Source organism: Dryobates pubescens, chromosome 4 (genome assembly GCF_014839835.1).
Source record: "Dryobates pubescens isolate bDryPub1 chromosome 4, bDryPub1.pri, whole genome shotgun sequence".
NCBI lineage: Eukaryota > Metazoa > Chordata > Aves > Piciformes > Picidae > Dryobates > Dryobates pubescens.
This window is the reverse complement of record NC_071615.1, coordinates 713,261-829,739: the sequence shown is the minus strand read 5'-3', so window position 1 is coordinate 829,739 and position 116,479 is coordinate 713,261. Positions and strand designations below refer to the sequence as shown.

Below are 116,479 nucleotides of genomic sequence, written 5' to 3'. Positions count from 1 at the left end.
TGAAAGGAGGTTGGAGCCAGGTGGGAGTTGGTCTCTTCTAACAAGCAACAAATAACAGCATAACAGGAAATGGTTTCAGGTTGCACCAGGGGAGGTTTAGATTGGGCATGAGGAACCATTTCTGTACTGAAGAAGTGGTCAGGGCCTGGCACAGGCTGCCCAGGGCAGTGGTGCAGTCACCATCCCTGCAGATGTTCCAGAAGCCTGTGGCCATGGTACCTCAGGGCACGGTTGCTGGGCATGGTGGCATTGGGCTGATGGTTGGGACTTGACCTCAGAGGTATTGTCTAGAGCACAGGAGGTTCCACCTGAGCTTAAGGGGAAAATTCTTTACTTTGAGGCTGCTGGAGGCCTGTCCCAGGCTGCCCAGAGAGGTTGTGCAGTCTCCTGCTCTGGAGAGCTTCCAGCCCCAGCTGGGTGTTGTGCCCCTGGGCAAGCTGCTGTGGGTGCCCTGCTTTGGCAGGGGCTTGGACTGGCTGGCCCCCAGAGGTCCTGTCCAGCCCCAGCCCTGCTGGGATTACTTTTGATGGGCCAGGCCTGCTGAGCTGTGGGAGCAGGGCTGCTCCTGCAGCACTGCACCAGGAGAGCTGCTTTTGGGTGCTGGGGACCACATTACCACTCCTGTCCCAGGACTGGGATTCCTCTTCCCCAGCCAGGAAGAAAAGCCATCAATTTCCCAGGTGCTGACACCTTCAGCTTTCGCTCCTGTGAGGCAGTTAACTGCTGGCACGTTTTGAGGTGGAATGTTGCAGCTCCTGAGAGCTGCATCTTGCCTTTTTAGCTTTAGTGCTCCCCTTTTTTGTTGCTCTTAATGGGATTTCCCCCTCTGAATGGGAGCCTGACCTTGTAGGAAGGGCTGCTGCTGGGTGAGCTCTTGTTGGGCCATCGATGTCCTCCTTTGTTCCGAGTAAAACTCTGGCTGCAGAGAGCCTTCAGCGCTGTCATCCCTAATCCAAGCACAAAGGCGACCGCAGGAAATTGTCTTTCGTTTTGGCCCGGGCCTGGGAGGGCTCAGCACCAAGTGCTGCCAGGAGCCAGGCTGAGGAAACCCAGCTCAAAGGCAGCCCCCCGGCAGCCCCCCAGCGGCTCTGCTGCTGACCTCAGCCCACAACAGTCAGCCTGCATAATCCCAGCTCTTTCAAATCAAACCCAGGATCAGTTCTGCAGCCCAGAAGGCTAATGAAGACCATTCCAGTTGTATCCATAATGTGGGATCCTCAGCCTGGGCAAATCGGTTTGGAGCAGGGGCAGGGGGGGTGCACATCACGTTATCAATATCAATTATTTCAATCCACACAAAAGAAGCTTCAATAAAAGGGGGGAAAAAAATGAAAGAGGCCAAACTTTGTCTAGCAGACAAAGGACTGCAGTTCACCTGCTGACTTCAACCAGCCAGAGGGAGGAAGAAGAGAGTGAAGCTGGGAGATACCTCCAGGAGGGAAGGAGGGAGCTGGGAATCTGCTGGTAATTAGGATGATCAGAGTGGGTATTGGACCAGCTCCTAGCTGGACTGGGGCCAAGCAGAGTCTGCTGTGATGTATGTTGGCCACCCCAGCTCTCCTGTTCCAGCCCTGAGCTGCAGTCCAAAATCTACACGGGCTGCTCTGCCAAGAGAGTTGCTGCAGACACATGGCCTCCATCTCCTGCGTGGTGAGCACCTCCTGCTCTATTTATTTGTAGTAGAGGCAGCAGCAGCTCTGCTGGTGGAAAATAACGTTTCCACTTTTGTCAGGAGCCCTGTCTGGAGCACTCAGATGTTGTTATGGCTTGGCTAATTAAACAGAGCAGAGGGGTTTGTTTCCCTTCCTTTCTAATGCGCAGGGTCTTAGTCCCAGCCTGTACGGAGATCCTGCGCCTCAACTGAGGAGCCTCTGTTCTTAGGGGCTGTGTGAGCTGGAGAGGGGAATGGCAGAACTCATGGTTTGCACAGAGAGGGTATTTTCCAACCAGCTTAACTCTGCCCTGATCCCTGAGGGAGTAGATGGGCTCCATTAAGTGTGGAAGAGCGAGGCAGATGCTGATGGAGATGGGGAGGCTTTGCCACACCGCCCTCCGCAGCCTGGCACATGGAAACTATCCGGGGGCTGGGGCGAGGGGTGGGGGTAGGACCACTCAGTGGATTAATCATGGCTCTGGGTGCCAGGAGTCCCAGACTCTAATCCCAGCTTGGCAGGACACCACAAACAGGGAGTTTAACCAACTCCTGCATCAGTTTCTGTGCCAACATGGCCAGAGGCCCCAGGGGAGGTTTGCACCAGGGGGGTGGTGTGTGTGTGTGCAGGTTGGGGCTCCTCATGCCCGCGGTGGCCAGGGGCAGCGGTGCCCACATTAGCATGAGAAAGTGGAGCTCTCTGAGTGGTGACTGGCAGGGGAAGTCTTGAGGTCTGGCATGTGCTGGGTTTGCCATCATTTCCCTGCTGGCTGTGGTCAGAGCACTCCTTTCCCCTGTTAGAAGTCCCAGTAGAAGGTTTTGGGGGTTTTTTGCTCGGTGGAACCTGTTTGTGATGCAGTTAATGTGGAGAGAAGCTGCTTCTGGGCTGGAGGTCTGTTTGTCATCAGGGTTCTGAGGCATGGCTCTGCTGTGTACACAATGGTTTGCAAATCTGCCTGTGGTGGTTTGCAGAGTGGAGCTGGAGCTCTGCCTCCAGCGGGGCGCGTGGCACAAACCCCACAGCCTCCAGCGGCGTCCCAGGCTCCCTCCTTGTGTGAACCCTGCCTGGCCCTGCCCCCTCCACAGCTCCTGCTTCATCTGCAGAGGGTGGCAGCTCCCTGCATAGCCAGGCTGCCCTGAGCACCAGGGCAAAAGTCTGCTGGGGAAGGTTTCCTGCCCCCCAAGGCCTTATTTGGAGCAGGATGTTGCCCAGGCATGGGCTGCAGGAGCTTCCTCAGCACTGCTGGTGGGTGCCAGCTCTGTGAGCCATGGGGGAGCAGCAGTTCCTCCCCCAGGGGCCTCTTAGCACTGCCTCCTGTACCTTGCCCAAGCTTTGCTGGTTCTGGGTGTGCTGCTTACCTGGCATGAGCACAGTGTCTTAATGGGCTCCACATGGAGAAAATCCTCTCCTGCAAGACTCAGGTCTTTGACTCTCCTCCCCAAGCCTGCAGCTCTCTGTCCCCTACCCTGCAGGGCACCTTGTGAGCAGATGCCTTGGCCTGGGGCAGCTCTGAGTACAGATAAGTAATTCAGTGGAGCTGTGAGCTTGGCTGCTGCTGGTGGTCTTGGCAGAGCAGTTGAGCAGATACCTTAATGGTTTGGAGATGGGAAAAGTCCTACGTGGTCACATCCAGAGTGTCTCCCTCTGTGCCACTGCAGAAGTCATAGACATAGGATGGCTTGGGTTGGAAGGGACCTTCAGGATCATCTAGTTCCAGCCTCCCCTGCCATGGCTGCTCAAAGCCTCCTCACCTTAAACACTTCCAGGGTTGAGGAGTCCACAGCTTCTGTTCCAGTGTCTCACTGGAGGATCTCTCCCCACCCTCACAGTAAAGAACTTCTTCCTAGTGCCCAAGCTAAATCTCTCCTGCTCTGGTTTCAAACCGTTCCCTCTCTTCCTATCACCACAGGCCCTGACCAAAAGTTCCCTCTCCAGCTCTCCTGTAGCCCCCTTCAGGTACTGGCAGGCTGCTGTGAGGAGGTCTCCCTGGAGCCTTCTCTTCTCTGGGCTGAACAGCCCCAGCTCTCAGCCTGTCCTTGTAGGGGAGGTGCTCCAGCCCTGAGGGCTGCCATCCAGTGCTGCATTTTAATCATGACTGCCAAAGTATTGTTGCTTTTTAATTACAGACAGAGATCTTGTAAAATTCAGCCACCAACTGGTAGGAACAGCTGCTGAGGCAGCTGCTGCAGGAGAGTGTGAGGGGGAGAGTGCTGCTGGGCGTCCTCCTCCTCTGCCAGCTTTGCACCCAAGCTGCTCAGGAGCTGCTGAGCACATCCAGAGCCCCTCCTGTCCTGATGGCTGCCCTCAGTGTTGGGTGATGCTCAGCAGAGGTGTGGGCCCTGCCATGGACCGTGCCAGAGGCTGGTGGCCTTTCTGCTCGGTGCTGAACACCTTCCATTTATGTTTTTAATTGTAAGGTAATTTCTTGAAGTGGTGTTGTGGAGGGAGTGCTTTGAGCAGCTCTGTGAGGAGCAGAGGCTGAGAGCCCTGGGGCTGAGAGCCTGCAGCAGAGCAGCCCCAGAGGGCAGCTGAGCAATGCTCAGCAAGAGATAAAGGCTGGGGGCAGACTCTGCTCAGTGGTGCCCAGGGACAGCACAAGGGGCAAGGGGCACAAACTGGAATCCAGGAACCCATCTGAGAGGAGAGAGAAAGTTCTTTGGTGTGAGGCTGCTGGAGGCCTGGAGCAGGCTGCCCAGAGAGGTTGTGGAGTCTCCTCTGGAGAGCTTCCAACCCATTGTGCCCCTGGGCAAGCTGCTGGGGGTGCCCTGCTGGAGCAGGGCTTGGACTGGGTGATCCCCAGAGGTCCCTTCCAGCTCCCACCGTGCTGGGGTTCTGTGAGAGCCTTTTCTCCAAGGGCTTCTCAGGGGGTTGCATCCTTTGCTGCAGAAAGCCAGGCTGAGGCAGGCTCACTACTGACACACAGATGATGCAGCTGGATAAAGGGAAAGGAGAACAAAAACTGCTTCCAAAGCAACAAAAATCTTGTCAGGGTTGGAAGTAAGACTCAAGATTTGCTTCCCTGCTGCGGACTCGTCCGTGGGTGCTCCGGGGGGGGTTTGGTTGCCACAAAGCAGGGAAGCCTGAAGGGCTTTGCTGAAGCAGCCCTCAGTGAATCCCCAAGGCCCATTGGAGCTCTGAACCTGTCAGTGCAGCTGGGCACAGCTTTGTTCTTCACACAAGGCTCTGCACAGCCACAAAGGTCACTTCTGATCCCTACAAATTGTCACTAATTATTCTGTAACTGCTCTCCTTAAATAGAGGCTGTCAATCAGGGCTCCAGCTCCTGGCCTGCAGCAGCTCTCCTGCTCCTGGAGAAGCTCTGAGGAGCACAATGTCTTTTGTAGCTAATTAGGGGCTTGCTGACTGATAGCTGTGCTGATAAGGGTGAGAAGGAAGCTCCAACTGCTCTTTAACTGCCTCTTGATGTCTTGTCTTCCTTCTCTTTGCTGGATGAGACCTTGTTAGAGTTTTCATCTACCTTTTCCAACCTGTGGTGAAAGAAGAAGTAAAGGACAGGCAGGAATTCGGTGTGATAAGCCAGCACATGTCCTGCTGTCACAGTCCCTGGTGGCTCAGGATGGGCTGATTCCAACAGTTTTCACTGCTGGAAGCAGAAGTGTTCCAAATGTCAGCCATTGGCACAGGCTGCCCAGAGGGGTGGTGGAGTCACCATCACAGGAGGCGGTCAGGGCAAGCGTGGCCACGGCTTGGTTTAATGGCCATGGTGGTGTTGGGTTGGTGGCTGGACTGGATGATCTCAGAGGTCTGTGATCCTATGAAGTGTGTAAGGGTGCAGATCCTTACAGGCACAGCCCTCAGCTTCAGGGTGCTGGAGCCCTGGGGCAGCTGCCCAGAGAGGTGGTGGAGTCTCCTCTGCAGGCGTTCCAAACCCACCTGGATGTGTTCCTGGGTGACCTTCTCTAGGTGGAGCTGCACAGGGCTTGGTCTCAGTGACCTTCAGAGGTCTCTTCCAAGCCCAGCCATTCTGATTCTCCCCTCCCTGCACATCTTGCCACAGAGGAGCCAAAGCCCACAGCCGAGGAATCCTCTGCAAGGAGACACCGAGGTCCTGCCTGCCCCTTCGGACGCAGGCTGCTTGCACCTCCTGCTGGGAAAGCAAACTCCTGGAGCTGAGGTGGCTGCTGCCAAAGGGAAGAGCAGGGTTGTGGTCAGCTCTTTCTGTGGGTTTGGTTTCTTATGCTTTGCCCCATGTGGTTGTGGAGAAATGACCTTCCCAGGGGCATGGCTGGCAGAGCAGTTTGCTGCTGCTCAGGGGGAGTTTGGGGCTGGGGCTTAGCTGCTTGCATCTGCTCTCTGGTGATTTGCATGATGTCAGTGCTGGTGCTGGAAGAAGGGCCAACTCCTGCCCTTGCCTGGCACCAACTAAGGAACAAGATCCATCCTAAGGTAAGGGCATGAAGCAAGGGTACTGGCAGATAAGTGTCAGCACGACATCAAGAGCTGCTCGTGGTGTGTCTGGAGTCTGTATCAGGCTGCTGCAGGAAGGTCTCCACGTGAGGCAGGCTTCAGATGAATCCCAGGTGCTTGGCATGGGAGGCTGGAGAGCTTTGACTGCAATTTGCCAGAGAGGTTTGGTATTCCCAACTTTGAGCTCAGTAATCCCAGAGTTCCAGCATGGGGAACCAAGCTGGGGAAGGGTCTGGAGCACAGGGCTGGGGAGGAGCAGCTGAGGGAGCTGGGGGTGCTCAGCCTGGAGAAAAGGAGGCTGAGAGGAGACCACCTGGCTCTCTACAGCTCCCTGCAAGGAGACTGGAGCCAGGTGGGGGTTGGTCTCTTCTCCCAAGGAACAAGGGATAGGACAGGGGGAAATGGCCTCGAGTTGCAGCAGGGCAGCTTTAGGTTGGACAGTAGAAGAAACTTCTTCACTGGAAGGGTTCTCCAACAGTGGCCCAGGCTGCCCAGGGCAGTGGTGGAGTCCCCATCCCTGGAGGGGTGTTGAAGCCATAGAGATGTGGTGCTGAGGGCCATGGTTTAGAACCAGACTTGGCAGAGTTAGGGAATGGTTGGTCTGGATGATCTGAAAGGGCTTTTCCCACTGCAAAGCTGCTGTGGCTCCTCAGTGAAGCCCAAGAGCTGCTCCTTGTGTTCCTCCACCCCAACTGTGCACAGCCAGGCACTCACCACTGACCTGAGCAACCTCTGCTGCTCTCCCTGTGCTGGCACCAGGCAGGTGAGTGCCACCTGCCACTTGGCTCACCCACCACTGCCCCCAGCTTTCCCCTCCTTCCCAGCAGCATTAGATCAGCATGAAACTAGGCAAAGCTTGGTGGAAATGCTTCCCCCCAGGGAACTGTCTCTGGGGAGCCCTTTGGGGGCTTTGGAGCAGAGGAGGCAGTGATCCCTCCCCAGCAGCAGTGTCAGTCAGGGGCTGGCAGTGCCTTGGGAAGGTGCCAGGAGGGTTTTCAGCAGTAACACAATTCCTCTTCCTGGATTCTTTTCTGTTTTTCTTAAGGATTTGTTTTAAGCCTGGTGAAAGCTTCCTGTACAACGATTGGATTTCATCTCTTCCTTGCACTCTCCCACTGCTTCACACTCCCTTGCAGACCACCCAGGACCCCCAGCGCTCGGCCTCGCTGTGCTGCCCTTTCCCCTTCCTTTCCCCTCCACCCACCTGGGTTTTCTTTCCATCCTCATCAAGTTAATTCTTACAGCCCACTTCAGCAGCTCTCCCTCCAGGCTCTCTCTACCTGCCTTTTGTCCTGGCCACTGGAGAAGGTGCCCACCAGGAATGATGCTGCCTGCTCTCCCCTCTGCCTGCCTGGGGCTGTGGGGAAGAAGCTGCTGCTCCTGAAGCGTTCAGGAGCCAGGAGGTTTGTCAGCTTTAGAGATCACAGAGGCAATGCTCCCAGCACTGCCTGCATTGTGGGTTTATGAGCTGCTCAGTGGTGTGTCTTCAGGAATCTACAGAGAGAAGTAGGTGACAAATTTCAGTGCTCTGTGGAAGAGAGAAAGGAGAGGGGATGATGGGAGAAGAAAAGGTAAGAGCTTTGCAGCCTTTCCAGGTAGCAGATCTTGGGGCCAGTTCTTGGCTTGCTGGGTCAAGAGAGTCAGGGAACTGCTGGAGAGAGGCCAGGGGAGGCTACAAAGCTGCTGAGGGGCCTGGAGCAGCTCTAGGAGGAGCAGAGGCTGAGAGCCCTGGGGCTGAGAGCCTGCAGCAGAGCAGCCCCAGAGGGCAGCTGAGCAGTGCTCAGCAAGAGAGAAAGGCTGGGGGGCAAGGGGCTGGGGCCAGGCTCTGCTGAGTGGTGCCCAGGGACAGCACAAGGGGCAGGGGACACAAAGTGGAACCCAGGAGGTTCCACCTGAGCAGGAGGAGAAACTTCTTTGGTGTGAGGCTGCTGGAGGCCTGGAGCAGGCTGCCCAGAGAGGCTGTGGAGTCTGGAGTGATTCCACCCCCCTTGGCCATTGTGCCCCTGGGCAAGCTGCTGTGGGTGCCCTGCTGGAGCAGGGGCCTTGGAGTGGGTGATCCCCAGAGGTCCCTCCCAGCCAGCAGCATGCTGGGCTCCTGGGAGCACAGCAGCAGCTCTGTGCATGAAGGAGTTAACAGGAGGGCTCTGGGGCGCTGCGCTCGCGGTCGTGTGCGCCAGGCTGACCTTTCATCTCGGAGCATAAATCACTTTCCAGTCCTATTATTTGTAAAATCCTACAGGCTTGCAAATGCACAAAAGAAGCCTTTGTCTCTTATTAATTTAATTTATAGGTTAAAGTTTCAAATCAGTGGCAAGCAAGAGCTGATTTACTCTGCACTTCAGGAATGGCTGCTCTGGAGAGCCCAGCGCTTGCTGGGGCCTGCTCCAGCCTGTGAGGTGCAATTAGCAGCTCCTGTGATGATCTCTAATGTAATGCACTTGGCTTATCTTGCTTGGTGTGAGGGGAGAGCTCGGTGGGGATTAGCTCCTTCAGCCCTAGAAACATCACAGATCAGTGGAACCACTGCTCTCTGTCTCCTGTTGGCAGGGTGGCAAGAGGAAGGTTTCCAAGCAGCTGGAGTTGCCCTTTTGTGTGCAGAGTCAGTGAGTGGCTGGGGTTGGAAGGCATCTCCAAAGGCTTCTCCTCCTGCTCTTCAGATGGAGCCTCCTGGGTGCCACTTTGTGCCCCTTGTGCTGTCCCTGGGCACCACTGAGCAGAGCCTGGCCCCAGCCTCTTGCCCCCCAGCCTTTATCTCTTGCTGAGCATTGCTCAGCTCCCCTCTGGGGCTGCTCTGCTGCAGGCTCTCAGTCCCAGGGCTCTCAGCCTCTGCTCCTCCCAGAGCTGCTCCAGGCCCTTCAGCAGCTCTGTAGCCTCCCCTGGCCTCTCTCCAGCAGTTCCCTGCCTCTCTTGCACTGGGGAGCCCAGAGCTGGATCCAGTGCTCCAGCTGTGGCCTCCCTAGGGCAGAGCAGAGGGGAGGACTGGGATGCAGGACCCTGGTTTCCATTCCCAGGAGTGTTCCCAGCTGCATTTCAGCCCTGTGGGGTTTCTGGGTGAGCAAATTTGTAGCCAGTTTTCCTAATCTGTCTCCTAAGACCTGCAGACAAAGGACTGAGATTTTTCATGCCCTTGCTGTCAAGCCACATTCCAGAGCCAAGGTCTGGGCTGCTCCAGGTGCTCCCTGGGAGCTCTCAGCTCTTGACCAGCCTGCATGGAGGTGCAGGGGCTGTGACTTGCCCCCCTTGCAAGCCTGCTGGAAATACTTGTATGAAGAGATGTCAGCCCTCTGAGTCAGGCTCCTGAATTCCTGACTCTTATCTGTGTTTTCCAAGGCTCATGTTCTTCCTCTTCCCTTTCAGCCTGGCCATCCCCATGCCTGAAAGGGGGTTGATTGCTTTAGCATTTGTCAGGGCTGGACTGGATCCTGTCCAGTCAGACTGGGGCAATATTGAGTTTCCAACTGTTGTGTTGGATCCACTGGGGTGTAACAGAAGCTGGGCAGGCTCTGCAGCCAGTGCAGGGCTTGAAGCAGCCCAGCTCAAGGTGGGTGCCTGCCTTTCCCCACAGCCAAGGGCTGTGTCAGGGCTTCCCAGCAGCTGCTCAGCTTGGAGGACAAGCAGGGAGGAGGTTTCTGTTCTCTTCTCAGTGCCTTCTTCAAGGCACCTGCTAGCACCTGGGGTCCTGCTGTTGGCTCTTCACCTAGGCTCAGCACTCCAAGCCCTTGGCTGCCTTGGTGAGTTGGGACCAGCAGCCCTTCTTTACCCATGGCTTCCCTTAGCAGTAGAGATAAGGAAGATACTCTTTGTGCTGAGGGTGGTGAGGCACTGGCACAAGCCCAGAGAGGTGGCAGATGGCCCAGCCCTGGCACCATCCCAGCTCAGGTTGGTTGGGGCTCTGAGCAGCCTGCTGCAGCTGTCCCTGCTGGCTGCAGGTCTGGATGACCTTTAGTGGTCTCTTCCAACCCAGGCTGGCACTGCAGGACTCTGATTGCTGCTTCATCTTCTGGGTGCCAGGCTGTCCCCCCTGGAGCCATGGGGAGCTGGTAGCCAGCAGCTGCTGGAGCTGAGCAGATTCTGCTCTGCAAACAATGCTCTCTCAGAGCCTTCCTTGACCTGCAGGCTGGGAGCTGGCTTTAATCCCCTCTTGTCTGCCTGCCCCTGGGAAGATGCAGGTTTGCTGGGAGCTCAAGAGCCTTGCAGCAGTTTTCCCCTTGTTGGGGAAAATTCCCTGCCTGCTCCTTGAGGAGCAGAATCAGGGTCCCAGGCAGGGGGTGGCCCAGAGTCTGCATGGAATTAGCTGGGGTTGGGAAGTCCTTAAGGCAGTTGTTGCAATTAACAGCTTGCAGCCCACCATGGCCATCTGCTGAACAGAGCAGGGTCACCCAGAGCAGGTCACACAGGAGCACATCCTGTGGAATGAGACTCCACAGCCTCTCTGGCAGCCTGCTTCAGGCTCTGCCACCCTCACAGGGCAAACTTTCCCCTTCTGCTCCCCTGGCACCTCCTCTGCTCCAGCTTGCCCCCAGTGTCCCTGGTGCTGTCCTTGGCCATCCCTGAGCAGAGCCTGGCTCCAGCCCTGCACATCTTCATCCCCAGCCATGAGGGCAGCCCTCAGGCTCCTCTGCTCCAAGCCCCATCTCCCTCAGCCTGGCCTCAGAAGAAGATGTTCCAGCTCAAAGAGTATTTCCAGCAGCCACAGGAGAAGCCCCATGGGCAGGAAGCAAGGAGCAGATCCCCAGCTCTCTAACCAGAGCTGCTGCCTCCCTTTGTCCTTGCTCACTGGCTCTGTTGGCAGACAGAGCTGAGGGACACTTCCCAGCCTGCTCCTCCCTTTGAGCATTGAACCTGAACTGTCTTGAGTGCACAAGGGATTGACAGGAGCCACCAGGAGCCAAGGGAAAGGGCAGGGACCTCTTCTCTCTGCCAGCAGAAGTGAGAGGATGGTGCAGCAGGTAGTCATCCAAGGGAGGTGTGCTCCAGGCTGGTCAGACTTGTCTGTCCTGGTTGAGCTCTGAGTTTATCACAGAGGGACCAGCTGGCTTCTGTAGCTTGTTGAGCTTGAAGGCTTCTCTCCCAAGTCCTGCACCCCTGCTCCTGAGTGCTGACCTGGGGTCAAAGCTTCCCTCCAGCAGTTCTTGTGCTGACCTTGCTTCTGCCAGAGGATGCTTGGGAGTCACAGAATCATAAAGCCACAGGGTCAGTAGGGCTGCAAAAGACCTTCAAGATCAAGTCCCATCCTTACCCCAGCACTGCCAGGGCACCACCAAACCATGGCCCTCAGCACCACATCGCCACAGCTCTGAAACCCCTCCAGGGATGGGGACTCCACCACCTCCCTGGGCAGCACATCCCAAGGGCCAATCTCTCTTGCTGGGAAGAATCTCTTCCTACCATTCAGCCTGAACCTCCCCTGGCACAGCTTGAGGCTGTGTCCTCTTGTTCTGGTGCTGGTTGCCTGGGAGAAGAGACCAACCCCCACCTGGCTACAGCCTCCCTTCAGGCAGGCTGCTCCTTTTGTCAGACACTTGCAGAGACCAAGTTTCCAAGGGGTGAGCCTTTAATCCTGGCAGGCACTGCTCTGCATTTCACCATGGTCTGGGCTGGTGCTGTCCCTGAGAGCTTCCTTGAGGAGCAGCCCCAGAAACAGAGCTTTCAGAGCAGTTGCAGGCCATTAACACCCTCTGCTGCTGCTGAGGCTTTGGTGCTTGCTGTTTGTGTGCCCTTTTCATCTGGCTGCTCCTGCTGGACACTTTCCTAGCCCAGAGCAGAGCTGCTGCCCCTGGCTGCCCCTGGCTGCCCCTGGCAGCTTGCCCTGCCAAGCCTGCAGCAGCCTTGCACATGAGCTGCCTGTGGCAGCAGCAGAGGAGGGCTGGGTGGCAGACTCAGGGGCCTGGGAGGGCCAGTGGTGGTTAGCAGACGTGCCTGGGTTGCTGCTGACACGCCGGAGCCTTGCACTCTGCTGGGTTTAGAGCAGCCCTGGGGAGAGGGACTTGAAGAGCTGGCCAGGAGCTGGCTCCCAGCCTGTGCTGGGCTGATCCCCAGCAGTGTGGGCAGGGAGGGGATTGTGCCCCTCTGCTGAGCACCCCCTGCAGTGCTGGGGCAGCTCTGGAGCCCTCAGCACAGACAGGGACCTGTTGGAGCAGGGCCAGAGGAGGCTGCAGCAGAGCTGGAAGCCCTCTGCTGGGAGGCCAGGCTGGGAGAGTTGAGGTTCCAGAGGTTGTTCAGCCTGGAGAAAGCTCCAGGGAGGCCTTCTGGTGGCCTTGCAGTGCTTAAAGCTGGGGACAGCTTTTTCTCAGGGCCTTGTGGCAGGACAAGGGGTGGTGATTTGTACTGACAGAGAGAGATTCAGACTGGAGAAAAGGAAGAGTTTTTTACCCTGTGGGTGGAGAGAGCCTGGCCCAGGGTGCCCAGGGAGGAGGGAGCTGCCCCATCCCTGGCACCAGCTCAGCTTGTCTGGGCTCTGAGCAGCCTGCTCTAGCTGGGGGTGTGACCTCTGAAGGGTCCCTTCCCACCCAGCCCCATCTGGGATGAGCAGCACACAAGAGGCTTTGGTGCCTCCCCCCCTTTTCCACTTGGGAAGTACAAAACCCTTCCTGCAAGTGGCATTCAGCTGCTTGGGTGCCTTGGAGGATTTCATCCATGGCTTTGTCCTGTTGAGTATCTTTGTATCCTCAGCCCAGATGAATCACTGGGGCTTACTCTTCTTCCTAGAGTAACCCAGCATGGGGGGCTCAGGAGTGGCACCCTGCAAGGCTGGAAGGGCAGAAGCTGAAGCTCAGGAGCAGATATTCATCTCGCTTCTTGCCTCTCTGTGTTGTCTGCCAAGGATGAGTCCAGGATTCGCTTTCTGGGCTTTGCCTTAAGCTTGGCATCAGCTCCTCAGAGGTTTGCTAGAGACCTTTCAGCCTCTCTGCCTCTTTGGGCAGCAGTGCAGGCTTCCAGAAGGCTTCCTGCTCCTTCCAGGGTGGGATGGCTTTAATTTGCCAGTTCAGATGTTCCTGACTTCTCCTGGACTTCTAATGTTTCCTCTGCTAGGAAATCCTATCTGTCACCTAACCAGGAGCTGTTTGGGCTGGGGGTTTGTAGGAGAGCACTCAGGAATGACTCTTTCTCCAGCACCTCAGTTCACTTTACACAGTACACTGAAGAAATCCTTCCCTTTGGGTTAGGCCAGGTTACATCCCTCTCCTCCTTGGAAGAACAAAGGGCTGTCTGTTGTGGGGGGCACAGGGAGAAGCTGGGAAGTGGTGCTGCAGGCAGCCAGGATGAGGGGTGGGAGTCTGAGATGTGTTTGATGCTCAGGGGGGTGAGGAGCAGTGAGAGCACTGCAGTAAAACAGGACTCAGACACCCCCTGGAGCAGTGGAGATGTGGCAATAACCAGGCTGGTTTGAGCTCAGGGGGTTGGCTGTGCTGCTGTTCCCTCCTGGGACCCTGTGGTAGCTCTCTGGTTTGGGGAGGTTGGAGCCTGTGGTCCTGGGAGGGGGCAGTGGGGTCAGGAGGGTCAGGGCTGCCTTTGGGCTGTGTCGGTGCCTGCCAGCAGCTCAGCCTGGGTTCCTGCACCTCCTGCTCCGTGGAGGCTGAGGCTGTCTCCAGGAGTGCCACCTAGTGCCTCCCCTTCACACTCCCCTCCCCTCCTGGGGGCAGGGGAGGCTTCCACTGCCTTGTTGGGTTGTGCCAAACCCAGGGCTTGTGCCAAGAGTTTTGTTCCAAGTTTCTTGTTGGCTGCTTGGCTTGAGCTTGTGGAGGGAGCATGGGCTGCAAGGTGGAAATCTCCTGGCAGAGGTTTCTGTGCATGCTGTAGGGGGAGGCTGTGGTGCTGGCCTCTGTGCTTGGCAGGGGCAGGCTCTGCAGGGGCTGCACCACTCCTGTGTGCAGGCAAACAGGCCCCTGGCTTCTGGCTGCCTTGTGGGGGCTGGGCACAAGGGGTGGCTGCACCTTCCCCAGGAGCTCTCAGGGTAGCTCCCAGACTCAGGAGTGACTTTGTTAGAGGCAGTCTGTGTCCTGCTGGCTGTTAAACCGTGGCCATGCCCTCTGCTAGCAGCTGTGGCTGGTCCTTGGGCTCCCTGGCAGGCTGCTCCGTGGAGTTCCCCCCGTGGGCTGAGTGCTGAGGGGGAAACTCTTGGCTTGAAAGGTTTCTTTCCAGTCTGCTGGCTCAAAGAATGGCCTTTGTTCCCTGGAACTCCAGTGGGGCAGTTTCTGGGGCAGGACAGTGCCCTGGGCTATCTGGTAGGAGGCTTGAGGTGGGTGGAAGAATGACCACATTATTCCCACTGGCCATGTGGTGCAGAGCACCCACGGAGGGGCTGCTGTTAGGGGGGGCTGCCAGGTTTCCCCTCCTTTGCAGGGGGAGGAGGAGCCAGCCACTGGGCTTTGTCCCAGAGGGCTTTGGGGTGACCCCCAAAGGTTATCAAGATTCTATAGCCTCTGCCTTTGGTGGGTTTGGCTCTGCTGTGAGGGTCCCCAGCTGCCCATGGGCACATCCTGAGGCAGCTCTGAGTTGTGTCACGCTTTGCCAGCCTGTGCCAGGGCTGTGTTGGTGGAGCCTGAATCTGCCCTTCTGGTGGTGGAGCAGCAGCAGCTTGCTTGTTTTGTTCCTTTAAAGCAGCACAGCACTGCTGACTCCTCTGCTGGTGTGGGGTTGGTTTGGTTGGGTTTTGTTTGCATGTTCCTGTTCTGCCCTGCAGTGCTGCACATCTCCTGCCCCACTGCAGGCAGCCAAGTCCCACCTGCAAGTGAAGCACACCATCTGCTTCTTGGTGCTGGAAGCAAGTCCCCTGCTGCTGCTTTCCTTGAGGGGGTGTGTGGGCAGCCAGCTGGGGCAGTGGTGATCCAGAGGAGCACACAGCAAGGTGGGCACTGGAAGGCAGCTCTGGAGGTCATCCAGTCCAGCGCCGGAGCAGGGGCACCGCAGCAGCTTGCCAGGACAGCCCGCTGCATCCATGCCCGCCTGCCAGGGGAAGCTGTTCCACAGCCAGTGCTCTTGTGACAAAATGCTGCCACTCCTGTGATGCTTGAGGCTGTGCCTGTAAGGAAGGGCCACTCTGGCTAAGTGTCTGTAAATACATTGCATTCTAAATGAATGTCATTGGTTGATAGGTGGCAGTGAGGCCTTCAGTCCCAGGGGCAGCTGGAACTTGGGGCAGTTTCACTTCCTTCGCTCCCCCTTTAGCTGCCTGCTTCTGGCCAAACAACAGATGAGCATTAAGAAGCTACTAACCCTACTGTACTTAGGCCTCCTCTGCCTTGCTAACTCCCCTTGTTCTCTTTCTAACCCTCTTTGGGGAAGCAGGGAGGTGTGGGGGTGCAGGGGGAAGCCCCCTTTGCTAGGGGCTCCTGTTCCTGCTTCGTTTCTTTGCTGTATGTTTTGTGGACTCTGTGTACAGAAACTCCCTGATCAGTGCTCTGTAAATACAGCATCCCCTTGGCTCCACCGCCTGAGTTGGCTGTGGCTATTTCTGCTCAGTGGGGGAGGGAGAGCTGGGCCCTTCCTTTCAACCCACCACATGTGAGGAAAGGGAGGTCAGAGCAGCGTGGAGCTTGCCCTCAGCAGCAGCCATCCCTGCTCTTCCATTTTGGTTTAAGAGATGGAATTCTCCTGTGGAGCCAGACCCCAGCGGGGTGGGACTGTAGTGTCCTCTGGGGATCACCCACTCCAACCCCCCTGCTCCAGCAGGCACCCCCAGCAGCTTGCCCGGGGGCACAGTGCCCAGGGGGGGTTGGAAGCTCTCCACAGCCTCTCTGGGCAGCCTGCTCCAGGCCTCCGGCAGCCTCACGCCAAAAGGTTTCTCCTCCTGCTCAGGTGGAACCTCCTGGGTGCCAGCTTGTGCCTGCTGCCCCTTATCCTGTGGCTGGGCACCTCTGACCAGAGTCTGGCCTCATCCTCACGGCCTCCACCCTTTAGGTATTTAGCTGCAGGACCCTCAGGAGGCAGGGGGAAGGCTTTGCCCCGGGAGCCCGGGCGGCGTGCGGCGCCGGCAGGGCAGCCCTTGTGAAGCCCTCGGAGGTGTCACGCCTCTTAGCTGCTGCTTGTTTATTAGGGGGGGGAAAGGAGAGAAAAAGAGGAGAGAAGGCTACAAATAAAGCAGTGTCACAAGATCCTGCTTGTAATTGAGGGTCCTAAATGAATTAGCTATGGTGAATGTTCTGCATGGCTTTCTCTCTCCCCCGAAGAAGGACCTCTTTGTGCATCAGGGCCGCAGGCTGCTGGGGCAGGATCCACACATGAAATACCTGAGGGCATCACGGGGCCTTCGCCTCCCTCTCATCTTTTCACACTTCTCTTCCCCTTTCCCTGCCTGTCCTTTCAAATTCTTCAGCTGGGAGGCTTTCCTGATGTCTCTTTTCAGAGCCTCTCCCTCTTCAGCTCCCTCACACTTCCCTTCACGCCTCTAAGCCCCACGGCGGCGTTCCCTCCATTGTGTGATGCTGCCAGCAGAGCTGGTGCCCTGCAACTCCAGAGCTCTGCTGGATGCAGCTGATGCTTTTCCATGCTCTGAGGCTGCTCCTCTCACTCCTTTGGTTTGACTACTGGGAATGTCACCCTTCGTGCTGCCCGTGCCCCTCTGTGTGCTGCTTCACCTGGGGCCTGCTGGGTCCTCTTTAGATTTGCTTTGTCCTGGAGTCATTCAGCTTGGCAAAGGTTGCAAAGATCACCCAGCCCAACCACCCCCACAGCACCACCATGGCCACTCAGCCTGCCCCACAGTTCCGGTGGCTGCAGGTTCTTTGGACACCTCCAGGGCTGGGGACTCCACCACCTCCCCGAGCAAGCTCCATCCATTTTTTGTGAGAGTTGATCCTGGTTTGCTCCTCATCTCTTGGCTGAACTTTGCCTTGTGCCTGTGGCTTGCAGCCTGAGCTTTGGCTTGTGAGGGAGTTGGCAGGAGCCTCTCCCCACCCCCCCACATCCCCCATTTCACAGAGTGGTTGGGGTTGGAAAAGACCGCTGGAGATCACCCAGTCCAACCCCCTGCCAGGGCAGGGGCACCCAGGGCAGGTCACACAGGGACACATCCAGCTGGGTTTGGAATGCCTGCAGAGATGGAGACTCAGCAGCTCTCTGGGCAGCCTGCCCCAGGCTCTGCCACCCTTCAGTTACAGAGGTTCCTCCTCATCTTTGGAGGGAACTCCTGCTGCTGCACTTTGTGCCCCTTGCCCTGTCACTGGGCACCACTGAGCAAAGCCTGGTCCCATCCTGCTGACCCCCACCCTGCAAGTATTGATCAGATCCTTCCTCAGTCTGCTCTCCAGACTAGACAGAGGGGGACCTGCAGCTGGGGAGTGGAATGTGCCCATCAGCCCCCTAATAAATCAGGATGAGAAGTGTGTCAGGGCAAGTAATCCAGCAGCTGTTCCACCAAGCTGTCACTGATTGCTCCCAGACAAGAATTAGTCCAACACAGCAAATCTGGGGACCTGCTGTGGGCACAGCCATGCTGCTGCAGGTTGTCCCTGAGCTCCATGCAGCTCCTGTAAGCCCTGCAGCTGAGCATCCTCCCCTGGCAGTCCTCTTCCTGACGGCTCTGTGCTCTCTGAGAGCTCCGGGAGCCGCTCCAGCTGCGGCTCTCTGCTGTGGCTAACCTTAGGGAGAGGTAAATCCAGGGAAAGCCCAGTTCCCTCCCAGGGCAGCCTGGGAACCTGCCTGCAATCTGTTCCAGTTGTGAACTTACAATCTGTCCTCACCCTGCTGCCCTTTCAGTGCTTTGGGGGCTGCTTAAGCTCAGCCCGGGCATAATCCCCCGGCCCCGCTCGGTGCCGTTGTGGTGCTGCAGGCAGAGCAGGCTAATGAAACTCCACAGCCACTTGTGTGCCCAGGGGTTTGGGATGGCAGTCACTGGAATAATTCATGGTGTAGCCCAGCCCAGCCTGGCCTGAACACTGGAGACATATTTCATGGAGGCAGTAATGAGCCTGAGTTTCAGGTGGGCGTCCTCTGCCCTCCACAACAGGGCTGCCGCTCTGTTTGCTCAAGGAAATGAAAGCCAGCACTGAGCATGCTGGGGGGGGTTATTTGGGGGGGGGGGTGGGGGGGGGGTGTTTAGAGAGAAACTCAAGGAAGAAAAAAAAGAGAAGGGGGGGGGGGAACCCCTTCCCCCCCTCCCAAGAGCCTCCTGGGCAGAGGAGTTTGGTGCATGATTGATTTTTAGGGGCTGGATTGGGTTTTATTTCTTGTTCCTTGTGACCATGTCTCAAATCATCCATCCCAAGCCATGAGGGAGACATTTCTGTCCCAGTATGTTCTCCCAGTTTTAATTGTGGGAGCTGGATGTGTGCAAGCATGTTTCTGGAGGTAATTGGCTGAGGGTCACTGCCTGCCCCGAGATCTAGGGGCACACTAATCAGAGAATAATTTCAGCCCGGGTTGAAGCTGCCAATAAAAGCTGTAAAAGTTAATTTTATAGGAGCTGGTACCAAGCAGCAGTGAGTGGTGCTGGAGTGAGGGTTTATTTGCTTTGTCCAGTGACATTTTTATGGTGGTTTATTATTGTTGTTATTATTTGTGTTTTAAATGGAACCTTGGGCAGAAGGGGGAAGGAGGAAGGGTTGAGCCCTGAGCTGGTTAGCAGTGTGTGCAGATGGATCACAGTTCCTCCAGCTAGGAGGCATTTCTCAGGTGACCTCAGCTGCAGAGCTGCTCCAAGCCCCTGAGCATTTTCCTGGCCCTCCTCTGGCCCTGCTCCATCAGCTCCAGGTCCTTCCTGTGCTGAGGGCTCCAGAGCTGGGCACAGCCCTGCAGGTGAGGTCTCCCCGGAGCAGAGCGGAGGAGCAGGATCCCTCTCTCCATCTGCTGGCCACACTGCTTTGGGTGCAGCCCAGGATGTGATTTGCCTTCTTTCCTTTTCACTCCTCCTCAAGTCTGTTGTTCGGAGGTGCAGACCCCTGCCTTTGATCTGAAGGACTTCATTAAGCACTTAGTTGTACGACCAGGCAGGTTATAGCCCATAGTAGAAACGAATAATTAAGCCTTATCCCATGTTCAAGACATGCAATGGGGGAACTACAAATGAAGCAGAGGGGGGAACTCAGCCTGGATCTAAGCAGAGAGAAGCTCTATGGGGAGTGAGGGCCACAAGGGTGATTAGGGGACAGGAGCAGCTCTGCAAGGTGCAAAGGCTGAGAGCCCTGGGGGAGAGCAGCCCCAGAGGGGAGCTGAGCAATGCTCAGCAAGAGATGTAGGCTGGGAGGCAAGGTGAGGAGGCTGGGCTCTTCTCAGTGGTGGTCACTGCTATCACTGGCAGGGGGCAAAAGATAAACACTAGAACCCAGAAGCTTCTGTCTGAACATTAGGAGGAACTTCTTTGTTGTGAGGCTGCTGGAGCCTGGAGCAGGCTGCCCAGAGAGGCTGTGGAGTCTCCTCTGGAGAGCTTCCAACCCCCCCTGGGCATTGTGGCCCTGGGCAAGCTGCTGGGGGTGCCCTGCTGGAGCAGGGGGGGTTGGAGTGGGTGATCTGCAGAGGTCCCTTCCACCCCCCACCCTGCTGGGATTCTGTGATGTCAGCAGACCCTCCCTTGAGCCCCCTTGGAGGGCTCTGACGACATTGCCCTGCGGGACGTGAGCAGGCACCCAGCCAGGAGTGGGCTCTGCTGGGTACCTCCCCAGAGCACAGGGCATAGGTTACAGCCTCAGAAGTGAGTAAGGGCCTTGGAAGGAGCTCTGTCAGAGGAGTGAGTGCTGTCAGTGCCATGCAGTTAGGCACTGGAGTGGAGCAGGCACCTCTGGAGGCCAGGTGAAGCTGCTGGCCAGGGCTGCTGGATCCCAGTCCAGCTCCTGTCTGCGCTCTGGGTGCGAAGGCCTGGCCCTGGGCACAGCTCCCCTGCACTTTCAGCAGCATGACTTCAACCTTAGCTCTCAAAATAGTTCTTTCCTGTGGTGCTGGAGAATCCCCTGAGCTTTGCAGCTTAAATAAAAGGCAGCCCTCAAATGGAGGCTTTGTTGGCCTTCAAGGCAGGCAGGCTGATGGTTCCTCAGCACGGCACGACCTTCTTCCCAAAGCAAACCAGATGGGCACACTGCTCAGGGGAGGACCTGGGGCTACTCAGGGGCCTGGAAGGCTGCTTTGGAGGCCTGCTGCTTGCCTTGGTACTTTGTTCTCTCCCTTCCAAAGGAGGAAGCCTGGAGGTGCTGTGAGTAATGTGGGGCTCGTGCTTGGGCCATCCCCAGCAGAGAGGTTGGTGCTGGGGCGTGGGGTTGCCTCTGATCAGACCTTCCTTGGAGGTTGTTCAGCAGAGGTTTGGAGCACAGCTTAGGAGAGAGTCGCTCACAGCAGTTTGGGATGGTGTCCAAGGAGCCTCTGGGGTGGGAAATGGAGCTGCTGCTGCCCTGTGAAGAGCAGATTGAAACTGATGATCTTTGAGGTCTCTTCCAACCTTGGTGATTCTGTGAACAAGTTCTTTACTGTGAGGCTGCTGGAACACTGCAGCAGGTTGCCCAGGGAGGGAGTTGGGGCTTCAAGCCTGGAGCTGTTCAAGGTGAGGCTGGAGAGGGCTCTGAGCAGCCTGCCCCAGGGGAGGATGTCCCTGCTGCCTGCAGGGGTTGGTCTGGATGAGCTCTGGAGCTCCCTTCCAGCCCAAACCCTTCCATGATTTGTCTCATGGTACTGACACACCAGCTTGCTCCACAGCTGCAGTGCTCATGAGCTCAACTCAAGGAATCACAGAGTGGTTTTGGTTGGAAGAGACCTTTAAGTCCAACCCTTACCCCAGCACTGCCAGGTCACCACCACACCATGGCCCTCAGCACCACATCTGCACAGTGCTGAGACCCCTCTGGGGATGGGGGCTGCTGTAACCCCTTCAGGTGAAGGCCATGAGGCCGCACAGCTCAGAGGAGGAGGAGGAGGATGACCTTTGGAGGGCCTTCCCAACCCAACCCATTGCATGGCCCTGTGGCTGTGTGGTGCCCAGTCCATTCAGGGCACTGGAGGGGGACACACAAACCCTTCCTGGAAGCCCTCAGCAGGCAGAGGGACCGGCGTGAGGCCAGTCCGCTCGCTGCCCAGAGCCCCTTGCCAGGGCTGATGCAGGTCTGGGGATGATTGTTCCTAGCATCCATCTTGGCAGAGCTGCTTTGAAGAGGGGAGGGGCAAGAAAAATTATTATAAGTAGGGAAAAAAACCCTTTGCATTATTGAAACCATCTGCATGCAGCCCAGCCTGCTCTTACCAACTGAACATGAATTGCTTGTGACTGCAGCAGCAGCAGCAGGCTGTTTATTCAGTTGTGCCTTTCATTTTGGTGAGGCTGCTAATTAAGCCTTTTATTTGATTCAGGCAATTATGTCTAAACAATTAGGGAGCTCCAGGAGCTCTCACTGAGCTCTTTCCTTACCTGCTTCAGGATTACACCTGGCTCCAAACCATAGAGTCATTAGGCTTGGCAAAGACCTCCAAGATCATCAAGTGCAGCACCTTCATGCCCACTAGACCACGTCCCAGAGTGCCACAACCTACAGAGACAGCTGGGGCTGGGCTGGGAGGTAAAGCCACAGGATCCACACAGCTTGCTCAGCTCCCAGCTCCTGTTTCTGTCTGCAGAGTTTACAGGGAGGGCTGAGGGCTTTGCTTGGAGGGGGTCAAATTCTGGTCTTGAGGGGATTCTGCTTCTTCACAGCCAGGTGCTGAAGTGCTGGGGCTGTGGGCTGCTCCTGCAAAGCCCAGGCATGCTCCTGGTGACCTCACCTAGAGGCTGAGGAGCCTAAGACTCTGTAGGCCTGCAGAGGAGCAGCAATGTGCCTTGCATCAGTTTGTAGCTAAACCATCAGCTGCTTCCTGCACCTCCAGCCCTGTGAGCTGCTGTTCCTGCTGGGCTAGTGGTCCTGCTCCCATTGCCCCCAGCTCTCCCTCTTCTTCCACCAGTATCAGCCAGCAGCCACACCTCTAACTTCATCAGAGCTGGGGGTGGGGGATGGCCTTCTGCAGCCCTTTGCTTGCAGCTTGGTTTCTGTTTTTAGGGCTGTTGGAAGAAAAATAGGATCCTTTCTGCTCGGGCCACCAGGCACCCACTGCCCCATCTCCTCTCCTCGTCTCTGTGCCTGGCACCCAGAGCTCAGTTGCTGCTCTCTGGTGCCTTAACTCTTCCAGCCTCACCCTGCTGCCTTGGCTTGGCTCTGTCCCTGCTTTCTGCTGCTTGCTTTGCATTTGGAAGCTGTGTAAAGCCAGGAGGGAAACAAACCCACCACCAAATCATCTGTGTCCACAGCTTCCTGTTGTCTCTCAGTCCCTCTGTTTTCAGTGGAATGAATAATTCACAGCCTCACACACAACTTCTCCCCTGCTCTGCTGTGCAGCAGTTCTGCACTCAGGGCTGTGAGTTCTTTCTCTCTCATTCTCTCTCTCACCAGCTGCCCTGCTGCCCTGCTCTGTGCCTCTCCCTGCACTGCAGCTGCCTCCTCCCCACTCTCCCAGCGTGGATGGGACTGAAGGGCTGAGGTGGCCTCCCTGGAGCTGCCTTTCCTTCAGTGTCTGGGCAGGATCCATCCCAGCTCCTTCAGCTCTCCCAGGCCATGCTCCTGCTGCTCTTTCTTTGCCTGGAAGGCTCTGCCAAGCTCCCCCAAGCACTGCATCACTTTAGCCACGGGGATCAAGAGCTGCTTTAGCTACATTTCCTAAACATATTCCAGGTGTGAAATCCCTAACTTGCCTTTCCTCCTCCTCTCCCTCTTCCCTTTCTCTCCTGGGGGGCTGTGGTGTGAGTTTCCCTCTTGGCTGCAGCTAAAAGCCACAGCAAACCCTCTCTGTGCCTGGATCTGAGGTGGTCCTGGGGCTTTGCTGGGGAGGGTTGGAGATAACCCTCTGAGGGTTGTAACAACATCTGAGGATGTTTCTTGGGGGGCTCTGGAGGAGAGCTGCAGAGCCTCAGCTTGGGGTTGGGATGCAGTTGTGCCTGGTGCTGCTGAGCTGGGGAGGAAAGGGTTGGAGGGGTAAGTGCTGCAGAAGCTGGACCCCTCCCAGCTGCACTTGGTTCTGTTAGCACAGAAGAGTGAAGGGCCACAGGGGCAAGGGAGAAACCAGACCCTCCATGCCATGAGGCCAGGAGCTGCTTCTGGGGAGCAGGCAGAGGAGTGTGTGGCCTTCCCTGGCCCTGCTCCCCCAGGTCCCTGTCTGTGCTGAGGACCCCAGAGCTGCCCCAGCACTGCAGGGGGGTCTCAGCAGAGCAGATGCCAATTTCTGCTCACAGCAGAGACCTCTGCTGAGAGCCTCCTGGGGTTGTACCTGAGGGCCTCCCACAGGCTGCTGGCCTGGGCCAGCCTCAGCACATGCACTTGTCCTTGCTTGAAGGCAGCTGCCCTGCTGGGAGACATGCTCCCTGCTTGGAGCATGGGTGCTTGTGGCAGGACAAGTGCCACCCCCGGGGTGGGGCTGCTGGGCAGGCTGCTCTGAGATATCCCTGCAGATAAGGAGCTGAGAGGAGACAGAGCCAGGACACCACTTCAAGCATTTATCATCACTGCATCACCCAGAGCTCCACCAGCAAGTGGACTGAGAGGCCAGGCTGAGGGAGCTGAGGTGTGCAGCCTGCAGGAGAGAAGGCTCCAGGCAGACCTCACAGCAGCCTGCCAGGACCTGAAGGGCTGCAGGAAGGCTGCAGAGGGACTGCTCCCAAAGGGCTGCAGGGACAGGAGCAGAGGCAATGGTTTGGAATGAGAGCAGAGCAGATTGAGATTGGATGTGAGGAACAAGTTCTGCCCCAGGAGGCTGCTGGAACACTGCAGCAGGTTGCCCAGGGAGGTGGCTGAGGCTCCAAGCCTGGAGCTGTTCAAGGTGAGGCTGGAGAGGGCTCTGAGCAGCCTGAGCCAGGGGAGGATGTCCCTGCTGCCTGCAGGGGTTGCTCTGGGTGATCTTTGGGGTCCCTTCCAACCCAACCCATTCTCTCAGGTGGGTGCTCTGCTCCCCCAGACTCTTTGCTCTCCCACTGAACATGGGCAGAAATAAAATCAATGGAGTTTTGGCAGCAGCCTGGGGGCTGGGGGGAGATGTGTTGAGCCTTGCAGGCTTGTTTGTGAGGAGCAGCAGCTGGAGTTGCCTTCTCCAACTTGTTTGTGCCTGCCAGGCTACTTACTAGGTTAAAAATACACATGCCCTTTGGGCTCAGGTCTGCCTGAAGCACCAGGGTTGGTATTTTAGAGCTGCTGTGGTCTACACCCTTAGAAATACTGGGTGCTGTGCCCTTCTCCTTCATTGTCTTCCTGCCTTCTGTCCCCCAGGACCTCCTCTGTGGTCACTCAGGGGCTGGTGATGCTGGTGGTGGGCATGGAGGAAACCACTGATGCCCCCAGGCCGTGGAAGCTCCACATCCCTGGGACTCCTGTGGTCACCCAAGGGGCAGCTCCTCTGGGGCTGCAGACAGCTGAGCACATTGTCCTCACCTGCCTTGCCTGGAAACCAAGCAAACAAAGTGCTTGTGGGGCTGGGCTGCCTGGCAGCAGGGCTTGCTGCAAATGGAGCTGTTGTCCTGCAGTCTGAACAGGAAGGTGATGCTCCTGCCCTGCCCCTTCTGTCTGGGATGAGGCAGGAGGCTGTGTTTGGCTGCACCAAGAAAAGGAGGAGGAAGGAAACAGTTCCTCCTCCTGCTATTTCTGCCCTGTCCTGGAAAGCCTCTGGGGAGCCCAGAAGGTTTGCTGGTGGCCCCATCCCACATCTCCCTCTACTCACTGGGGCACTGAGGCCCCAGGTGCTGCAGGGGTCTGTCCCAGTGGGGCAACTACCCTGCTCAAAAGGTATTTGCTGTGCTGGGGACAAGCAAGGGCTGTGCTCTGTCAGGTGTGGCCAGAGGCTAACAGCATTTGGTCCTTGTGTGTGTCCAGCAGGTCTAGGGAGGTTCTCCCCCTACTCTTCCTTGCCCTGCTGAGACCACACCTGGAGTACTGTCCCCAGCTGTGGGCTCCCCAGCTCAGGGCAAACAGGGATCTGCTGAGAGAGTCCAAGGGAGAGCTCTGAGGGGGACTGGCACAGCTCTGCTGTGAAGAGAGGCTGAGAGCCCTGGGGCTGTTTAGCCTGGAGAGGAGAAGGCTGAGGGGGCTCTGGTCAATGTCTATCAGTAGCTGAGGGCTGGGGGTCAGGGTGAAGGTGCCAGGCTCTGTTTGGTGGTGCCCAGGGGCAGGACATGCAGAGGAGGTGCCAGTGGTGCCTCTGCTTGGGAAGTGAGCTGGTTTGCCATTGCTGTGCCCACAGCTCAGCAGCAGAGGTGAACTTCCCTGTCTGTGTTTGCTGGGAATGCCAGGGGGATGATGGATTTGCCTGGGAAGGTAAATAATCCACCAGGCTGAAGGGCAGCCCAAGCAACCCTGAGAAGGAGGCAGTCACTATCTTGAAGACCTTCATTTGTTAGGTTGGATGTGACAGATCTGGGAGACTGCTCAATATTTTCTCTCTGCTTTGGACCTGGAGCTGTGAGAAGCTCCCTCAGGCTCTCAGCTTTGCTTGCAGTGCAGGACAAGGAAGAATCAGTTCCCAGCACTGCAGGTCTGGTGAGGAGCAGCTGAGGGAGCTGGGGGTGTTCAGCCTGGGGAAGAGGAGGCTCTCTGCAGCTCCCTGAGAGGAGGCTGGAGCCAGGCAGGGCTTGGTCTGTTCCCTCTGAAGGAACAAGCCATAGGACAGGAGGAAATGGCCTCAGGCTGCCCCAGGGGAGGTTCAGGTTGGACATGAGGAGCAGTTTCTTCTCTAAAAGGGTTGTCAGGGGGTGGTGCAGGCTGCCCAGGGTGGGGTCCCCATCCCTGGAGAAGTTTCAGAGCCATCTGGATGTGGTGCTGAGGGCCATGGTTCAGTGGTGCCCTGGCAGGTTGGACCTGATGATCTTGGAGGCCTCTTCCAAGCCAGTCAGTTCTGTGGCTCCTGACCTGGAGGACAAGGCAAGGTGCCTGCTGGAGCAAGGTGGTGCTCAGCTGTAACTGAGGTTGCCTGCCAGGAGCATCTCACCTTGCAGGGCAGTGTTGTGTGATGGGAGATAGCCAGTGGCAGGCCAGGGGACTGCAGGAGGGAACCCACTTGCAGCCAGCCCCTTTTGTAAGCACAGTAAGCAGCAGTGCAACTGAAGCTGTGAAAGGTTCCCAGAGCAGAGCTCCTGCTGCCAGAGGCTGGGGCTGCCCTGGAGCCTGGCTCCATCCATGGCTTGCTGCTCAGCTGGGGGCAGGCAGGGCTGCACCCACCTGAGCCAGGTGCCTACTGCAGGGCACAGCTAATGAGGGCTGGGGGATGGCTCCCCTCACTTTGGGCTGGGCTCATTTCAGCACTCCCAAGCAAACAAGCTCACATCTACCCACTGCCTGCAGCCACTTGGAAGCAGATTAAAAGTTTTCATCAGCTCCTCTTAATAGAGCCAGATAAACCAGGCTAATAGTCATGTGTTGAGTTATTGAAGGGAAGTTCAGGTAATATTCAATCACCTTTAACCTTCAGCTTCCTCAGACCTCCTGCCTGGTGATTGTTTGGCTGTGGTGTAAACCATAGTCCAGTTCATAAATTATTATGTAGTTCCCCCAAGCTTAATGCAGTGCAGGTTTCACGGTGTTTCATTTGGGAGAGCAGGCTCACGCTGGCTCTGCACACAATAAAGCTCCAACCTGGCTGGCATTAACCCTTTCCCTGGCAGCCAGCAGCCTGCCAGCAAGGCCTTGAATTGCTGCTGCTGCACCTTCCCCAGCAGCCTCAAAGGAGGGTGAGGCGAGGGGGGGTCGGCCTCCTCTCGCATCGCTGCAAGGGGAAATGGCCTCAGGTTGTGCCAGGGGAGGCTCAGGTTGGGTCTTGGGAACAATTCCTTCACAGGAATGGTTCTCAGGCACTGCCCAGGGAGGTGGCAGGGTCACCAGCCCTGGAGGGCTTTGAAAGATGCCTGGGGGTGGTGCTGAGGGATGTGGTGTGGTGGCAGTGGCTGAGCAGCACTGGTGGACTGTGAGCTCTGGGTGAGCCTTGGACTTGACCTCCAGGCTCTCTGCCCACCTGAGCAGTTCTGTGGTGTCTGTGCTGTGTTTGTGGGTGGGATGTGTGGCAGCCCTCTCCTCTTGCCAGGTCACACAAGCACAGAACCATTTCAGGTTGGGAAGGAGCTTTGAGATCATCGAGAAAGGCCAAGGCCCTCTTGGAACTGAGTCTTGTCAGAGGGGTGAAAGAGAAGAAGGGGAGCTTTGTCACATCCATCAGTGACAAAAGGAAGGGCAGGGGAGAGGCTGAGTGGAGTGGGGGAGAGGCTGAGTGGAGTGGGGGAGAGGCTGAGTGGAGTGGGGGAGATGGTAACTGATGATGCAGAGATGGCAGAGTTGCTGAATGCCTTCTTTGCCTTCAGTCTGACTCCATCCCAGCCCCTCTGGAGTCTTTTCCCTTAGCTCCTGTTGAACAGGCTGGGTTTGGGGGCAGCAGCTGTGATGCTTAAATGCTTGATTTTGAGGAAGAAGTGCTGCTCCCAAGAAGGTGCTGCCCAGTGGGGTGCTGTGGCCAGCCTCAGGGCTCCCAGCACACGGAGACACAGTTGGATCACATCACATCCATTGTGCCAGTGTGGTTGCAGGAGGTGGGAGATGATAGGATCCCAGAGCTGTTTTGGTTGGAAAAGCTCTGCCAGACCACCAGGTCCAAGCAGGAGGTGGTTTGTGCAGGTCCTCAGCAGGAGCCAGCTCCAAGCCCCTTCCTCTCTCAGCCTTCCTCACAGCTCCTCAGAGCTGCCTGATTGTCTTCTTGTTCCCAAGGAGTCCATTTGCCTTCCAGCAGTAGCAGCCAGTGTTGGTTTTTCCATCTCCACTGGGAGCCACAGTCCTCATTAAAGCCATTCCAGGGCAGGAGGAGGGGAGGGAGCCAGCTCCTTCCAACAACACAAGTGTGCTGCCTGCGGCAGGCTGGGCGCTGGGGCGGGCAGAGAACATTGCCCCATTGAGCAGAGCACAGCAGAGGGCTGTGAAGGGCTCCAGCTCACACCTACTGGCACCAGCACCACCAGAGAGGGCCTGGGAGCTGAAGAAGCCTCTTGAAGTGTAACCAGACTGAGAGCAGAGGCAGACTTCCCACACTCCTCTTAGCTCCTGAGGCGGCCAGCAGAGGCCTTCGGGCACCGACTCCCCTGCCCCTTTCCAGCCTTGGGCATCTGTGGTGCTCACTCAGCCAAGGCCTGGGATGGGCTGGGAGTCAGCTGCTCCTTGCTTTGCCCTCACAGCCTGTAAGAGGAGTTGGAGCAGCTCTGCCCCAAGGACAGGAGCTGGGGCTGTGCAGCCTGCAGGAGAGAAGGCTCCAGGCAGACCTCACAGCAGCCTGCCAGGACCTGAAGGGCTGCAGGAAGGCTGCAGAGGGACTGCTCCCAAAGGGCTGCAGGGACAGGAGCAGAGGCAATGGTTTGAAATGAGAGCAGAGCAGATTGAGATTGGATGTGAGGAACAAGTTCTGCCCCAGGAGGCTGCTGGAACACTGCAGCAGGTTGCCCAGGGAGGGAGCTGAGGCTCCAAGCCTGGAGCTGTTCCAGGTGAGGCTGGAGAGGGCTCTGAGCAGCCTGAGCCAGGGGAGGATGTCCCTGCTGCCTGCAGGGGTTGGCCTGGGTGAGCTCTGGAGCTCCCTTCCAGCCCAAACCATTCTGTGATCACATCCAGGGCAGTCCATCACATCCATGTAGCAGTGGAAGATGTTCCAGGGGCTCTGTGCTGCAGAACCCAAGCAGGGCAAAGCAAAGGATCAAACTCCAGCACAAAGAGAGCAGTGCACTGAAGCAGAGCTGCAGGGCATCCTTTCTGGGGGGGGCAACAACAGGCAGCAGTGTGCCCTGCACAGGCAGCAGTGTGCCCTGCACAGGCAGCAGTGTGCCCTGCACAGGCAGCAGCGGTGTGCCCCGCACAGGCAGCAGTGTGCCCTGCACAGGCAGCAGTGTGCCCTGCACAGGCAGCAGTGTGCCCTGCACAGGCAGCAGCGGTGTGCCCCGCACAGGCAGCAGTGTGCCCTGCACAGGCAGCAGTGGTGTGCCCTGCACAGGCAGCAGCAGTGTGCCCTGCACAGGCAGCAGCAGTGTGCCCTGCACAGGCAGCGGTGTGCCCTGCACAGGCAGCGGCGGTGTGCCCTGCACAGGCAGCGGCGGTGTGCCCTGCACAGGCAGCGGCGGTGTGCCCTGCACAGGCAGCGGCGGTGTGCCCCGCACAGGCAGCGGCGGTGTGCCCCGCACAGGCGGCAGCGGTGTGCCCCGCACAGGCGGCAGCGGTGTGCCCCGCACAGGCGGCAGCGGTGTGCCCCGCACAGGCGGCAGCGGTGTGCCCCGCACAGGCGGCAGCGGTGTGCCCCGCACAGGCAGCGGCGGTGTGCCCCGCACAGGCAGCGGTGTGCCCTGCACAGGCAGCGGTGTGCCCTGCACAGGCAGCAGTGTGCCCCGCACAGGCAGCGGCGGTGTGCCCCGCACAGGCAGCGGCGGTGTGCCCCGCACAGGCGGCAGCGGTGTGCCCCGCACAGGCGGCAGCGGTGTGCCCCGCACAGGCGGCAGCGGTGTGCCCCGCACAGGCGGCAGCGGTGTGCCCTGCACAGGCGGCAGCGGTGTGCCCTGCACAGGCAGCAGTGTGCCCTGCACAGGCAGCGGTGTGCCCTGCACAGGCGGCAGCAGTGTGCCCTGCACAGGCAGCAGCGGTGTGCCCTGCACAGGCAGCAGCGGTGTGCCCTGCACAGGCAGCGGCGGTGTGCCCTGCACAGGCGGCGGCGGTGTGCCCCGCACAGGCAGCAGCGGTGTGCCCCGCACAGGCGGCAGCGGTGTGCCCCGCACAGGCAGCAGCGGTGTGCCCTGCACAGGCAGCAGCGGTGTGCCCTGCACAGGCGGCAGCGGTGTGCCCTGCACAGGCAGCAGCGGTGTGCCCCGCACAGGCAGCAGTGTGCCCTGCACAGGCAGCAGCGTGTGCCCTGCACAGGCAGCAGCGGCGTGCCCCGCACAGGCGGCAGCGGCGTGCCCCGCACAGGCAGCAGCGGTGTGCCCTGCACAGGCAGCAGCGGTGTGCCCTGCACAGGCAGCAGCGGTGTGCCCTGCACAGGCAGCGGTGTGCCCTGCACAGGCAGCAGTGGTGTGCCCTGCACAGGCAGCAGTGTGCCCTGCACAGGCAGCAGTGTGCCCTGCACAGGCAGCAGTGTGCCCTGCACAGGCAGCAGCGGTGTGCCCCGCACAGGCAGCAGTGTGCCCTGCACAGGCAGCAGTGGTGTGCCCTGCACAGGCAGCAGCAGTGTGCCCTGCACAGGCAGCAGCGGTGTGCCCCGCACAGGCAGCAGTGTGCCCTGCACAGGCAGCAGTGGTGTGCCCTGCACAGGCAGCAGCAGTGTGCCCTGCACAGGCAGTGTGGATTTTCCAACACCACCTTCAGCAGCTGTGCACAGAGGCAAAGTTTCCCCTGAATAACCTCTCAGCTCTTTGTTGTTATTGAATTCCATCTTTAGCCTGCCACATGAAACACCTCTGAGACTTGGTGCCTTCCATAAAAGCCAGCAGGAGCCAGCTTCTGGCCCACACAAGCAGCTCCCTGCACTGGGAGCCTGCCCCCAAAGAGCAGAGCTGCTGGGAGCCCTGGCTGGGTGATTAACACAGTTCCTAGCTGATGAACTAATTAAAAGAAAATACACAAACAAATAAGCCAGGAAGTGGAGTTCTTGAGCAGCAGTGGGCCTCGAGCATCTTGGCTCCCCAGAGCTCCACTTTGCTCCTGGGGAGAGACCAAAGAGCTTGAGGGAGGGTCTCCAGCCCCCCTGCTCTGCCCCACTGAGGTCACAGAGGGAGTGTTGGGTCCAGGTCTGGTCTCCCCAGGTCAGGAGAGAAAGGGAAGTGCTGGAGAGAGCCCAGAGGAGGCTGGGAAGGTGCTGAGGGGCCTGGAGCAGCTCTGTGAGGAGCAGAGGCTGAGAGCCCTGGGGCTGAGAGCCTGCAGCAGAGCAGCCCCAGAGGGCAGCTGAGCAATGCTCAGCAGGAGATAAAGGCTGGGGGGCAAGAGACTGGGGCCAGGCTCTGCTCAGTGGTGCCCAGGGACAGCACAAGGGGCAGGGGGCACAAACTGGAACCCAGGAACCCATCTGAGGAGGAGGAGAAAGTTGTTTGTTGTGAGGCTGCTGGAGGCCTGGAGCAGGCTGCCCAGAGGGGTTGTGGAGTGTCCTGGTCCAGAGAGATTCCAAAGCCAGCAGCAGGGGGAAGCTGGAGTGGATGATCTGCAGAGGTCCCCCACCCTGGTGGGGTTCTGTGAGCTGCAGGCACTGCTCACTTGCACCTTCTGGTTGTCACTGCAGCATTTCTCTACACAAGGAACTCCTTCACTCTTGGCCCAGGTGCCAGAAGGCTTGCTGGAAATTCCCCCTTCAGAGCAGGGATGTCTCAAATGGAATGGTTTGAAATCCTCTGTGGAGCTTTCTGCTCCTGACAGCTATCCCCTGCTTGGCACTGAGTTAGAAAGAAAAGAGCAGGTCACACTCCTGGCAGCTTGTGGGAGCTCAGGGCACTGCCCTCCATCCTCCTACTTCCTGGTGCAGCTCCAGGTCTGTCCAGTAATGAAGTTAGGCCTCAGAGAGGAGAGGGATTCTGAAGGAAATGTCAAGTGATTTGCAGCAGAAGTGGCATGAAATGTCATTAGAGGGGAGGTGATGGAGGTGGGGGGACCAAGGGACAGGAGACCCTTCTGCTGTCCTGCTCCCTGCTGTTGGGTTAATACAGTGATGATTGAAGGCAGCCCTGATTGAAGGCAGCATTTCAGCCACATTGCTTTCCCCTGCTCCTTCCCTCCCTGCTGTGTCTCCTGGAGGCTTCCTGCTCTCCTCTCTCACTTCCTTGCTGTTTCCACAGCATTCAGCAGAACTGGGTCCCAGACATGGACAAACTGCTCTCCAAATAACAGAATGGAAGCCAGCAAACACATGTGGGATGAGAGCTGGGGCAGCTCTGAGCTCACTCTCACCTTCTTGTTTGCTCCTTCCTGGCAGTCAGATGCTCAGGCCTGGGCTTGGACAGCTGGAATCATCACTGAATCCCTGGGCAAAGCTGGGGCAGGGCTGGGCAGTGTCTCACAGAAGCACAGAGTGGTAGAGGCTGGAAGGGACCTCTGGAGATCACCCAGTCCAACCCCCTGCCAGGGCAGGAGCACCTGGAGCAGGTCCCACAGGAACACATCCAGGTGGGTTGGAATCCTTGCATCCTTGCAGCCCTTTGCTGCACCCTCTCCAGCAAGTCCCTGTCCTTGCCCCAGTGTGAGAGGGCTGCAGGGCTTTGCAAATCCAGACTGTCTGAATCCTTGGGGAGGCAGAGTCCTGCCTGGGGGTGTCCTCACCCTGCCGCTGCCCTTCTGCTCTTGGAACTTCTGGTGGACAGTGGCATTTGCTTTTGTTTTGTCCTTGGTTTAAGCAGGGCTGGGAAGGCAGCTTAGGCTGTATTTAATAACCAGTCCTTCAAGGCAGAGAGGTGCAGAAAGCAATTTGTCCCCTTGCCAAGCAGAGGGAAGAATGGGCATTTTGTTCTGGGCTTCCCAGGGCCTTTACCTGGCTGCACCGTGGAAGCGGAGAGGCAGAGCTGTGCTACTGTTCCCCTGCACACTCTGTTGATTTATTGAAACTGGAGCCCCTGAGTGCCAGTCCTGAGCCCCTCTCTGACATGGAATTTCTAGGAGAAATATACAATTGGCCTGGTTATTATTTTTTTCCCTCCTCCCCACACTTGGGCCTGATTCCAGCTCTGGCACCGAGGAGCAAGGCTTCAAACTAGCCTCGGAGCTGAGCCCGCTGCAGCTTCGCCTGTGTGCTGCCACAGTGTTCTTGGGAAGCAGCTGAGCTGCCGCCCTGCTTGCACCTCCATCCCCCTGCTTGCACCTCCATCCCCCTGCTTGCACCTCCATCCCCCTGCTTGCACCTCCATCCCCCTGCTTGCATCCCCATCCCCCTGCTTGCATCCCCATCCCCCTGCTTGCACCTCCATCCCCCTGCTTGCACCTCCATCCCCCTGCTTGCACCTCCATCCCCCTGCTTGCATCCCCATCCCCTGTTCCCCTACACTGAAACAGGTAGTTTCATCCTTTTGCCTTTTTCCTCTTCCTTTTTCCTTTCCCTCTCCTCCCTCTCCTCCCTCTCCTCCCTCTCCTCCCTCTCCTCCCTCTCCTCCCTCTCCTCCCTCTCCTCCCTCTCCTCCCTCTCCTCCCTCTCCTCCCCTTGGACATGAGGAACAACTTCTTCCCCAGGACTGTCGAGGTCTGGCCCGGGGCAGTGGTGGATCCCCCACCCCTGGAGGGGTTTCCAAGCCATGGAGATGTGGTGCTGTGGTTTAGTGGTGCCCTGGCAGTGCTGGGTGACCTTAAAAGGTCTCTTCCAAGCAAATTGGTTCTGTGATTCTATGATCCTCCAGCTCCATCTCTTGTTTCAGTAGAAGCCCTTGGGAGAGGCAGGAGAGGGTCCCCTGGCTGAGGTGGTGCAGCTGGTCTCTTCCTCAGGGATTTGAGTTCTCTGCCCATATCTAGATGCCACTTTTTATCTGCTTCCAGAGGCTGATAAAGATGCTGCAGATGTGGTGGGATGAGGATGCAGGGATCAGAGCTGCTCTGTTCATTCCAGGCAGCCAGGGCTGCAGGAGGTGACTCAGCCCAGGGTCAGGGACATCAGGGGAGGTTTCACTCAGGCCTTACAGTCACACATCCAACACCTAGGAGAGGTGGAGCTGCACACAGTGAATTCTGGCCTCACCTCTTGGTCTGTTCAGATCATCACTTCAAATCTGTTGCTGTGTTGGAGGGAGGACACAGGGTGGTGGAGCCTTGGCTCTGTGTGGCAGCCAGATGTGTGCTGACACCAGGGAGGGCTGGCAGAGCCCAACCTCTCCTATCTCCTAGAGGCTGATGAAGCCAGAGGGGTACTGGCCATGAAGAACTGACCCAGATGAGCAAAGCACAGAGGAGGAGGTGGTTGGAGCTGTGGGTGCTTACATTTAGAGCAAGAAATTCACGCTGAGTACTTCAAACTTGATCCTCCCAGACACATTTCATCCCTGTTAAACACCCAGGGTGCTTCTCCCCCACTGGTAAATGATTTCCCTGGCAGGTTTTGACTCCTGGTGGAAAGCTCTGATCTCAGAGCTGTGCAAACCCAGCAGGGTCACATTGCCTTGAATCTCCTCCCATTAACAAATCCTTGACAAGTGGATCTGGGCTCTGAGCACTGCAGTGCTTGGATTTTCTCTGTGCTTTGCCATTAGCAGGGTGCTGTTAATCATTGTCCCACACAGCCAGTGCCAGTAGCTGCAACCAGCAGGTTCAAGCACTTCCACAGGCTGGGGATGGCTCTCCATGGAAAACAGAGAACCATGGACTCCTGTAGGCTGGGAAAGACCTTCAAGACCATCAAGTCCAACCATCAGCCCAACACTAGCAAGTCCATGGCCCTCAGCACCACAGCTTTGAAACCTCCCCCAGGGATGGGGACTCCAGCAGTGCCCTGGGCAGCCTGGGCCAGGCCTTGACAGCCCTTCTGGGGAAGAAATTGTTCCTCATGTCCAACCTGAACCTCCCCTGGTGCAACCTGAGGCTGTTCCCTTTGGTCTTGCTACCTGGGAGAGCAGACCTATCCCCACCTGGCTCCAGCCTCCTTTAAGGTAGTCACAGAGAGTGAGGTTCTGGTTGCCTGAGGTCCTCCTGTGGTGGGGAATTGGCTTTGGGTGGTTTCCCCTCAGCTTCTTTTTCCCCAGGCTGAACACCCCCAGGGCCCTCAGCTGCTCCTCCCCAGCCCAGTTCTCTAGACCCTTCCCCAGCTTGGTTGCCCTTCTCTGGACCTGCTCCAGCTCCTCAAGGTCTGTCCTGTATTGAGGAGCCCAAAACTGACCCCAGTGTTGAAGGTGCAGTCTCAGCAGGACCTCTGGGTGTGCAGAATTCAGCAGAACACCTCCCCCCATGCTGCTTTGGTACTGGGAGCAGTTTGCTGTCACCTCCCCCCATGCTGCTTTGGTACTGGGAGCAGTTTGCTTCACCTCCCCCCATGCTGCTTTGGTACTGGGAGCAGTTTGCTTCACCTCCCCCCATGCTGCTTTGGTACTGGGAGCAGTTTGCTGTCAAATCAGGACCAGCATGGTGTTGGTGGCCTGTGGAAGGGCAGTGGTCACTGCCACTGGGGTGGTCAGAGGTGATCCTTGTCAGGACACCTAGGACAGAGAGCTGAGAGGTGTGGTGAGTCTGCAGCAGCTCAGTGCAGGTCCTCTCTAGTGCTCCCAGCTCCCTCTCTGCCAGGCTGATCAATGGGGGGAAGCCACCTTCCCTCCTGGGTGAGATGATCAGCTCCCAAGTAATGCTGTCCAGCTGCACTGGCAGAATGTGATTGCTCATCAGTTTGGGAGATGCCTGAGTCTGGGCTTGATTAGCATCTTGGAGGCTGTCCAGGCAATCAAAACTGATGAGTAATTCTGCTGCAGGCCACAGTTTATTTAATGTTTTAGCATCTTCCCAGCTGCTGGGCAGCAGCAGGAGCTGGTGCTGAGGTGCAGGCTCCAGGGAGGCTGTGCTGAAGCCAGGATGCTGTTGTAGGGCCAGGGTGTGCACTGGCCTGGCCTGGCCTGGTGTCACTGGGTCACAGCTGCAGGGGGCATGCTGGTGGCCAAGGCTGCATTGGGCAGAGGTACAGAGCACCCCAGAGCTCGCCCCAGGGCATCCCTGTATCACAGAGTCCTTTTGGTTGGATGAGACAAGTCCCCTCCTTGCCCCAGCACTGCCAGGGCACCACCAAACCGTGGCCCCCAGCACCACAGCTCCAGGGCTTGGAGACCCCTCCAGGGCTGGGGACTCCACCACTGCCCTGGGCAGCCTGGGCCAGGCCTGGGCAACCCTTTTGGGGAAGAAATTTGTCCTAGTGTCCAACCTAAACCTCTCCTGGCACAACCTTTCCTCTTGTCCTATCCCTTGTTCCTTGGCAGAAGAGGCCAGCTCCCACCTGGCTCAAATCTTCTTCCAGGGAGCTGTGGAGGGGGATCAGGTCTCTCCTCAGCCTGTTGAGAGAAACAGGCTGAGCATCCCCAGTCCTTCAGCTGCTTCTCACAAGAGCTATTCTCCAGACCCTTCCCCACCTCAGTTGCCCTTCTCTGGACCTGCTCCAGCCTCTCACTGTCCTTACTGGAGTGAAGGACCCAAAACTGGACCCAGGAGTCCAGATGTGCTCTCACCAGTGCTGGTCTCACTCACTCCCAGAAGTGTGCTCTGCCCTTGGGTAGTGAGAAATCCATAACAGGAGTGAGAATCCTCTTCCCCCCCCAAACTGCTTCCTTGAGCAGCTCAGGCTTCTGCTGGCAGCTCTCAGGTCATCACTCCAGCAGAAGCTTTTGCTGCTGAGGAGGTTCGAGGGGCAGGAGCAGCGGACGAGGCTTTGGGTGGGGAACAGAAGCTGGGACAACATCTGCCGCTGAGCCCTGGGTTGGGAGCCCTTCTCCTCCCTAGGAAGGGTTAAAGTCGAGCTGGGAGTGCTGGCAGAGTTCAGTTGTTTCACATTAGGCTGGGGCAGCCCTGGCTGCCGGCCGTGCTGGGGGAGCCGGGGGCCGGGTCCCGGCGCTGCCTCTGCGCCAGCGGCGGCGCGCAACTGGCACCAGGCTGGACCACAAGTGGCCGTTAAAATAAACAGCCCCAGGCTTAACTGACAGGCAGGCTGAAGGAGAAACAGCCCTGCCTGATGGGGAATACTAAACACCCAGCAAGCACCCCCAGCACCACCCCCAGCACCCCCGCCGCCGCCCAGCCCCGCGGCATCAATGGGCGCAGTGTTCGGGGCAGGCCCCTGCCTCTCCCAGGGGTGATGGGCTGGTGCCAGCAGGAGGGACCAGGGGATAAATCCAGCCTTGAAACCCACCCCAGGTAAACACAGAGCCATAGAATCACAGAAGGGGTTGGGTCGGAAGGGACCTTAAAGCTCACCCAGCTCCAGCCCCCTGCCATGGGCAGGGACCCCTCCCTCCAGCCCAGGCTGCATCCAGCCTGGCCCTGAGCACCTCCAGGGAGGGGACAGCCACAGCCTCCCTGGGCAGCCTGTGCCAGCATCTCACCACCCTCACTATAAAGAATGTCTTCCTAATCTCCAGTCTAAAGCTGCCAGTGCCTCTCATCCTGTTCCTCCAGGCCCTTGTCCAAAGTCCCTTCCCAGCCTTCTTCTAACCCTTTTGGGTACTGGAAGGCTGCTCTAAGGTCTCCCCAGAGCCTTCTCCAGCTGAGCAGCCCCAGCTCCCTCAGCCCATTCCCACAGGGGAGGTGCTCCAGCCCTCTCTTCATCCTTGTGGCCCTCCTCTGGGCCTGCTCCAGCAGTTCAATGTCCTTCCTCTGCTGGGAGCCCCAGAACTGGACAGGTGAACCCCCAGCAGCACAGGGCATGTGGCACGGAGGGCTGGAGGAAAGGGGCTGCCAGCTCTTGGTGGCTCAAGCTGCTGCTCCCAAGGTGCTGTTTGGTGTTAGGAAAGGAGGCAAAAGGCTTCACTAAGCATGAGGCACTTGGCTTAGGTTGGCAATCGCACTCCTAACGTTGATTTGCAAGCGCTCCAGCTGGGGCCGAGGGTGAGGGCATCACTCAGCCCCCAGGCACAAAGGAGCAGCACTCCTGTTGGGTGGGATTTAGCTGGGTAGAAAACAGAGTATTTCTTGGGTTGGGTTTCATAAAAGCACAGAAAGGAGCAGGGCTTGGGGCACAAGCAGAGGCCATTACTCAAGTGAGGTGCTAGAGGGATCTGGAGGCAAAAGGTCACTTCACAGAGGGGTTTGGGTTGGAAGGGACCTTTCAAACTCATCCAGTCCACCCCCCTGCAGCCAGCAGGGACAGCCCCAACCAGAGCAGGCTGCTCAGAGCCCCCAACAGCCTGGCCTGGGATGGTGCCAGGCATGGGGCATCAGCCACCTCCCTGTGTAACCTGGGGCAGAGTCTCACCACCCTCGGTGTCAAACATTTCTGCCTTCTCCCCAGTCTAAGTCTCCCTCTCTTAGTTTCAAACCACTGCTGCTTGTCCTGTCACAACAGGCCCTGCCCCACAGGCTTTCTCCAGGTGAACAGGAGTAAGCTGTGGTGCTGAGGGCCATGGGGCAGTGTCCAGTCCTGTGTCCAGCTCTGGGCTCCTCAGCTTAGGAAAGATGTTGAGATGCTGGAAGGTGTCCAGAGCAGGGCAACAAGGCTGGGGAGGGGTACCTGGAGCACAGCCCTGTGAGGAGAGGCTGAGGGAGCTGGGGTTGCTTAGCCTGCAGAAGAGGAGGCTCAGGGGAGACCTTCTTGCTCTCTCCCAACTCCCTGAAGGGAGGTTGTAGCCAGGTGGGGGTTGGGCTCTTCTCCCAGGCAACCAGAAGCAGAACAAGAGGACACAGTCTCAAGCTGTGCCAGGGCAGGTTCAGGCTGGAGGTGAGGAAGAAATTCTTCCCAGCAAGAGAGATTTGCCCTGGGGTGGAGTCCCCATCCCTGGAGGTGTTTAGGAAGAGCCTGGCTGAGGCACTGGGTGCCATGGTTGAGTTGATCAGATGGTGCTGGGTGAGAGGTGGGACTGGATGATCTGGAAGGGCTTTTCCAGCCTGGCTCATTCTGTGCTCTGGAGTGGTGGTGGCTTAGCAGGAGTGGTGGCACTGCAAGTGGGGGAGCAGCTGGAGCTGGTGATACTAAAAGTCTCTTCCAACCTCAAGAGTTCTGTGATCCTCTGGTGTCTCCTCTCCCAGTGCAGCTGGTTGGTTGCCTCCATTGGAGGCAGGAGGTGCTGAGCCTGCTCTGCCCCCGGGCAGCTGAGGCGCAGTGGCTCCCGGTTCCCCCCTCCGGCGCTGGATGTGGTGTTCCAGTTGGGGGAATTCAAACCACCATCCAGGTAGGCAGCTCCTGATGGCACAATTTACCCTTTGTGAGCAAGGTTATGAAAGGTCTCACTGTGTGCCTTAAGTTGAGGGGGGAAACAAGCCCCAAAAGCAACAACCAACCAACCCCAACCCAGCCCAAGCGTAAACTGCTGAGTCCAAGCAGGGGCAGGAGCCGGGGGCTCCGCTGCCCCCTGCCACCCACAGCCTTTGCCCATGTGTTCCTTGGCCTGCACATCAGGTTCAGGAGTGCCCACCAATAACAGAGTCTTCTGAAGGAGCTGCAGCCCTGGGTTTAGCACTGGGCTTCTAGAAAGGGGGGAGGGGGAAAGTGAAGCAAGGAGAGCCCTGGCAGAGCAGCTGTGGTGCCTTTGTGGGTGGGTGAAGCCCAGGGTGCCTGGGGCTGCCTGGGCAGATGTTGTGGTTGCAATGATGTGTGGGAAGATGTTCTTCCACCCTCTGTCTGCAGCAGTGGATTTGCCTTTCAAAGCACATCCCCAGGTAGGGAGAAGGGACCCAGCTGTGCTGCAGGGGTCTCTGGTGCAGATGGCAGACGCTGGCTGGCTGGGAGGAGGGCAGATCCATGACCCCCCCCCCCAGCTCTGGTATCCCTTCCATCTATCCAGGAGGAAAGAACTATCAGCCTCCTGTGCTGGGAAGGGGAGAGGAGAGTAGGAAGGCTGGGAAGGACCTGGCTGTTGCCACAGTCCCCACAGGCATTCCAGGTGCTCCCAGGGGGACAGAGGACCACATTTGTCAGCAGGCTCTTGCTGCACTTGCTCTCAGCTGAGCTCTCAGCAGGTCCCAGGGAGCCAGAAGGCATTTGCCTGCAGAGCCTCAGCAGGGAGAGCTCTGGGGACATGGGCCTTTTCTTAATGCAATGTAAACTTGCCTCCTTAATGGTTGGACCTGCTGGGCTCTGAGGGCCTTTCCAGCCAAGGCCATTCAGGAGGTCTGTGCTTCTTCTCCAGCAAGGCAGATGGGTTTTGCTTAGCCTCTTCTGACCATCCTCTGTGCTGTAGGTTCACCTTCAGCTGCTTAGGGCAGCCTGTGAGCTGTGTCTCCAGTACTTAGATTGAGTTTCAAACACCTTTGTGACCCTCAGGTAGTTATGGTTCTATCTGTTGGCATCAGAACTTTGTCACAGAGTGGAGATTAGGAACCACTTCTTTGCTGCAGGAGTGGTCAGGCACTGGCACAGGCTGCCCAGGGAGGTGGTGGCGTCCCCATCCCTGGAGGTGTTCAAGAAAGGAGATGTGGCACTTCAGGACGTGGTGCAGTGGTCATGGAGGTGTTGGGTAGAAGGTTGGACTTGATCTTGGATGTCTTTTCCACCCTTGATGATCCTATGAAGTGTTGACATCCTTTGTGCTTAGGCAGAGTAAGGAACTGGAAGAGGTTTGCTGTTGGGAATCATGGAAGGGTTTGGGCTGGAAGGGAGCTCCAGAGCTCACCCAGGCCAACCCCTGCAGGCAGCAGGGACATCCTCCCCTGGCTCAGGCTGCTCAGAGCCCTCTCCAGCCTCACCTGGAACAGCTCCAGGCTTGGAGCCTCAGCCACCTCCCTGGGCAACCTGCTGCAGTGTTCCAGCAGCCTCCTGGGGCAGAACTTGTTCCTCACATCCAATCTCAATCTGCTCTGCTCTCATTCCAAACCATTGCCTCTGCTCCTGTCCCTGCAGCCCTTTGGGAACAGTCCCTCTGCAGCCTTCCTGCAGCCCTTCAGGTCCTGGCAGGCTGCTGTGAGGTCTGCCTGGAGCCTTCTCTCCTGCAGGCTGCACAGCCCCAGCTCCCTCAGCCTGGCCTCTCAGTCCACTTGCTGGTGGAGCTCTGGGTGATGCAGTGATGATAAATGCTTGAAGTGGTGTCCTGGCTCTGTCTCCTCTCAGCTCCTTATCTGCAGGCTGGAGCAGCATGGCTGTTCCTGGGCTGCTCAGTGAGGTGTGACCTGCTGGGAGCTGGCCAATGCATCCTCATGCTCCTGTACAGAGCAATAGCTCTGGCCTGCAGGAGGAAAGGCTAAGTGAACCCAGAAGTGACTTGTGCTAAAAGAAAATGCAGCCTGGCAGAGGCCACCTGGAGCAGGCAGAGGCCACCTGAAGCAGGCAGAGGCATTCTCTAGCTGCCCACTCCCAGCTTTGCTGTCATTTGTCTCGGGGATTACAGAGGCTTTCACCTCATAAATTTGTGCCTGCTTGAGGTCGTTAATCTTCCTGTGCAAGCTGCCTTGCAACTGCAGAGCTTTGCCCCCACCGGGGATCACATTTTAACTGGAGTTTCCACTCAGTACCTTCCTTTGCATGGAGTTATTTATACATGGACAAGCGTCACACAACTACAGCAGGGCTGCCTTGCTCTGAAACGCTGTCAGTGCTGCCGCCAGGGCTTGCCTCCTGCGGCAGAGCTTGTCTGCTCTAATCGAGAGCCATCAGAGTGGCCAATTAAAGGATCACCTTGGCAATATGTTCTTAAATGGCAGCTTAAAATCCTGGGGAGCAGCCAGGCTCCTGATCTGCCGGGGAAGGGGAGCTCCAGCAGGGAGCAGCAGCCAGGGAGTGTGCTTCTGTGTCGGGAAACCTCAGGCAGGAGACAGCAGCAGAGCAGCATCTGATGGCAGCTGGGTGTCAGGGCTGGAGTCATAGGCTGCCCTTTCAAACTCAGCCAGTCCACCCCCCTGCAGCCAGCAGGGACAGCCCCAGCCACAGCAGGCTGCTCACAGCCCCAAACAACCTGCCCTGGGCTGGCTCCAGGGATGGAGCATCTCCCACCTCTCTGGGTAACCTGGGCCAGGCTCTCACCACCTGCACTGTAAACATTTCTTCCTTCTCTCCAGTCTGGATCTCCCTCTTTCAGTTCAAAGCATGCCCCCTTGTCCTGTCACTGCAGGCCCTGCTCAAAAGTCTGTCCCCACCTTTCTGACCAGCCTCTGAGTGCTGCAAGGCCACCACAAGGTCTTTCTGGAGCCTTCTTTTCTCCAGGCCAGACAACTCCAACTCCCTCAGCTTCAAGGGCTGCTGCAGCTCCCCTGTTGCCTTTGGGCTGGGACCTCTCTGGCCAGCACTTCCTGCCCTGTTTCTGACAGCCCTACCTTCCAGCCTGCTCCACTCCCCAGAGCAGACATGCCCCTTCCCTGGTGCTCTTCATAAGCAAACCTCCTCCCCAGAGGCAGCAGTGACCCACAACTGGTTGCACCAGCTTCTGCTGCCCCCACCTCCCAGAGCCAAGATGTCTGTTCCAGGCTCCACTAATTATTTTGAAGGGCTTTTGAACAAATAAATAGCCTGAACAGTTCAGTGGCTCCTTGTGTAATTTTAGCTCTGGAGCCCTCCAAGAATGTCCAGAATAAATAGGTGAATCTGTAATGGATCCCCAATTAACTCCATGCACAGCAGCAGCGAGCAGGCAGGGCCTGCAGGAGCAGTGTCAATAAACAGGGGTGCTGGGGGCCCTGGAAATGTGCTCTGTGTCACTGGAGAGGGACAGCTCTGGCTGGGAGCTGGGCTGAAGCCTGGAAAGGCAAACAGTGCAGCTGAAGAGCCTTCTGCCCCCACCCAACCTGCTGGAACTCAGGAGTCCCTCATCTCGGTGTGCCCCTGCTGGACAGCATCCTCACCCTGCTGGGCTCACCCAGGGGTGCCTCTTGCAGTCGTGGACTCATGGGATGGTTTGGCTTGCAAAGGACCTCTCAAGCTCAGCCAGTCCAAGCCCCTGCAGCCAGCAGGGGCAGCTGAACTGGAGCAGCTCGCTCAGAGCCCCAAACAACCCAACCTGGAATGCTTCCGGAGATGGGGCATCCACCAGCTCTCTGGGCAACTGGTTCGGGGTCTCACCACCCTCAGTGCCAAAAATGTCTCCTCTCCAGTCTGGATCTCCCCCTCTCAGTTCAAGCCACCCCCTTGTCCTGTCCCAGCAGGCCCTGCTCACAAGGCTGTCCCCAGCTTTCTGATCAGCCTCGGTAAGCACTGAGAGGCCACCAGGAGGTCCCCCTGGAGCCTGCTCTTCTCTGGGCTGAACAACTCAAACTCTCTGAGCCTGGCCTCACAGCAGAGGGCCTCCAGCCCTCCCAGCATGGCTGTGGCCTCCCCTGGTCCCATTCTAGCAGGTCCCTGTCTCTCCTGTGCCGAGGACTCCAGAGCTGGACGCAGTAGCTCATGATCAGGACCTGGCTTGGTGTCATGGGTGCGGCAGGAAGGTTTCACCTCCGCTGGTGACCTCGCAGGAAAGGAACAGGAAAACAGAGATTCCTGGGGATGTTTTATATCTCCAAGGCATGAAATTGCACAGCAGAGTCTTCTCCCCAGCCCCTTTCCCCTCCAGGGTTGGTAGCCACAAGTGCAACCATCCAAGCCAAGCAACGCGGTGCCCAGACGTGAATCATTCCTCTGCCTTTACCTTCTGACTGCTGAGGCTTCCCTCAGCCAGGAGAAGGAAGGCAGGACCTGCTTCAGCTTTGCAAAGCCCTGTAGCTGGAGGGCTGGCTGAGGAAAGGAGTTAAAAATGAAACAGCAGATTTATATATATATATATCAAGTAAAAATCTATGTTCTCAATCTGCTGAGGCCCTGGGGAGCGTGGCACAGCACCACGGCTCTGCTGGGCTGCCAGCAGTTCATGCTGGTGCTGGCACTGAGTCAAACACACAGCTCCTTGGCTGGCTTGCAGCAGGCAGATCCCAGGCTGGTTTGCTGTGCACTGAATATTGCCATTGACTGCCCAGGAAGATCTGATGGGTGACTTTTGGCTCTCCTGGATCTGTGTCTGCAGCAGCAGGGCTGGAGAGGTGATGGTCCCTCCCTGCTGGGCACTGCTCAGGCCTCTTCTGGAGTGCTGGGGTCAGTTTTGGAGCCCTCACTCCAAGAAGGACCTTGAGGGGCTGGAGTGGGACCAGAGAAGGGCAACTGAGCTGGGGAAGGGTCTGGAGAGCAGAGCTGGGGAGGAGCAGCTGAGGGAGCTGGGGGTGTGCAGCCTGGAGGAGAGGAGGCTGAGGGAGACCTCATTGCTCCCTGAAAGGAGGTTGGAGCCAGGTGGGGTTGGGCTCTGCTCCCAAGGAACAAGGGACAGACTGAGATAAGATTGCCCCAGGGGAGGTTTAGGCTGGACAGGAGCAACAATTTCTTTGCTGCAGAAGGGTTGTCAGGGCCTGGCCTGCAGCAGTGCTTGAATCATCCTCCCTGGAGGGACTGAAGAGCTGTGTGGCTGTGGTGCTGGGGGTGATGGCTGTGCAAGGGGCTTGGTAGTGCTGGATTCAGGTTTGGACTAGCTGATCCTGAAGGCCTTTCCTTAGTGCTGGACTCAGGTTTGGACTAGCTGATCCTGAAGGCCTTTCCTTAGTGCTGGACTCAGGTTTGGACTAGCTGATCCTGAAGGTCTTTCCTTAGTGCTGGATTCAGGTTTGGACTAGCTGATCCTGAAGGTCTTTCCCAGCCTTTCCAGAGTGAGTCTGTGGTCGAGACTTACTGACTGTGATGTTGTGTTGCTGGAGAGCTGACCCTTTGTGAGCCACCTGGACCTTAGCTCCTGGTGCATTTTCAGAGACAACTTTTTCCTTCTTTCCTTCTCATTTCATTTTGGTTGGAACAATAATTGCTGGGAAGGTTTCCAAGGGCCTGGGTTTAACTGGTCCTGGCTGTTCTGTGTGCAAGTTGTCAGCATCCTGGGCACGGAGCCTCGTGCCCTTGAGGGTGTCTGTAAAGTGCAGGCGGCACAAGGTACCACTGGGGCCCCCAGGAGAAGATGAGCAGTTTGCTGCTCAGTCTCCTCTCTGCCCCCCTGCCTGCAGGTGTGCCTTGGTGCACAGCCACCACGAGGCTCAGCCTGCTGAGTGCCTGCCACAAGCCTGGCCGGGGGGCAGCGGCAGCTCACCGTCGCCTCTGCCCCGGGGAAGGCTGTGCTGGAGGAGCTGTCGGTTGCTGTGCAGCAGGGGATGGGCTGCCTCCAGTCCAGACACACATCCTGCCACACTTCTCAGCAGCTGCCTGTGACCAGCTTTATCTCCCTTCTGCTCGCTGCCTCTTGCTCTTCTGCACAGGGTGGGGAAGCTGTTGTGGCTCAGGCTTGGGGAAGTGCAGCTTTGATCTGCAGATGCCTGAGGAGGAAGGGTCAAGATGTGAGGCAGAGCAGACTGGCAGAGAAACAGCCTTTGGATCACCTTGATCAAATTATGCTCTGTGGTGGAGATTCCTTTTCATTTCTTGGTCCAAAGCAGAAGAGAGCTGAGAGCTTCCCTTTGAAGCTGAGATGAGTTCATGCCTCAGAGCCGTGGGAAGCCGAAGGGCTGCGCTTGAAGTTCATCTGTGCCTCCTGCAAAGCCTCTTGAAAGCATTCAGCCATACCTTTGGTTCTCCAGGCTGCTGCTCTTCTTCAGTGGTTGGACTTGATGACCCTGAAGGTCCTTTCCAACCTAAACAACCCTGTGACTCTTCTCACCTTGTGCCAAAGGCTTCTGCCTCTTTCCACTTCTGGAGCAGCCCCCTGCCCACAGGTCACTGCCGAAGCGTTCTCTGTGCCAAGCTCATCTTTCTTTTCACCAGGTACTTACAGTCATAGAATGGCTTGGGTTGGAAGAGACCTCCCACAGGTCCTTCCTGTGCTGAGGGCTCCAGAGCTGGACACAGCACTCCAGTTGCAGAGGGGAGGGGGCAGGATCCATCTCTGGCCATGCTGCTTTGGGTGCAGCCCAGGCTGCCCTTGGCCTTCTGTGCTGCCAGCTCTCGCTGCTGGCTCCTGCCCAGCTTCTCTCCCACCAGCCCCCCTGAGTCCTTCCCTGCACTTGGTTCCTTTTATCATACCTGGTGCTGCTCCATTTCCTTCTGCTTTCCAAGGTTTTCCTGCCTCCAGGCACACTCAGATTGGGGTATTCTGGTTAAGCAGGAGCCCTTCCATGGAAGAAGAAAGGGTGACAGCCAGAGTGTCCAGGAGCAGGGATGGTTTGCTCTGTGCGGCACAGCCCAGGTGAGGTTTGGAAAGGTTGCCCTTGCTGGCTGTGTAATGTTGATGCCAAGCAGCCTTCTGGTGGTCAAAACCAAGAGCTGCCTTACACAAACAAGCAGAGTGCTGGGTTTGATGCTCTTGGAACCCACTGATTCATAACTTGCTGCTGGTGTTTGAAGGACTCCAAGTGGGTTTGAGTGGTGGAGGTGCTGTGATGAACAAGCAGGTGCCACAGAGGCTCCTTGTGGCCTTTCAGTGCTTCAGGGGGGCAAGAAGGAAGACTTTGTAGGAGGACAAAGGATGATGCTTCAAACTAAAGGGCAGATTTGGGCTGCACAGAAGGAAGGAATTTTTTGTGCTGAGACCCTGTCCCAGGCTGCCCAGGGAGATGTAGATGCCCCATTCCTGGAGCCATTCCAGATCAGGTGTTCGGGGCTCTGAGCCCCAAGGTGATCTTCAGAGGTCACTTCCAACCCCTCCCATTCTGTGATCTAGCTGCAGATGTCCCTGCTCACTGCTGGGGGGTTGGACTGGAGGACCTTCAGAGGTCCTTTCCAACACAACACATCCTGTGAGTGTGGAGGAAGGTACAAAGCCATCATTGCAACTGGGTTGATCTAGTTGCAGGTGTCCCTGCTAACTAAGGGGGTTAGACTAGATGACCTTCAAAGGTCCCTTCCCCCCCAGTGCACTCCTTGGGCTCCTCATTTGTGATCTGGAGGGGACAGAATCTTCCCTACCCTCCAGCTTCACACTGCCATACCCCAGGGGGACGCGCAGGAGCCCTGTGCAGGAGCCCTGCGCAGCAGCCCTGTGCAGGAGCCCTGTGCAGCAGCCCTGTGCAGGAGCCCTGTGCAGCAGCCCTGCGCAGCAGCCCTGTGCAGCAGCCCTGCGCAGCAGCCCTGTGCAGCAGCCCTGTGCAGCAGCCCTGCGCAGCAGCCCTGTGCAGCAGCCCTGTGCAAGGAGCCCTGTGCAGCAGCCCTGTGCAGAAGCCCTGTGCAGGAAGCCCTGTGCAGCAAGCCCTGTGCAGGAGCCCTGTGCAGGAGCCCTGTGCAGCAGCCCTGTGCAGCAGCCCTGTGCAGGAGCCCTGTGCAGCAGCCCTGTGCAGCAGCCCTGCGCAGCAGCCCTGTGCAGGAGCCCTGTGCAGGAGCCCTGTGCAGCAGCCCTGTGCAGCAGCCCTGCGCAGCAGCCCTGTGCAGCAGCCCTGTGCAGCAGCCCTGTGCAGCAGCCCTGCGCAGCAGCCCTGCGCAGCAGCCCTGTGCAGCAGCCCTGTGCAGGAGGCCCTGTGCAGGAGCCCTGTGCAGCAGCCCTGTGCAGCAGCCCTGTGCAGGAGCCCTGTGCAGGAGCCCTGTGCAGCAGCCCTGCGCAGCAGCCCTGCGCAGCAGCCCTGCGCAGCAGCCCTGCGCAGCAGCCCTGCGCAGCAGCCCTGTGCAAGGAGCCCTGTGCAAGGAGCCCTGCGCAGCAGCCCTGTGCAGCAGCCCTGCGCAGCAGCCCTGCGCAGCAGCCCTGTGCAGCAGCCCTGTGCATCAGCCCTGCGCAGCAGCCCTGCGCAGGAGCCCTGTGCAAGGAGCCCTGTGCAAGGAGCCCTGTGCAGCAGCCCTGTGCAGCAGCCCTGTGCAAGGAGCCCTGTGCAAGGAGCCCTGTGCAGCAGCCCTGTGCAGCAGCCCTGTGCAAGGAGCCCTGTGCAGCAGCCCTCCGCAGCAGCCCTGCGCAGCTCCCGTTGCAGCGCCACCGTCCCCAGCCCTGCCGGAGCTGGGGGTTGTTCAAGGACAATGTGGGGCTTGTTTTGCTGCACACGTGTAGGAGAGCCTGGAGAGCTCCCCGGGCCGGGCCGGGCTATCTAAGCCCGGGATTAAATACTGCCTTGGCCTTTGTGCGATGCCAGAGCGACTGGGAGGCTGAGAGGAGAAAGCAGGAGCATTTACAGCCCCAGAGAAGAGCCTTTGCTCCGGTGCATAATGGCCTTCTGTTGGGTTTTAGGAGCCTGTAGTTCAGTAAATTAGGAGTCTTCAGGTACTTAGCACTTTAATGGTTCTCACTAAGAACATAATTAAACCAGAGACCCCTTAGGGAGAAGGAAAACAAGCCACCAGAACACAGCCCCCACTTTATTGGGCATATTTTTAGCCTCTGTTAGCAGCCCCTCGTAAAACCCGGTCGATACAAGCCAGAGAACAGCCCCAGCCGGCAGCCCCCGATCGTGTCCCTGGGTCCCCCCTGCCCCCCGAATCACAGGTTACAAATCTGCCCTGTGAATGGTGGGATTCATGTGCCCCAGCCTGCTCTCACCCTGCCCTGCAGCCTGCTGGGCTGTTGGGGGTTTTCCCCTGGAGGTGTGAGGGAGGCAGGAAGGTTTTATTGCCTTGCACCTTGTGCTGCCACATAAAGCTGGGGGCTGCGAGCCGCGGGCTTGGGTCCTTCCCCTTTGAAAGCCTTTTGTGTTGCACAGGGGGCCAGGCAGGGCTTGTTGGAGACAAGGGCCCTGCTCTGTGCTTCTCACCCTGCGTCTGCCCTGGCCTTGCTCACTGCCTTGTGTCTGGCTTGGAGCTGTGTTCTGTGTCTGGGTGTCAGGAGATCTCAGTGCAGGGAGTTCCTGGCTGCTTCCTGGGATGCTTCTCCTGGCAAAGCAGCTCAATATCCACAGAGCCATGAGCCAGGAGAAGTGAAGCTGGAATGTTTTACCCTGGGCCCTGATGCAGATGTGATGTTTCACACAGTCCCCACGTGGCAGTGGTTGGAAGGGACCTTGGAGATCAGCCAGCCCAAGCCCTGCTCCAGCAGGGCACCCCCAGCAGCTTGCCCAGGGGCACAGTGCCCAGGGGGGGCTGGAAGCTCTCCAGAGGAGACTCCACAACCTCTCTGGGCAGCCTGCTCCAGGCCTCCAGCAGCCTCACACCAAAGAAGTTTCTCCTCCTGCTCAGATGGAACCTCCTGGGTTCCAGTTTGTGCCCCCTGCCCCTTGTGCTGTCCCTGGGCACCACTGAGCAGAGCCTGGCCCCAGCCCCTTGCCCCCCAGCCTTTATCTCTTGCTGAGCATTGCTCAGCTGCCCTCTGGGGCTGCTCTGCTGCAGGCTCTCAGCCCCAGGGCTCTCAGCCTCTGCTCCTCACAGAGCTGCTCCAGGCCCCTCAGCACCTTCCCAGCCTCTGCTGGGCTCTCTCCAGCTGTTCCCTGCCTCTTGACCTGGGGAGCCCAGAGCTGGCCTCAGCACTCCAGCTGTGGCCTCACTGGGGCAGAGTAGAGAGGGAGAACCTCTCTGCACCTGCTGGCCATGCTCTTCTCCATCCACCCCAGGACACCTTTGCCTTCTTGGCCAGGAGGGCACCTTGCTGGCTCCTGGGGAACTTGCTGTGCCCCAGCACCCCCAGCTCCCTCTCCCCAGAGCTGCTTCCCAGCAGGGCTCCCTCCCCTGTCCTGCTGCCAGAGGTTGTTCCTCCCCAGCTGCTGGACCCTGCACTCGCCCTGCTTGGACTTCATGAGGTTCCTCTCCTGAGGGGGGGCCTAATTAAGTGCTAATTAGGCTTTGGTAGGATGTGATTGCAGCAGGAGGACGCTGGGCCTGCCTGTGCTGGGCGAGTTTCCTCTCCCACCCCTGCAGCCTGTCCCAGCTGCTCTCCCCCAGCCCCAGCTGCTCAGCGGCACCCACGGGACAGGGCTTTGGGTGCTCCAGGCAGCCCTGGGCAGCAAAGTGAGGCACAGGAAGGAGGCAGGAAGCTCTGCAGCGTCACAGGTGCCTGTGCTCGGTGCCTGTGCTCAGTGATTCACATGCTGCTCTGGGGCTTTGCTCCTGCCTCACCACCCCTGCCCGAGCAAACGCGGCGCTCTCCCCGGGAAACCCTCCCACAGCATCTGGAAGGCATTGGGAGGAACACACACACAGAGCTCTCCTCCCCCAGCAGCCTCCTGAGGAGCTTCTGATAGATGTGAGTCACTTCTGCAGCACTCTGGCATGTTTGATGTGCTCATGGTTTACACCCTGGAGAAGCCACCGCAGCGGTGGGGAGGAAAGGTCCCTTGCCGAGTGTGTCCCCAGGAGCTTTGTCACCAGCACAGCTCTTATCAGAGGCATTTCTCTCCCCCTGTCAAAAGAAACACTGAGGAACTCTGTGGTGTTTGTGGTGTGGCCACTGCTGGGTTAGGCTCCCAGTCCTGCTTGTCACTTGAGTTATCTTCCCTGGCAGACAGCACTGCCCCCAGTGACACCCTGATAGCCTCAGCGCTGATAAGGTGAGGGATGGTGAAGCTATAGCTCCTGGGGGTCACTTATTAACCCAGGGCAGATTTCTGTGCTTGGCTTCTCCTTGTGCCACATTTCTGCCTCAGGATAAGATTTAGGCTGCTGCTGAAGGCCATGAACCCACAGCAGGGCTGGCTGCCCCCACGTGAGCCTGGACGTGGCTGCTGCAGCAGCATGAGCCCAGAAGCTCTCCTGCCTCTTGTCCCACTGCAGTGCAGCCAGAGACAAGGCTCTTCTCCTTCTGCCCTGAAGCACAGCAGCCTCAGGGGATGATGCTGAGCCCCAGCCCACAGCAGCCAGCAGGATTGTGGTTGGCATTGATCAATGAGGGCATCAGTGTGAGCCTGTGATGGAGGGGAAGGGGACAGGGGCAAGAGCTAAAGCTGGTTCCCAGCAGGGAGACAGGGACCTGTTGGAGCAGGGACAGAAGAGGCCACAACAGTGAGGGGAGAAGATGGAAGCCCTCTGAGGCCAGGCTGAGAGTTGAGGTGGTTCAGCCTGGAGAAGAGAAGGCTCCAGGGAGACCTTCTGGTGGCCTTGCAGTGCTTCAAGGGGCTGAGCAGAAAGCTGGGGACAGACTTTTGAGCAGGGCCTGTGGTGACAGGAGCAGGGGGGATGGCTTGAACTGAAAGATTTAGAGTGGAGAGAGCCCTCATCTGGGTTGGTTTGAAAAGTGAGCTCACAGAAGCAGCCCAGAGAGCAACCTGCCCTGTGGGGAGGATCCTCAGCAATCTGGGGTCAAGGTCAAAAATGAAGGGGAAAAAAGGAAGTCTCCTTCTGAGCCTCCCTGGCAGTCTGGGAATGCTCAGGAGCAGCCCAGCAAACAGATTAACTCAAAACAGGTCCCACGTGGAGGGGAAGGCTCCTTGGTGGCACCTGGGGCTGCTGCCCCGGGAGGGGGAAGCCCTGACCCCCCCCAGCCCTCCCTGCAGCGGCCTTGGCAGAGCTGCTTGACCCCGGCAGGGCTCCATCCGGCGCCGGTGTCCGAGGGAGGAAGGATGCGGTCTCCTGTCCTGAGGGGGCTACAGCAGCCTCAAACCCATCCCAGGCAAGAGCTTTATTAATCCCAGCTTTGCTAATAAGGGCTTACAATGGCTGTGGGGTTTGGCAGGGGGAGCATGCTCGGCTGCCACGCTCGGCGCAGCCCCTGCCCTGCTTTGTTTGTATTTGTGATTTAACTGCAAATAATTTAAAGATGTCTGCTGTCTCCTTCAATTACAATTTGCATCTTCAGCCTCCCTTCTCCCTCCCTCCCTCTCTTTTAGCTTGTTTATTTTCCTTTGCATGGCAGCTCTCAGGGCTGATGAGTTGGAGCTTGTCAGCTAGGCTGGGCTCGGCCGCTCGCTTGCCTGCGGGGTCGCTCTGAGGGTGGTGGTTCCTCACCTCCCAGGCTTTGGGTTGGTTTCCTTTGTACAATTTGCAGAGTTATTGTAGTGGGTGGAAGAGCTCCCAGTGTCAAAAAGTTTCAGGCCAGTGGAAGAATAATATTGTCACAAGGCCAGTATGTAAATACCTTAAACCCATCCAGCGTGCTTAGCGGGATTACACTTTCCTCTCCCCAATTACCCTCCTGGAAAGCAGCTCTCCCACCACACTCACTTCAGGCTTCAGCACTTGGGAAAGAGGATCTCCCAGCCTTTGGAAATCTGGTTTCCATTCCTGGTGCTGCTTGACCTGCAGCCTGACCCCCAGGGAGATGTTTTCCTCGGTTTCTCTGTCTGCTTGGGTTGCTCTGAGCCCTGCAGTGGTAGGATGAGAGGAAATGGTTTGAAACGAGAGCTGAGCAGATTGAGACTGGATGTGAGGAACAAGTTCTGCCCCAGGAGGCTGCTGGAACACTGCAGCAGGTTGCCCAGGGAGGGAGCTGAGGCTGCATCCCTGGAGCTGTTCGAGGTGAGGCTGGAGAGGGCCCTGAGCAACCTGCCCCAGGGGAGGCTGTCCCTGCTGTCCCTGCTGCCTGCAGGGGCTGGACTGGGTGAGCTCTGGAGCTCCCTTCCAGCTCTCCTCCACGCAGCAGTGGCTCAAGCTGTGTGTGCCATTTCTCTGGGAAATAATTGGGATTTGGTTAGGATGAGAAATGAGAAACCAAAACCTTTTGGGGTTGCTTTAAAAATTCCTTGGGTTTTACACCAGAAACAGAAGATGGAATGAAGTCATTTTCCCGATGCAGGAGCGAGTGCCCTGAGGCAAAGGATGGCTCTGCTGTCAGCCAGCCTGGGGAGAGCAGTGAGGAGAAAGGCCAAGAGGTCTGTGGCAGGGAGGAGCCTTGGAGGGAGACTGAGTCTTTTTTTCCTTCCACCCTGCAGACACAGCCAGTGCCCAACCCCATTGCCTACTTCCTGCACCGCTCCCCGTGGTGGTTCCACCGCTTGGAGGCCCTGGTCAATCACTTCATCGAGCTGGTGGTGCCCTTCTTCATCTTCCTGGGGCGCAGGATGTGCCTCCTGCACGGCCTGCTGCAGATCCTCTTCCAGGTGAGATCAGCCAGCACGCAATCCCAGCCTGCTCTGGGACCCTCAGAGCCCCTGCAGCCAGCAGGCACAGCTGCAGCTGGGGCAGGTTGCCCACAGCCCCTGACAGCCTGCCCCTGTCCCGGGGATGGGGCTTCTCGCACCTCTCTGGGCGAGCTGGGCCAGGGTCTCACCAGCCCAAGGGTGAAACATGGCTCCCTTCTCTCTGCTCTGATTCTCCCTCTTGTCCTTGAAAATGGTACTGCTGGGTTTGCTGCCTCAGGGCCCTGTCTTCATCCAAGGGCTGTTGGGAGGCTGTCAGAGCGCTGCTGCTGCCTGTGTGGGGGCTGCAGGGTGGGCTGGAGCCTGGGTGGCCACGCTGCAGACCCTGACTCCTCACACAGGCTCCATAGCCTGCAGCAAGGAGGTGGCACATGTGCCAGGAGTGGGCACAGCAGTGTGTGGTGTGCTGGAGCACAGCTTCTCAGAGCAGGGGCAGGGTGCAGGGGAACTGACTCAGCCAGCAGGTCAGGAGTGAATCAAGATGATTCACAGCCTCTCACTGCTGGCTCTGGGGTGCTCTGCACTGGTGTGGCTGCTCCCTGTGTGTTGCTGGTTCCTTTCCCTTGCCACTGCCATCATAAGGCTAGCAGAGAGGCACCAGCCCAGGGCTGGTGCAGAGAGGCTGATCCTGCAGCTGGGGAAGGCTTGGGGTGAATGCTTCCATCTTCTGCAGAAGTTCCTTTGTGGAGACCTCTTTCACCCTTGGAAGGGATTTCTGGTTATTATTTAAATGTATAGTTTTAACATTCAAGGACTGCTCTGCATGGCCCCAGGTGATGCACCCTGAGCCCTCCAGCACCTTCATGGCTCCTCTAGGGGCCCTTCAGGGAGGCTTTTGCACTTGCAATTGTTTGTGGCAAGAAACATATTGGAGGTTGGACTTGATGATCTCCAGAGGTCCTTTCTAATCCCTACTATGCTATGATTCCATGGTTCCATGGTTCTATGATTCCATGGTTCCATGATTCCATGATTCCATAGTTCCATGGTTCCATAGTTCCATGGTTCCATAGTTCCATGGTTCCATAGTTCCATGATTCCATGGTTCCATAGTTCCATGGTTCCATAGCTCCATGGTTCCATAGTTCCATGACTCCATGGTTCCATGGTTCCATAGTTCCATGGTTCCATGGTTCCATAGTTCCATGGTTCCATGGTTCCATGATTCCATGGTTCCATAGTTCCATGGTTCCATAGCTCCATGGTTCCATAGTTCCATGACTCCATGGTTCCATGATTCCATGGTTCCATGGTTCCATAGTTCCATGGTTCCATAGTTCCATGATTCCATGGTTCCATAGTTCCATGGTTCCATGGTTCCATGATTCCATGGTTCCATAGTTCCATGGTTCCATAGCTCCATGGTTCCATAGTTCCATGACTCCATGGTTCCATGGTTCCATAGTTCCATGGTTCCATGGTTCCATAGTTCCATAGTTCCATGGTTCCATAGTTCCATGGTTCCATGACTCCATGGTTCCATGGTTCCATAATTCTGTGATATGATTCCATGATTCTATGATCTTTGGGATTCCCATGGTTCCATGACTCTATGGTTCCATGACTCCATGATTCCATGATCCCCTGACTCCCTGATTCCCTGGTCCCATGACTGTGAGAGCAGCAGAGCTGTGTGTGCTGGGGGCCTTTGGCTGGAGCCCGTGGGGCCAGGCACAGCCAGGGATGGAGGCTGCTAAGGACCTACTGGAAATGTATCCCTCCCAGCAGCCTCTAATTGGCTCTTTATTGACAGCTTGCAATTAGAGACTTGTTTCCATCAGGAGGGGAGGAGGCAGAGAGGGGAGGCCAGCAGAAGGCTGCCAGTGTGAGGGGCAGCCCTGGTGCCTGTGCAGCACTCCAAGAGGAATCCTGTTTATTTAATCTTTACTGCCCTCTGCTTCACTCAGGAGGACTTTTATTGACACTGCTCCTGCTCTGCAGAGGAAGCCATAAAGCTCCCTGTTGATACACCACTTAGCTCTGCCTTTCAAGATTGGCACTGACATTGCACACAACTTTTATTGGACATTTTATAATTGTTATTGGAGTCATGGTGGCTGGGCTGAGGCAGGGGAGCTTTCCAGAGCCCCACTGGCCTGCAGCATATTGCTTTGTCAGGAGCCCAGGCTGTGCTGGGCAGGGAGTGAAACTCTTTTTTCAGCTGTGTTGGGGTTTTTTTCCTGAAGTGTGAATTTAATCCTCCTTGTCTGCTCCATGCTTGCAGGGAAAAGAGGCTCAGGGGCTTTGGGGATGGCAGGGAGGAGGAGGGGCTGGGCAGAGCGGGGAGCACTGCAGGAGGAGGGCTGGCTGTGCCCCGTGGTGCTCCCCTGGGGCTGTGCTGCTTGTGCCAGCTCCCCGTGGCCACCTGCCAGGCAGGGCCCTAGGGGATGGCAGCAAACTGTGGAGGGAAGCAGCTCCACAGGGAAGGAGCTGGGAGTGCTGGGGGCAAGTTGCCAGCGGTGTGCCCTGGTGGCCAAGGAGGCCAAGGGTCTCCTGGGGTGCATGAAGAAGAGTGTGGTCGAGGATGCTTCTCCACCCCTTCTGCTCTGCCCTGGTGAGCTCACATCTGGAGCACTGGGTCCAGCTCTGGGCTCCCCAGGTAAGTACAGACAGGGAACTGCTGGAGAGAGGCCAGCAGAGGCTGGGAAGGTGCTGAGGGGCCTGGGGCAGCTCTGGGAGGAGCAGAGGCTGAGAGCCCTGGGGCTGAGAGCCTGCAGCAGAGCAGCCCCAGAGGGCAGCTGAGCAATGCTCAGCAAGAGCTAAAGGCTGGGGGACAAGAGGCTGGGGCCAGACTCTGCTCAGTGGTGCCCAGGGACAGCACAAGGGGCAGGGGGCACAAACTGGAACCCAGGAGGTTCCATCTGAGCAGGAGGAGAAACTTCTTTGGTGTGAGGCTGCTGGAGGCCTGGAGCAGGCTGCCCAGAGAGGTTGTGGAGTCTCCTGGTCTGGAGAGCTTCCAACCCCCCCTGGGCACTGTGCCCCTGGGCATTGTGCTGTGGGTGCCCTGCTTTGCCAGGGCTTGGGCTGGGTGATCTCCAAGGTCCCTTCCAACCCCCTCCACGTGGGGATTCTGTGAAGCATAGCAGTGGGTGGTGGCAAAGCCTCCCCCTTAGACTGTCTGTGCTGAGAGCATCCTTCAGCATTGAGGAGGAAGTCTCAGCTGAAGGGCAGGCAGTTAGAAAGGATCTCCAAGGTAAATGTGCAGCTTTGTTTCAGCCCCTGCTCCTTACAGCATTTATGGTCTGCAGAAATCCAACTCCAACCCAGAAATTAAACCAAATGGACACTGAACTTTTCAACAGATGAATTTATGGTGAGCAGGTGCCAGACTGGATGTGCTGAGCAGCACTGCTGCACAGTGTCCCTGCCAGGAATGGAGCTGGAGGAGAGACTCATAACTCAGCTCCTTCCCCTCTCAGCTCTGAGCTCCAGCCCTGTAAAGAGAGGCTGGTGAGAAATGGCCACTCTGAGCCACAGAAACCCCCCCACAAGCCTGAGGTAGGGTTTGGCTTCTGCTCATACACAGCCAAGGGTCTTTAGAGGTCTTGAGGGTTTGTTAGCACTGGAAGCTTTTCCCTACCCCTTCTTGTCAGCCCTTCTGAGCAGGGCAGGGGCACTTTGTGGCTGCTGTGTGGAGGTAGGACCATGGTCATCAAGATCCTCTTGTCTGGAGCATCCCCTCACGGGCTTTGAACTTCCAGTGATGGGGTTGGGGTTTTGGAACCCTTCTCTGAGCCCAGGGGAGGGTTTGTGTTCAGGGAATGTCTCCTGATGGCTTCTCCTGAGTGTGATGTTCCAGCAGGGGGATGGAAATCCAGCTGCAGGTAGGCACAGTGGCCAAGGGGTTCCACACATCACTTGGATGGATCATTGCTGCTGGGGTCTGAGCCTCAACAGTAAGCACTGAGTCCTGAAGCACCTCAAGTCCAAAATGTAACTGTGAGTGTCCAGAGGGGGAAGATGAGGTCTTGGAGGTTCCTGGGGCCCACAGGTGAGGTCTGGACCATGTTGTTCTGGGGGAGCATCAAGCCAGAGCCTGGAGTGACAGCCTGCCACGAAGGAGCTTGTGGCTTTAAGAGAGGGGGAGGATGAAAGCGCTGTGTGGGGAAGACAAGTTCCCTCCCCGCCTTGCACACCTCTGCCCTTGCATGCCCATGGGTCCCTCCTCGCCCTCAGCCACTGTAAGCACAGAGGCCAAGCCCAGCAGCCGTGGGTGAAACCAGAGAGGGTGCAAGCCCATGGCCTGGCTGCTCCGTGGGGGTCCCACTCTGCTCTGCAGCTGGCTCCTGAAGCCCTGAAGCTGCAGGTTTTTCATGATGTCTAAGGCACCAGCAGTGGTGTTTCTTGGCTCCTCCAGCCCAGGCAGTAAAATGACCTCTCTTGGCAAAGGAGCTGATGAGGGGAAGTGAGAGGAAAGCCAAAAAAGCTGGGAAAAAGCCACCTTGCTCCTACAAACTGGCTGTGGTGATGGCTTAGAGATCAAGGGGGCTGCAGAGGAGGGGGCTGAGGCTCCTGACAGCCAGGGGCTGCTTCTGGCTGTGCCAGATGGGAAGCAGCTTTGGGGTCACAAAGACAAAATCCACAAACAAATAGGTACTTACTAAATGGAAGGGAGCTGGCAGGGTGGGAAAGGCAGGATCAGTCCTTGGCTTCCATGGTGCTGCTCTGGCTCATCATAGGCACACAGGCACAGTCTGGGGGCTTTAGGGTGCAGGGGGAGGTTTAGACCTTCAGATCTCTTTGGATTTGTATGAATGTGGGGAGCCTGACTCCCTCCCACAGCCCTGAGACCTCCTTTGGATCTTAGGAGTTTGGGAGCCTGACTCTTCTCCATGTTCCCCTAAAATCTCCTTTGGGTTGGCATGGATTTGGGAAACTTCCCTCCTTTAGTGAGCCCCTAAGAGCTTGCAGCACATCCTCCTGCAGGGAGCATCCTCTGTGCAGGAGCTCCTGGAGCTCAGCAGGACAGAAGTTCCCCAAGGGAGCCTGGGGGTTGCCAGTCCTTCACTGCCACCACTCCTCCTCCCGCAGAGGTTTGGCAGTGGGATGAAACTTGGGCTGTCCCAGGGTGGTTTTCAGCCTGATCTGGAGCAGAGGGATGACAATGCCAAGAGTGCAGCTGAAATCCAGCCTTGCAGAAGGCAAAGACAAAACCACCGCAGCCAAAACCCTCTCAGGCTCAGAGCACTGACAAAGAAAAGTCCTGAGGCAGCTCTCGGGGGCTGGCCAAGGGAGCAGCTCGAGGGGCTGGCCAGGGGGGAGGACTCGAGGTGGGGAGCCTGCAGCAGGATTTGCTTGTGGCAGAAACCTTCCTGCAGCAGCAACCTTCCTGCAGCAGCAGAGGATTCCTGCAGCAGCAGAGGATTCCTGCAGCAGAAACCTTCCTGCAGCAGCAGAGGATTCCTGCAGCTCTTTGCCCCTGACAAACAGTCCCTGGGCACTACCCACTGCCCAGCTGGGCACCACCCCAGAGACATGCAGGCCCTGGGAGCTGGGAACAGGCAGGAGCTGGGGCAGCGGAGTGCCTTTCCTCCCCCCCCCCCCCAATGCCTTTGTATTGATTGAAGCAGACAGCAGTTGAACAAATAAATCTCTTCTGCCCCTTTTCTGCGCTCCCCGAGCTCCTGCATAACGGTGATGGAGATGGGCATTTGCCTCTGGCTGAGCCTTTTCCCATCTCTCCAAGGCTGTGCAGGGGAGGCAAAGTGGGGGTTTCCCCCCCCCCTGCCTTTTGGGACCGAGCCCCCCGGTTCCAGCCCTGCTGCCAGCCCCCGGCGGGAGGAGCTGCCCTGCCAGCCACACGCAAGCAAAACAAACCCTGCTGCTGCTGTGCCACAGCTGCAACCTATTGTCTTGATGACTTAGAGGTCACCACAGCACCCAGAGAGGGGGAGCAAAATTAAACAGCCCCTCCTTGTCCCCCCTTTCTCTCCCCAGCCCTGCAGAAAGTGTCTGAGCTCAGTGTTTGTTTTCACTTGTCAGATGTGAGCTTGGGTTTGTGCTGCGTGGTAGCCCTGGGGTAAACCAGATGGGGCTGCAGGAGGAGTCTCAGGGATGCATAAGTCCCAGGTCCCCCATTAATGCTTTGATTAAGTACTTTGAGGGTGCTCTCTACAGCTCCCTGAAAGGAGGCTGGAACCAGGTGGGAGTTGGTCTCTTCTCCCAAGGAGCAAGGGATAGGACAAGAGGAAGCAGCCTCAAGTTGCACCAGGGGAGGTTTAGATTGGCTGTTAAGGAGCAGGTTTGGTACTGTAAGAGTGGTCAGGCAGTGGAAGAGGGAGGTGGTGGAGTCCCCATCCCTGGAGGTGTTCAAGAAACCTGTGGCCATGGCACTTGCTTCCCCAAAAGGGTTGTCAAGGCCTGGACCAGGCTGCCCAGGGCAGTGGCAGAGGATGACCTTTAAGGTCCCTTCCAACTGAAGTCATTCTGTGGTTCTGTCTTCTGGGCAGGCCCTGCTGTCACCTGCAGACCCCAGCCAGATGGGCTGCTCAGGAGCGTGGTGCCCCTTGTTCCATCAGTCCTGGGCTGGGGCAAGCAGGTTGCTGTTAGCTGCTGGGGCTGGGCAGCAGCTCAGCCTCTGCCCTGCAGAAACAAAGAGGGAATTCGGCCCAAATCCTGCTGATTCTGTTGTGGTTTAGTGGAAAAACAGCAAACAGTGAGGATCCCAGGAACATGACCAGCAGAGCTGGAGTCTGGTGCTGGGGGTGGGAATGGTCTGGTGGAAAAGAGTTTAAAAATCTGCTTTGGACTCAGGGCTTTGATGGAGGACTCAGAGTTGTAGATCCAGAGAATGGGTTGGGTTGGAAGGGAGCTCAAAGCTCACCCAGTTCCAACCCCCTGCCATGGGCAGGGACCCCTCCCACCAGCCCAGGCTGCTCAAGGTCCCATCCAGCCTGGCCTGGAACACCTCCGGGGAGAGGACAGCCACAGCCTCCCTGGGCAGCCTGTGCCAGGGCCTCCCCACCCTCAGTGTACAGAATTTCCTTCTGCTGTCCATGGATGGAGGAAACATGTTTTAAATGGTTGGTTGGGAGCCTTGAAGTGCAGAACTGGGAGCCTTGAAGTGCAGAACTGGGACCATAGAGATCAGCCACCAGTGCTGCAGCCTCTGGGCCAGCCCTGTGCATCCATCCTGGCCCCGCTGGCAAGTGTTGGCTGGGGTCCTCCTGCCCCTCACTCCTCCTCCTCCTCCCAGCTCCTCCATCAGCCCTGGCCTGGCTCCAGCTCAGCTTTCCTCGACAAGCAAAACAAGAGAGGAAGAAGAATGTGAGATGAAAGCTGTTGCAGGGTAGATTCGCTGTTACATTTAAGCCACCTTAAATTAAATACCAGGCTGTGGCTTCCCCCCCTCCTTGCAAACAAAAGCTGAAGCTAAGCTAAGCAGGCAGAACCCAACTGGTTTCATCATCCCTCAGCTTGAGCTGACATGCAGCCTGATGGTATCTGTTGGGAGGCAGGGCTGCTGTGCCAGAGGCGAGAGCAGCAGCAGCAGCCCCCCCGGCCCGCCCGGCACTCCGCTCCCGCAGCGGGGTCTGGTGTTCGTTAAGCTGCGAGCTAAGTCTTCGCATTCTGCAGTAGTCAGAGCGACTCAGGAGCACTTACTGGGAGCCATAGGAGTGCATTTAATTAGCTTCTGGTTCGGGGGGGGCTGGGGGAGGATTTTTTTTGTTTATTTATTTTTTTTCCTTAGATTTTTCTCTTTTCTTTTTTTTGGGGGGGTGTTGTTGTTTCTTTCTCCTTCCCCCCCTCCCTCTCCCCCCCTCTTTTCTCCCCTCCTTCGGTCATTAACTGAAGTGTCACCCCTAGCCAGCGCTGTAAACTCGGCGGTGCTTGTGGCTGCCCCAAGCCCTCTGGGCGTCGTTCAGGTTGTGCTAAGCGGCTCCTGGAGCGGTCCCTGGTTTCTCTCCAAACAAACCCCCGGCCCGGCCCTGACAAGCTCTAATGAAAAACAAATTGTTATATTACTTAGAAAAATAATTTGAAGGAAGTCTGAATTAGTTGTAAAGGTGGAAAAGGTTCAGCTACTTGAAAAATAGAGAATGGGGAAGGTATTTACTTTAACCATTAAGCCAAGCAGCCTTGAAAGCGCTGCCTTGTTTGTGGGGGCCGGTGCCTAACGAGGGGCATGAATCACGCTGCTAATCAGCATGGGAACGTGATTAATTGGCGAGGGGACCCTCGGCGGCTGCGGCCGAGCCCCAGAGCCGGGCTGCTCGGCCATCAGTCATCCCCCTGGCACGGGAGGGATCCCACAGCCTTGGGTCTTGCTGGGGCTTTTTGTTTTCAGATGGAAACTCAGCTGCGGTTCCCTGGGCTGCTGTCAGCTCCGATTCTGGCTGCCTCCGATTCGCCTCCCGCCGCGCAGCGGGCCGGGCTCCCGGCGTGTCCCGGAGGCATCCCGAGCTGGCCCGGGCCGGGGTGTCCGTCGTCTCCCCTTCGCCACTGATGGTGCTTCGCGGTTGTTCAACCCCAGAGGGGGGGTTCCAGGCCCAGCTATGGGATCAGGCTTGCCCGGGGCGCTGCCGTGGCTGTGGGGCGCAGCAGGAAGCGCTGGATTCCCTTTCGCTGCCGACGGAGGCTCTCGGCTCGGGGGCCAGGAGGAGCTGGAGGGAGTGTGGCCGGCCGAGAGCGCTGCTGCGTTGCAGGCTTTTGCTCCCAGGGCGGGAGGGTAAGGTGGCAGGGAGGGCAGAGGACGTGTGGCTGTGCCAGGGGGGTCGGTGCCGGCCGCGTCTCAGCTCCCCGGCGGACGGTGCCACGGTGCCGCCGGTGGCATCTCGGTGCCACGGGAACCACCCTGGCCGTGCCAGGAGGGCCCAGGCACGGTGTAGGCTCCGGTGGCCCCATGCCCTTGGGCATTTGCTAAGCACTGACACTCCAAGGGCACAACTCGGATGCCCAGGTCGGGAGAGCTGCTCAAGTGCCACGGCCGTGGAGCCAGGCCGGGCTGCCCCTGGCAGCTCTGCTCTGCCTCCCAGGGTACTCTGAGCTCTCCTTTCCTGGGCTGCTCTGTGCAGGCTTTGCAGCACTCTCCTCTCCACACTGCATGAACACCTTCCAGGGCTGTATTAAATGACATGGCTGACATCCACCACATGTGGTCCTTCCCTTGCCAAGGGAAGAGGTTGTGGAGCTCTTAGGCCTCTAAAGCTCTGGGGCAGGGTTGGGTTGGAATTTATTTGTACTTTTTTCCCTCCTCCTGTTTTAATTTTGCATTTCATTTTCAAGCTTTCCCTGGGATCCAGCAGCTTTGTGTCTGCACTCCTGGAGCAGGGCTTCCAGGTGCTTGGGCTGGAGGGATGAAAAATCAGCTCTGATGATGTTGTCAGTGAAAGGAGATGAGTTGGCCAGGCTGCAGGAGCTTCAGAACATCTGCACCCTCCAGATGGGATTCACTCAGTGCTGTGCTGCAGCATTTGGGTCCAAAGAAGGCTGGGGGATAAAGTGTGTGCTGCACATGGGAGTGCTTGGATGTGTAAGGCACCGTGGCCAGAGCCAGACCAGGGATCTTACTGAAGGCACTGACAGGATCTTGAGCATGCTACACAGGAGGGACCTGGACTTGATGGAGTGGGTTCAGAGGAGGGCCACCAAGAGGTTGGAGCAGCTCTGCCGCAAGGCCAGGCTGAGGGAGCTGGGGCTGTGCAGCCTGCAGGAGAGAAGGCTCCAGGCAGACCTCACAGCAGCCTGCCAGGACCTGAAGGGCTGCAGGAAGGCTGCAGAGGGACTGTTCCCAAAGGGCTGCAGGGACAGGAGCAGAGGCAATGGTTTGGAATGAGAGCAGAGCAGATTGAGATTGGATGTGAGGAACAAGTTCTGCCCCAGGAGGCTGCTGGAACACTGCAGCAGGTTGCCCAGGGAGGTGGCTGAGGCTCCATGCCTGGAGCTGTTCAAGGTGAGGCTGGAGAGGGCTCTGAGCAACCTGCTCCAGGGGAGGATGTCCCTGCTGCCTGCAGGGGACTACTGAAGCTAACCAAAGCCACTGTGGTCCATTCACATTGCTTGGGCAGGTCAGATCACCCAGGGCAGGGCACACAGCAACACATCCAGATGGTTGTTGAAAGTCTCCAGAGGAGACTCCACAGCCTCTCTGGGCAGCCTGCTCCAGGCCTCCAGCAGCCTCACACCAAAGAAGTTTCTCCTGCTGGTCAGTGGAGCCTCCTGGGTTCCACTTTGTGCCCCCTGCCCCTTGTCCTATCTCCCCTGACAGGGTCTGGTCCCTCCTGCTTGACCCCCACCCTGCAGGTCTGTCATAAATATTCCTGAGATCCCCTCTGAGTTTTCTCTTCCCATCTCCCCAGCACTTGGCTCTCACCAGGTCTCTGCTGCTGGGCAGGGTGGCAGTGGTGGTGGTGTTTGCCTTGGGGTTGCTCTCCTCCCACCCTGCAGATGGCAGGACCTTGAAGTAGCATTTTAGATTCCATTTCAAAGAAGGAGGACTCAGCTCAGCCTAACTGGAACCAGATGGCAGCCTCTGAGCTCCTTTCAAAGGGCATTTTTAATATTTGGATGATGAAGAGAAACATTTCATAGCCTCAGATATGGATGTGTGAAGATGAAAGGTGCCCCCATGAGGATTGGAAGGGGCTGGGAGTGGGCTGCTGCCTTCAGGCTGCTGCTCTTGGGGGCGAGGGGAGGGTCTGGGGGCAGTCAGTGGCCACAGTGAGCTCTCCCCGCTGAGGTGAAGGCTTCCACCGCTACTGCTCTTTATCCTTTCCTCTGGTATCTTACCCTACCCTCCTGCCCTGGCTTTCTGAGCAGCCTGCTCTAGCTGGGGATCTCCCTGCTGGCTGCAAGAGGGTTGGGCTGGGTGACCTTTGGAGGTCCCTTCCAACCCCAGTGACTCTGAGGCCCTGGCTGAGGTGGGCACAGACAGGGACCCATGGGGTCAGAGCTCCTCGGAGCAAGTTGTCCTCTCCTGACCCTTGGCTCTGCCCTCAGCTGTGTGCAGATTGCCCTTCCTCAGCAGCAGGAGGGTTTCCTTGGTGGGTTTGCTCTGTGTGCCAGCTGGGCTGGGGTCTAGTGGGCCAAATACCAGCTTCTGGGGCAGGGCTTTGCGTGGTGCCATCAGGGAGACCCAAAGTCCGCCGAGGCTGTGTGATGGAACCTGCTGCCCTCCCAGGTGGTGACCTCAGGAGTTGTAACTCCTCTGCCTCGATCAGTAAGTGATTCTCTGCCAAATTCAATGGGGGCACCTTTTGTGCTTGTGGACAGCTGGACTCAAGCACAACTTAGAACAACAGAGTTGGTGTGGTTGGAAAAGACCTCTAGGACCATCCAGGCCAACCAGTATCTAACTCTGCCAGGGCTGCTGCTCAGCCATGGCCCTCAGCACCACAGCTCTGTGTCTGTTAAACACCTCCAGGGATGGGCATTCAGCCCCCTCCCTGGGCAGCCTGGGCCAGGCTTGGAGAACCCTTTCAGTGAGGAATTTTCTTCTGCTCTCCAACCTGACCCTCCCCTGGGGCAAGTGGAGGCCATTTCCTCTTGTCCTTCCCTTGTAACTGGGAAGAGACCAAATCCCCACCTGGCTCCAGCCTCCTTTCAGGGAGCTGCAGAGGGTGAGAAGCTGAGTGCTGAGCTCTGCAGATCAGAGGTGCAGTTTTACCACTACCCCTTGCACGGAGTCTGAGCAGCTTTCATTCAAGCATGAGGCTGGTGCAAGCTGAGAGTAAAGACCAAGCCTGGAACTGGGTGTCCAGGCTGCCCAGGCATAGAGGTGCAGATGAAGAAGAACTCATTTGCTCCTTCTGGGCCAGGCTGCTGGGTTGAATGTTTCTCTGCAGTGCTGCTGCCTCCAGAGAGGTTTGATTGGCTTTGGAAGTGTTGGGATGAGGATGCAGCCCTGAGATCCTGTAGCCCACACGCAGTTTACACAGCTGTATGGTCCCAGGCCCCAGGCACCAGCAGAGCCATTATCTCCTCGGTGATGCAACAGCCAGAAATTGCAGGAAACCTGTGTCACTCATGGCTTTCATCTGCCTAGGAGAAGGGGAGCTGCTTGGAGCTGCTTGGAGCTGGTGGCTCAGAGAAGCTGCCAAGGAGTGCAGGATGCTCTGGGAGCAGCTGTGCTCTGCTTGCGGCACCGGCCGGGAGCAGGGATGCTGCGCTGGCACACGGGCAGCACAGGCTGGCTCTTCCCGGGGGGCACAGGCACCCACACCATGGGGTGGAGATGCTGCTCCCTGCTTGGTGGTGATCCTTGCCTGGAGAGTTGTTTGCAAGCCCCAGGTCTCACCTTTCCTGGGCATGGTGTTGGTGTTTTGCAGCAGTGTCCTGCTTTGAGCTGGGGCAGATCTGATTCTGCTGGGGCTGTCACTCCCCAGCTCAGGCTCTGCTCAGCTCAGGCACTTGCTGCAGCTCAGGGCAGCTTTGCACAGCCAGGAGCTGCTTCTAGCAGGCACAAGCTGATGGGCAGAGCTCCTGCCAAGGGCTGGGCTGCAGAGAGCCTCTGCCTGAGACTTGCTCCTCTGCACACCAAGGGCACTGCCACGGCTTGTGTCCCACCTTGGGGTGCAGCCAGTCAGGGGTGGCACTGGTGGGGAGGAGCAGCCAGGACAGGTGACCCTCAGCTGCCCACCCAGGGCTTGCATCCCATGGGCAGCATCTTCAGGATCAAGCTGAGACATCACCAGGGCCAAGCCTCTTCCTCACTGGCTGCTGTCCCAGGGGGACTCTGTCCCTTCTGCCTCTGATCCTGATCTGTGTGTTGCTGAATGCAGTTCCAGAGCCCAGCTCCTGGATCTGGTTCCCATCTGCTGCTGAGTCCATCCTTGGTCTTGCCCAGTGCCTGCCCCCAGCACCAGTGGTGCCAGTGGTGAATCACTGCCATCAGGGGCTGGGCTCCACACTGGTTTGTGTCTTTTTGTCTCTGTTCCATGGGATTGTTTCCATCCCAGCTGCTTTACTTTCTTTCCCACTCCATCAGTGTCTCTCCCTTCTTCCCTTTCTCTTCCCTTTGGGAAGGCAGAGGGATGCATAGAGAGCTTCTGGCCCTGCCTGGTGGCCAGCCCTGCCCTGCCCTGCCCTTGACAAGAAGGACAATAGATTTCTCTTGCTGCCCTAAATTGGGCTGGGGGCTGAGCTCAGCTGAACCTGGAGCCTCACCTTGTTCCCAGCCAGTGCCTGTGGCCTCACTTCTCTTGCTGTGCTCAGGGGGACTCTCCCCTGCTTGTTTCACCTCTCCCAGGAGCACGCTCAGGCTCTGCCTGTCCACAGGAGGTGTTGCTGAGTAATGCTCGTTTCACACATCTGCAGCCCCCTTTGAAGAGAGGTTAAGCTGAGCAGGAACTGCATAGGGCTGAGCTGGGCTTTGGTGTCCACATGTGGAGCTGCTCAGGAAGAGGTTTGGCACTTTAAATTTACACCCAGCTTTAATGAGCAAAGCTTGCAAGCCTCAGAGCAGTGCCAGGCTGAGGAAGCAATGTTCCCTGCTCATCACACCAGTGCTTGGGCTGGTGAGAGATGGAAGGCACAGTCCCAGAGGCTTGCTGGTAGCCATGCAGCTGATTCTCCCCACTAGGAAAGGTCCAAGGGTCTGAACCCCCTCAGGGCTCCAAAAGCTGATCCCCTGCTATGAAACAGAGAATCCTGGAATCACTTGGGTTGGCAGGGACCTTAAAGATCAGCCAGTGCCAGCCCCCTGCCATGGGCAGGGACACCTCCCACTACAGCAGGATGCTCGAGGCCTCATCCAGCCTGGCTTTGGACACCTCCAGGGAGAGGGCAGCCACCACTGCATCCTCCTTCCCTGAGGACACAGTGGATTTGGGAATGCTGAAGCCAGGAAAGCTCAGGATGTTCGTCCTGAGCAAAGCAAGAGCTCAGGGAAAGGGATTTGGTGGCCTCTTGGAGCAAACCAGAGCAGGGTGGGTTTAGACTGGACATGAGGAAGAAGTTCTTTGCTGTGGGGGGTGGTGAGACACTGGAACAGGCTGCCCAGAGAAGCTGTGGATGCCTCATCCATCCCTGGAAGCCTTGAAGGCCAGGCTGGATGAGGCTTTGAGCAGTCTGCTCTGGTGGGAGGGGTCCCTGCCCATGGCAGGGGGTTGGAGCTGGATGAGCTTTGAGGTCCCTTCCAACCCAACCCATTCTGTGATGCTGTGAACTCTGCATTCCTGTAGCATGAAACAGGTTGGGAGGGAAGGAAGGGGAATCATTTCTCATCCACCAGTCAGCCACACCATGGTCTGCTCTGGAGGACCTGCCAGCTCCTGCTGCTGGATGCTGTGGGGAGGTGCAGAAATCCAGAGGCAGCAGCAAACTCAGAGCAGAGTCACCATGAGTCCAAGGATTTCCTCTGGAAACCCAAATCCCATGGCAGTGGTTGGGAATGGGTATGGCAGGAGCAGAGAATGGGGAAGGGGCAGGGAGTGCTCTGATTGCATCAAGGTCACTCTCCCCACAGCCAACCCTTGAAAAGCAGCTCTGATCCCCACACAAACCCCACAGGGCAGCAAAGGCAACCTGCCAGCCCCCTGCCCCAGGGACCATCCCTGCAGCCAGACACCTCAGAGGGCACACAGCCAAGGTGTGAGGGTCAGGATCTGCTCTCTGAAACCCTCCACATCCAGATCAGCTCCCCCTGGGACTCAGGAGGCAGATGGGATGGGGCCAGAGACTCTGCAAGGCCAAGGTCTGCCTTTCTTCCCCACAAAGAGCCCGGGGGCAGGCAGTGGGATCCTGAAGGAGGAGAGAGAGCATTTTCCTGGGGCTGTTCAGCAGAAATGTGATCACAGATGAGAACTTAGAGCTTCAAAGTCACAGGATCCCAGAGTGCCAGGCTGGAAGGGACCCCAAGGAGCATCTGCTCCAACCTCTCCAGGTGACAGTGAGCTGGCCCAGCACCCTGCCAAGCCGACTGCTCAGACTGGCCAGAGGAATCCACTGCTCCCCTGGGAGATGATTGCAGTGTCTGTCCTCCATCCTGTGTTCCCTTCTGCTTCCTCTTCTCCACCCAGCAAGGAAGAGGTGGTCAAGTGGAGAGCTGCTGTTGGGGTGGTCGCCCCCCTGTGCCCCTGGTTGCCGCCGGAGGGAGGGCTGCATCTCTGCTGGAGGGGTTTTCCCCTGGCCCCCCATGACCAGTTCCTGGAGCACAGGGAAAGGAGAGCTCTGGAGATGTCTTGGTGGGAAGCTTTATCTCAACCCTCTTGGCAGGCAAACCCTGCAGCCACTCAAGTCCTTTGCCCTCTAACTTGATGTTTATGGTCAGTCTGAAACCCCACCTGTGAGCCCCACATGCATCCTCTGCAGGACTGCAGTAAATTAAAGCACAAGAGGGAATTGGAAGGAATACATCCTCTTCCTTCTTGGAGTCAGGTTACATCGACCTCCAAACATCTGGATGCAGTGTCTCAGGGCTCCCAGAGGTTCTGCTGCATTAAAGGTTCCTCTGCCTTTGTTCAGCCCCTGGCCTCTTCCCTTCCTCGCTGTCTCCCCCTGGTTCAGCCTGGGGGTTGGGGTCTGTGTCTCTCTGTGGAGCACACCATGGGATTTCAGTCAGCTCTTGCCCTGGCTGAGGGCAGACCCCTGGCCCAGCACCAAGCAGCCTGCTTGTGGGGGATGGCAAAATCGAAATACACTCCTGGGTTTGCTTCCCCCTCCCCCCCCAAGCCTCCACTTGCTCTCAGCTGCTGGTTACCACCAGCCTCAGTGGCTGGGGGGTGATGGTCACATCCCTGGGGCACAGAAATGCAGTTATGGCCTGAAGCTCCTTGGCTGTGGAGTTCCTTTGCCTGGGGCCCAGGTTGCCCTGATAAACCTGAAGGCTTTGATCATTCTGCCAATGGTCAGTGTGCAGGGGTGGCACAAGCAGGCCCTGCTGCCCCCCAGCCGTTGGGGTTTGGCATGGGGAAGCCATCAGGTGGGTGTGCAGGAGTTGCAGTCTGGTGGTGGTCCCTGTGCTCCCTGTTCAGAAGTTAACCCCAGAGTGGTAGGGGCTGGAAGGGACCTCTGGGATCACCCAGCCCAAGCCCTGCTCCAGCAGGGCACCCACAGCAGCTTGCCCAGGGGCACAGTGCCCAGCAGGGGTTGGAAGCTCTCCAGAGGAGACTCCACAGCCTCTCTGGGCAGCCTGCTCCAGGCCTCCAGCAGCCTCCCAGTGAGGAGCACCTGATGGAGGCTGCCTCATCCTTAGCCCTCTGTGCTCTCCCCCTGGGGCACCACAACCCTTCGGCTGCCCGACGCCCTGCAGCAAAAGGCAGCTCCAGCTCTTTGCTTTCTGCCTCTCAGGCCTCCAGGCCTTAAAGACTTGCACATGTGTGCCTGAGCTGATGTGCTCTGAGTGTCCCTGTTGCAGTTAACTAAGTGGATAAGACTTTGGCAGGATGAAAGCCAAGGGAGTCCTCACCCACCATGCTGGGAAGCCTGCTTGGGGTGGGTCAGTGGAGGGGAAGGGGGAGGAGGCAGGACCAGGCTTGCCCCTTTCATTCTCTCTTGCTCTTTGCTTCAATGAGATTTTGTGGTGGGTGCTTTTTGTCACTAAGACAGCTTGGGGGGGTGGGAGAAGGGGGGGGGAAGCAAACAAAAAGCCCCAGGCTGTGGTGTAACCACCAGAGTCAGCTGTTGTCATGGCTACTAAACAAGAAACCTCACTTGCAAAATGAGGCAAAACATCTGAATGTGAAATGAAAGAGCACAGGGGGGGAGAGGAGTGAGAGGAGATCCCAAAGTATTAGCTGGGATGTGGAGAAAAATCCAAACAGACAGAGCTAGGAAATTCCAGCAGGAATATGACTTGTTTGATATTAATCATAGAGGAAAAGATTAGGAGAGCTCCAGAGAGTGCCAGATGAAATCCTCCTCACACAGCCAGCCCTGTGATAAGAGTCCTTGGCTGCTTGGGCAGTCCCCAGCAGCTCCCCTGGCTGTGTGCTGGCTGCAGCATGCTTCAGGGATGGACATGGTGGTTCTGCTGCTTTCTGGTGCTTCTCACAGTCACAGAATCAGAGTGGTTTCAGTTGGAAGGGACCTCTAAGCTCATCCAGCCCAGCATCAGCCCAACAGCGCCAGGGCCATCAAACCCCAGGGGCCATGGCCACAGGGTTCTGGAACAGCTCCAGGGCTGGGGACTCCACCACCTCCCTGGGCAGCCTCTGCCAGGCCCTGACCACTCCTAATCTCCAGCCTAACCCTCCCCTGGCACAATCTCAGGCCATTTCCTCTCATTCCATCACCTGAGACTGGAGCTGGCTGGCAGGACCTGTGCTGAGGGTCTCCAGGAGCAGGCTCACCCACAGGACACCTCCAGGCAGGTACCAGAGGGCTCCTGTCGAGCTCCTTAGGTCCATGCAAATAGCCTGTGCTGGGCTGGCACCACTCATCTGTCTGCTGGTGCCAGTGCCCTGACATGGCCCAGGGCCCCGTGACCACCAGCACCATGACAGTGGTGCCACCACAAGACGCCAGAGAGGAGCTGCTCTCACCACAAGTGCCTCAGTGAGTGCTGGAAAGGCCTCCATGGTATCTTGGGTGGAAAATCCTGGGCAGAGCTGTAATTTGCTGCTTCATTACCCTTCCCTCAGTCGTGTCTGAGCTGCTCAGGCTCTGCCATGCAGAGCTCTGGAGGCTCAGGCTGGGTGCTGGAGGTGAATGCCTTGGGGCACAGCCCCTGCTCCATCCTCTGTGCTCACAGGGCTGGGGCTGGCTGCTCTCTCTCTGGCTCTCTGCTGTAGATATCCTGGCTCACAGAACCCTGAGGGCTCCTTCTCACTGTCACAAGGAATTAAGCTGCAAAACCACACTGAAACTGCCCCAGACAATGGCAGGCTGAAGGCCACAGCGTGAAGGTCCAGGCTGCTCACCCAGGCCAAGCTCTTCCAGGGATACAAACCAGACTGTCCCCATGCCAAACCCCTCCAGCCAAGGGAGTGATTGCCCCACTCTTGGCCCATGAGGGGCCTTTACTCCTGCCATGCTCCCATCCTGCTCTGACCTGGCACCATCCATTCACACACTGCTGAAGTGCCAGGCACTGTGCTGGTGCTGCAGACAAACTGGAGCAGCAAAGCTACCTCTGTCTTCTCCCAGCTCCCTGCATCTTCTCCCAGCACCCTGCATGGTTTTCCCTGCCTCTTTTTCCAGCTCTCTGCATCTTCTCCTTTGCACCTTCCTGTACCTCCTTAAACCTTTTCCTTTCTCCCTGAATCTTTTCCCAGCCTCCTGTTTCTTTTCCCCTGCATCTTTTCCCAGTTGTCTACATCATCTTCCAGCTCCTTACATCTTTTCCTAGCTCCCCACATCTTTCCCCAGCTTCCTGCATCTTTCCCCAGCTCCCTGTATGATCTCCCAGCTCCCTGTATGATCTCCCAGCTCCCTGCATCTTTCCACAGCTGCACAGTGGGTTCAGCCCCCTGGGAGGCTTCAGCCCCTGCCTTGTTTTGTTGCTGCCATTTCAAACACTGCCAAGCAAGTTCTGGGCTCTTCTGCTCTGTGCCTGGTTCCCTCTCTTCTGCCCTGCTGTCACTCTGGCTCTCACCTGGCTGCAGAGAGCTCCTCACCCCCTTGGCTAGGTGAAGCTGTGTGGCTCACCAAGCCAGGTGGTGCTGAGTCTTTGCTCTCTCCCTCTGTTGACAAACCCAATTTGCTGCTGAGTAATGAGAGACCTCCTTCAAAGCAGCCCCCAGCTGATGTTGATGCATTTGGGTTCTGTGCATGAGTCCCTTTGGAGCCCAGGAACTGACTCATGGGCAGGCAGCTGCATTTCATCCTCTGCTTGAGGATGGTGCTGGAAAGCCTCAAGCCCCATGCAGCCTGTTTCCCAAAGTGTCTGTGGAAGCAGTGCAGCTGCCATGAGGCTCTCCTCAGTGTGAGGGCTCCTTGCAGCATGGCTGCAGCAGCAGCAGGGCTGTCCAGGCACAGCTCTTGCTGGGCTGCCCCAACAGATGGAGATCTTCAGCCCCCTTCCAAGGCTCATCTCATATGTAAGTGATCAGTGCAGCAGTGTGAGCAGGGATCTCCTTGCAGCTGTGACCTTGGAAGTGGGTGGCATTTCCAGCTTCCTCCCCAGCATCCTCTGGGATCTACATTTCATGTGATCCCATCTGGCAGAGGCCAAACCTGGGCTGGGGAATGTGCTGTGATCCTACCAGGAAACACCCAGCAGGCTAAGCCTCTTTCTGCTTGAGATCTTCAAAGCTGTCTGTAGGAGCTGGGCTGCTTAGGCAGCTTTTAAAGCCAGACCTTGCCATGTGTGCAGCTACCTGGGAGATAAATCACAGCCTCACCTCTGAGATCAAGTCCAACCTCACTTCTGCTCCTTCAGAACACAGAATCACCAAGGCTGGAAAAGGCCTCTGAGAGCATCCAGTCCAGCCATCAACCCAACCCCAAACCATGTCCCAGAGTGCCATGGCTGCAGGTCTTTGAACACCTCCAGGGATGGGGACTCCACCACCTCCCTGGGCATCTTTGCTGTCATCTTCTGCAAACCTCAGTGCAGGACTCCTGGAAGTGGTTGCACTGCTGTGTGGTGCTCAGCAGACTCCATCAGGGCCCATGCTGGAGGTGTGCTTCAGTTTCCTCCAGGCAAATCAATGCACAGATTAAGCAGAAGCCCCTGCAGGGAGGCTGAGCATCCTGCCCCTCCACCCCCTGCCCCTCCACCCCCTGCCCCTCCACACCCTGCCCCTCCACCCCCTGCCCCTCCACCCCCTGCCCTGGCTCCAGCCCCCCAGCCCCCCTTGGGCTTGCTTTGGTGATGTGCAGAGGGGGCCATGTGGCAAGGGGGAGGAAGGAGCTGAGAGTTCTCCTTTGTTTGATCATTTCAGCACAGAATCTCAGAGTGCTTTGGGTTGGAAGGGACCTCTCAGGTTCATCTAATCCACCCCCTGCAGCCAGCAGGGACAGCCCCAGCTAGAGCAGGCTGCTCAGAGCCCCAACCAAGCTGGCCTGGGGTGGTGCCAGGGATGGAGGACCTTTACTCCCCGTTCCCTGCAGAACCTAATTTGCCAGCAAAGCTCTCCCAGACTGAAGGCACAGTGCTGCAGCTGGCAGCCTCAGGATGTGTTCTGGGCCAGGTTGTGTCTGCTGAAGCAGCTCTGCTGTCACCCAATGCCAGTCTGTGGTTCTGTCAGTTAGCTCTGGGTGCTGGGAGAGGTTATTCAGGTGGAGAGCTCCAGGTCAGCCTGGAGTCTGAAGTGCCCCCAGCCTTGGCTCCCAGTGGCACTCAGCAGCCAGCTCCAGTCAGATATTTCACTGCAGATGTTGCTAAGAGCTCAAAGCTGCTGAAGTTGTGAACTTTAATGAGCAAAGGAGGTAGCTGCAAAAATGCAGAGAGCAGAGAAGCCACCAAAGTTCCCCCTGTGGTGTCAAGCTGATCAGATGTGACATCCCCTGTGCCTCATCCAGCACTTTCCTTGTGCCTGTGGCTGTGCTCCTGTCCTTTGCTTTTAGCTTGAAAAGGAAAAGCTGAATTCAAATCAGTGTTGGGCTCAGAGCTGCACTGAGTTTGGGGAGCCAAGTCCTGATCCAGCTTTGTGCAGCTGGCTGCTGTGCCTCCACCACTGGTCAAACCCAGCCCTTGGGTTTGAATGCTTTGGAGAGGGCTTTGGAGCACAGATTCCATTCCCCAGACCTGGGCTGTCTGAGGTGCTTGGGAGCAGTGTGGCCAGCAGGAGCAGGGGAGCCAGGGTGCCCCTCTGCTCAGCACTGCTCAGGCCCCACCCTGCATCCTGGGGTCAGTTTTGGGCCCCTCGCTCCAAGAAGGACACTGAGGAGCTGGAGCAGGTCCTGAGAAGGGCAACAGAGCTGGGGAAGGGTCTGGAGAGCAGGGCTGGGGAGGAGCAGCTGAGGGAGCTGGGGGTGTGCAGTGTGGAGAAGAGGAGGCTGAGGGAGACCTCATTGCTCTCTGCAGCATCCTGAGAGGAGGCTGGAGCCAGGTTGGGGCTGGGCTCTGCTCCCTAGCCTCAGGTGAGAGAATGAGAAGAAATGTCCTGAAGTTGTGCCAGGGGAGGCTTAGGTTGGAGATGAGGAAAAAATTGTTTGCTGCAAGAGTGGTCAGGGGCTGGCAGAGGCTGCCCAGGGAGGTGGTGGAGTCCCCATCCCTGGAGGTGTTCAAGAACCCTGTGGCCATGGTGGGCTTGGGTTGCTGGCTGGACTGGCTGACCCTGGAGGTCTTTTCCAGGTGAAACCATTCTATGAGTGTGTGAGGTTTGAGCTCCCCAGCCTGCCCATGGGGAAGTTTGCTTTCAGAGTGGATTCTGAGGTGTTCTCCTCCTCTACTGCAGAGAGAGTGACTCTGCAAGGAGCCAGCAAGGAGCAGTCTGGAATGGCACTGGAAGTATTTTCACCAGAAGCAGTTTATTATATTACTTCTAAGTATTTTAGGAGTACTTCCTTCAATCAAGGCAGATAAACAATTCCATGTGACTTCAGGCTGAGCCAGGCTGTGAGGGAGCAGGAGTCAATCCTCAGCACTTCTGGCACAGGGACTTCTGAGCCCTCTCACCTCCCCCCGTGAAGAAATGCCCTAATGGGAGGGGAGGGGAGGGGAGGGGAGGGGAGGGGAGGGGAGGGGAGGGGAGGGGAGGGGAGGGGAGGGGAGGGGAGGGGAGGGGAGGGGAGGAGGATCTTCTGGGGGAAGGCTTTTCCCTTTTGCAGTCTCCAAACTGCTGGAATTTCATATTGCTGATTCAGTAAGCATCCAGCCCCCATGGCAGCGGAGTTCCTGTCTCTGGGGAGTGAGTTGTTGCTGTATTGGCAGCCTTCACTGACGGCAGCCAAACAGGGCAGACCTCGAGCAGGGGTGAAAAAGGCCTCTGCTGAGTACTTCTTGTCCTGTATCTTACTGTTAGGAGGCCAGGCCTGCTGTGACCTGCAGCAGTGGCCAATGGAATGGTGTCTGTGGTCTGGCCAGCCCAGGAGTCAGCCAGGGTTTGTCCTGCTGGTCTAGGTCCTCTGACAGCTGCCATGCCTCAGTCCATGGAGCTTCTGGGAAGGACCAGGGTGCTGGAGGTGCCTCAGAAGGGCTGCATCAATCCTGGCTGCTGTGGACAGTTGAAAGGTCATCACTTTGCCATTTGATTAAGTGACCTCCTAGCTGGCTGGGGGTTCTTGACCTACAATTGGATTCAGTTGCTGCCTTGGTCCCATATTCCATATTGATCAGGATATGGACCCTCAGAGAGTGATTGCCCATTGGAATGGGCTGCCCAAGGAGGTGGTGGAGTCACCATCACTGGAGGTGTTCAGGAGGAGACTTGATGGGGTGCTGGGTGCCATGGGTTAGTTGGTTGGGTGGTGTTGGATGATAGGTTGGACATGATGATCTTGAAGGTCTCTTCCAACCTGGTTTATTCTAGTCTAGTCTAGTCTATCCTATCCTATCCTATCCTATCCTATCCTATCCTATCCTATTCTAGTCTAGTCTAGTCTAGTCTATCCTATCCTATCCTATCCTATCCTATCCTATCCTATCCTATCCTAGTCTAGTCTAGTCTAGTCTAGTCTATCTCCCTTGGGACCTCCCTTAGGACATTGGGAATATGGACCTGAGGTGCTCCCATTCAAAGGGACACCTAATCTGTCAGCATAAGTGCAGCATTTCCTCTGTTGAGAGCTTCCCACCTCCTCACACCCTCTTGATCCATCCCTCTGCCACTCCCTGCCTGTGCTCCATGGCCCCCCAAGGGCACCTCAGTGTGCCTGCCAGGCTGGGGGCACCCTGTCCAAGCAGGCTCCTGTGGAGCCTGGCACAACAGACATCCACCCCAGGTGGTTTCACAGCAGCAAAGGCCCAGGTGGAGGTGCAGCAGCAGGGGCAGTGCAGGACCACCCCAGGGCCACCCCTCTGCAGCCCTGCGGGTTCCCAGGGGGACGTCTGGAGCCGCCTGCCCCCGCTGGCAGGAGCTGCTCCAGCCAGCAGCTCCAGCAGCTCCAGCAGCCTGTGGAGCTGCTCAGGGCTCTTTTGACAGTTTTATAACCTTGAATTTGCACCTTCTGGCCAACGATGACAGTTGATGATTAATGGCTGGGGTGGAATTTTGCTTGTGATGTCTTAATGCCCAGGCCTGGAGCAGAGCTCAGCGGGGAGGGAAAATGAAAGCCTGCAGCAGGAGGCTCCCAGAACAACTTGGCCAAGGCAGCAGTGCCCAGGCCAGCTCGAGCTGTCCAAGACAGAGGGTTATATTTAGGAGTGTTTTTTTAGGGCTGTTTGCTAGGTGTCTGCCTCAGGCTGGGAACTGCCTTGGAAGGAAGCTGAGAAACCATTTCTCACACGTACCTTCCTCAGTGGCTTTCCAGGAGAGAGTTGGCTTTGATTTGATGCTGCTGCTTTGCTCTGCTCTGCTGAGACCTCAGCTGCAGGGCTGCATCCAGCTCTGGAGCCCTCAGCACAGGAAGGACCTGGAGCTGATTGGGCAGCTCCTGAGGAGGGAACATGAAAATGCTCAGGGGGTTGGAGCAGCTCTGCCCCAAGGACAGGCTGAGGGAGCTGGGGCTGTGCAGCCTGCAGGAGAGAAGGCTCCAGGCAGACCTCACAGCAGCCTGCCAGGACCTGAAGGGCTGCAGGAAGGCTGCAGAGGGACTGTTCCCAAAGGGCTGCAGGGACAGGAGCAGAGGCAATGGTTTGGAATGAGAGCAGAGCAGATTGAGATTGGATGTGAGGAACAAGTTCAGCACCGGGGTGGTGCTGGGACAGTCTGTGCACAGGGAGGGAGCAAGTGCTCAAGGAGTTTGCAGCCTGAGCCTGTTGCTGTTGCTGCAAGAAAATGCAGCCCCATAGACTCAGAGACTGCTTTGGAAGGGACCTTTAAGGTCATCCAGGCCAACTACCTTCCAGCCAGCAGGGACAGCCCCAACCAGAGCAGGTTGCTCAGAGCCCCAAACAACCTGACCTGGGATGGCTCCAGGGATGGGGCAGCTCCCAGCTCTCTGGGCCAGGGTCTCAGCACCCTCAGTGTCAAAGCCTGGTTCCTTCTCTCTAGGCTCTGTTAGTCTACTCCATCAGCCCTGCTCCTGTCACAGCAGCCCTGCTCAAAGGTCTGTCCCCAGCAGGGGCTGGATCAGGCACAGGGTGGCAGTTCCACCTGTAAGCTCAGGTCTGATGGTGTCCCACACACCAGAATGCTGTGCTTCAAGCATCCTGGATGGAGGCAAAGTCCCTGGGGAAGGTGCTCAGGGTTGGCTCTGGCCTGTGCATAGTTCTCTGATAAATCCACAAGTGATGACTGGAAGGAAATCCCTTTCCAGCCTGCTGACCCCAGGGAGGAGGCAGCTGGAGGGCAGAGCCTGATGTGGCCTGGGGCCATGTCCAGCAGAACCTGTCTGGAGCTGCCAGTGGAGCAGAGCACTTCTGCTGGACTGCAGCTTCACAGTAGCCATCAAAGTGTGCTTAAGGAGTGGGATGGAGCTGGTCAGTGAAGCTCTTGGGCTGTTAATGGATGGAGAAAATGGCTCATGTGCTGCTTGGGCTCACTGATGAAATGAGCTCATGGGAATGAGTGAGGAAACCCAGGCCTGCTCTGCAGGAGCAGAGCTCTGCTTTCCCACAGCTCTTCTGGAGGGATCCTGAAGTGCTTTGCAGACAGCAGGTTTGGAGCTGTGTGCTGCAGTGGGACATCCCTGCTCCTCAGCTCGGTGGCAGGGCAAGCAGCTGCCAGGGCTGCAGGGACAAGGAGCAGCTTCTTCCCTCTGAGGGTGCTGGAGCCCTGGGGCAGGCTGCCCAGAGAGGTTGTGGAGTGAGATTCCAACTCCAGCTGGCCACTGTGGTCCTGGGCAAGCTGCTTTAGCAGGGCTTGGGCTGGGTGGCCTCACAGGATCACAGAATTGTTTCAGTTGGAGGAGACCTCTGAGGTCATGGAGCCCAATTGTCAGCCCAGCACCACCAAGGCTCTTAAACCATGTCCTGAAGTGTCATGTCCACACATTCCCTGGACACCTCCAGGGCTGCTGACTCCACCATCTCCCTCCATCTCCAGAGGTCCCTTCCAACCCCCACCGTGCTGGGATGCTGTGCAGGTAGAGGCAGGAGGGCAGACTCGATGGCTCCTGGAGCTCACTCCCAGCCCTCTGCTCCTGGGGTTGTCTCTTGCAATAGTTTAGAATTCTTCCAGACACCTCTCTCCTGGCTCTGTTGTGGCAGTGGTGTAACACCAGACACCTCTCTTCTGGCTCTGTGGTGGCAGTGGTGTAACACCAGACACCTCTCTCCTGGCTCTGTTGTGGCAGTGGTTTAACACCAGACACCTCTCTCCTGGCTCTGTTGTGGCAGTGGTGTAACACCAGACACCTCTCTTCTGGCTGTTGTGGCAGTGGTGTAACACCAGACATCTCTCTTCTGGCTGTTGTGGCAGTGGTTTAACACCAGACACCTCTCTTCTGGCTCTGTTGTGGCAGTGGTGTAACACCAGACACCTCTCTTCTGGCTGTTGTGGCCCAGGAGCTTCTCCTGCCTGCTGTCTGGCCACAGCAGCCTGTGATTTCACAACATGAACCCCAGCCCAACAAAGAAGCCTTAACCTGCACAAAAGTTGAGGGTGTAGGTGCCCGTTTGCTGGGAGAGGGAGAGGGGTTTGGGAGCAGGGCAGGGGACAGAAATGTGAGGAACCATTGTTTTTGGGCCTAGAACCAGGAAAACTCCTTTTCCCAAATTAATCCAGGGAGAGCCATGAATCCCCAGTATTTCATATCACACTTCATAAAACTCCAGTCATAATCCATAAACCTGACATTATTAGATTAAACCCCTCAGTTCCTCCTGGAAGGAGCTCGCTCATTAGACATGCTGCAGTTTTATAACCTCAGAGTTCCTCCCCAATTACCGTGATTAATACTGTGCCTTAACAAGAAATCCTCAGCAATCACCACAGGGGTTGGTACCATCTGTTGGGGATAATTGGGCACTGAAATATTGTCCAGCGAGAGAAGGAAGCTCCCTGGAACACCAGTCAGGGCGAAGGGAGGAAGGGAGCAGCCCGTCCGCCCCAGCAGAAGGTTGGGAGGGTGAGAGGCGGAGATGCCTTGGGCTGCTGTAGTGATAGAGAGCATAGGGTGCCCCAGCCTGGCAGCACACAGCCAGGGAATGGCTTGGCCTGGCTTGGCTTGGCTTGGCTTGGCTTGGCTTGGCTTGGAAGGGACCTTAAAGCTCACCCAGCTCTGTCGTGATAGAGAGCATAGGATGCCCCAGCCTGGCAGCACACAGCCATGGAATGGCTTGGCCTGGCTTGGCCTGGCTTGGCCTGGCTTGGCTTGGCCTGGCTTGGCTTGGCTTGGCTTGGCTTGGAAGGGACCTTAAAGCTCACCCAGCTCTGTCGTGATAGAGAGCATAGGGTGCCCCAGCCTGGCAGCACACAGCCATGGAATGGCTTGGCCTGGCTTGGCTTGGCTTGGCTTGGCTTGGCCTGGCTTGGCCTGGCCTGGCTTGGCTTGGCCTGGCTTGGCTTGGAAGGGACCTTAAAGCTCACCCAGCTCCACCCCCCTGCCATGGGCAGGGACACCAGGCTGGATGAGGCTCTGGCCAGCCTGCTCTAGTGTGAGGTGTCCCTGCCCATGGCAGGGGGGTTGGAACTGGCTGATCCTTGTGGTCCCTTCCAACCCTGACTGATCCTTTGATACTGTGACACCTCCCACCAGCCCCAGCTTGCTCAAGGCCTCACCCAGCCTGGCCCTGCACACCTGCAGGGAGGAGGCAGCCACAGCCTCCCTGCAGAGGCTGCAGTCACTGTGGGATGTGTTCCTCACAGCCTCCTTCTCCCTGCAGCCGCTGAGGGATCCCAGAAGTGTTTCACTTGGAAGAGAGGCTCAAGATCGCCAGCTCCAACCTCCAACCCACTGCCACCAAACCTCGTCCCAGGTCATGTTCCTGAGCACCTCCAGGCATGGCAGCTCCACCACCTCCCTGGGCAGCCTGTTCCAGCGCCTGACAGCTCCTAATTACCCACCCTGGCTAATGATCCAGAGCGATGAGGAGGCAAACAGCGCTGAAGTGTGGGTTCCATAGCGGTGTGTGTGGTGCTCCCCCTCTGACCTCAGCCTGGTTGAAGTCAGTGCATACTAATCAGGCTGTGTTCATTAACACAGCTCTCAATTAAGTGACCCTGTGCTGGTGGGGTTTGCCTGCTGCCCTTGCAGGAGCACTAAGCAAACAGCTCTCAGCTCTTCGCCGTGGTGCTGGGGGCTGCGTTCGGCGCGGCTGGGTGGTCCGCGGGAGGCTCGGCAGCGCTGATTCACCTCTCTTTATGGCTTGGAAGGCAGAAGCAAGAGATCTGATTTCCTCCAGCCCTTAAAAATCAGGGGAGTCAAAAATAATACAGGTTTGGCACTTGCTGGGCTGTGGGTGGAATCGTGAACCTGACACGTTTGTAACTTGGGCTGCTGCGAGCGAGGCTCAGCGCCTGCCCCAGCGCCTGTGCCCGCTGCTGGGCACTGGCAGAGGTGGCACACGTGGGCCAGGGGTGCCCAAGAGCTCGAGAAGGTCCTCATCTCCCTCTGCCCTGCCCTATTAATGCCACAGCTGGAGTGCTGGGTCCAGCTCTGGGCTCCCCAGTTTAAGAGAGACAAGAAACTGCTGGAGAGAGCCCAGCAGAGGCTGGGAAGGTGCTGAGGGGCCTGGAGCAGCTCCATGAGGAGCAGAGGCTGAGAGCCCTGGGGCTGAGAGCCTGCAGCAGAGCAGCCCCAGAGGGGAGCTGAGCAATGCTCAGCAAGAGATAAAGGCTGGGGGGCAAGAGGCTGGGGCCAGACTCTGCTCAGTGGTGCCCAAGGACAGCACAAGGGGCAGAGGGCACAAAGGGGAACCCAGGAGGTTCCACCTGAGCAGGAGGAGAAACTTCTTTGGTGTGAGGCTGCTGGAGGCCTGGAGCAGGCTGCCCAGAGAGGTTGTGGAGTCTCCTGGTCTGGAGAGCTTCCAACCCCCCCTGGGCACTGTGCCCCTGGGCAAGCTGCTGGGGGTTGCTGGTTGTTTCCCAAGCTCTTCTGCTCTGGTGCAGGCCAAGTTCAGACACAGACCCAGCTCCCAGGATAAACCACCTTGGGTTGTGTAACCCCTACCAGAAAAGGACCTCTGGTGAAAGGTAGAAGGAGAGTTTCTTTCAGGTGATGTCCCCACAGAGCATTGCTGGAACGAGGGTTAGTAGCCACAATTCTTCTGCTCTCTGCCTGTGGTGCAGCTGTACTCCACATCTTCATCTCACCTTGTGCAGTGTGTTCAGATGCAGGTGTTTCTCAGGGCAGGAGCTGTCCTCCTTCCTGTGGTGCAGCTGTACTCCACATCTTCATCTCACCTTGGGCAGTGTGTTTAGATGCAGGTGTTTCTCAGGGCAGGAGCTGTCCTCCTTCCTGTGGTGCAGCTGTACTCCACATCTTCATCTCACCTTGGGCAGTGTGTTCAGTCCAAGCTGCAGCCAGAGCCTCCTTGTGTTCTCTGGTTACAACAGGAACCTACCAACAACCCCCATGGAATGCCCCATGGAGAAACCCAGGTGTGGCCCACAGCCACCACCCTGGGGCTGGCTTCAGGAGACACAACCTTTTGCTGGCCCTGGAGCAAGTCCCACACCTGAGAGGAGGTTGGGGCTGGCTGGGGTCGCTCTCTAGGAGCAAGCCCCAGGAGAAGAGGAAGTGGCCTCAAGTTGCACCAGGAGAGGTTTGGGTTGGACATTAGAAGAGAATTCTTTACTGCAAGGGTTCTCCAAGCCTGGCCCAGGCTGCCCAGGGAGGTTGAGTCCCCATCCCTGGGGGTGTTTGCAAGGTGCAGAGCTGTGGTGCTGAGGGCCACGGCTTAGCCCTGGCTGGGTGAGGGAACGGTTGGAGTCGATCTTGGAAGCCTTTTCCAGCCCAACCAGTCGTGTGATTCTGTGCTCTGGTACAAGTGGCAGTGTCAGCAAGGGGGGGCTGGAGGCAGTCCCTTTGGGGAGGGAAGATGCAGGAGCTAAATGCTTCTGCTGTTTTGGCTTCAAAGCCCCAGTGAGAGTGAAAGCAGAGCTCGGAGTCCGGCAGCTCTCGGCATCCTCGGAGGCGTCGGCACAGCTTGGGCTCCTGCCTGCCAGGGGCGATGGACCAGGGCTGTGCAACACGTGGGGGGCTGCAGCAGGGTCGGGAGCAGAGCTGTCTGTGTGCTGCTGGGGTTGGGCTGTGTGGCAGGGCTCCTGTGCAGGGGCTGGAAGCACTAAGCTGACACCTGGGAGGGGAAGATAAATGTGGCGTGAAGGGCGGCAGGAGGGGCAGGGCTGCTGCAGCGTGAGAAATGTGACCAGCACTGTACAAGTTCCTGCTGAGAGCCTTCTGATGGCCTCCATACGGTCCCTGTCAGCACCCAGGGAGATTGATGGCACCTTGCTGGGGCCGAGGGCACAGCTGGGGGTGGGCAGGCAGGGAAGCCCTCGGGCAGAGCAGAGCGGAGCGCTTGGATGTGCTGCAGGGGGAACGGCGGAGCGGGGAGGGGGCTGTGCAAGTGGACCAGGGAGGGCTGGAGGCAGGTCAGATGCTGTGAGTAGAGGGTGGCCTTGACTAAATGTGGGCTAAGAAAAGGAGGAATTAAAGCCAGTGCTGGTGAGGAAGCAGAAGTTGCTCTGTGCTTTTGGGCTGGTGTGAAGCTCCAGCAAAGGCTCTGCCGGGCTGCTGGGACCTGCCTCCCGCAGGGCTCTGCCTGCACCTTCCCCGTGGCTGCTGGGTGAACATGGTGAGGAGAGGGCTTTGTGCAGCTGCAGGATGAAGCCACCTGCTGGGAGGATGTCATTCCTGACCAGGCTGAGGAGGCAGTGCCCAAAGATCACAGAATCACCTGGCTGGAGAAGACCTTAAGATCCCTGAGTCCAGCCAGAGCCTAACACCTCCCTGTGCGCAGCTCTCAGGCCAGGGCCCTGAGCCACTCATCAGAGCTTCCTTTGAGCACCTCCAGAGGTGGTGACTCCAGCACTGCCCTGGGCAGCCTGTTCCAACAGCTGACCACCTGAGGGCTTGCTGGAGGGGGGCAGAAAGCTTCCTCCTGTCTGTCAAGTCACTGTAAGAGAGTCACAAATGTTGCCCTGGGAGCTGCCCCATCCCTGCAGCCATCCCAGCTCAGGTTGCTTGGGGCTCTGAGCAACCTGCTGTGGCTGGGGCTGTCCCTGCTGGCTGCAGGGGGTTGGAGTAGAGGAGTCCCTCCCAACCCAGCCCAGCCTGGGATTCTATAAACCCCAGGATGTGCCTGCAGAGAGCTTTTCCCAACATGCAGAGATGTTTATGGAGCCTCCTCCAAAGGCTCACAGATTTTCCACTTTCTCTGCCTTCCACATGCAAAACATTCTCCTAAATGGCCAATAAAAGCTAAAAAACCCCAAGCCAAGGCCTCCTGACCCCCCTCTCACTGCTCTGTTTAATGAGAAGCTCCAGTCTTTCCTCCTGGAGGGTTTCAGGAGCCTTGCTGTCACAGTGACCCCAGCACAAGCAGGAAGGGGATGGATCCCCTTGGGACCCCACTGCTGTGCTGACACCAGGAGCAGCATGGGAATGAAGTCACTCTGTCCCCTGCCTGCTCCTGCTCCTGCTGCAGGCAAGGGCAGAGCCTGCCTTGCAAGTCCATGGGGTACCTTTGGGCTGCAGCCTGGGCAGGGAAGGGTTTGCCATGGCTGTTGGACTCATGGATATCAGCAAAGCCTGTGCCAGGGTGCTGAAAACCATCCAGCATTTCCCTCACCACAATGCAGTTGCTCTTTGCAGCCTCATGGCTCTCTGCAGCTCCCTGGAAGGAGGTTGGAGTGGGGCTGTTGGCCTCTCCTCCCCAGTGCCAAGTGATGGAGCAAAAGGAGATGGCATCAAGTTGCACCAGGGGGGGGTTAGCTTGGACATGAGGAACAATTCCCTTCCTGCAGGAGTGGTCAGGGCCTGGCAGAGGCTGCCCAGGGAGGTGGTGGAGTCCCCATGCCTGGAGGTGTTCAAGAGCCCTGTGGCCATGGCCCTGGGGCCAGGGTTTGGTGGCCATGGTGGGGTTGGGCTGGGCTTGGGCTGGCTGATCCGACCACAACAATTCCACGTCTCTGCTGCTGTCATTTAAGCAGGTGCCTGATGTCACTCAAGCCTCCACTGCTCTCTTGTCCCCTTCAGGTGCTTCTGATCCTCAGTGGGAACCTGAGCTTCCTCAACTGGCTGACCATCATCCCCAGCCTGGCCTGCTTCGACGACCGCAGCCTGGGCTTCCTCTTCAGCCGCAGCCCCGGGGGGCTGAGGCAGCGGCTGGCACGGATGCAGCTCAGGCAGGCCTCTGAGAAGCAGCTTCCCCTGGGTGAGTTACTCCCAGAGCATGGCACAGAGGTGTCTCTGCTCAGCTTGCCTCAGAGGCTGGCCCCTTCTGGAGCAAAGCCAGGCGGGCAGGGAGGTGACTCTGCCCCTCTGTGCTCTCCTCTGAGGGCTGGAGGGCTCCTGGACTTCACCCTGCAGAGGATGAGCTGGTGACTGGCTCGCTCAGGTTGCAGGTTCAAAGGCCAGGATGGAAGAGCCTTGGGGTGAGGATTTTGTGTTAGGAGTCTGTGTTTGGTGTCCTCTCCCCCAGGGAGCAGTGGCTCTGGGATCCATCTGCCCTCTGCCCCGAGCTGTGCTGGGGCTACACAGGCAGCTGGTGCAGTGCCTGCACATGGGGCTGGGCTGCTAGACAGATCCAGCTGGGAAGTTCTGGCTGAGTCTGGACTTCTGCATCTGCTTTCTTCTGCCAGCAGAGCAGAGGCTGCTGGACTGGTGCTGTGTGGCAAGGGTCAGCAGAGCAGAGGAGAGGAGGGTCCCCAGCCAGGGCTCATCACCTGGTCTGGCAAGGCTCTGGCCACATCCTTGCAGTCTGTGTGTCCCTGCTGTGCAGCCCTCAGGCTGCCCTCCCCAGTGCTCAGCTCCTGCCTGCTTCCCCCAGAACCCTGTGGCTCGTGCCCCATGCTCCTTCCCCAGCTCTTGCTCCATCCACTCCTCCTTCTGCTTGGGTTTTCCTCCTGTATTAAACCTTCTGCTCTCTGGCTGAGTGGCTGTGACCCCAAGGGCCTGGTGCCAGTCACCACCTGCTGAGGGATGAGCAGCCCAGGTATGGCCATGGAGCGTGACCTGAGGAGCTGCTGGTGGCAGAGCTGTGTGTCTGTGCCCACCCTTCAACTGCAGGCTAAGAAGTCCAGTCCAAGGAAGACAAAACCCAGCATCTTGGTGGACTCAGCCTGCCCTGGCAGCAGCACAGGAGGGTGAGGGAAGGCATCTCAGCAAGCTCCCTCCCAAAGCAAATGCTTCTCCAGAAACCTTCTCAGACTAAACAGTTATTAATAGCTTCTGGGAGAGGTTCAAATAAACATCCCTCTCCTGCAGAGATAAGGGGAAAGCTGCAAGTGAGGGCTTTGAATCTGATCCTTTGGCTGCTGATGTTAAATAAATGGAGAAGGGCCATGAGGGCAGAGCCCCTCAGAGGTCAGGGCTGCTTGTTTGTCCCGTGGCAGGAGGTGTCTGCTTGGCTGCAGAGCCAGCACTGCTCCTGCACACCAAAGCCCCAGGTGCTGGGGGGCAGCGCAGGCCTCGTGCCTGGGTGATGAGCAGTGAGGGAAATGAGGTTTGTGTGTGGAGGTGGTGAGGGGGCAGGGGGGAGGCAGGAAGCAAGTTTGGGGCAGTGGGGAGGAGACAACCTCAGGGAGGGACGGAGCAGGGGGGGCTGGGGGCACTCCATGCACAGCCTGCAAGCCAGGAGGGCAGTTGTGAGCGAGGTGCAAGTGCCAGCTGTGGGTTTGCCTGTACTAAGCCCTGCTCAGTCTGACATTGCAGACATTTTTCCTCTTAGCCCTTTCTCAGACTATTTGGAGAGAGGCAGATCCCTGGAGCCACAGCATCCAGCCCCTGGCAAGGTCAGCCCAAGAGCTGGGAGCAGCTGGGAGCAGCCAGGCAGGGGCCTGGCCACCACCTGGGGAGCAGAGCCCATCCCCAGCACAGAGTCCTGCAGTGGGCTGGAGGGGAGGGGACCTTAGAGACCATCCAGCTCCAGCCCCCTGCCAGGGGCAGGGACCCCTCCCACCGGCCCAGGCTGCTCCAGGCCTCATCCAGCCTGGCCTTGAGCTCCTGCAGGGAGGGAGCATCCACCCTGGGCACCCTGCTGCAGTGCCTCCCCTCCCTCCCTGGGGAGAACTTCTTGCTGAGTCCCCTTCCCCTGCTCTGCTTCTGTGTCCTGACCAGGCTGCCACGTCCGCAGGGTGGTGAACGTCTCCTTCGGCCTGCTGGTTGCCTACCTCAGCATCCCAGTGGTCCTGAACCTGCTCAGCTCCAGACAAGTCATGAACACCTCCTTCACCCCTCTCAGGATAGTGAACACCTATGGAGCCTTTGGGAGGTACCAGTGTTGCAGGGACATGTCAGCATGGCCTGGGGTTGTGCCAGGGGAGCTTCAGGTTGGTGTCAGGAGCAGCTCCTCCCCAGAAGGGGTCCCCAGGCTGCCCAGGGGGCTGGGGGAGTCACCCTGCCTGCAGGGCTTTCAGAGCCCCATGGAAGTGGTGCTGAAGGCTGTAGTGTGGTGGTGGTGGCTGAGCAGCAGTGGTGCACTGTGAGCTCTGTTGGGCTTGGTGACCTCGAAGGTCCCTGCCAAGCTGAGCAGTTCTGTGCTGCTTTGCTGCTCTCCCCAGTGTGCTTGGTAGGCTGTGAGCCTTCAGCATCTCCAGGCTTGGCATGGCTGCTTCTGGGAGTGAAGGAGAGAAGGAGCAGGTTTATTTCCCACCAACCTCTGTCTTCCTTGAGCCCCTTTTGCTGAGCTCTTTCACCTTGGTGCAGGAGGAGGATGTCCCTAGGGGAGAGGGAGTTCATCAGTGGACAGCCTTCAGCACCCCCAGCCCCTGGGTCTGTGGTGAACTCCCCCTGCCCCTCCTGTCAGTGCTCACAGAGCAGTTCCTGGCCAGCAGGTTTGAGGCCAGCAGGAGGAAGTGCTGCTTCCAGCAGGGGCTTGGGGAATTCCCTGCTGCAGGAAGCTGTGGAGACAAAAACTGTGAAGGGCCTGCAGAAAAGCCAGGGGGAGAGGACAGCCCAGCAGCAGGCTGGCTGCTGCCTTCAGCTCAGGAAATCCCAGTCCCACCTGCAAGGTGGGACCAGGCAAGGCAAACACCTCCAGCTGAGTTGGTAGCTGCTTAACCTTGAGTCTGGGCTCGGTGGGGACAGGTCAGCAGGCTTAGCTCAGCCATGGCTGGGTTCATCACAATGCTCCTTGGGTGCTGTCCCTCCCAGCCAGTTCCTGAGCAGGGCAGCTGAGGACTTGCTGAAGGAGGCTTCCTCAGGACAGCCCTCCCAGGGCCAGCAGCAGGGCCAGGCTTCTCTGCAGGCACCTCTGGCCTGGCCACCAGCTCACATTTAGCCGCTCTCCATCATTTTCCTCCAGTCCTGGCTCACTGGGGAGGTCCCAGGTGACTGGAAACTGGCCAATGTGGTCCCCATCCACAAGAAGGGACGGATGGAGGAACCTGGAAACTACAGACCAGTCAGCCTGACCTCAGTGCCAGGGAAAGTGATGGAGCAGGTTATCCTGGCGGCAATAACTGCACCTGAAGGATGGCCAAGGGCTCGGGTCCAGCCAACATGGATTTAGGAAGGGCAGGTCCTGCCTCTCCAACCTGATCTCCTTCTATGATCAGGTGACCCGTCTGGTGGATGTGGGGCAGGCTGTGGATGTAGTCTATCTGGACTTCAGCAAGGCCTTTGACACCGTCCCCCACAGCAGACTGCTGGCTAAGCTGTCAGCTCGTGGCTTGGACAGCAACACTCTGTGCTGGGTTAGGAACTGGCTGGAGGGCCGAGCCCAGAGAGTGGTGGTGAATGGTGCCACATCCGGCTGGCGGCCAGTCACCAGTGGCGTCCCCCAGGGATCAGTGCTGGGCCCCATCCTCTTTAACATCTTCATTGATGATCTGGATGAGGGGGTTGAGTCAGTCATCAGCAAGTTTGCAGATGACACCAAGTTGGGAACAGAGGTTGGTCAGTTAGAGGGTAGAAAGGCTCTGCAGAGGGACCTTGACCGACTGGACAGATGGGCAGAGTCCAATGGGATGGCATTTAATAAGTCTAAGTGCCGGGTGCTGCACTTTGGCCACGGCAACCCCATGCAGAGCTACAGGCTGGGGTCAGAGTGGCTGGAGAGCTGCCAAACGGAGAGGGACCTGGGGGTGCTGATTGACACCCGCCTAAACATGAGCCAGCAGTGTGCCCAGGTGGCCAAGAAGGCCAATGGCATCCTGGCCTGTATTAGGAATAGTGTGGCCAGCAGGAGCAGGGAGGTCATTGTGCCCCTGGACTCTGCATTGGTTAGGCCACACCTTGAGTACTGTGTCCAGTTCTGGGCCCCTCAGTTTAGGAAGGACATCGAGACACTTGAACGTGTCCAGAGAAGGGCAACAAGGCTGGGGAGAGGCCTTGAGCACAGCCCTGTGAGGAGAGGCTGAGGGAGCTGGGGTTGTTTAGCCTGGAGAAGAGAAGGATCAGAGGCGACCTCATTGCCCTCTACAACTACCTGAAGGGTGGTTGTAGCCAGGTGGGGGTTGGTCTCTTCTCCCAGGCAACCAGCACCAGAACAAGGGGACACAGTCTCAAGTTGTGTCAGGGGAGGTTTAGACTCGAGGTGAGGAAAAAGTTCTTCACTGAGCGAGTCATTCGTCATTGGAATGTGCTGCCCAGGGAGGTGGTGGAGTCGCCGTCCCTGGAGGTGTTCAAGGGGAGATTGGACGTGGCGCTTGGTGCTATGATCTAGTTGTGAGGTCTGTTGGAACAGGTTGGACTTGATGATCCTTGGGGTCTCTTCCAACCTTAGTTACTGTGATACTGTGATACTGTGATACCATGGGACCATGGGCTGCTGCCCAGAGGCCTGAGCTCAGCACTGGGAGCTGCAGCTCTGAAGGCAGCACACAGGAGAAGCCTCAGGAGTTAATCAGGGCTTATGAGAGGTGAAGAGCATTGGCTGCTGGGAGGGCTGGCTGGGCAGGTCTCCCCATGAGCAGTGGAGATGCAGAGGAGCACATCAGGTGCAGAAGATGTTCTCACATAGCACAAATTCCTCTGGAAAGAAAAGAGTTAGGGGAAAACCACCCACCCCCCCTGGTTAGGTGTCTCCACACCAGACAGAGCAGGGGGACCTGCTGAAGCTCCTGCTTGGCTTTGGGAGAGGCAGAAATAAGCCCTGGGCCTCTCTGACTCAGCAGTGCTGCGCAGAGCAGGAGCAGGGAAGTGATGGTGCCCTGGGCAGGCCACACCTCGGATCCTGGGTTCAGCTTTGGGCCTCCCAGAAGGACACTGGGGGCTGGAGGGGCCAAGAGGAGGACAGCAAAGCTGGGGAAGGGTCTGGAGAGCAGGGCTGGGGAGGAGCAGCTGAGGGAGCTGGGGAAGAGGAGGCTGAGGGAGACCTCCTTGCTCTCTGCAGCTCCCTGAGAGGAGGCTGCAGGGAGGTTGGGGTTGGGCTCTGCTCCCTTGTACCAGGTGAGAGAAGGAGAGGAGATGTCCTGAAACTGTGATTGGAGAGGAAGTGGTCTGAAAATTCCCCTTGGGAGGTTGGGGTTGGACATTAGGGAAAGCTTTTCCTGGCAGAGGCAGGACATTAGGGAAAGCTTTTCCTGGCAGACTCCATGGGGTGGAGTCCCCATGCCTGGGGCTGTTCCAGAGCCCTGTGGCCATGGCACCTGGGGCCAGGGTTTGGTGGCCACGGTGGGGTTGGGCTGAGGGTTGGGCTGGGTGGATGAGCTTGGAGGTCCTTCCCTGCCAGAGCAGCTCTGTGGTCCTCTGAGGGCTGGAGAGGTGAGGCTGCAGGAGGCTGTTTTCTTTGGGTTGCTTTTCCCCCTTCCCTTCTGCAGCCCTGGGTTTCTGTTTCAGCAGGGCCCAAGCAGCATGTGATGAAATGCTGCTGTAATGTGTTTGTAATTCCAGCCTGTGCAAACCAATAAAAGGAGGATTGCAGCCCATAATGGATATGGGATGATGTGAAACCTGACAGGTTTGGAATCACACAGTAGGACCAAACTTTTATTAGTAATTTGGTGTCCCTGATTTACAGCCTGCTCCCAGCCCCTGGGCAGCTGGCCATGCCTCATAACTCAGCCCAGTCCAGAGCATGCAACTTGGCTGCAGAACCCAGAACTCCATTAAATGGAGGCAACAATTAGGAGCTGAGCTTGCAGCCCAGGAGGCCAAGGGCAGCCTGCAGCCAGAGCAGTGTGGCCAGGGATGGAGAGAGGGGATCCTGCCCCTCTGCTCTGCTCAGACCTCACCTGCAGGGCTGTGCCCAGCTCTGGGGCACTCAGCACAGGAAGGGCCTGGAGGTGATGGAGCAGGGCCAGAGGAGGGCCAGGAAAATGCTCAGGGGGTTGGAGCAGCTCTGCCCCAAGGCCAGGCTGAGGGAGCTGGGGCTGTGCAGCCTGCAGGAGAGAAGGCTCCAGGCAGACCTCACAGCAGCCTGCCAGGACCTGAAGGGCTGCAGGAAGGCTGCAGAGGGACTGCTCCCAAAGGGCTGCAGGGACAGGAGCAGAGGCAATGGTTTGGAATGAGAGCAGAGCAGATTGAGATTGGATGTGAGGAACAAGTTCTGCCCCAGGAGGCTGCTGGAACACTGCAGCAGGTTGCCCAGGGAGGTGGCTGAGGCTCCATGCCTGGAGCTGTTCAAGGTGAGGCTGGAGAGGGCTCTGAGCAGCCTGATCCAGGGGAGGATGTCCCTGCTGCCTGCAGGGCTTGGCCTGGATGAGCTCTGGAGCTCCCTTCCACCCCAAACCCTTCTGTGATTCCATGCTGAGCATTTCTGGGGTTGTAATCATCTCTCATTAGAAGCCCTCGAGGGGGAGAAGGTGGAGGCTTTGTGTTTCCAAGCTTTGGGGTTCTTGGCTTGGAAGAGGAAGAACCAAAGCTGTAAGAACCTCAGGTGGTGCTGGGGGCTGCATCTCTGTGGTGGTGCTGGGGGCTGCAGCTCTGCAGTGCAGACAAGTGTCACCAGCAGCTCCCTGAGAGCTTGGGGGTGATGTTTTCCCCTGGGCTTGATGTCTTTCTCAGGGCAGTTTGCCCTTCCTGCTGCTCCACCAGCTTGCTTTGCCCCTGGAGGGCCTGCAGGCAGGCAGGCAGCAGAGCTGCCCTGGGCTGGGTGCTTGCTGCTCTCCAGAGCTGGGTCTGGAGGGGGCTCTTTGGTTTCCACTTGCTGCTTTTCTTGGCCTGCTCTGCATTGGCTCACACCTTACCTCCTCCTCCTCCTGCTGACTAATAGCTCCAGGAGACCTCTCTTCCAGCTGGGGTGGTGCAGAGACAGCTGTTAATGGTACCCCAAGAGTCAGCTGCTGGGGGGGCTCCATATGGGGCCAGCCACCCCCACAGGCTCAGGCAGCTGTGGCCATTTAACCTGGGCTCACTGAGGGTGCCCTGCCCAAGGCTTGAGCTGGAGCTCAGCATCCCATGGGCAGCAGGGCTGCCAGGAGGGCCAGGCTCACCAAGGGGGTGCTGGAGTGGTCCCAGCTGGAAGGTGCTCTGCTGGTCCTGAAGCAGAAGGCCTCAGGGCCAGACCTTCAAAATGCAGAGGCAGGACTGAGCTGGGGAAATGTGAGCCAGCAGTGTGCCCAGGTGGCCAAGACAGCCAGCAGCATCCTGCTCTGGACCAGAGACAAGGGCTGGAGCAGTTAGTGCAGGTGAGAGATGCTGGCCTGGGCCTTGGCAGAGCCTCACTGTGCTCTCAGTGCCTTGGGCAGTGGAGGGCTCGGAGCTAAGAGGCAAAGCCACCAATTGCAGTCCCCTCTGTGGGCTCCTTGGAGTGCTGCAGCCCCAGGCTGGGGGCAGGCAGTGGGGGAGGGTTTCCATGCACCTTGCTGCTGGACAGATCAAAGATGTGCTGGGCAGGCAGGTTCCTGCAGCTGGAGCCCCCAGCTGTGCCCTGAGGCCACTGCCTGCCCCTGCCCTGCTGCCTGCCCCTGCCCTGAGCTCCCTGCCCCTGCCCTGCTGCCTGCCCTGAGCTCCCTGCCCCTGCCCTGCTGCCTGCCCCTGCCCTGCTGCCTGCCCTGAGCTCCCTGCCCCTGCCCTGAGCTCCCTGCCCCTGCCCTGCTGCCTGCCCTGAGCTCCCTGCCCCTGCCCTGCTGCCTGCCCCTGCCCTGCCCCTGCCCTGAGCTCCCTGCCCCTGCCCTGCTGCCTGCCCCTGCCCTGCTGCCTGCCCTGAGCTCCCTGCCCCTGCCCTGCTGCCTGCCCTGAGCTCCCTGCCCCTGCCCTGAGCTCCCTGCCCCTGCCCTTGCCCTGCCCCTGCCCTGAGCTCCCTGCCCCTGCCCTGCTGCCTGCCCCTGCCCTGCCCCTGCCCTGAGCTCCCTGCCCCTGCCCTGCCCCTGCCCTGAGTGACAGTGCCATGTTGTGTCCCACAGCATCACCAAGGAGAGAACAGAAGTCGTCCTTCAGGGCACAGCCAGCCTGGATCCCAACGACCCTGCTGCTGTCTGGGAGGAGTATGAGTTCAAGTGCAAGCCTGGGGCCCTGAAGAGGAGGCCATGCTTCATCTCCCCCTACCACTACCGCCTGGACTGGCTCATGTGGTTCGCTGCCTTCCAGGTAGGTGCCCCGGGGGCTGTGCAGCCTTGGCTGGCCCAGGAGAGCCAGAGGGATGGAGGCAGAGTGTGCTGGCCTGGCTGGGGCAGGCTGGCAGCCCTGGCTGAGTTCACTCTGCTCAGAAAGGAAGGTTGTGTTCCTCGAGGGTGGTTGCTGCTCCTGGGGGGAGCTCCTGGGGATCTGGCCTGAGGCTTCTCCCTGTCCCTCAGCAGCAGCCAGAGCTGTACAGGTGCTGGGAAAGGCCCTGGGCTGCTGCTGCCTTGCAGAGTGGTGGCACAGAGGGGCAGAGCTGCCTCACAAGGTGTGCAGGGCTCAGCAGGGCTGGCAGCAGGCACCCACAGCCCCCTGGGGACGCTGCCTGCTGGCTGCAGGGGGATGGAGAGGGCCTCAGAGCCTTTCCTCAGGAGGGGGCAGCAAACAGGGGGCAGCCATCAGCTGAAGGCGAGGAGAGGAGGGAAACTTGTACAACTGATCATTGTATGGCACAGGAGCCCAGCCTGGGGGGGCTGGAAGGGACCCCTGGGCATCACCCAGCCCAAGCCCTGCTCCAGCAGGGCACCCACAGCAGCTTGCCCAGGGGCACAGTGCCCAGGGAGGGTTGGAAGCTCTCCAGACCAGGAGACTCCACAGCCTCTCTGGGCAGCCTGCTCCAGGGCTCAGCACCCCCCAGGCTGTGCTGCTCCAGGCCCCTCAGCATCTTCACAGCCTCACCTCCCATCCAAGTGGCTGCTGCCAGAGCTGTGCCCCAGTCCTGCACTGCATCCCCTCCCTGCTGTGGTGGCAGCAGCTGCAGCTGGATCTTTCTGCAGCCATCCCAGCCTGTGCATCCCAGGCCCACTGCAGCTGGAGGCTTTCCCATGGCCTCTCTGGTGCACCCAGATCTCTGTGAAGCAATTTGAGATCCTGTTCTTAGAAGAGATTGGCAAAAGGAGCAGAGAGGAGGGGGAAGGAAAGCCCTCCTGAAGGGCAGAGTGAGGATGGCTCCTGGGGAGCACAAGGAGAGGCAGCTTGGGCTCAGCAGGAGGCTTGTTCAAGTCTGGGCCTTCAGGCATGTCAATACCTTCTCAGGCCTGGAAGGAAATCCCCTCTGGAGTGGCAGAGCGTTTGCCTGGAAGCTGTGAGCTGTACCTTTGATCCTCTCAGCCCAGGGAGGGCTGACTGTGCTGCTGTCCTCCCCACACCGCAGCCAGCAGAGGTTCCCCACCGTCCCGATGCTCTTTAGACCCAGGAGCTGCAGAGGGGATGAGAAACCACAGCCTGAAAGCCCAGCAGAAGTTTGTGGAGCCAGGCAAGTCCTGCAAGCCCCATGCAGTGCTTTACAGAGTCCATAAACCAGGGGGCTTCAGCCCTGGATTAGCTTTCATTTGTTGGTAGAGGTTCTGGGCTTTCTCTGCACCACAGCTCAGCATCTGCCCCAGAGCAGGCAGCCACAGGGCTGCTGCTGCTGCTGCTGCAGGGTGCTGGCAGTGGCCAGGCAGGGAGCTGACACCTCCAGCCCTGCCAGGCTCAGCATCTGCCCCAGAGCAGGCAGCCACAGGGCTGCTGCTGCTGCTGCAGGGTGCTGGCAGTGGCCAGGCAGGGAGCTGACACCTCCAGCCCTGCCAGGCTCAGCATCTGCCCCAGAGCAGGCAGCCACAGGGCTGCTGCTGCTGCTGCTGCAGGGTGCTGGCAGTGGCCAGGCAGGGAGCTGACACCTCCAGCTCTGACAGGCTGCAGAAAAGCCAAAGTCTTGGGGGGAAGATATTTACCTTCCCTTTGTGCTGCTCATGACAGCTTCCTCTTTGCACCTCATCACCACTTGACATATGATGCCTGCCACGGCCCCGGGCTGCCTGAGGAGCCTCCCACCCTGGCTGGAGCTGCAGCATCTGTGCTGAAGAGCTGCAGCATGGCAGAGCTGATGGGAACAGCTCTGGCAGGAGGAAAGGCTGAGAGCCCTGGGGCTTTGGAGTCTGGAGGAGAGAGCCTGAGGGGGATCTGATCAGTGCTGATCAATACTTGCAGGGTGGGGGTCAGCAGGATGGGACCAGGCTTTGCTCAGTGGTGCCCAGTGACAGGGCAAGGGGCACAACCTGCAGCATCAGGAGTTCCCTCTAAAGATGAGGAGGAACCTCTGTAACTGAAGGGTGGCAGAGCCTGGGGCAGGCTGCCCAGAGAGCTGCTGAGTCTCCATCTCTGCAGGCATTCCAAACCCAGCTGGATGTGTCCCTGTGTGACCTGCCCTGGGTGCCCCTGCCCTGGGTGCCCTGCCCTGGGTGCCCTGCCCTGGGTGCCCCTGCCCTGGGTGCCCTGCCCTGGGTGCCCCTGCCCTGGGTGCCCCTGCCCTGGGTGCCCTGCCCTGGGTGCCCCTGCCCTGGGTGCCCTGCCCTGGGTGCCCCTGCCCTGGGTGCCCTGCCCTGGGTGCCCTGCCCTGGGTGCCCCTGCCCTGGCAGGGGTTGGAGTTGATCTCCAGAGGTCCCTCCCTGGGCAGCCTCTGCCAGCCCCTGACCACTCTGGCAGGAGAGGATTTCTTTCCTAACCCCCATCCTAAGCCTCCCCTGGCACAATTCAGGCCATTTCCTTTCATTCTGTCACCTGAGACTGGGGACAAGAGGCCAACCCCAGCTGGCTCCAGGCTCCTTGGAGGGAGCTGTAGGCAGCAGAGGTTTCCCCTCCTCACTGCCATGGGATGCCCAGGAGCTGGAGGAGGCTGATAGACCCTCATGGCCTGATCAACACCAAGGGAGACCTTGTCCATGCAGGCAGTGGCTGCTGTGCCTCCCTCCTGGGCTCCCCTTGGCTCAAAGTGGCTTTGCTGCCCCAGGGCAGGGGTGGCATGAGAGCTCTGCCAGCTGGCTGCCTTCCCCACAAGGTCTAAGAGCTGGTGCCCAAAGCCTTGCTGCACCACCTGCCTCCCCTGGGGAGCTGCTGCCTTCCCAAGCATGGGCTCATAGGACCAGAACTGGTCTGGTTGGAAGAGACCTGGAAGGTCATCCAGCCCAACCCTTACCCCAGCACTGCCAGGGCACCACCAGCCCAAGGCCCTCAGCACCACAGCTCCAGGGCTTTGAACCCCCCTCAGGGATGAGGACTCCACCTGGGCAGCCTGGGCCAGGCCTTGCAAAGCCTTTGGGGGAAGAGATTGTTCCTCATGTCCAACCTGAGCCTGCCCTGGTGCAGCTTGAGGCTGTTTCCTCTTGTCCCTTTGCCTCCTCCTTGGGAGAAGAGACCAAGGCAAAGCTCCTGGGGGGCAGGAGCAGGTGTGGGAGTCTTGCTCCATGCCTGAGTCAGGATGAAGACAGCAGCTGGGGACCTGCATCACTGTGCAGGGTCAGCCCCCAGCTGTCTGTGTGCTTGTTGAAGATCCAGAGCCTAAGGATGAGCCCAGGGCACGGCTCCATGCCCACCTGAAAGCATCTGTCATGCTGCTTTATTCATCCACTGGCTGACTCCAGCTCCAGCTCAACTGTTTTGCAAACCCAGAGGTGGCAAAGAAAGGCCAACAAGGAGTGTGCTGAGCAGGGCAAGGGAGAGTCTTACCCCTCTGCCCTGCCCCAGAGAGCCTGCAGCTGAATTGGAGCATCCAGTTCAGGGCTCCCCAGGTCAGTACAGACAGGGAACTGCTGGAGAGAGCCCAGGGGAGGCTCCAAAGCTGCTGAGGGGCCTGGAGCTGCTCTGTGAGGAGCAGAGGCTGAGAGCCCTGGGGCTGAGAGCCTGCAGCAGAGCAGCCCCAGAGGGCAGCTGAGCAATGCTCAGCAAGAGATAAAGGCTGGGGGGCAAGGGGCTGGGGGCAGACTCTGCTCAGTGGTGCCCAGGGACAGCACAAGGGGCAGGGGGCACAAACTGGCACCCAGGAGGTTCCACCTGAGCAGGAGGAGAAACTTCTTTGGTGTGAGGCTGCTGGAGGCCTGGAGCAGGCTGCCCAGAGAGGTTGTGGAGTCTCCTGGTCTGGAGAGCTTCCAACCCCCCTGGGCACTGTGCCCCTGGGCAAGCTGCTGGGGGTGCCCTGCTGGAGCAGGGCTTGGGCTGGGTGACCCCAGAGGTCCCTTCCAGCCCCCCCATGCTGAGATGCTGTGAACATGAGGATTGCCCTAAGCTCTGTACTGCCCACAGGATGCAGAGCTGGGCTGCAGGCCAGCACCTCACCTGCTCAACCAAGAGGAGCTCAACCCCTGCCTTCCCCATCCCTGCTCCCTGCCTTCCCCATCCCTGCTCCCTGCCTTCCCCATCCCTGCTCCCTGCCTTCCCCATCCCTGCTCTCTGCCTTCCCCATCCCTGCTCTCTGCCTTCCCCATCCCTGCTCCCTGCCTTCCCCATCCCTGCTCCCTGCCTTCCCCATCCCTGCTCCCTGCCTTCCCCATCCCTGCTCCCTGCCTTCCCCATCCCTGCTCCCTGCCTTCCCCATCCCTGCTCCCTGCCTTCCCCATCCCTGCTCTCTGCCTTCCCCATCCCTGCTCTCTGCCTTCCCCATCCCTGCTCTCTGCCTTCCCCATCCCTGCTCCCTGCCTTTCCCATCCCTGCTCTCTGCCTTCCCCATCCCTGCTCTCTGCCTTCCCCATCCCTGCTCCCTGCCTTCCCTGCTCCCCTGCTCTGGGTGGAGATTTCTCACCACAGCCTTGCTGGGCCCAGACATTGTAAATTTTACAAGAGAAACACTTCACAAACCAGGAGTCCAAACTCTGCTGTGCAGGGAGCTGCTCATTAAGGCTTGGAGGCCATGTGAGCCAGGGAGCTGATTGTGCTGCAGCAGAGCCTCCTGGGGCTGAGGCAGGCTTCAGTGTGAGCTTGCAGCACAGAAGGCCAACATCAGCCTGGGCTGCATCCAGAGCAGCCTGGCCAGGGATGGAGAGAGGGGATCCTGTCCCTCTGCTCTGCTCAGGCCTCACCTGCAGGGCTGGGGCCAGCTCTGAAGCCCTGAACACAGGAAGGGCCTGGAGCTGATGGAGCTGGGACAGAGGAGGGCCAGGAAGATGCTCAGGGGGTTGGAGCAGCTCTGCCCCAAGGCCAGGCTGAGGGAGCTGGGGCTGTGCAGCCTGCAGGAGAGAAGGCTCCAGGCAGACCTCACAGCAGCCTGCCAGGACCTGAAGGGCTGCAGGAAGGCTGCAGAGGGACTGCTCCCAAAGGGCTGCAGGGACAGGAGCAGAGGCAATGGTTTGGAATGAGAGCAGAGCAGATTGGGATTGGATGTGAGGAACAAGTTCTGCCCCAGCTTTTTAAAGCAGTTGGTTTAGTGACTGTGGGTTTGTTCTAGAATGTGGAGAGCATGGATCAGGAGCCCTGTGAGGCAGAGCTGCCACTGGATGGACCTTCCCACCAGCATTTGGTGGTTTCCATCTCCTTTCCCTCCTGTTGCCCTTAGCAACACAAATAACAAACTCTGGGTGAGAGGAGCTTTGCAGAGCAGCTTTGCCTCCCTGCTCTGCCTTAGTCCCAGCCCTGCAGGTACAGCTGCTGGGTTTTGCTTTCCCACAGTGTCCCCTGCTGCTGGCAGGGAAAAATCCAGTTAGGGACACAGGCAAGAGAAGGAGGGAGGGGAAAAGGCTTAATGGAAATGGGAGGCAGAGAAAGGCAGCAGGAAGGGAAATGGTTTCTGTGGAGCCTCAGCAAGGGTCTCTGTGAAGAGCAAGAGATGTTTGGCTTCCTGGAGTGGGAGCAAAGGCAGGGCCAGGTTCTGCCAGCACAGCTTGGAGTGTGGCTCCTGGGAGCTGGGTGCTGAGGGGCACAGATGTGGGGTGGGAAGAGCACAGTTACAGAACCTCCTGGCTGGAAAGGTCCAGCCAGAGGCTGACATCTCCCTGCACACAACTGTGGGACCATGGCCCTGGGCTGCTCATCCTGGTGTCTTTTAAACACCTCCAGGGATGGTGGCTCCAGCAGCTCCCTGGGCAGCCTGGGCCAGTGCCCAATGATCCTTTGGGTGAAGGAATTCTTCCTAACAGCCAACCTAAGCCTGCCCTGCTGCCAGCTCCTCATGCCAAGCCCAGCAGTGTCTGATGCTTCTCTTCCTTCCTTCCTCCAGACCTATGAGCAGAACGAGTGGATCATCCACCTGGCTGGGAAGCTGCTGGCCCAGGAGGAGCAGACCCTGTCCCTGCTGGCAACCAACCCCTTTGCAGGCAGAGAGCCCCCACGGTGAGCTGTGAGGCTTGGGCAGCTCCAAGGAGCTGTTCCTGGCCAGGAGGGGCAGCCCTGGTTTCTCTTGGTGGGGCTGGGATCTGGTGGAACCCTCAGGCAGAGGGGGGTGAAGGTGAGGACCCTGTGAAGAGATGGTGCTCCAGCACCTTGCTGGTGCTGACCTTTTGCTTGAGCCCCTTCCCAGAGGCTCTGTGAAGGTCTCCATCACAGGATCACAGCTCACAGGATGCCAGGGGTTGGAAGGGACCCAAAGAGGTCATCAAGACCAACCCCCTGCCAGAGCAGGACCATGCAACCCAGCTCAGGTCACACAGAACACATCCAGACAGGCCTTGAAGGGCTCCAGAGTAGGAGACTCCACAACCTCCCTGGGCAGCCTGCTCCAGGGCTCTGGGAGCCTCCCAGTGAAGAAGTTCCTCCTGGTGTTGAGCTCCTGTGCTGCAGCTTCCATCCAGTGCTCCTTGTCCATCCATGTGGCTTCTCTTGGCCAGCAGTGGCGACTGCTGGTCCCCTGCCCATCCCCTGCAGGGTTTGTGCCCTGGTCCCTGGCAGAGCTCAGGCCCAAGGAGCCATTTCCACGAAGCAGCCCTGCAGCAGTGGTGGTTTGTGTGGCCTCTCCTGGCAGTGTTTGTGTTCTGCACCAAGGGACAGAGCAAACAGCAGCAAGCAGCAGGCAGGGCTGAAACCCCCCAGGTCTCCTACAAAGGCACATCTTGCACCAAGGTCTCTGTTTTGTTGCTGGGGTTATTTTTAGCTGAGAAAACATTTTCAGGGAGCTTTGGATCAACTCAAGTTGATGTTATGCTCTTGCTAATATTTTCCATTTGAGGCTCTTAGGATGCACAGCAAACAAGGAGGAAGGTTCACAGCACCATGTGGAACGAACTTCCTCATGAACCCTGCTGATGTTTCTCAGCCTGGCCACAGCCTGGCCCCAGAACCTTCTGAGGAGAGACTCCTTGCCCACCTGTCCCACTGAGGGCTTCTACCTTTCACCAGAGGTCCTTTTCTGGTAGGGGTTACACAACCCAAGATGGTTTATCCTGGGAGCTGGGTCTGTGTCTGAACTTGGCCTGCACCAGAGCAGAAGAGCTTGGGAAACAACCAGCAACCCCCAGCAGCTTGCCCAGGGGCACAGTGCCCAGGGGGGTTGGAAGCTCTCCAGAGGAGACTCCACAGCCTCTCTGGGCAGCCTGCTCCAGGCCTCCAGCAGCCTCACACCAAAGAAGTTTCTCCTCCTGCTCAGATGGAGCCTCCTGGGTTCCAGTTTGTGCCCCCTGCCCCTTGTGCTGTCCCTGGGCACCACTGAGCAGAGCCTGGCCCCAGCCTCTTGCCCCCCAGCCTTTATCTCTTGCTGAGCATTGCTCAGCTGCCCTCTGGGGCTGCTCTGCTGCAGGCTCTCAGCCCCAGGGCTCTCAGCCTCTGCTCCTCACAGAGCTGCTCCAGGGCCCCTCAGCAGCTTCCCAGCCTCCCCTGGGCTCTCTCCATCTCTCCAGGTGGTGCCTCAGGGCTTTGGTTGTGCTCTGTAGCAGGTGAAAAGTGAACTCTTCAGCAGCTCAGAGCAAAATGCAGAGCAGCTCTTCCTCCCTGCTGGCTCCTGTGGGCTGGGGACTGCAGAGCATGCAGAGGAGCTCAGGAGGTCTGCTCAGTAACCACACAGCAGCGTGGGTGCTGTCAGGCAGGGCTTTGATTCATGCCTCACCGTGGGGGAACCAAAGCCCAGCTTCTGTTTTCACTCTTCAGCAGCCAGTTTATAGCAGGGAGGGATCAGGATCCAGGGCTGGGCTGTCAGCTGCCTTGGCCCTGGCATTAGCTCTGCTTTGGCAGGTTTGGGTGGCTCTGCTGTGGGTTTGGGTGGCATGAAATGCAACTGGCAATTTAGTGCCACTCCTGCTGGCTTGGCCCAGACTCCACAACCCATTTTACCCTTGACCCCGGGTTGTGGGTCGTGCTTTGGGGTTTAGCAAGCCAAATCCAGACCCCTGGGACATGGGCACTGCACTGATATTACCCTAGAGGGACCAAACAGACAGCTGGGGACAGACTTCTGAGCAGGGCCTGTGGTGAGAGGGCAAGGAGGGATGGTTTGAACTGAAAGAGAGAGGTTCAGACTGGAGAGAAGGAAGAAGTTCTTTACACTGAAGGTGGTGAGACCCTGGCCCAAGCTTCCCAGAGAGATGAGAGATGCCCCAAGCCTGGAACCACCCCAGGTCAGCTTGTCTGGGGCTCTGAGCAACCTGCTCTGGCTGGGGATGTCCCTGCTGGCTGCAGGGGGTTGGATTAGATGAGCTTGAAAGGTCCTTTCCCACCCACATCAGGCTGGGATTCTATGATCCTCAGTGCTGACCACAGACAAATTGAATCATGGAAGGGTTTGGGCTGGAAGGAACCTCCAGAGCTCATCCAGGCCAACCCCTGCAGGCAGCAGGGACATCCTCCCCTGGGGCAGGTTGCTCAGAGCCCTCTCCAGCCTCACCTGGAACAGCTCCAGGCATGGAGCCTCAGCCACCTCCCTGGGCAACCTGCTGCAGTGTTCCAGCAGCCTCCTGGGGCAGAACTTGTTCCTCACATCCAATCTCAATCTGCTCTGCTCTCATTCCAAACCATTGCCTCTGCTCCTGTCCCTGCAGCCCTTTGGGAGCAGTCCCTCTGCAGCCTTCCTGCAGCCCTTCAGGTCCTGGCAGGCTGCTGTGAGGTCTGCCTGGAGCCTTCTCTCCTGCAGGCTGCACAGCCCCAGCTCCCTCAGCCTGGCCTTGGGGCAGAGGTCTATCTAGCATTCTATCTTTCTATCTATCTATCTATCCATCTATCTATCTATCCATCTATCCATCCATCCATCTATCCGTCCATCTATCTATCCATCCATCCATCCATCTATCCATCCATCTATCTATCCATCTATCTATCTATCCATCTATCCATCTATCTATCCATCTATCTATCCATCCATCCATCCATCCATCTATCCATCCATCTATCTATCTATCCATCTATCCATCCATCTATCTATCCATCCATCTATCTATCCATCTATCTATCCATCTATCCATCCATCTATCCATCTATCTATCCATCCATCCATCCATCTATCCATCCATCTATCTATCCATCTATCTATCTATCTATCCATCTATCCATCCATCTATCTATCCATCTATCTATCTATCTATCCATCTATCCATCTATCTATCCATCCATCCATCCATCCATCCATCCATCCATCCATCCATCCATCCATCCATCCATCCATCCATCCATCTATCTATCCATCCATCTATCTATCCATCTATCTATCCATCCATCTATCCATCCATCTATCCATCTATCCACCATTCTGTCTCTCTCTCTCTGTTTCTCCCTCTTCATCTATCATTCTATCTCTCTCCCTCTGTTCCTCTCTTTCTCAGTCTCCCTCTATCTCTCTCTCTCTGTGTCCATCTAATTTATCTACCCAGGTTTGTGCCCACCACAGTTCAGCTTCCTCCAGTAGCTGGCTGGAACCAGGCAGAACACCACAGCTCCTTCTCCTCCCCTCTCTCCCCCTCCCTGACTCCTCCACTCTAAAGGGAATTTTGAGCCTTAATTATTTTCACTCCCTGCTAGACTAAATAATTAGGGGCAGGGGCTGCTTTCCATAAGAACATTTCCCTCCATCCTCCACGGAGTCTCTGCTGCTAATGGAAACTCTACACCTCCCCCAGCCAAGGGACCTTCAGAATGAGTTAATGCCTTCAAAATGAAATTTCTGAGACCAAAGCTGGTAGCTCCTTTACAGCTCCAGAAATTATAGCATTTGCTCAAGTGTGATAAAGCTCAAAATGAGAACCAGGTGAGTGATTAAAAATGAGGGCATTGTTGAGGGCCCAGCCCGGCGGAGCGCGGAGCTTTCCTCCCGGCACCGGGGCTGTTTGTGCAGGGTGGGGGCACAAAACATCCTTGTGAGGCAGGATGGTTCATAAAGCAGCAGCCACCATAAATCTCAGCCTGGGGAGGGGGGCTGAGAAATGCAGAAGTGGCTAACAGCCCCTCCTGGAAACACAGGGCAACAAGCAAGGAAAAACAACCCCCCAATAATCAGAGTTTTGCTGCAGAAGGAGGGGAGAAAGCAAAAGCAGCAAAGCCAGGCCTGGGTTGGAGTGCTCAGGGTCTCTGGTACTAAGCCATGGCCACTGCAGGACCTGCAGCCCAGCCACAGCAGCACCTTGCTGGAAAAGCCCCAGCTCGTGTCCTGGCACCCAGGGGGGCAAGAAGGCCACCGGCAGCCCAGCTGGGAGCAGCAGTGGGGTGGGCAGCAGGAGCAGGGCAGGGATTGTGCCCCTGGGCTGGGCACTGCTGGGGCTGCACCTCGAATCCTCACTCCAAGAAGGACATTGGAGGGATGGAGAGGGTCCAGAGAAGGGCAAAGAGATTGGGAAGGGTCTGGAGAGCAGGGCTGGGGAGGAGCAGCTGAGGGAGCTGGGGGTGTGCAGCCTGGAGCAGAGGAGGCTGAGGGAGACCTCCTTGCTCTCTGCAGCTCCCTGAGAGGAGGCTGCAGCCAGGTGGGGCTTGGGCTCTGCTCCCAAGGAACAAGGGACAGGACAAGAGGCAATGGCCTCAAGGTGCACCAGGGGAGGTTTAGGTTGGACATGAGGAACAATTTCTTCCCCAAAAGGGTATCAAATCCTGGCCCAGGCTGCCCAGGGCAGTGGTGAAGTTCCCTGTGCCTGAAGGGATTTCAGAGCCCTGGAGCTGTGGTGCTGAGGGCCATGGGCTGGTGGTGCCCTGGCAGTGCTGGGGTAAAGGTTGGACTTGGTGGCCATCAAGGTCCCTCCCAGCCAAAGTGATTCTGTTCTGTGATTCTGGTGGCTTCCTCCCTGGGTTTGCCACGGTGAAGTGTTTGGTGCAGCTCCTTTCTTCCCTGCCTGAGCACAGTCATTGAAAAGGAAAGCTTCCCCGGGTCTGAAGTGCTCAGAACTCAGTCCCTCCGCTGGCCAGAGAGAAAGTTTCCTGCTGGTGAAAGCAACCTCAGCCTTGCAAGGCTGCCAGGGAGGCCAAAGCTCATCCTAAGGCATCGGGGTGCCAGCAGTGGCAGGAGCAGCTGTGGGGCAGCTTCACTGTGTGCTGTGGATGTGCCACGGGAGGCATCAGCCTTGGCAAGGGCAGCTCCTGCCTTGGCAGCCACATGCCCACCCCCCCTGCCAGACTGAAACCCTCCTGCTGGGGCTGTCCATGCCAGCAGCAGCCCTGGCTGCTGAGAGGAGCCCCAGGGGCAGGCAGCTGTCCTTCCTCCAAGGTTTGCTCTGCCCTTGCTACAGACACAGCCTCTGAAGCTCTCTGTCCAACCTGTCCCTAGGGTTAAAACCAGAGTGACAGAAAGGGGCTTAAGGATCATGCAGTTCTGAGCTGCCTGCCATGGGCAGGGACACCTCCTGCTGGAGCAGGTCGCTCACAGCCTCCTCCAGCCTGAGGAGGCCAAACCGCCCCTGGCTTGCTCTGGCTCTGCAGGACCAAACCTTGCAGCAGCCTCAGCCAGCAGCGCTGCAAGCCAAGGCCTGAAGCCTGCCCTCGTTCTGCAGGCTGGGGCCAGGATGAATTTATGACCCTTGCTGCTCTCAGGGCCGGGCTGAGCGAGGGAGCCGATGCTGGAGGCTCTGCTGCGGCAGAGTTTGTGCTTGCCTCTGCCACTTGCTGCCTGATTTACAGGGAAGTGGGGAACCTCCAGATAAGAAAAAACAACACCCAAGGCAAAAAACCCAACCCCACAGCAGCCCTCCCCCACCAAAGCAGAGAGACTTCCCCATGTTTTGGTTCCTTTCTTCCCTCTCCCCCCTCCCTGCCCTGTCAGACCATTAATCCTAACAGAACCCGACGGCTCGGGGCAGGGGGAGGTTGCTTGTTCCCTGGAACCCCTCAGCTGTTGCAAGGAGACAGCTGCAGCCTCTGGAACTAATTTCAGCTGTCTGGGAGATTTAGCCCTGCACCCCAGCAGCTCCAGGAGTGCTGCTAATTTCTAACACATCCAGTTGGGAGATGTCATAACCGGCTGATGTACGAGGCGGGCTCCGGAGGGCGACGGCGCAGCTGCTGCCGGGCATCTGCCGGGGCCGAGGGGGGGATGTCAGCCTCAGTGCTGAGGAGCTGCAGCCCTGGGCTGGGCTCATCTCGAGGCTGTGGCTTGGCCCCATCTGGGTGGTGCTGGAGAGGGAGGGTTTGTGTAGAGGGTCCTGGCACAGGCTCCGCAAATCACGGAAGGGTCTGGGGCGGAAGGGGCTCCAGAGGGCTTTCTGGATGTCCTGGTGGTCACAGCATCATGGGATGGATGGGAAGGGACCCCCAAAGGGCTTTCTGGATGTCCTGGTGGTCACAGCATCATGGGATGGATGGGAAGGGACCCCCAAAGGGCTTTCTGGATGTCCTGGTGGTCACAGCATCATGGGATGGATGGGAAGGGACCCCCAAAGGGCTTTCTGGATGTCCTGGTGGTCACAGCATCATGGGATGGATGGGAAGGGACCCCCAGAGGGCTTTCTGGATGTCCTGGTGGTCACAGCATCATGGGATGGATGGGAAGGGACCCCCAAAGGGCTTTCTGGATGTCCTGGTGGTCACAGCATCATGGGATGGATGGGAAGGGACCCCCAGAGGGCTTTCTGGATGTCCTGGTGGTCACAGCATCATGGGATGGATGGGAAGGGACCCCCAAAGGGCTTTCTGGATGTCCTGGTGGTCACAGCATCATGGGATGGATGGGAAGGGATCTTTAAAGCCCACCCAGTCCACCCCCCCTGCAGTCAGCAAGGACCTTTGCAGCTAGAGCAGGTTGCTCAGAGCCCAAACCAACCTGGCCTGCAGTGGTGCCAGGGATGGGGCAGCTCCACCTCTCTGGGCAGCCTGGGCCAGGCTCTCATCACCTTCAATGTCTTCTTTTTCTCCACTCTGAATCTCCCTCTTTTAGTTCAAACCATCTGCCCTTGTCCTGGCCCAGCAGGCCCTGCTCAGAAGGTTGCCCCCAGCTTCCTCACAGACCTGTCCTTCTGATCCTTCCTCCCTTCTTCCACACCAGCTGGTGCTCCACCAGCACCTCCCAGGCACAGGAGAAGCTGCCAGAGAGGCCTTCTGTCCCATGTCCCTGTTTTTGTCATAGCAGAGAGGGTTTTCCATCTCCTGGAGGGGAAATGTCTGGCTTGCTTCACCTCACCCTGTCTTGTTTCTGGCCTCTCAAGTGCTGCTTTCCTCCCTGTGTGTCTCCTAAGGGTCCTAGGCTGGGCTCAGCTGCTGCAGCCTGATGCTCCTCCCAGGCCACTTCCCTGCCTGGATGTGGCACTTGGTGCTTCCCCAGGAGCCAGCAGGAGCTTCCAGCTTAGGTTCACTCAGTAAATCCTGGGAAGGTGCTGGCAGCTGGGATTGTCCTTCCTGACCCTTCTGCCTCCTTGGAAGCCTGAGTCCTGCTCACCCTTCTGAGTGACCTCCTGGGCCATTGGTCTCTTTTCATGGAGGCAGAGCCAGGTAACTTCTTCATGACCACCTTGAAGCTCTTCCCATTTCTTCTGAGCAGTGAGGTTCATGCAGTTCCCTGTGTCAGAAGGGTCCTGGGGATCCCTTCCAGCAGCCAGAAGGCCTTTGCCTGAGCCCCAGAGCAGTGGAAGTCACAAGCAGCCTGCAGCAGTCTCTTGGGTGACCACCATGTGTGTGTCTCACTCAAGTCACAAGCTGCCCAAGGGTCCAAGTGATGCCTCTGAACCCTGTGAGCCCTGACAGGAGTTGCTCTGGGGGGGGTTTGCTCCCCAGATCCCAAGAGCAAGGAGCAGGTCCAGCGAGGCAGCTCTGAGGGGTTTGCAGACCCTGTGCCTTCAGGCCCAAGGCACCCAGCTGGATGATGCATTCTGGAGCAGCTCTGACCTCTGCAAGTCCTGCAGCCTCTGCATCCCTGAGCCTTGGAGGAAAGCTTCCCACAGGCTCCAGGTTCTAATCCCAGGACAGAGAAGATGCCCAGGGCCTGGGTTCTGCCACTGCATTTTGCTGCTCAGAGATGTTCTGATGCCTGGAGGCACCCAAAGTTCCCCTCTCCTGCCCCACACTGACTGCTGCAGCCGTTTAAAGTCTCTTGGGTACTTCCATGGAGCAGAGGCGAAGTCCCAGGGAATCCTGAACCTTAGGGAAGCTCTCCCAGTGCAGGGCAGCGAAGAGCTCTGAGCTGTGGCCCACCAGAGCTTGATAGCTCACCCCTGGGAGTGGTTCAGCTCCTCAAGGAGCACAGCTCCACTGAGACTGCAAACTCCCCAGCCCTTGGCCTTGTGCAGGTTCCTCCTCCCTGGATCTTACAGACTCTTGAAATCCTGGAATGGTTTAGCTTGGAAGGGGCACTGAAGGTCACCCAGCTCCAACCCCCTGCCGCGGGCAGGGATGCCTCCCGTGCTCCTGGGTGGGGAGGCAGGAAGGTGCTTGTTGTGTTTGCCTTCCAGCCAGGACACCACCAGCTCTGGAGTCCTCAGCACAGGAGAGACATGGGCCTGGTGAGCCAGGGCCAGAGGGGAGCATGGAGATGATCTGGGGGCTGGAAGCCCTCTGCTCTGAGGCCAGGCTGAGGGAGCTGAAGTTCTTCAGCCCAGAGAAGAGAAGGCTCCAGGGAGACCTCCTGGTGGCTTTGCAGGACTCAGGCCATCAGAAAGCTGGGGACAGGCTTTTGAGCAGGGCCTGTGGTGAGAGGACAAGGGGGGATGGTTTGAGCTAGAAGAGGGAGAGCCAGGTTAGCCAGTGGAGATTTCCTCTGCTGGGAGTGGTGAGACCCAGTTCCAGGGAGGCTGCTGACCTATCCCTGGAACCATTCCCAGCAGGTTGGACAGGGCTCTAGCTGCAGCTGTCCCTGCTGTCTGCAGTGGGGTTGGACTGGAGGGGCTTTACAGGTCCCTTCCCCCCCAGCCCAGCGCTGGGCTCGGAGCACAGAAGCGCTGCCGGCAGGGGAGGGAGGTGAGGAGCAGCTCCGCCGGCGGCGTGGGGCTGGGGGAGCCTCTGCCGCTGGCTCCCCGGCAAGATCTGAATTGAGATGTGATTGCAGCAGACCTTTTAACTGGGTGCAGTTCTCTCCATCATCGGCGATCTCCCCTGCTTCCCCCGGGCGTGCCGGGGCCGGGGCAGCCGTCCGAGGAGCCGTCCCCTAACGCTGTTCGCAGGAGGCAGCAGCGCTGCCGGCTGCCCGCGGAGCAGCGCCGGGGAGCCAGGCAGCGGCCCCGGCTGCCCTGCTCGGTAGCAGCGTTTGTGTTTGAGTAGCGAAGCAGAGCAGGTTGGAAATGAGCACTGACACCGCTTTGACATTTTTACACCGCGGGGTAGTTTATGAAGGCAGGGCCGGGGGCGGCGGCCCGGGGCGCTCCTTCCCTTGTCAGCATGCCCTACATCACGCAGCGCCACGGCCAGCCGCCCGACGTGTCTGCGACACTGCTGAATGCTGCTTTCCGCACTGCCTGAGAAACCTCTCCTGCTGTCAGCTCCCGGCGCGGGCAGGGAGCAGATGCAGCTCCCAGCACCGAGCTGCCGCTGCCGCTGCCGCTGCCGCTGCCTGGGGCAGGGGGATGCTGGGGGAGCTGGGGTGGGAGCTGGAGCGGGAGCTGGGGGCTGTAGCTGAAAGTGTCCTGGCCAGAAAGGCAGAGTCACAGTCACACAGTCACAGCTACAGAGTTACAGTCACACAGTCACAGCCACAGAGTCACAGCCACAGAGTCACAGTCACAGAATCAGTCACAGAGTCACAGTCACAGAGTCACAGGGTCACAGTCACACAGTCACAGTCACACAGTCACAGTCACAGAGTCACAGGGTCACAGTCACACAGTCACAGTCACAGAGTCACTCAGAGTTACTCTCAGAATAGGAGAACAAAAGAGGGGGAAAAAAGTCATTTTCCTGCTTTTATTCTTAGTCTTTCAAACCTGGTTGTAAAGAGAGGTGGGGGGGAGAGGGAGGTGGGGGGGAGAGGGAGGTGGGGGGGAGAGGGAGGTGGGGGGGAGAGGGAGGTGGGGGGGAGAGGGAGGAGGTGTTCATAGGATGGGTTGGGTTGGAAGGGACCTCGAAGCTCATCCAGCTCCAAGCCCCTGCCATGGGCAGGGACACCTCCCACCAGCCCAGGCTGCTCAAGGCCTCATCCAGCCTGGCCTGGAGCACTTCTGGGGGTGAGGCATCCCCAGCCTCCCTGGGCAGCCTGTGCCAGTGTCTGCCCACCCTCACTAAGGAGTTCCTCCCTCCAGCCTGAGCCTGCCCTGCTCAGGTTTCCATCCACCTCCGCTGGTGCCGCAAGGCTGGCTGGGGCACGGGGGGTGGGAGCCAGCCAGGCTGGCTTGTCCACCCTGAGGGCCATCAGCAGGGTCAGGCAGCTCCAGCAGCCCCCCTGAGCAGTCTGTGCCCTGTGTCTGTGCAGGTGGATCCGAGGAGAGCACTTCAAGTACCGCTTCAGCCGGCCCGGGGGCAGGCACGCCGCCCAGGGCAGCTGGTGGCTCCGCAAGAGGCTGGGTCCTTACTTCCCCCCTGTCAACCTCCAGGGCCTGAAGAAGTTCTATGAAGCCAGGAGCTGGCCATACCCAGTGGGGAACTGATGGAGGAGGACAAGCAAGGCCAAGAGGGACCAGCTGGGGGAGAGGGGCAGCAGGCAGCTGCCTGGGAAGGACACATCTCGCCTCTCCGTGTTCCCTTGGCTGCACACCCTGCACAGAAGGCTCCCAGCCCCCCTGCCCTGCTGCTCTGCTTTCTCTCACCTCTCTCTTTGTCCTTCTCACCACAGCCATGCCTGCTGCCTGGTTTGCTTTGGCTGGCTGTGCCATGTGGAAAGCATCAGCTCTAGGAGATGGGGAAAAGGTGTTCCTGTGCCATGAGAAGGCTTGGGGGGCCGGGGGGGTTGTTTGCCCTGACCCCACTGCACTGGGTGATAGCTGCAGAGGCACCAGGGGAGATTTTGGGGTGGCCTCCTGCTTCACTGAGTGCCTTCCAGGGCTCAAAAGTTCCCTGGGGTCTGGCATCAGGCTGAGAGCCAGGACCTCCTCAGCAGCTGGCTCAGCATGGGGCACTGCTCCTTTATCCCATCCCATCCCCACCCAATGCCAGCTCTGCCTGACCCAGTCCATCCCATCCCAGTCCATCCCATCCCAGTCCATCCCATCCCATCCCACCCCACCCCACCCCATCCCACCCCACCCCATCCCATCCCATCCCATCCCACCCCCCCATCCCAATGCACCTCCAGTGATGAGCCATCAAAGCCTCTCTGTTCCCAGCAGAGCTGTCCCCACACTGTCCCCTGGCAAGGGCCCAGTTGTCACCACCTCACCACAGGTCCATGACCAGTCTGAGCTGCAGCCCAGGTGTCCCACAGGTTGTCACCAGAGGACACCCTGGGACCTCACCCTGGTTTTCCCTGTCCCTCCTGTTGGCTTTGCAGCCTTCCCTGCTCTCAGTCCGTGTCTGAAGCCGCCCCAAGCTGTCCCCCCCGTGGCTATTGCCTGGTGAAGCCCAGGATCCTGGTGGTGGGAGGGGAGTTTGAGCAGGGATGTGGCAGCAAGCGGCCAGGGCAGTGTCCAGTCGCTCTGTGACAGCCCCAGGACAAGCACAGCCCTGTGCAGCCACCACGTCCCCTGGCACCCTGCTGCCGCTGCTCCTGGGCTCACCAAGGCTGTGCCAGCCCCAGCACCTCGGAGCAGGCCTTGCTGAAGTGCAGCCTTGCTGGGGTTTACCTTCCTGTGTGCTGAACCTGGGCTTTTATGCCTGCTGCTTTCTGCTCTGGGGCTGAAATCCACCTCCCTGGGGAGCTGGTGGAGCGTGGTGCTGCACACATCCGACTGAGCGGTGCTCAGGAGCTGAGCACCCCACAGGCATGGTCCACGTGGCCATGCAGCAGGCAAGGGCAGGGAAGCACAGAGAGCAGCTTGCCTGCCTTCTCCCAGAGGGGGTTTGCAGTGATGCTCCCCTGGCACCCCCCTGGAGAAGAGTTCCAGCGGCCTGGAGGCTGGCAGTGAGGCTCTCCCCCTCCAGAGCAAAGGCAGCCCAAGCCATGTGCGAGGGGAAGAGCCTCGCTGTGTGCTGGGCTCAGAAGGGGTTCGGGGCCCCAGGCTGCCCTCCCCTGGGGGCCACCAGCCTGGCAGGGACCTGGGATGGCTGCAAGCAGCAGGAAGAGGCTTCTGTGGCCTGGGAGGCTCCAGGGTCCTGTGAAGGCAGCTCTGGGGGGTCCCAGGATGAGCCAGCAGGGTGAGGCCTGGCCGGCTGTTGGCACCCAGGAAAACCACGGTGGCAACAGCGGTGCCAAGCCCACGGCTCAGAGCCACCAGGCTTCTGCAAGCTCTTGGCTGAGGCCTGGGGAGGTCCTGCATGGTCCCCAGCTGCACCAAGCCGAGGCAGAGAGCTGAGCTGTGGGGCTTGGAGCAGTGCATGGAGCTCTCCAGGGCATGAATAACATTTGTGACTCGATTGTGCTGTCCTCAGCATTTGCCCCAGCTGGGAGCCAGTGCTCTGCAGTCAGCAATGGGACAGCATTCTGGTCCCATCCCCACCTGGAGGGGCAAGGGAGAGCACCACAGGCCTGCATCTTGCTCCCATCAGCATCCTCCCGGAGCTGGGGGTGATGGAGACCAGGCTGTGCCCACTGGGATCTTCCTGGGCATGGGAGATGAGGGCACAGCCTCCTCCTGAGCTTCTCCACCTGTGTGAGGCCAGGAGCCGCCACGAGGGATCTGGAGCTGCTGTGAGCCTCCTCTCAGCTGAAGCCAAGCCCTGGAGCTGGATGCATGGAGCAAGGGTGGAGCTCAGCACACTCCCAGGGCCATGGGCAGGACCCCTTGGGCAGGTGAGCTGGCCAGGAGCAGCACAGACCAGCCCTGTGCTCTCTGGCTGGGTGGCAGCAGGGACTCCTCCATGAAAGGGCACTTTGCACCTCCCCAGAGGCCAGCACAGCCATGGCCACGCTGCAGGGCCTGGCTCCCCTGCCACCAGCACCAGCCCTGCCTGCTCAGCACCCCCACTGCTGGGCAGGGCCTTGCTGCAGCCAACAGCCATTTAGGATCCCACCCCCATGGCTGCATCCATCCCTGTGCCAGGGATTGCTGCCTTGGGATCTACACAAAGCCAGGGGAGATCCCCATCCCCATCCCTCCTCTGGCTCTGCCCCAGCCACCCTCTGCTCCCCATCCCCATCCCTCCTCTGGCTCTGCCCCAGCCACCCTCTGCTCCCCATCCCCATCCCTCCTCTGGCTCTGCCCCAGCCACCCTCTCTGCTCCCCATCCCCATCCCTCCTCTGGCTCTGCCCCAGCCACCCTCTCTGCTCCCCATCCCCATCCCTCCTCTGGCTCTGCCCCAGCCACCCTCTCTGCTCCCCATCCCCATCCCTCCTCTGGCTCTGCCCCAGCCACACTCTCTGCTCCCCATCCCCATCCATGCTTCAGCACAAGTGGGCAGCCCTGGTCCATTCCAGTGGTGCCAGGGAGGTGGGAGCCTTGGGAATGGCATGGTGGGGGAGGATTCACCCCTGCATGGGTGGAGGATGATGATGATGGGTGCTGAGCATTCCCTGGACACCCCTCATGGCTGCTCACCAGCAGCAAGCAGTGCTGGCTGAGCGGTGCCTGGCTGTGCTGGAGCCCAGCTGCTGGGAGAAGCTGGCTCTGCTTTAAGCCATGTTAGAGGCAGGAGCTGTTCCCCTTCCCAGCAGCCTAGGCCTGGCTAAACAATGCAGTGTGAGCTGCTGGGCAGGAGGCTCAAACCTGTAGGCTACATTTCCCAGCTGCTCCAAGTTTAGACCAGCATGGGATGAATTTCAGGATCCTATATTAGCTTTCATTTAATCTGATTATTCTGGGCTGGAGTTCCTGGAGGGTCTTCAGGTTATTGTCAGTCAAAAGAGTCTTTAAAAGCTTCCATTTGCACTAAACTTTTCCCATTAGAAGTCTATTTTCCTTAAGGATCGATCTGGGGCTTAATGAGAACAAGGAAGCTGCCAGCCCCCTGCCTGCGCTCTGCTCCCCAGCTGGGGTCCGGAGTGGAGCCACAGCAGGGCCTTGCCACTCAAAGCAACCACAGTCCCCTTCTGCTGGGGCTCGGGGCTGGGCTGAAGGAGCTTGGCCAAGTGAGGAGGGGGAGAGTAATGTGGAAACCGACCTCCTCCGCCCCCAGCAAGGCTTCCTGGGACCCAGCTCCTCAGCCTCCAAGCCTTGCCTCGCTGGGAGGATGCTTTAAGTGGCTTGGATCCTGGGGGGATTCCCAGCTCCAAAGTCTTGGAGATTAATGCAGGACTAATTGATCTTAAAAGCCCCTTGCTAAATGGCTCCGAGTCAGGCTGTCAATTCCTGGGCTGCTTTCTAGCTGCTGCCGACTCCTGGCTTCCAGTTTTGGAAGCAGCTCAGCCTGCCAGGGGGCCCAGTGGGAGCAGCCCCCACCCCCCTCAGGCTGAGAAGGAGCAAACCTCCTGCTTTGTGCTGGGCATCTTTGTCAGGTTTCTCTGCAGGGGTGGCAGCCCTGCGGCTTGGGGTGGCTTCAGGCTGCCCCAGAGCTCAGATGAGGTCCGGTCCCTGCGCCGCCCCTCCTGCCTTGTCCCACGGGATGGCAAAGGGCCAGAACCTGCCCCAGGGCTGTGGGAACATCAACACAGAGATTGCCAGAACTAAACCCCAGCCCCACAGCCTGTGCTTCTGCAGGGTCTGACACTGGCTGTGCCAGCCTGAGCTCCTGCAGCCCATCTGCTCTGCTGCAGACGCTGATTCCAGTGCTGACCCTCTGGGGAGCAGCTCTGTGCCAGCCTGCTGCAGGGCTCTGTGGGGACATCCATGTCCTGCTGCCTTGTCACTGCCTAAAACCACAGAATCCCACAGGGCTTGGTAGAGACCTCTGGAGCTCTCCCATCCCACCCCCCCTGCTCCAACAGGGCACCCACAGCACAATGCCCAGGCGGGGTTGGAAGCTCTCCAGAGGAGACTCCACAGCCTCTCTGGGCAGCCTGCTCCAGGCCTCCAGCAGCCTCACACCAAAGAAGTTTCTCCTCCTGCTCAGATGGAACCTCCTGGGTTCCAGTTTGTGCCCCCTGCCCCTTGTGCTGTCCCTGGGCACCACTCAGCAGAGTCTGGCTCCAGCCTCTTGCCCCCCAGCCTTTATCTCTTGCTGAGCATTGCTCAGCTGCCCTCTGGGGCTGCTCTGCTGCAGGCTCTCAGCCCCAGGGCTCTCAGCCTTTGCTCCTCAGAGCTGCTCCAGGCCCCTCAGCACCTCCATAGCCTCCCCTGGCCTCTCTCCAGCAGTTGTCTCTCCTGAACTGGGGAGCCCAGAGCTGGACCCAGTACTCAGCTGTGGCCTCACTGTGGTAGAGTACAGGGGAGGGAGACCTCCTTGAGGCACCCCAGGAGACCATTTGCCTTCTTGCCACAAGAGCAATCCTCATCTTGCAGAGCAGCTGGGAGGCAGGAGCTGATGTGTGGTACCAGATCATCCCTGTGTGAGTTGTGCCCCAGCCCTGACTCTGGAAGACCTCTCCAGGCTGGCACCAGGATTTTGCATCCTGCCCTGCTTCCTTCTCCCAGGCAGGACCAGCCCAGGCCTGCAGCTCTCCATAATCAGTGAGGTCTGGGGCAGCTCCATCACCAAAACATCAGCTTTTGCCCCATTTCCCATGGCCCAGCCTGGGAACCTGGCAGCAGCTGGGGGTCAGGCTGCACAGTGCTGAGCTTCTCCCTGTGTGTGGCTGTTGCTGGGACGCTCCTGCGAGCCCAGCACCTGCAAGTGGTTAGTTGGAATAATAAATAAGTGATAGATGATCAAATCAAGCCTTGGCTGCAGATGAGGTCACCCCAGCAGCAGGCCATGGGGCTGGGGGGGGCTTGCAGGCTGTGTTCCTGCTGCTGCTGCTGCTGCTGCTGGGCTAAGTGGCTCTTGGATCAGTCAATAAAAGAGTTGTAGAGATTAAAGAATCAATTAGGGCTTAGCCAAGGGGGCACAAACCTAACCCAAACAGGCTGATAAAATCCAGTAGGTGATTATGGGAAGGGCTCTGGTTTCCTCTCCCTTGTGGAAGGAATAATTGCTCCTCACAGAGCGTGGAGCAACCTGGGCTGGATACGTTCCCAGCTTTGGAGAGGAGGGAATTGCTCAGAGAAGCTGTGGATGCCCCAGCCCTGGAAGTGCTGAAGACCAGGCTGGATGAGGCCTTGAGCAACCTGGTCCCTGCCCGTGGCAGGGCACTTGGAGCTGGGTGATCCTTAGGGTCCCTTGCAGCTGGTGTTCAGCTGACAGACATGGAGCCATGCCAGGCTGCAGGGCTGGGGCAGTGGCTTTGGGTCCTTCCTTTGAGGAGCAGCATTTTGCCCCTTCAAAACTGGCCAGGGGAGCTTGGTCAGGTACCTGGTGCAGTCCCAGCCCAGAGCGTGCCTGGGGCTGGGGCCCAGCTTAGGGAGAGATGCTCCCGGGGGAGCAGGGTGAAAGGGATGGGACTGAACATAGATTAGGCTGGACATGGGGACCAGTTTCTACCTGGAAAGGGCTTGCTAAGGCCTGGCCCAGGCTGCCCAGGGCAGCGATGGAGTCCCCATCCCGCAGAGGTTTCAGAGCCCTGGAGCCGTGGTGCTGAGGGCCATGGTTCAGTGCTGACCTGGCAGCGCTGGGGGAAGGGTTGGACTCGAAGGTGTTTTTCAACCCAAACAGTCCTGTGACCCAGCTGCCTGGGGAGCGAGCACAGCACAGGGACAAGCTTGCCCCAGGACCCCGCTGCAGCTCCGGCTGGAGCCTGCAGCCAGCCGCGGCGGGTCCGGACGTGCCGGTCCCGGGGTGAGGCAGGGGTGGCTCGGTCGTCTCCCGGAGCCACCCCCAGCCCTTCCTGCCGGCTCCTCCGCTCTCGTTAATTGAGTTTTCTGTCCCTTTGTGGCGGGGCAGGGCCGGCGGGGAGCGCGCAGCTGGGCGGGGGAGCAGCCATCTGCGGCACCCCCCGGGGAGGGCAGCCTGGCAGCTGCCTGCGCCTGGTACCCGCGGGGCCCGGGCGAGGGCATTCATCGCCGGCAGCCCGGGCAGGGAAGCTTGGCAGGGAGAGAAAGAGGATGGCAGCCGCGGGAGGCAAACCTTAGACACGCTGTGCGGCGGCGGGGGCTTCATCCACAGCCCCCCAGGCCGCTTCCTCCGGCTGCTCCTGGCGGGCAGGAGGCGCTCGCCCCGGGCTGACTCCCTGGGGCTGGCCCTGCCCCTCAGCAGGAGGAACGAGCGGTGTGCCGGGGCCGGCTCTGCTCCCAGAGCGGGGAGCAGGAGGGACGAGGAAGGCTTGGTCCCGTCTCAGGAAGCGCAGGAAAGGGCTCTGAGCAGCACAGCACCGGTTGGCTTGTGTTGGATCCGCATCCAGGCTAATGAAGGCTGGGGGGCAAGGGGCTGGGGCCAGGCTCTGCTCAGTGGTGCCCAGGGGCAGCACAAGGGGCAAGGGGCACAAACTGGAGCCCAGGAGGTTCCATCTGAGCAGGAGGAGAAACTTCTCTGGTGTGAGGCTGCTGGAGGCCTGGAGCAGGCTGCCCAGAGAGGTTGTGGAGTCTCCTCTGGAGAGCTTCCAACCCCCCCTGGGCATTGTGCCCCTGGGCAAGCTGCTGGGGGTGCCCTGCTGGAGCAGGGTGATCCCCAGAGGTCTCTTCCAGCCACCATCATGCTGGGGTTCTGGGTGGTGATGGAGGTTGCCTTCCTTGATGCCCTCACAGAGGTCCTTCCCTGCCTGTAGACCCAGTTCTGCTCACAGCAAATGCCAGGAGAGAGCACAAGCTGTGAGCTGAGCCCTGGGGGCTCCTGTGGGCATCCAGGGCCACTGGCTGTGGCTATGTGAAATGCTGCTGAAGGCTCTGACCTGCTCTCCCTGGCTGTGGGCACCACACAGCATGGATAGCTCAGAGCAGGGACACAGGGGTGGCCTGGGGTCCTCTGGCTGCAGAGCTCACGTTTGCCACCCCAGCCTGGGTCACCTCCCCCCTCACTGCTCAGCCTAGCAGAGGCAGCCAGCAGGCTCCCGGTGGTGATGTCCACAGCAGCCTCTAAGGTTGCCTCTGGCCTCTCTTCTTGGCCCCCAGTTCAGCAAAGAGGAGAGAGGCTATCAGAGGCTGCCTGAGAGCAGGGGATGACCACCCCAGAACCCCCCTGCAGGTCACTGGCCATGGATGCCAGAGCAGACCAGCAGCCCTGGGGATGGGGGCAGCTCTCCTCCTACGGGATGGGATGTGGTCCCCTCCCAGCAGGAAGAGGGGAGGCTCCTGATCTGCTGCAGGGGACCCTGCTCTGGCAGGGGCAGGTGACATTCACAGGTCCCTCCCAAGCCCTGCCATGGTTTGATTCTGTCATTTTGTGCTTCATGGAGTCACAGAGTGAGTTGGGTTGGAAGGGACCTTGGAGGGAGACCAACCAGTGCCAGCCCCCTGCCTTGGGCAGGGACCCCTCCCACCAGCCCAGGCTGCTCAGGGCCTCATCCAGCCTGGCCCTGA

General features: G+C 58.4%; 1 protein-coding gene across 1 annotated transcript; it reads left to right on the top strand.

The window, feature by feature from the left end:
* The first annotated feature begins 27,298 nt into the window (after window positions 1–27,298).
* Window positions 27,299–108,695, top strand: LOC104297406 (lipase maturation factor 1). Its single transcript, XM_054180225.1, has 10 exons — window positions 27,299–27,353; window positions 29,088–29,312; window positions 29,394–29,567; window positions 29,697–29,896; window positions 52,280–52,447; window positions 83,498–83,675; window positions 85,580–85,733; window positions 91,750–91,933; window positions 97,929–98,041; window positions 108,435–108,695. The coding sequence occupies exons 1-10, from the start codon at window positions 27,299–27,301 to the stop codon at window positions 108,607–108,609; spliced, it is 1,626 nt and encodes a 541-aa protein (XP_054036200.1). The 3' UTR covers window positions 108,610–108,695.
* The last annotated feature ends 7,784 nt before the right edge of the window (window positions 108,696–116,479 follow it).

Excerpts from the sequence above, each read along its gene's own strand:
- LOC104297406 (XM_054180225.1), top strand. The coding sequence starts at position 27,299 with ATGGTAACTGATGATGCAGAGATGGCAGAGTTGCTGAATGCCTTCTTT. Across the intron at positions 27,354-29,087 it reads GAATGCCTTCTTTGCCTTCA|GCAGCGGCGGTGTGCCCTGC; the intron begins GTCTGACTCCAT and ends TGCCCTGCACAG. Across the intron at positions 85,734-91,749 it reads ACCTATGGAGCCTTTGGGAG|CATCACCAAGGAGAGAACAG; the intron begins GTACCAGTGTTG and ends TGTGTCCCACAG.